This window comes from Rhinoderma darwinii, chromosome 5 (genome assembly GCF_050947455.1).
Source record: "Rhinoderma darwinii isolate aRhiDar2 chromosome 5, aRhiDar2.hap1, whole genome shotgun sequence".
In the NCBI taxonomy this organism is placed as follows: Eukaryota; Metazoa; Chordata; class Amphibia; order Anura; family Rhinodermatidae; genus Rhinoderma; species Rhinoderma darwinii.
Window position 1 is genome coordinate 211,665,394 of NC_134691.1, and position 121,896 is coordinate 211,787,289.

General features: G+C 42.4%; 1 gene segment (V, D, J or C); it reads right to left on the reverse strand.

Annotated features, from left to right (window-relative positions):
* Positions 1-84,426: 84,426 nt before the first annotated feature.
* LOC142652545 (immunoglobulin kappa constant-like) lies at positions 84,427-120,715 on the reverse strand (the record flags this gene model as incomplete). The annotated part of the segment is given in 4 exon segments: positions 84,427-84,675; positions 86,917-86,976; positions 88,599-88,913; positions 120,685-120,715. Coding segments are annotated over 4 exon segments (528 nt in total), but the record flags the coding sequence as incomplete, so codon positions are not given.
* Between the last annotated feature and the right edge of the window lie 1,181 nt (positions 120,716-121,896).

Here is a 121,896-nt window from a genome sequence, read left to right on the forward strand (position 1 = left end):
TACAAACCGTGCCGCAAAAAACAAGCCCATACACAGCTTTTTCGACTGAAAAATAAAAAAGTTATTGCTATCAGAATATGGGGACACAAAAAATAAATAAATTTTATAAAAATGATTTTATTGAGCAAACACTGCAAAACGTAATAAAACTATATAAATATGGTATCGCCGTGATCGTATTGATCCACAGAATAAAGTAAAATTGTCATTTGTAGCGCACGGTGAACGCCGTAAAAAATAAAGAATTTGAACACCAAAATTGCTTTTATTTGGTCATCTTCTCTTTACAAAAATGGAAATGGTACACATAAAAACTACAGCTTGTCCCGCCAAAAATAAGCCCTCACACCGCTCAATCGACCAAAAAATGAAAAAGTTATGGCTCTCAGAATCTGGTAAAACAAAACAATATATTTTTTTAACGTATATTTTTTCGTTGTAAAAGTAGTAAAATATATAAAAAACTATATAAATTTGGTATCACCGTAGTCGTATTGAGCCGCAGAATAAAATTAAGTTGTCATTTCTACCACATGGTGAAAGACGTAAAAACAAAAACCAATGGAGGAATCATAGTTTTTTCCAATTTCAGCCCACAAATTATTTTATATTCAGTTTCCAGTACATTAAATGGTGTCCATATAAACTATAACTCCTCCCACAAAAATGAGCCCTCACACCACTCTATTGACAGAGAAATAAAAAAGTTATGGCTCTTGGAAGGCGAGGAGTGAAAAATTAAAATGGAAAAGCAAAAGAGGATCAGTCGTGAAAGGGTTAATTAATTTCTAATGAAAAAACATTTATGACCAGATATGGGGTATTGCCGTAATCGGGAGAAATTGCTTTACAAACGTTGGGGTGCTATTTCTCCTTTATCCCTTGTGATAATGAAAGCAATAAACATTTTAGTGGAAATAATGTTGATATTTTCATGGCCTAATTCCACGAAATTCTGCAAAAAAACCTGTGGCGTCAAAATGCTCACTATATCCCTAGGAAAATTCCTTGAGGGGTGTAGTTTCCAAAATGGGGTCACTTTTGGGGGTTTCCACTCTTTTGGCACCACAAGACCTCTTCAAACCTGACATGGTGTCTAAAATATATTCTAATAAAAAGGAGGCCCCAAAATCCACTTGGTGCTCCTTTGCTTCTGAGGCCAGTGGTTCAGTCCACTACCACACTAGGGCCACATGTGGGATATTTCCTAAAACTGCAGAATCTGGGTAATAAATATTGAGTTGCGTTTCTCTGGTAAAACCTTCTATGTTAGGGTATGTTCACACGAGGTCATTACGTCCGTAATTAACGGACGTATTTCGGCCGCAAGTACCGGACCAAACACAGTGCAGGGAGCCAGGCTCCTAGCATCATAGTTATGTACGACGCTAGGAGTCCCTGCCTCGCTGCCGGACAACTGTCCCGTACTGAAAACATGACGGGACTCCTAGCATCGTACATAACTGATGCTAAGAGACCGGCTCCCTGCACTGTGTTCGGTCCGGTACTTGCAGCCGAAATACGTCCGTCAATTACGGACGTAATGACCTCGTGTGAACATACCCTTAGGCTTCCTTCATATCTGCATCAGGGCTCTGTTCTGACGTTCCGTCTGAGCTTTCTGTCAGAACGGAGCCCTGACTGAAACAAAGAGAAACCATAGGTTTCTGTTTGCATCCCCATTAATTTCAATGGTGACGGATCTGGTGCAAGTCAACTACGCGATTGATTCCGTAAAAACTACTGAAACCTTGCACAACGGAGACAAACGGAAACCATTTATACCAGATCTGTCACCATTGTAATCAATAGTGATGCAAACGGAAACCTATGGTTTCCGTTTGTTTCAGTTAGGGCTCCGTTCTGACTGAAAGCACCGACAGAACATCAGAACAGAGCCCTGACACAGATGTGAACGAAGCCTTGCAGAAAAAAAAGTATTAAAAAGGAATTTTGGGGAAAAAAATAAAATTTGTAAATCTCACCTTTGCTTTGCTTTAATTAAACGCCTAAAGGGTTAAGAAACTTTGTAAATGCTGTTTTGAATACTTTGAGCGGTGCAGTTTTTTAAATGGGGGATTTCTAATATATAGGGCCCTCACAACCACTTCAGAACTGAACTGGTCAATGAAAAATAGCCTTTTGAAATTTTCTTAAAAATGTGAGAAATTGCTGCTAAAGTTCTAAGCCTTGTAACGTCCTAGAAAAATAAAAGGACGTTCAAAAAAACAATGCAAACATAAAGTAGACATATGGGAAATGTTAGCTAGTAACTTTTTTTGTGGTATTACTATCTATTTTAGAATCAGATACATTAAAATTTAGAAAACTTCTTATTTTTGCACATTTTCTCAAAATGTTGGTGTCGACCAAATTTTTCCACTAACATAAAGTACTATATGTCACGAGAAAGTCTCAGAATCGCTTGTATAGATAAAAGCATCCAAAGTTATTACCACATAAAGGAACACATTTCAGATTTTAAAAATCGCCTGTGTCCACAAGGCCAAAACAGGCTACTTCCTAATTAATAACAACTTGCGATTAGTTTATATATTCCCATCAGAAAATCTAAAGCACCTCACATTTTATACAGTAGTAGTTTAAATCGAACCTGTTTCAAGTCTCTTTCACTTTATATGTAACAAAAATGGCTATAGCGCCGGCGGCCGCGGGTCTTACTCACCCCAGCGGCTGTTAACTTACCTGTCCTTAGTAGCCGGGCATCTCAGCTCAGGGGCGCCACTGCGCTCTGCTCTCTCCTCTTTTCCTGGCCAATTCCATAGGGTGTGCACACTTGTCTCTGTTCTTAAAGGGCCAGTGCGCACCAGAATTATTGCTCCCAGCCTATCCCAACACACCCTGGACTTTTTAAGGAACTCTGCCCACTTCCTCAGTGTCTAAGCAATGTTAGTTCAAACATTGCTGCGAAGGTTTCGTATCCAGTTCCTTGAAATCTGTGTCCGTGATTATCCAGTATCTGTGTCCAGTCCCGTATCCTGAGTCCAGTGTCTGTATCCGAGTAGAGTGTCCATGACCAGTCCAGTTTTCATTATGAGTCTCCAGTATCCATATCCAGTGTCTGTGACAAGTCCAGTGCCCATGACGAGCCCAGTATCCGACTCCAATGTCGTTGATGAGTTCAGTATTGGTGTCCGTGACGATTCCAGTGTCCATGACGTGTCAAGTGTCGGTGTTCAGTTCTGCTTTCGATAACCCAGCACAAATCAGCTTCCAGCTTCCAATAATCCAGCACAAACCCGCTTCCGATAACCCAACTGAAGCCTACCTCCAGTAATCCGGCACCAGCCTGCCATCAAGGTACCATCGACCAGTAACTGTCCTATACTTGTCTGGCCAGCAGCTGCTCCTTTACAGCGGAGTAGCTGAGTGGGTCCACTTTCCCAGTGGACGTGACAACGGCATAATGACATTCTTAGAATCACACTGTTTAAAGTGCTTTCTTTATGAGCACAACTCCTGTCCTAGACTTACAAGTTTAGTAATAATTTTATACATTTTGAAGTACATTTGGTTTTCCTGCACCAAGCCAGGTTTTCAGAGGCTCATAGGTGTCAGAATGGTGGAAACCCCCACAAGTGACCCCATTTTGCAAACTACACCCCTTAAGGTATTTATTAAGGGGTGTTGTAAGTATTTTGACCCCACAGTTTTTTTGTAAGAATTCATGCAAAGCAGGCGTAAAAAAATATAATCTCACTTTTTTCATAAAAGTATCACTTTGAAGACCGATTTCTTTGTAAAGCGACCATGAGAATGAAGAAACACCCCCCAAAATCTATCACCCTGTTTTGCTTGAAAATGTTTTAGGCCCCACTGTATATTTGGAGAGGTTTTGAGCTACCAGAACGATAGAAACTCCCCATAAACGACCCTATTTAGAAAACTAGACCCCTTAAGGTATTTATCTAGGGGTGTAGTGAGTATTTTGACCCCACAGTTTTTTGCTAAATTTAATGCATAGCACGTGAAAAAAAATTAAACTTCACTTTTTTCATAAAAGTATCAGTTTGAAGACCGATTTCTTTGTAAAGCGAACATGAAAATGAAGAAACACACCCCAAAATGAATCACCCGGTTTCTCCTGTTTTCAAAAATACTCTCATTGTTGCCCCAATCTGCTTATTAGACGTGTGGCTGGGCCAAAAAGAGAGGGAGCACCCTTTGGCTTTCAGGGCACAATTGAATAAATTCTCGGCCCCATATCATGCATTTAGAGGCATTGAGCTGCCTGAACAAAAAAAAAAAACCATGCAGAAATGACCCCATTTTAAAAACGAAACCCCTAAAGGTATTCATCTAGTGGTGTAGTGGGCATGCGGACCAAAAATTTTTTAAAGGAGGAAATAATGGGTATCATTTCAGACACTATGGGTATATAATGTTTTCTTCAAACTCTTATTACATTTCCACATGAAATAGAGGAGACGTGGTAGAAGGTTATTTTGTTAGAAATATGCCACATTAATAAATTTGTGCGGCATACAGAAGAGAAGTGAAGCCGTGTATTCATAATGGATACATGTTGCTATAGACGTATTTGCCTGTACTTATGACTATGTCTTGCTGAAGAAGCAGTTGATGCCATTATGATGTCATTGTGGACAGAATTCTGTCCTAATATAAAATCAGTCAGAGAGGAAAAAATAAACTGTACTGGAGTGACGGGCAATATCTTCAAACAAATGGAGGAAAATGTATCCAACTATGTTGCAAACTCGAGTCTGTTCACTAGATAGAAGAACACCTGTAGGGCTGTCAAGACAAGATTTTTTTCAGTGACTGGTTGTACAACGTCTCTTTGGCTCCATCAATCCTTATGAGGGACGAATGTGCCAAGTGACGCGGTACACCATAACAGGCCCCTGCCCGGCAAGGTAGGAACCGCTATGTGCACAAAACAACCAATCACCTACAGAATATATAGAGGGACAATGTCCAAAATCATCTATAGGAACAGTAAAGGATCACTAATCCCCAAAATGATGTCGGTATTTCCATAAGAACCGTAACAAAGCCCATGGTGTATTGATAAGGAACAGCTCAATTATTAGAGATCCTCCAAAAAAAAAATATCATGCCCGTATCACGGTACAGAATTAGGAATGTAACAGCTGTATGTGGCAGGACATAGTCATAAGAAAAAGGAAATACATCCCCAATTTATTCTTGTAACCATTGCTAAAATGCACGACTTCCACTAATTCAGGGGCGGCACGGGCCGCAGGTGTTGGATTTATCTACTAATAAATGCAATGCCCACATTTATTTTTTATTTCAAGAACACTTGTGGGGTCCATGTTCCGAATAGACAGATGTGGGCTCCTGCACAATAAACTGTATTCATTTGTGAGTGATCAAGTCCAGGATTTAATTGTCCAAGAATTGTATAAAAAAAAATCATAAAGGGGAAATTTAGTTTTACAGTCTGAAATAAATAAACCTCCCCATGAGAATCCCTCCCTCCCTTGGAAAGCCCAGAAACTAAACAAAAAAATATGCATAAATGAAATTGACTCCCTAAAAAGAATCCCCCCCCCACCCCACCCTTTTTGGTTTTCCCTAAATTATAGATAAAATTAATAATTAGAAACGGTGTGGTAGGTCTCAAAACAGGGGTAGTTGCACAGGCCTGGATTTGAAGGGCACATGGGGCAGTAAAACCGGGAATCGCTCCTCCTTCCGTGTTTACTGCACACCCGGCATCTCTTTTGGGGGTATCTTTGGTTCACAGAGGCAGGGACGGGGTGAAGGAAGTGGCGCTCAGTGAGCCTTTTGACATCCTCTGACTCGGAGTCTCTAGGTGCGGGGGAGTCAAACAGGAGGTGCTCTATAATTTTCTCCTGATACTGGAGGAAACTGAGCGTTCCCTGGGTCTTGTAGAGCACATAGCTGTTGTAAGTGGCCATTTGGATAAGGTAGATCGCTACCTTTTTATACCAGGCCCTAGTTTTGCGCTTGACCAGGTACGGTTGTAGGACCTGGTCAGATAGATCGACTCCCCCCATGAACTTGTTATAGTCCACCACGCAGACCGGTTTCCTCTTATCAGAGGTAGCGCCCCTCTCTCTTACTGCCACTGTGGTGTCCTCGTGCACGGTGGAGAGCATGTACACGTCCTTTTTGTCACTCCATTTGACAGCGAGCAACTGGTCACTTGCAAATGAGAGTGACGCACCCCTTACTAGTCGCCTGGACACCAGTCGTTGAGGGAAGCCGACTCTATTTTTTCGTACCGTCCCACAGGCCCCTGTATTCGCAGCATGGAGGGACTTATACAGGGGGACACTGGTGTAGTAATTGTCAGTGTACACATGGTACCCTTTTTGTAGGAATGGCACCATGAGTTCCCAGACAATTTTCCCACTAATGCCAATATCCTCTGGGCATCCTGGGGGATTAAGGTGGCGGTCCCTTCCCTCATAAATGAAAAAGCCACAGGTGTAGCCCGTTGTGCTCTCGCACACCTTATAGAGTTTCACTCCGTATCGGGCTCTTTTGGAGGGGATGTATTGGCGAAACGATAGACGGCCCTTGAAGGACATAAGGGACTCATCTACCGCTAGTTTTTGGCCTGGGGTGTATAAATTGAAAAATGAGTCACTTAGGAGGGAGATTAGGGGTCTCAGTTTGTTGAGGCGATCATAGGCTGGGTCACTTCTTGGGGGGATGTGTATTGTCAGAAAAATGCATGAAACGCATTAGAGTCTCATAGCGCGTTCGGGCCATAACGGCTGCAAATACAGGCGTGCTATGGATAGCGCTGGTAGCCCAATAGGAGCGGATAGAGTTTTTTTTTACTATGCCCATGTTTAGGGTAATTCCCCCAAAATTTTTTATTTATTTCAGAAACTGTTGTGGGGATCCATCCTCTGGCATAGCAAGACCTGGGATTTTGGGTGCCAAATTGCCTGGCGTATAAATTCGTCTGCTGGACGATTAGTTCCAGGACCTGATCACCTATAAACAAATGAAAAAAATTATAGGGACTAAAATTTGAGACATCTGCGTTGATGCCTGGAGTCGCTGTAAATGTCAAAACTTGGGGGGAGAAAGCAATTGCAGGATCCCAAGTTGCGGAAGGGACTGCAGTACTAGGCCCGTCTCCTGACGCTTCACCGCTGACCGCTGCGTCCACCACCATAGGGCTAGGGGGTCCAGTGGCAGAAGCAGAACTTGTGTCGCTTTCTGAGCCAAGTTCTGCTTCTGACGCAGTGTCCGTATCACTGCCGAAACCGCTAGAGCACAGCATGGCGTATGCCTGCTCTGCAGAGAACATTCTGCGGCTTCTGCGGTTCATGTTTACCACACTAATAATTTTTTTTTTTTTTTTTTAGAAGACAAACAAAAAAACAGGGGTAATTACGGGTAATCTGGGGTGATTACGGGTAATCTGGGGTGATTACGGGTAATCTGGGGTGATTACGGGTAATCTGGGGTGATTACGGGTAATCTGGGGTAATTACGGACAATATTCGGATAATATCGGAAACACTGGCGAGTAAGTATGTGGTGTATTTTACAGTATAATACAGTACAAGATTTGTATAGTATCTCTCTCTCTCCTCTCACAGATCAACTACAGTGAGAGGAGGGAGGGAAAGAGCACAAATCTTGTGCTGTATTGTGTAAATATGGGACTATGGTCACTGTGATAGGTATATCACAGTGACCATATGATCAGGGACCAATTATAACGGTCCCTGATCAGTTTCTATTTACAGGCAGAATAGCTGCCTTTCAACTGACAGCGCATGCGTGCGCCATATTTTTTTTTCCCGGCGGTTGGGGGAGGGGGAGGGGGGGCACGATCGTGGGCCTAACAAGTAGTTTTTTATCTCCTCTCACCAAACATTCATGGTGAGAGGAGATAAAAAGTTAGATTTCACTGCTGCACTAATTGTAACGGCGATCGCCGGTATTCGTTGAATACCGGCGATCGCCGGTTTGGGGACCGCAAACAATGGTCCCCAGACTGTGCTCCAAGCCCTCAGCTACCTCTGGTAGCTGAGGGCAGGGAGCTATCCCTCTGCACGGCGCCGCAATCTTAATTAGATTGTGTGCGCATGCCCGGGCGCCATTTTTTTTCTCTTCCCGGCAGCTGCGGGAGGAGAAGAGAAGGGGGGCACGATCGCGGGCATCGGAGGCCCTTCAGGTTAGTTTTTTATCTCCTCTCACCAAACATTCATGGTGAGAGGAGATAAAAATGTTAATTTTCCACCGCTGCGTTAATTGTAACGGCGGTCGCCGGTATTCGTTGAATACCGGCGATCGCCGGTTTGGGGACCGCAAACAACGGTCCCCAGACTGTGCTCCAAGCCCTCAGCTACATCCGGTAGCTGAGAGCAGGGAGCTCTTTTCACGGCGCCGCAATTTTATTCTGATGCAGTGCCGTGAAAAGGCCTATGCATCAGAATAAAGCCCGTTAGTGGCCGCCGTGAAAAGGCGTATTGGCGATCACTAACGGGTTAAATATGCCAATGTTAAGTGAATGGGGTTCTCAGACCACAAATTATGCTCTATTTTGCTAAGGCCTCTTTCACACGGCAGTTTTTTTTGTCTGTATTTTGCATCAGTATTTGCAACCCAAAACCAGGAGTGGTTCCAAATCATGGAAGAGGTGCAAATCTTTCCATTATACTTTTTCTCTGTGTAGGTTTCACTCCTGGTTTTAGCTTATAAATACTGATGCAAAATACTGCAATATGAAGGAGACCTAAGAAAACGTATCAGATTTAGTCGTGGATGTCACTGCCATTCTATAGCCAGGTTCCCACGTAGCATAAACGCTGTGGAAAACCCCTGCTTCTTCCTCCAGTTCGGCCTCCTGGGATGACGTTTCATTCCACGTGACCACTGTAGTCAAACAAAGCCTGCAGCGGTCACGTGTGTAGTAGTATCATCCAAGGAGGCCGCACGGATTGCAATGGAGGGACGCGTCACCCTGGCAACGGCCTAGGTAAGTATGGACGTTTATTTTTTAAACTCAACGCTGCTTACCGCAGCGGAAATTCTGTCTGGAAAACCGCAGCGGGTTCCAGATCGGATATGCTGTGTGGTTTTTATGCAGCGTATCTGACTTGTAAGAACCCAGTGTAAAGGATCTGCCAGGCACTACGTCTGGGTATACTCCCAGGATTAATCAGTCGACACCTGAGGCCAGACCTCTGAGACTGACACCTGCTCCCACCAATCAGGGTGGCAGGCTCAGGAGTGGGAGAGCCTATCGCGGCCTGGTCAGTCAGAGTTAGCTCCGCCCCCTGTCCATTTATACCTGCCGTTTTCTCTTCCTCCTTGCTTGTTATTCTTCTTGGATTCCTGGCCCCACTGCTGCCTTGCTCCAGCCTGCTTCTGCCGTGCTTCTGCCTTGCTTCAGTTCTGTTATTGATAAGGAGGTTCCACCTTCTCTTCCCCACTAAACCGGGTCCTCTTAATAAGGGTCCGGTGGCCCCTCATAAAAGGGGGAGTACTGTAAAGGATCTGCCAGGCACTACGTCTGGGTATACTCCCAGGATTAATCAGTCGACACCTGAGGCCAGACCTCTGAGACTGACACCTGCTCCCACCAATCAGGGTGGCAGGCTCAGGAGTGGGAGAGCCTATTGCGGCCTGGTCAGTCAGAGTTAGCTCCGCCCCCTGTCCATTTATACCTGCCGTTTTCTCTTCCTCCTTGCTTGTTATTCTTCTTGGATTCCTGGCCCCACTGCTGCCTTGCTCCAGCCTGCTTCTGCCTTGCTTCAGTTCCGTTTATCCTGCGTTGCTCTGCCCCTGGCTTGCTTCTGCTCCGTGCTCCCGTTTGTATACTCCACTACTTCCTGATCCTGACTGGCTCATTCACCGCTCCGTTTCCTCGCGGCGTTCCGTGGGCTACTGTATTCCCTTGCGTGTTCCCTGTTTGTACTCCCTTGCACTTAGACAGCGTAGGGACCGCCGCCAAGTTGTACCCCGTCGCCTAGGGCGGGTCGTTGCAAGTAGGCAGGGACAGGGCGGTGGGTAGATTAGGGCTCACTTGTTCCCTTCACCTCCTTCCTGCCATTACACCCAGCCTAAAGGATGAAATCTGCATCAAAATCTGAATGTGCACATAGTCTAACATACAGCACATCACCTAACAACGCTATGCTGGGAATTACAGCACAGCCCCATTCAAGTGAACAGGACTGGCTGCAGTTCCCTTCACAGCCGGGTAGCCGGGAGCGCTGCTGTGCAAGGAAAACTTAGAAGGGGACGCCAAACTAAATCAGCGCTGTGGCCTCTTTATTCTCAGGGTTGTGGGGGTCCCAGAGGTCGGACCTCCACCAAACATGAGATAGAAATACCCATTTAAATCAAAGGTGCACAGGACTGCAAAATATACCCTGACAGTGAAGGAGTTAATAATAAGAGAAAACACTGCTGACATGTTAATGCCATTGTTAGAATTGTTTATTATGTTACTTTTGCTATTGTATAATTTCAAAGCACGCTTAAGCAGTTTTATATCATAAACATTTTCTGGTTAGAAAATGAGATACTCAGTCATTTGTTTTGTACTTAAAGCATAGCAGGATTGGACAATACATAAAGCCTTTTACTACTAGCAAAGTGTAGGTAAGTTGTGCTGCTCGATAGATCATAGGACTAAACTCTGCTTCACCTGCAAGATTTAAGATAAAAGAAAACTTTTAATCTTTCAAAACCTGGCTAAAAGTAGATCAATAAAAATAATTTAAATAGAAGAATTAAAAGTTATTTCCAATAATTTGTAAGTAATTTACATTCATATTTACAATTCACACATATTCCAAACAATCATAATAAAACCTTATTGTATATTGAAGTATTTAGTTATTTAATAGAAATGTGCAGCAGATCATAACGTCTTTCCTTTTGGTGATAACGAAGGTTCGTGCTGCAGCCAGATGTTGGCTTGAAGTCAATGTTGAAAAAATAAAACACTCTATAAACATTGTTTTTATGTACGTGTTTTTTTTAGTATTTTAACTTGCATCTTTTGGGTCAGTTGTGTTTTTCCACAACTGCAGCAAGCCTGGCTTTAGTGTTTTTTACATTATTTAATGGCTGTTTTGTCCCATATACCACACACGAGATTCAGGCGCTGAATGGCATTAGGACCCAGTGCAGCAACTCCCTGGGCTGAAGAGGATCCTAGGAGCGGGGAAGGTAAGTATTATCAGCCATTATCTATTGGATAAAACCAATGGTCTAAATCCAAATTCAATGTCAGAGTGGTCTTTGGGGTGGGGGGGGGGGGGGCGGCGACTGCAACGCACCCCCCAAAAAAACCCAACCCCTAAATCCACCACTGGAATTAATAGGGTACAATAGTCCAATATGCTTTTGAACGAGCCTGAAAAATCGGAACCAAAAATTAGCCACAGATTTTCACTCCTTGCAATGCTAGAATAATAGGTCATATGCTTTGGATTCGAAAATCATGCCTACAGTCTGCAGCAGATTTTTCCCTCTGTGAGTTAATGGGGTTTGTTTAAGTCTCACTCATTAACATTGTACTGTACTTTGTTGCGGAATTTCAGTGCGGATTTTACAACTGAAATTCTCCAACAAGTTTGCAGTGTGTGAATGCAACCAAATACTGACTAAAACACGCAAGTGTGAAAGTATCATTAGGCCAGGAACACACACACACACACACACACACACACATACACACTTTTGAATGTTTTTTGATCCAAAGCAAGAAGTGGATCCAAAAGGAAGGATAGGTATAAAGAACAGATTGATGCATCTCCTTTCTTTTGTATCCACTTTTGTGTTTGGTCCAAAAAACGGAGCCAAAAACTGCATCAAAACTGTGTGTGTGATCCTGGCCTTAACAATTTAAACACAATTTGCAATTGCTTGTTATGAGGAATTTGGTGCTTGATAATTTTTCATGTTTGCTACAAAGAACACATTTTAAATTAAGTGCATGCGTCAGAAAAAAATTGTAGCTTTAATTTTTTGTGTCCAAAATCTTTAGGTATATAGGAAGGGCAGAAAATAGTGTAACATTATACCTTCGACTGCAAAATTCAATTTCAGTGTCTATCCATGTAAATGACTGCTTAAACTATACTATCTAAGGCAATATATTTAATGTGATTTATATTTTAAGGACATACATTTACCTGTATCATACAGTTCTTCGATCGATGTGTTTCCAGTTGACTCGTGTTTGTACATGCATTTATATATTTTGCCTAGATCAGATTTTTTTCATTGTAATCCAGCTGTACAATGAGTACAAGTTACTGGATACATTGTGTATAATTTCTCCCTGCTCGGATTCCAGCTCCTCGTTGCTTCCTGCTACATTCCACACCACTTTTATTACATCAGGAAAGAAATTTTGCAGGTTGCACAGTAAAATTACAGATCCAGTTCTATAAGCATGTCTCATGGATGAAGTAAAAATTGACACTTCTGGTTGTTTCACAGGTTGATCTAGAAGAAATATTTATAAAAACAACAAAATTGGATCGTCAATACAATTGTATCAATGTTTTTGCTGCATATCTGTCTATTGCCTCCTTTGCAAGAAAATAAAAATTACAGGTAAAGTCTTTGGGGCAGATTTACCAAGACTGGCGTTTCATGGGGCAGATTTACCAAGACTGGCGTTTCATGGGGCAGATTTACTAAAACTGGCGTTTCATGGGGCAGATTTACTAAAACTGGTGTTTCATACGCCAGCCTTAGCTTAAAGCCTGCAGGAGTAAGATGCCATGTGAAAAGTGGCCTCAATTTTTACGGTACTCAGTTTTGAAAGAACATCTTTAACTTGTTCAGAGAATTTATTTATAGGAGAAATAAATGTAGGAAAGTAGTAATAAAAATTTTAGCAAGTGTGTTAACCATATTATAATGCTATAAGCTGGCATTGCATTCTACTGTTATGACATGTTTTATTGATGCTATGCCTGCTGTTAGCAAGTGGAAGCAATATTGTTGTGCATGTTTGAATGTGTATAAATGATTTTCGGTATATGTAACTAGGTCAGGTGGTACTTATCTCACACAATACACAGCGGTTCATGGATGATGATATAACTGACAAATAATAAAAAGTACCAATTTCAACATTTCTAAAAAACATTTAAAAAAAATAGCCGGTAAAAATATTTATGGTGACAAGTATCTCTTGCCAAACCCTGAGTGTATTATGTACAATGCTGAAGGTTTTTTTCTCATTTTATCAGAAAATTTTACTTACTTGTTACAAGGAGCTTGGTCCCAGTGCCAAACACTTTTAAAAATATATTTCACCTTACAAGAAGATACGAAAGAGAAAATTGTGGCCGCGTTTTAGTGAGAGGATGCAACTGGTCTGATAATGAAGTGAAGATTACAATACTTATTGTACAGTATTCATAATGAAATTCCCAAAGCAGTCATGATTTGATCTAATTTGGGCCAAAGTGTTTTTTGGTGCGGATACTTGTAAGTATCGAATTTTCTATAAAATTTTTCTTTCTATTAAGACTGGCATATGAAATGCCAGTCTTAATAAATTGCCCCCACAGTTTTCCAAACATCGTTGCAAAACCACAATGTATGACTATACACTTATAGAATCATACACACACAAGAATCATATATATCCGCACACACACACACACACACACACACACACACACACACACACACACACACACACACACACACACACATTTACTCATGCAGACAGTCTCCTGAAGCAGCAGGAGCCTTTACAGCCTGCCCCATCCCACAACAGTAGCTATAACCAGCAACAGAGGACATAGCAAATTGTGACTCTTGGGCCCTTTTGCAAATTTTCTACGCCAGGAAACTGAATAAAGGCAAAACTGTGATGTTTAGAATATATGGTGGTATTCTATGTATGTAGTGTATATACAAATGGTAATCTATGTACACTACTGTTCAAAAGTTTAGGGTCACTTAGAAATTTCCTTATTTTTTAAAGAAAAGCACAGTTTTTTTCAATGAAGATAACATTATATTAATCAGAAATACACACTATGCATTGTTAATGTGGTAAATGACTATTCTAGCTGCAAACGTCTGTTTTTTAATGCAATATCTACATAGGTGTATAGAGGCCCATTTCCAGCAACCATCACTCCAGTGTTCTAATGGTACATTGTGTTTGCTAACTGTATTAGAAAGCTAATGGATGATTATAAAACACTTGAAAACTCTTTTGCAATTATGTTAGCACCGCTGTAAACAGTTTTGCTGTTTAGAGGAGCTATAAAACTGACCTTCCTTTGAGCTAGTTGAATATCTGGAGCATATCATTTGTGGGTTCGATTAAACTCCCCAAATGGCTATAAAAAGAGAGCTTTCATGTGAAACGCGACAGTCTATTCTTGTTCTTAGAAATGAAGGCTATTCCATGCGAGAAATTACCAAGAAACTGAAGATTTCCTACAACGGTGTGTACTACTCCCTTCAGAGGACAGCACAAACAGGCACTAACCAGAGTAGAAAGAGAAGTGGGAGGCCCCGCTGCACAACTGAGCAACAAGACAAGTACATTAGAGTCTCCAGTTTGAGAAATAGACGCCTCACAGGTCCTCAACTGGCACGCAAAACGCCAGTGTCACTTTCTACAGTGAAGAGGCGACTCCGGGATGCTGGCCTTCTGGGCAGAGTGGCAAAGAAAAAGCCATATCTGAGACTGGCTAATAAAAGGAAAAGATTAATATGGGCAAAAGCACACAGACATTGTACAGAGGAAGATTGGTAAAAAGTGTTATGGACAGACGAATCGAAGTTTGAGGTGTTTGGATCACACAGAAGAACATTTGTGAGTCGCAGAACAACTGAAAAGATGCTGGAAGAGTTCCTGACACCATCTGTCAAGCATGGTGGAGGTAATGTGATGGTCTGGGGTTGCTTTGGTGCTGGTGAAGTGGGAGATTTGTACAAGGTAAAAGGGATTTTAAATAAGGAAGGCTATCACTCCATTTTGCAACGCCATGCCATACCCTGTGGACAGCGCTTGATTGGAGCCAATTTCATCCTACAACAGGACAATGACCCAAAGCACACCTCCAAATTATGCAAGAACTATTTAGGGAAGAAGCAGGCAGCTGGTATTCTAGCTGTAATGGAGTGGCCAGCGCAGTCGCCAGATCTCAACCCCATAGAGCTGTTGTGGGAGCAGCTTGACCGTACGGTATGCAAGAAGTGCCCATCAAGCCAATCCAACTGGTGGGAGGGGCTTCTGGAAGCATGGGGTGAAATTTCTCCCGATTACCTCAGCAAATTAACAGCTAGAATGCCAAAGGTCTGCAATGCTGGAATTGCTGCAAATGGAGCATTCTTTGACAAAAGCAAAGTTTGAAGGAGAATATTATTATTTCAAATAAAAATCATTATTTCTAACGTTGTCAATGTCTTGACTATATTTTCTATTCATTATGCAACTCATTTGATAAATATAAGTGTGAGTTTTCATGGAAACACAAAATTGTCTGGGCGACCCCAAACTTTTGAACGGTAGTGTATGTAGTGTATATATAGCAGTATTTGTGAGTAAACTTTATAGCAATATTAACTGAGTACAGTATATAGCGGTACTAATCTTGTGTACAGTAGGGGGGCACAGCGTGTGGCACTCTCTACAGGGGGCGCAGCGTGTGTGCGGCACTCTACAGGGGGCAGTGTGTGTGTGTGTGGCACTCTCTACAGGGGGTACAGCGTGTGGCACTTTATTTGCATGAGGCACATTTTACTCACTCAGTAAGTGGCACTATGTTGAGAAAGGGAAGTGCACAGATGTTTTTCACACTATGAATTATCTTCCCCATAGAAAGCCATTTGTTTTGTAGCTAACATTATGTCTTTGCATTGCTTTATGTGCATTTTTCTAGTGTTTAACCCAACTGATTGTTTACCATAGACAAAACAATTATTATTAGTGAGACTGCAGTGCATACGTAGCAATGTAGTAGCTACTAAAAATAGGGGAAAATGGGTATTTTCTTAGAGCTACTGTGTTCTAAAATGTGTTTAAATTGACCAGCATTGGACCCGTGAAGTCCAAGTGTAAGTGAACTTGTCTGAACAGTCCATTTAGACTTGAGCTGCTTATTCAAACTGTGTATTGTATGTTGCAAGGCCTTGGCTGCTGCATAGAATACACATAGCTAAGCCAATCCGCAAAATAGGAATGACCACCCTCAGCCCTAACTATATTTGAGGCTGGGGGGACAGTTATGATGTCACTGTTATGACACGTTTGTCTATCAGAAATATCTGGTATTGCAGCACTTCTTTATTGAATTGAATACCACATACACAGCCAATGGACAGGAGTGGTGCTGTTTCTGGAAAAGTAAAAACTGCAACCCCTCTAACCTCATAATCTATTAAATATGGAGTCCGTTTTGGCTTCAATAGCCATGTTTTGGTTTTTAATTCTTATTAACTGTAAAAGAAAAATATATTAGAGGAAAAATAAAAAACAGCCTTTTCCTAGATCTAAAAGGCAAATATAAATATGGGATAAAACAATGTCTATGTTGTAAAAATATTGCTCACAAAAAGCTGGTGAAATCAAATACTATATAACGCAAGTGGAATTTCAGATTAATACCTTTTTGAATTGTGGGTCATCCTTTGTGGTTTACCTCATTGAATATAGTTGTGGCCTCTAGTATGTAGGTAGGACCATTCAGCCATTTAGATAACGCGTCAACTGTCAGTTCAACAACAAGTCAGGTTTTTTTTTGTTAAACACGGCCTCAAGACATTTAATCCAAATGCATATCAGCCAGTTTGAGGGAACACTAAATTACTACCAAACACCATATTCTACCAGATACACATAATAGGCAACAAGTTTTAAACACACGAGAAGTCTATTGGATCTACAGACTAAAAATGTTCCTATCCAGACGGCTTGAATGAGGCAACTCAAAGTGCATACATTTGTCTCCCTTTCATTTTAAAGTAAACAATTGCCGCAACATCTTATTTAACCCCTTCCCGCTGTATCCAGTTTTGACAGAGCCTTATTTTTCAAATCTGACATGTGAATTTATGTGCTAATAACTTTGGAATGCTTTTACCTATCCAAGCGATTCTGAGACTGTTTTCTCATGACACATTGGACTTTATGTTAGTGCTAAAATTTGGTCGATACATTCAGTATTTCATTGTGAAAAACACCAAAATGTAGCGAAAAATTGCAAAAAAATAATTTTCATCTATTTAAATGCATCTGCTTGTAAGACAGATAGTAATACCACACAAAATAGTTACTAGTTAACATTTCCCATATGTCTACTTTAGATTGGCATCATTTTTTGAACATCCTTTTATTTTTCTAGGTCGTTTCAAGGCTTATAACTTTAGCAGAATTTTATCACATTTTCAAAAGGCTATTTTTTCAGGGACCAGTTCAGTTCTGAAGTGCCTTTAAAGGGGCTCATATTTTACTAACCCCCATAAATCACCCCATTTTAAAAACGGCACCCCTCAAATTATTCAAGACAGCATTTAGAACATTTCTTACCCCTTTAGGCGTTTCACAGGAATTAAAGAAATTTAGAGGTGAAATTTACAAATTTTTTTAGAAATTCAATTTTAAATTCATTTTTTTTTCTGTAACACAGGAGTTTTTCAGCAGTTTTTAGAAATATCCCACATGTGGCCCTAGTTTGCTAATGGACTGAAGCACAGGCCTCAGAAGAAAAGGAGCACCTAGCGGATTTTAGGGCCTTCTTTTTATTAGATAATATTTTAGGCACCATGTCAGGTTTGAAGAGGTCTCGTGGTACTAAACAAAAGGAAATACTCAAAAAAATACCCCATTTTGGAAACTACACCCACAAGGAATTTATCTAGTTATGTAGTGAGCATTTTTTTTCTCAAATATGTTTTTATTGAACAATAGTAGCACAAACAGTACTAAAAAATAAAAGGGCACGCAGGCCTATTACATCATAGCGTTAACAGGGTACTGTGTCAGAAGACACCGTTTTAAAGCAGTGATAGCTTAACGCCATCACTGCTTTAATGCCAGGACAGGAGCTATCCTCCGATCCGGCCGATTAACCCCTTAGAGGCAGTGCTCAAAAGCGAGCGCTGCATCTATGGTGTTTACAAGCAGATCGGAACCCTGCAATTAAATCGCGGGGTTCCGCTGACTGCTCCGGCAGACCGGAGGCCTAACAGTGGCCTCCTATCTGCCAAGTACGGATGCCTGCTAGGTCCCGCCCAGAGGCGGGCCTAAAAGGCGTCCGGCCGCAGTAACAAGAGAGCAGGCTCAGCTTCTGAGATCTAGAGATTTAAAAATGCCTTCAAGATGCGGATGAAGATTGACCCAGTTTGCGTCTGGGAGACTTCCCTTTTGAAAAAGTAGTCCAATCATCTCGTTGTGGCAAAGTTGGCATTGGCATCTGGAGATGGATTGGAAGCCACGAGGATACGTCTCTAGAAGGGATGTCTAGCTTCTGCCAGAATTTTTCCAGGTAGTTTGAGTGTCTCACAATCAGTGGTTTACGTTACACATGACAGAGTGATAGAGCCATCAAAATGGTATCTTCTTTTCTCTGAGAGCGTCTGTCAATGGTTTCAGCAATCATCTTTTAGCTAATGTGCTCGCTGCCACATCTTGCAAGAAGAAAATTTTGTTACCCTCATAAGTAACGCTGGGAGTCTCTCTGGCTTTCTGAATTAGTGCAGCAGTGTCAACATAGCTTAACAAGCCGCATATTACATCTCTTGGTGGTTCATTGCCCGCAGATTTGGGCTGTAGAGCCCTATGGATCCTTTCAATAACAATTTTATTAGCTCTCTCCTCCCCTAGGAGATCGGAAAATAAGGACCTTGCTTCTGATGGTGGAGCTTCAAGAGCAATGCTTTCAGATAGACCTCTCAGTCGTACATTCTTCCTGCGGCTCCGATTTTCTTGATCTTCTAGCATAAGGTGGACATTATTTAGCTGTTTTTGTTGTGCTAAGATTAGTTTGTGTATCGTCCCTGTGCGACAGTATAGTAGATTGAACATGTTCCAAGGATTCCACTCTATTGCCAATATGTTAAATCTCGGCTTTGATGTCTGAAAGTTTCTTCAAAACAGGAGATAGAGCTTGCGCTAGGCATTTTTTTAGGATGGATTTAGAGAGGTGGCAGGTGTTTGTGTCATCAGCCATTTCTGATGTATTGCTGTCACCATCCGAATTGCCCTCTTGGTCCTGTTCTGTTTGTTCCTCCAACACTTTTTTGAGATAACAGCCGGTGAGGCTGCTAGTCGTTGTTTCAAAAATTTGTTTAAGTCCTGTTGACTTTTGTGGCTTTTTGGAGTTCCCAGAACATCTTTGGTTTTTTCTTTAGCAGGTTTAACCATTTTTATTATGGAGTGACATACAAGTACCAAAAAGTGCAGAGTTCCTGAATAAAGAAAGTTATGGTATTAAATCGCTATTTGGACGCTGTAATGTTGTTTCCGTGAAAGTCCAGTAGGTTGTTAGGACCACCACTTATCTTAGAGAGTATTTTCTAGAGTCTAGATAAAAATTAGAGCTGTGCTCTCCAATAAATGCAGATTTTTATGCTGAGTTATTAGTGTAGTTTTGCATGGTCTCGGCTCCAATTTGAAACAAAGGGGGGGGGGGGGTGATGTCTGGCACATACTCAGTAGTTAGAGAACGCCGACATCAATTGGCACGGTTTACCAAGAGTTGTGGGTGTTATACAGGGTCTGGAGCAGAAACGTTGCAGTTGTGACTAAGGCGATGTCTGCTAGGTAAGTCCGTCTGCAAATTTAATCCGGGGATCCACGACTCCACCGGGCTGCAGTGTAAAGGGGTGTTATCCAGATTATATATATTGGTACCTGGATGCCACCAGATGATCCTAGTCAGCTGTGTGGCGGTGACTGTAGAGCTGTCAGCATATGGGAAAGTCCATCAGAAAATTGGGGCTGCGGCTTCTTTCCTCCGAAGCCCACCAGTCCGTGCAGCAAGCGAGATCGGGCAGAAATTGAGGCCGCGGTCTTACATCTTCACTAGGCCGCAAGATGGATAGGCCGGATAGTGGCGCGAAAAAGTCCCAGGACATCTCCAAACAGTCAGCGGGACCTGATGAAGCTGAATCCGGTGGATAGATGAGCTGGATTTGTACAAAATCATGCAGATTCACTTGGATGGGAGTAATTGCAAACAGAGCCACCGGTCAGTACGTCTGCTCAAGTCCGTGCTGAAGCCACGCCCTCCGTAGTGAGCATTTTGACCCCACATAGATTTTATTAGAATTGGGCTGTGAAAATGAAAAATTACATTTTTTCCAATAAAACTGAGAATTTTTTCATTTCTACAAGAGCTAAAAGGAGAAAAAGCACCCAAGATTTGTAAAACAATTTCTCCCGAGTACAGCAATACCCATATGTGGTCATAAATGGCTGTTTGGATTCCAGGCAGGGCTCAGAAGGGAAGGAGCGCCATTTGACTTTTGGAGCTCAAATTTAGCAGGAATTGTTTGCGGAGCTACACTCTTCAAGGAAATTATCTAGGGGTATAGTGAACATTTTGACCCCACAGGTTTTTTGCAGAAATTATTGAGAGTAGGCCGTGAAAATGAAAATCTAATTTTTTTCCAATAAAATGTAGGTTTAACTCATTTTTTAAATTTCCACAAGAACTAAAAGGAGAAAAAGCATCCTAACATTTGTAAAGCAATTTCTCGCAGGTACAGCAATACCACATAAACTGCTGTTTGGACACATGGTAGGGCTCAGAAGGGAAGGAGCGCCATTTGACTTTTGGAATGTTTTCTGGGCACCATGTCACATTTGCTTAGCCCCTGTAGTACTAGTACAGTGGAAATACCCCAAAAGTACTCTATTTGGGAAACTACACCTCTTGAGGAATCTTCTAGTGGTAAAGTGAGAATTTTGACACCAAAAGGTTTTTTGCTGAATTAAAGAGGCTCTGTCACCACATTATATGTGGCCTATATTGTACATTATGGGGACTTTTCCTCCTTTGTAGTTTGGGAAATTTTTCTGGGAAAGTGTTGCCCTGGTAAAATATGGCCGCCCTCGCTTCCAGCAGATGTGATATGTCCCTTCCTAGTTCCTAAATCCTAGAGCCCTGCAACTGAAGGAATGATCCCCTCCGGCCTTCACATCGTGATGTTTTTTCATCACCACATTATTAGTGCCATAACTTTTTTATTTTCCAATTTATGAAGCTGTGTAAGGGCTTGATTTTTACAAGACAAGGTAATAGGTAGAAGATCACCTATCACACAGAAATTGTGACAGATAGACCACAATGATGTGCACCACCTAGCTGAGCATAGAATTGAGTAAAGGAGAGGGAAGTGGGGACAAGTGTGTGGTCTATTAATAACTTTTATTGGTTTATTTAAAATGAAAGAAATAGAATTAAGATGCCTGAAGTGCAAAATTGGTATGTGTGAGTGACCCCCAAACTCACATACCCCAAGGCCAATTGGTAATGTACCAATATATGTTGAACTGCCAAGTGAATTGAGCTGCTGTATAAAATAAAAAAAGGGAAGCTGTCTATCAAAAAACAGCAACAGATTGTAATGATTATAAGTGACTCTGCCGCTGGGCTAATATGGTTAGTATAGAGAAACTTAAATCTAGTAGAGCAAAGCCCAAGTATGTGACTGGGACGTTGCTGTGGTGTAGTCATGCAGTGTGAACTTTGTGGCAGACGGACCCCGACAAGTCAGCAGGGTATGAATGCAGTTAGCTCCACCTGGTTAAAGGTAGAGAATGAGGCAGAGAGATCCCTGGTTGTGAGCTGGGAGGGACAAAGAAAATGTCCCGTTCGGGAGAAGGCCGCAGTTTAATTAGTTGGCACTGAGTATCGCCGAGTATCGCTCAGCTGGCAGAGCGAGGCCCCGCGAGTTGCCTGGTGAGGATGAGGCGTCCCACCAGGGAAACAGGCAGCAGTGCGCTCGCTGAGCGCCAAGTTTCGCTCTGCTGTCAGAGCGAGGCACTGCGAGTTCCCTTGCAGTTATCGCGGGATCTCACTAGTCTTCCGGCAGGGCGACTTACAGCTTCAATCGGAGGGCAGATTCAACTGCAGGTACGTATATACTACAATTGAAAGTTGTAACAGAGAGGCCATTGGATTGCACCCAGATGGTTTTAAAAAGAACTATACACCCGACGCGCGTTTCGCCAGCATTCTGGCTTCTTCTAGGTGTGGGAGGCCGCCATTGAACCGCCCTATAAATAGGGTCCTGGTTGACTGACAGCCTGATCGCCCAATCAGAGACTTTGGTCCAGATTCATATAAAAAATGATGCAGCTCTCACTGGGAATGTAGAGAACTGCATAAAGAAATAAGTAATCAATTGTAGAACACCATATTTAAATATAGAGTAGAATGGATGACAGATTAGACATGTTGAGGACTCTGCAGGTATTAAGAATGCAGATAAGGAGAGGATGGAAATATAAAAAGTCAATGGGAAGTTAGTATGGTTCAGAGTAGTTGTTCCCATTGAACTTAAAGGAAACAGCCAAACCCAAAATTTTCATTAAGCCCTGAGGGATTGACTGTCTTCATGTTGAAAATCCACTCACTCTCTTTTTTAAGAAGTGCCTGGTCTAAATTGCCCCTTCTTCTGCCCAAGCGTATTTGGCATAAGGCCCTGCCTTTCAAAGAAGTCCAATTCGAATTATGTACATTTTTGAAGTGTCTGGCTATAGGGGTCGGGCTGAATGGTTTGTTTTTTATTTGGCAGTCGTTCATATTTTTGTCAAAATTGACAATGGAGTTGATATGTTCTCGGATGCGAACACGTAGTTCCCTCTTTGTTTTGCCGATGTACCTGAGGCCACAGGGACATTCAAGGCAATAGACCACACCTGGAGAGGAGCATCTGATGTGGTCTGTGATCCGATGATGGATACCAAAGGCATCCACAATTTTTTTCTTCTCCACTAGGACTCGACAAACTCTACACATTTTACAGGGATAAAAGCCAGGATTCAGTACTACATTGCTTCTGTTATTTCTTGAGAAGTGACTGTGGACCAAAATGTTCGAAATGGTTCTGCCCTTTCTATATCCTAGGGATCCTTTCTTACCCAAAAGATTATTAAGGACTGGATCACTAAGTAGGACCTTCCAGTGACGGTTCAGAATGTGGTTCATTTCGTCCCAGTTTTCATTTAAGTCCGTGATGAATCGTGGTTGGGATCGTCCTGTGTGGACTTTTGCTTTTGGAGTCAGCAAAGTCTCACGGTCAGTCCTTAATGCCCAATTGTAGGCTTTTTTGATATTTCTTTTGCTGTAGTTCCTGGCTGATAATCTGCTTTTCAGTTCTATTGCCCAAGTTTTAGATAATTGAATGGCAGAGCAATTACGTCTGAGACGCAGAAACTCACCCTTAGGGATTCCTCTGATGGTGTTAACTGAGTGTGCACTGGTTGTATCTAATAGGCTGTTGGTAGCTGTTTTCTTACGAAAAAGATCTGTTTCGATTGTACCATGCTCATTGATGAAGAGCCTCACGTCTAGGAAGGGAATTGAATGCTGGTCATATGTTAAAGTGAGTCTTAGGTTAAAGTTATTAATATTCAGAATCCCTATGAACTCTTCGAGTTCTGTGGAGGGGCCTTTCCAGATGAACAGTATGTCATCTATATAACGACGCCAGATGTTGATCCTAGAGGTGAATTTGTCCATTTTGGGACAGAAAACGTAAAGTTCTTCCCACCAGCACAGATAGAGATTGGCAAAGGTGGGTGCCACTGCCGCTCCCATTGCCATTCCGCGTAATTGTAGGTAAAACCTACCATCAATGAGGAAGTAATTATGTTTGAGGATGAATTTGAGTGCGCGTAGAACAAAGTTTTTACGGGATGTATTGTAATTTTCTTTAATCCTGGCTTTTATCACTGCAAAATGTGTAGAGCTTGTCGAGTCCTAGTGGAGAAGAAAGAAATTGTGGATGCCTTTGGTATCCATCATCGGATCACAGACCACATCAGAGGCTCCACTCCAGGTGTGGTCTATTGCCTTGAATGTCCCTGTGGCCTCAAGTACATCGGCAAAACAAAGAGGGAACTACGTGTTCGCATCCGAGAACATATCAACTCCATTGTCAATTTTGACAAAAATATGAACGACTGCCAAATAAAAAACAAACCATTCAGCCCGACCCCAATAGCCAGACACTTCAAAAATGTACATAATTCGAATTGGACTTCTTTGAAAGGCTGGGCCTTATGCCAAATACGCTTGGGCATAAGAAGGGGCAATTTAGACCAGGCACTTCTTAAAAAAGAGAGTGAGTGGATTTTCAACATGAAGACGGTCAATCCCTCAGGACTTAATGAAAATTTTGGGTTTGGCTGTTTCCTTTAAGTTCAATGGGAACAACTACTCTGAACCATACTAACTTCCCATTGACTTTTTATATTCCCATCCTCTCCTTATCTGCATTCTTAATACCTGCAGAGTCCTCAACATGTCTAATCTGTCATCCATTCTACTATATTTAAATATGGTGTTCTACAATTGATTACTTATTTCCTTATGCAGTTCTCTACATTCCCAGTGAGAGCTGCATCATTTTTTATGTGAATCTGGACCAAAGTCTCTGATTGGGCGATCAGGCTATCAGTCAACCAGGACCCTATTTATAGGGCGGGTTCAATGGCGGCCTCCCACCCCTAGAAGAAGCCAGAATGCTGGCGAAACGCGCGTCGGGTGTATAGTCCTTTTTAAAACCACCTCGGTGAAATCCAATGACCTCTCTGTTACAACTTTCAATTGCAGTATAAACGTACCTGCAGTTGAATCTGCCCTCCGATTGAAGCGGTCAGTCGCCCTGCCGGAAGACTAGCGAGATCCCGCGATAACTGCAAGGGAACTCACAGTGCCTCGCTCTGACAGCAGAGCGAGACTTGGCGCTCAGCGAGCGCACTGCTGCCTGTTTCCCTGGTGGGACGCCTCGGCCTCACCAGGCAACTCGCGGGGCCTCGCTCTGCCAGCTGAGCGATACTTGGCGATACTCAGCGCTAACTAATTAAACTGTTGCCTTCTCCCGAACGGGACATTTTTTTTGTCCCTCCTGGCTCACAACCAGGAATCTCTCTGCCTCATTCTCTACCTTAACCAGGTGGAGCTAACTGCATTCATAGCCTGCTGACTTGTCGGAGTCCATCTGCCACAAAGTTCACACTGCATGACTACACCACAGCAACGTCCCAGTCACATACTTGGGCTTTGCTCTACTAGATTTAAGTTTCTCTATACCAACCATATTAGTCCAGCGGCAGAGTCACTTATAATCGTTACAATCTGTTGCTGTGTTTTTTGACACGGCACACGATAGACAGCTTCCCTGATTTTTTATTTTATACAGCAGCTCAATTCACTTGGCAGTTCAACATATATTGGTACATTACCAATTGGCCTTGGGGTATGTGAGTTTGGGGGTCACTCACACATACCAATTTTGCACTTCAGGCATCTTAATCCTATTTCTTTCATTTTAAATAAACCAATAAAAGTTATTAATAGACCACACACTTGTCCCCACTTCCCTCTCCTTTACTCAATTCTCTTTTTACAAGACAAGCTGTAGATTTTATTGGCACCATATTGGGAGACATACGACTTTTTGATCACTTTTTATTTCATTTCTTGGAAGAGGAAATTACCAAAAACAAGCAATTCTGGAATTGTTTTTTATTGGTTTTTTTTTTCCGGCATTCACTGTGCGCCATAAATTACATGTTACCTTTATTCTGCGGGTCGATACGATTGCGGCGATATCAAATTTATATACTTTTTTTCATGTATTGCAGCCTATGGATTAGCCTACCGCAGGAGCTGGTCACAGTAGCTATAGTAGATGTCTTTAAAAAAGGCTTATATATTTTCCTAGAACGAAAAAATATCAGCTCCTATGTCAATGTGTAGAAATTTTTCCCTTCCCTTTTTCCCATCCCTTGGTTGAACTTGATGGACATGTGTCTTTTTTCAACCATACTAACTATATGCACAATAAAATAAATTTTTAAATAGAATCATTTGTTTTCTGTGCCACCATATTCTAAGACCCATAACTTTTTTATTTTTGCGTGGACAAAACTGTGTCAGGGATTTTATTTTGCGGGACGGGCTGTCGTTTTCATTGGTACTATTTTGGGGTAAATGTGACAATTTGATCACTTATATTCAAATTTGTTATTCTGGAGTTTGTTTTCTTTCTTTTTTCTTTATTTAGTAGCCAACTATTCATCCAGAGCCAGTGGTGTATAGCAGACAGCAGATACAGCCTAATAATAGATCATAAGTACAGTCATTTATTCCAACTTGCATACAGCTGCTTTGGCTTTAACATTCTTCATCAGTGCAAGTCTATAGCACTATGAAAACAAAGTGAGCACCGCAAGATTGTGACTCTGAAGAACCTCACTCCCGCAATGCTATGTAGCAATACTATTACCCCACTATAAGCCAACAGGTTGAGTTGGCATTATGGATGTTTGTGACATGAGCTAAAACACCTCTTAGATGCTGTCCTACGACTAGTTCTTTAAAGTTAGGTTATGGTCTTTATAATCCAACAAGACATGATATTTTGTCAAAAATTATATGTTTTCATTTTATTTCCTTTTTCAATAGAACATGTTAAAAGAAATGTATAAAAATGTAAGGTAAATAGCAAAATTAGAATTGGTGATGGGGTCTCACAGTGAGCTCTGGCTTTTATAAATATATCTAGGTGTATATAGCTGCCGTAATACATGGACATATGGAGGATTTTGCCAGCAGGATGGGGAGGATTGGTTGTTTCATAAAAATACACAAGCGTGCATACACACATGAAAATAAAATTGCCATAACATTGTACAGTGCTCCATAAGATTCAGTGCTCCATAACATTGCCATAGTCACTGTACTCATATCAGACTCCAATATTGGCGTCAGTTGCAGTTTCCGTATAACCGTGCAAGCCGAATCTTATACCACCTTCAGCCACAGTTGCCCCATAATAGTTCAAAATATTTTGCCCTCATAACAGAGTCAGTGTCAGGCATGGAGCTCCCATACATAGCCAGCCACTTAAAGGGAATGTGTCGCAAATTAAACTTTTTTTTTTTTTAAGTAAGTTACTTATTTCTGCTATATTTTTTACGTTTTTTGCTGTATTTTTTTTTCTCTTCCACATGATGGAAAGTATTAAAAATTAAATAATAATTTGACATGTTTTCCTATGTTGGCCACCAGAGTGAGCACTTCCCAGAATTACAGCAAGGTGAATAAGGCAAAGCAACCTGACTCACAGCTGCCGTAAATGTGGGAGGGAATCTCACCCCCATCCTACAAGCCAGGAAAAGGCGTCTTCAAATTGCAGTATCCAAATGCCATTTTGGGAGTGATTGTACAAATGGCAGAAGCTATAGGACACACCAAAAGGCTAAGGGTATGTTCACACGCTTACTAATCAAAGGGAAAACAGCTCCTGATTTTCAGCCATTTTTTAATCAAACTCTGCTTTTTGGCCGCATTTTGTACAGCCGTTTTTGGAGCTGTTTTTCTATAGAGTCAATGAAAAACGGCACTTCTCTTTAGCAGGTGTCTTTTTACGCCGTATTTCCCATTTAAACCAATGGGCAGATGTTTGTAGGCATTCTGCTTCCGATTTTTCAGCTGTTTTTTGGGACGTTTACGGCCTGAAAAATGGCTGAAAACACTGCGTGTGAACATACCCTTAGAATGATGAAAGTGAAGTGAATGACTTTTCAGTTGACAGGTTCACATGGCGTGTATTTGGCACGTTTTTTTTTTAACATTTTATGTGCCAAAAACCGCATCAAAAAATGCTTGATTACACCTTTTAGTTACATAATTGGTAACGTGCGCTGTTAGTACATATATTGCGCTTTTTTATACACATTTTTAAAAAACGCGTTGTGTAAATAAAAAAATGTTGAGTCAATTCCTTTCCCCACACACTCAGCCCTACTACACACAGCCACACTCAGCTCTGCTACACAGACACACACACTACTACACACAGACACACTCAGCTCTGTTACACACAGACAAACACACTCAGCTCTGCTACACAGACACAGCACTGCTACACACAGACACACTCAGCTTTCCTACACAGACACACACGCACAGCACTGCAGCTAAATATAAAACCGTAAATAAGGCAAAATAGTTACCAGCTATAGTGTATGATGACTACTTAAAAACACACACACATTGCATGCCAATATATCCTATAATATAAATATGTGCACACATCAATGTGCCGATAAACCAAACAAACCTATTTAAACAAGGGGGGGGGGGGTCACGAGAGCGGGGGTCTATGAGAGAGAGAGGGACAGACAGAGACACAAACAACTTAGCTGCAGTGCAGCCGGTCTTCATAATGGCGCCTGATATCTTCCTACAAACCAGCTTCTCTGCTGTGTGGCTCTGAACTGCGCCTGCGCAGTACAGAGCCAGATGGCAGACGCAATGAACGGCTCCCGTTCATTGTGTCCTATGCACTGTGCTGCCGTATTCCATCTGTGTATTTGTCATTAAGAGACACATACACAGATGAAATAAAACATGGCAGCCCCCAGTAAAGTAAGAAAGAGTTAATAAAAAACTTTGTGTGTGAAAAATTAAATAACGTTAATATAATATTTTATTAAATAAAAACACATAAATTAATTAAAAAAAAATAATCATGACACTGTCCCTTTAACCAATCAGGCTGCTCACATATACCAGAAAAAGAAGGCAAAATTGAAGGCCTACCACAAGACTTAGATTTTGAGTAAGTCCTCCACAATAATCAAAAAAGTGAAATAGAATCAGAGTTACTCCTTTTTAAAAATGTTACGAAATATTAACAAATGTACAAATGTACATACAAACATACAAAATATAAATAGACGTAATCTTTCTCTTGCAGGATATTGCGTAATATAATGTATCATCCAAACTTGTAAGATGTTCGATTAGAACCCAAAAGGTTCTACAGGTTTTCAATTAAAGTTCCACTTTTCAAATCTATGCATATCCCACTTGTCTCCTTGCAGAGAAAAAAAGATTGTAGAGCCTCGGGGTCGAGGCCCCCCTACCCGTTCTGTTGTCAGGTGTAGTCGACTCCTTAAGAGCAATGGGACCAGGGAACCTCTTTTAAATCAATTTCATTCTCCTGACTCCCAAAATCATCAGGGGAGATTGCCCATGCAGCCATTACCTATGGTCCATAGGGACTGACAAATTTGTTGGAGCTGTGGCTATTGTTTTCGTAACCCTGCAGTGGCAAGGGGAATTCCTGGCCCATGTGTGGCCCAGGTTGAAAGAGGCGCCTATTCCTGGCGTATGATGCCATCACTCTATAGTGAGTCCCTATCCCTATTTTATACTGGTGTTCCTTCCCCTTTCTCAAAACACCTCCCGTGACGTCCAGGGGTGTGTAGTACCAGGGATGCGCCGATTCACCCTCCTCAACTGAGACCTGACACTCCTCCCATGTTGGAGCATCATGTCCAATCACATCCTCCCCCTGGTGCCGTATCATGCCTGCGTCTAAACCAGAATGGAGACATAGATCCACATCACGGAGCGCATCTGTGCAGCCGCAGCTCAGGAGCACGCCTCCAGGCAGCAGGGGACAGGCACGCCAAAACCCCGACCCATCGGCGAAATGCCCCTCCAACATTGGCTGGCGCATTTTCGGCCAGAAGAAAGGGGGCGCATCCAAGTCCCGCCTAGCAGTGACGCATAAAAGCATCACAGCGCACATCAGGCAGCTGCAATGTCATGGTGCATCCATCATGGTGTTCCATAATACGTGGGGCAAAAATCCATCTCCACTTGGAAGAGGAGAATAGTGACACGTCATCAGGTTGATAGGTGAGGGGGGAGGTACATAATACCAATGAGAGCCTGTGCAGTAATCCCAATCACGTACTTGGGACTGCCCGGCTCTCATTAGGAGATTTACAAGTGGGCTACTTATACACCGGCATAAATTACGGGCATAGGGAAAGAAGATGATACTGTGATCCTATTTAAATAGTGGGTATTAAATGTCAATAGCCACGTAATGAATAGATATGAATCGGGCTCTAAGACCTATAAGCTTAGCCTTATACCAAGTAGAAGGAACAGAACTCTGTAAAATATTTCTGATCAAGTTAATGCAAAAGACTAGCTATAAGTTAACTGAAAGTTGACTACAGGAAAGAGGTAAGCCATATAATACAAGTATAGCCAAGATGTTCATTTAGCTCAATGGGCCTAACCGAGTCAGGATTCTTTTTGTAGTACTATTCTATCTACATCTCCCCCCCCCCTAAGTGTTGGATGTATTCATTCTAGGACACTAAATTTTAGACATTTAGGGTCCCCCCTATATGATAGATGGACACGTCTAGCCACTGGTTTATCTGTCATTTACAACGTCACTTAGATGTTCCAGAATTATTTTTCTCCATTCCCTAGTAGTTTTGCCTATATAGTCCATAGGACAGGGGCAAGTAACATTGTATATTACCTTTTTAAAGCTACAATTGATAAAATCCTTAATCAGGTGGCTTTCTCCTGTATATGCGCCTGTAAACTGTTTGTACCACCGTGCACGCTTTACAGTGTCCTCATTTGTAACAACTAATTATCTCTCTGTCCAGCCAACATCCTTCCCTGCGGGGGCTTGTTAGATGACTATGTGTGACTCGATGCCCTATTCGTCTGCTTTTTCTGTAGGTCACCTGTGCCCAGGGGTATAATACATGTTTCAAGTCCATGTCCATCTGGAGAATGCCCCAGTGTTTTTTTGATAATATCGTTATGCTCATATATACCAGTAACTTACCTTGAATGACAGGTATAAGGGAACTGCGGAGGAGCTCTGCCCTGGAGAAGCATCGTGTCCTGTAACAGTGGGATACTTGCCATCCTTGGAAGGAAGTTTTATCCTTGTAACATTACCTCTTCCGTATGCATATGTTGGGATTTAGTGCTGTGTTTATAGAAAAAAACGTGTTTAAAAGGAGTTTCCACATACCAAAAGTCAGCTGTGTGTACAGTAAATGTAATATTTATACCGTATGTATCCATTTGAGCCTCCATGCAACTTTGGCAACACACCACTTGCACATTTTGTATCACCTACTTGATGTATGTTGCTGTTAATAGCCAAGAATGTAAAGATCATTACAGTTGTATAATCATTGTCTGACAAATGTTTGTTTGATGTGGTAAACTGCTAGATATGGATACATGGGATACACCTCCAATCCTGGGCTTCATTGTGTACTATTTGTACAGGCGTCTTGCATGTGTTTAACACTGTGCGTGTCATAGTCCCAGGTTGCACAGTAGTAGGCGCCTTCATCTTCAATTCCTAATTTATTTATGACCAGTGTATATTTGTCTGACGACTTTGTATTTGTAAACTTCTTCCAGTCAATCCAAGTTTTATAAGTGATTTCACTATTCTCAATGTAGAGAATTCCTCCACTCTGCTTCTGTACATACCAATAAACAGGGAAGTTTGAGCTGACATGACAACTTATATGGATTGTCGGCTGTCCATCTCCAGACTTTGTTAAAGTGTCCAGCTCATGTTTTATGGTAAGTGCGCTGGTGTCTGAAATAAAGTAGAAAATAGTAATGATAAAATATCTTAATCTTGTACTATTTTTACTTAATCTTGTCTCCTTTGTTCAGTTATATAAACATGATGCCCTAGTTTGAATTGCTATTCTATTTCTGAAATACATTATAAATCTGTAATGTCAATAACAATGCTATAATAAAAAAGAAAACAGTATACTGATAAACAATGAGCAATGTATTAATAAAGAAATGTGCCCTACAAGATATTTCTACACCTACATGGTAAAAATAAGACAGATCAGCAGGTACAGATACAGGTTTTTTTTTAAATAAAAGGACAACTTCTCCTATGAACAATAAATAGCTGTGTGCATTGTATATAGTATAATAATAACCCCACCTTCTGTCTTTGATGGGATCAACCCATTATTTAAACATAGTAGCGTATTGTGGAATGAGAACAAAACAGTCTGAAGCATGTACCGTATGAGTCATCATTATATTAAATAGGAACTATACAGAACATTTGCATTCAGGAGAACAAAGACTCGTAGTGCACTAAAGTATATAAAGAAAAGTCTTCGACAACCTTGTTTTATTAAATAGCAGTATACATTGACTTATATCTTGACATATATTTGCAAATCATGGCATATTGTAATTAAACTCAAACATTGTTTTCTTCCCTAATAACAACCTAGATTAAAATTCCCAAGAGATCAGGCTGCTTAGGTGGTCAGCATAATATAAAGATCTACTGATTATTATTATAGTATACAGAACTAATTATCAAAAAATGTAGCAGTTTAACAAATGTTATTATATTTTATAAATAAATGACATAAAAAGGCAATTGGGAGTGGATAATGTTTATTCAGCACTACCCCTACCCTCCACCGCCTCAAGCTGTATGGGGTTTAGGTCAGACGAGTTTGATGGCCAATCAAGCACAGTGATACTGTGGTTATTAAACCAGGTATTGGTAATTTTGGCAGTATGGGCAGGTGCCAAGTCCTGCTGGAAAATGAAATCAGCATCTCCATAAAGCTTGTCAGCAGAGGGAAGTATGAAGTGCTCTAAAATTTACTGGTAGACGGCTGCTTTGACTCTGCAGATCCGAGTTGCCAAGCAACAGCCTCGAAATCTTAATGATTTACAGATGATCTGCAAAGAGGAGTGGGCCAAAATTCCATCTAACATGTGTGCAAACCTCATCATCAACTACTAAAAATGTCTGACTGCTGTGCGTGCCAACAAGGGTTTTGCCACCAAGTATTAAGTCTTGTTTGCCAAAGGGATCAAATACTTATTTCTCTGTGCACAATGCAAATAAATATATATAATTTTGACAATGTGATTTTTTTTATTTTTTTTGTATATAATCTATCTCTCACTGGTAAAATTAACCTAGCCTAAAAATTCTAGACTGTTCATGTCTTTGACAGTGGGCAAACTTACAAAATCAGCAAGGGATCAAATACTTATTTCCTCCACTGTATATATATATAAATACTGTATCTATAAGTAATATAATAAATGCTAAACACTGCTAACTGAAAAAAAAAATAATAATTTTATTACGAACCACCAGATGGCAACATTGTCTGGTGACAAAATGGAAATATAAAATGCTATATTACAAGTTGTTGTCCACTACTGTACTTCTGTACTATTTAATTGTTTACTAGCTTCAGCAGTGATTCTTAAACATTTTTAACATTGGGGAACCCTTGAAAACCAAGAATCTTATTTTTGTGAACCCCTACCAATCATACATTTAAAACAAAAAAAAAAAGCTAAACACAAGTTAAAAATCACTGTACTTAAAAAAAAAAGAAGTTTTTATTTATAAGCAGAATGATAAATAGATCAGGCCCCTAAATTAATTCAGACCCTAGACCGGACCCCTAAATTTATTCATACCCCAGACCAGAACCCTCAATTCATTCAGACCCCTGACAAGCCCCAAAAAATTAAATAAATACACTTACCGCTCCCGGGTCCTCTTTATGTCGAAGCGCCACCGCACACAAAATCCTGATGCTGGCCAGCCTTAGGACCTTGTGTGCCGGGCAACAGTAGTTCCGCCACTGACGTCTGTCTGAGACACGTATTACAGCAGGTCTGCGTAGTCCCGATTGCCACTGAACCACAGTTTGGAAAGACTAAGCTACTGTAATGTATTCACCTCGCCATAGCCAAGGGATGTCTCCAGGGGTGGGATTCAAATTTTTAACAACAGGATTCCTGTTTTGCGGACAAAAGACATACGCGCCGTAGGGTGGGGGTAGCGGTATTTGCAATGTATCGCGCCATGGAAAATTATAATAGTAATAAAATAAAACACTTACGATATTCCAAATACACCCTATATTAAAGTGGACTCTAAATAAAGAAATTCCCTGTCTAGAATGTTTTAGTGTGGATTTCCAAACTATGTATATAATTACATAAGAATACATACATACCTACCCACACTCATATTTAACTCACCCATTACATATAGACCTATATGCGCACATTCAATATCCTAAGGGCGGATTTACACGAACGTTTAATACGTCCGTGCAACGCGCGTGTTTTTCACGCTCGTCGCACGGACCTATGCTAGTCTATGGGGCAGTGCAGACTGTCAGTGATTTTTGCGCAGCGTGAGTCCGTCAAGTCAGTGAAAATCACACGCACCACACGGAAGCACTTCCGTGGGACGTGCGTGATTCGCGCAACAGCAGTCAAAAGTATGTTTGCAAACAGAAAAGCACCACGTGCTTTTCTGTTTACAAACATCCAAACAGAGTGTCATAATGATGGCGGCTGCGCGAAAATCACACAGCCGCGCATCCTATGTGATGACTCACGGAGCTGTTAAGTGCCTTTTGCACACGCAAAACGCAGCGTTTTTTGCGTGCGCAAATACGCACACGCTCGTGTAAATCTGCCCTAAGAGTGCTCAGTTCATTTAGTTACACTGTGCATTGTAAGAAGGGTAGAGGACAGTGCGGCGTGCGCAGTAAGCCACGACAAATCTTTCGGCTAATGCACAGTTACAGTGCAAGAACAAGCTCAGTACATATATACAGAACCACAACAAAGCTCATACATATATGCAACACCAGAACAAAGCTCAGTACATACATACATACAGCATAAGAACCAAGCTCAGTACATAAATCAAGATCAGTACATATATACAGCGTCAGAACAAAGCTCAATACATATATACAGCACCAGAACAAAGCTCAGTACATAAATACAACACCAGAACAAAAATTAGTACATAAATACTGTACATCCCCAGAACCAAGCTAAGTACATATATAGAGTACCAGAACCAAGCTCAGTGCATATATACAACACCAGAACAAAGCTCAGTACATATATACAGCACCAAAACAAAGCTTAATACATAAATACAGCACCAGAACAAATCTCAGTACATATATACAGCACCAAAACAAAGCTCTGTACATATATACACTATATCAAGATTCTGGTGTTGTATATATGTACGGAGCTTGGTTCTGGGGATTTATATGTGTACTGAGCTTGGTTCTGGTGCTGTATATATGTACTAAGCTTTGTTGTGTTGCTGTATATATGTACTGAGCTTTGTTCTGGTGCTGTATATATGTACTGAGCTTGGTTCTGGAGTTGTATATATATATTTAATAAACGTCTCTTTAGTGCTATATATATGTACTGAGCTTGGTTGTTATGATGTATATAACTCCAGAACCAAGCTCAGTACATATATATGCAGCATCAGAACCAAGCTCAGTACATATATACAGCACAAGCACAAATACAGCTCAGTACAGAGATCATTTGCAAATTCAGTTTAACCCCTGCCATATAAGTTTGTATGGCATAAAACTACAGCTCCCAGTATAGCCAGAACGATGGTAAGGATATGCTGGGAGTTGCTGTTTCACAAAAACAAAAACAAAGATACACCCATCATCTCACTGCAGATCATACAGTGACTTATCAGTTACAGGGAGAATAAACATTAGTAATCACGGCCCGCGATTGCAGGCACGGCCAGCCGCCGACTGCCACGGGCAGCAGCCGGCATTTTCGGCCCGTGCTCCCGTACAAAGTATCATGTCCTACATGTCCTATCTTTTGCGGTACACTTATGCGGCCTGAACACCTTCCCGTAAATAAACGGGAAGGTGTCCGTGAACAATAGAAATGAATTGATCCGTAATTGCTGTGCTCAATTATGGACGTTTTTTACGGTCGTGTTCATGGGGCCTAAACATTTACATTTAGTGACTCACCGGTGACAACTTCTCAGATTGGAGTCGTTCTTTTTCTCTTTTCTTTTCCATCTGGTCCAGACCTCTATTGTAATGATGGGGGTAGGGAAACAGACAAGTGAGCCCTAATCTACCCGCCACTCAGTCCCTGCCTACTTGCAACGACCCGACCTAGGCGACGGGGTACAACTGGGCGACGGTCCCTACACTCAGTAAGTGCACGACAGACAAACAGACAAGGGTACACAAAGCTAAGGGAAATGTGGCAGTTGCCCACGGCAACACCGTGAGCAACAAGAGTGGTGAACGAGTCGAGTCAAACCAGGAGTGTACGAGGTACCAAACTCTGAGCAGGAGAGTAGTGAACAAGCCGAGTCAAACCAGGAGTGTACGAGGTACCAAACGCAGAGCAGGAGAGTAGTCAGTAAGCCAGGGTCAGTATGAAGCAGGGTCAAATAGTTAAGAAGCTGCAGCAGGGCCAGGAAACCACACGAGAAGAATCACAAGCAAGGAGGAACAGGAAAGGCAGGTATAAATAGACTGAGGGCGGGAGCTAGCTCCGTCTGGCCAGGCTGTGATAGACTCTCCCACTCCTAAGCCTGCCATCCTGAGTGGTGGAAGATGGAGTCAGTCTCACAGACATAGAAGCAGGTGCAGACTGATTACTTATGGGCGTATACACAGAAGCTGTGCCTGGCAGATCCTTTACATCTATGATGATGTATCCTGGCCATGATCTATTTCTGCAGAATTTGCCGCTCAGATGTGTTCAGCTTCTCACTTTTCCAACATTTCTGCACCTATAAACGCAGGGAAAATTCTCATGGTGCCACACTCTATGCTCCTAAATATAATAGCATCATTCACTGTGCCCTCGAATATAATAGTGCAAATATAATAGTACCAAACACAGTAATTATGAATAAAATTGTGTCTAACACTGTAAAGTAATGCACCACATACACACAGTGTCCCCTGTAGATAGTGCCCCTTATAGAGCCCTATGTAGATAATGCACCGCATAGAGCCCTCTGTAGATAGTAGCGTTCCCTGTAGATAGTGCCCCCTGTAGCATCCCCTGTAGATAGGGCCCCCTGTAGCGTTCCCTGTAACAGGGCCCCCCTGTAGCGTTCCCTGTAACAGGGCCCCCTGTAGCGTTCCCTGTAGACAGGGCCTACTGTAGCGTTCCCTGCAGACAGGGCCCTCTGTAGAGTTCCCTGTAGATAGGGCCCTCTGTAGCGTTCCCCGTAGGTAGGGCGCCCTGTGGCGTTTCCTGTAAATTGGGCCCCTTGTGGCGTTCCCCAGTGGCGTAGCTAGAGGGGTCGCAGTGGTCGCATTTGCGACCGGACCCCTAAGCCTGGGGGGCCCACGGGCCCCCGTTGCCATACAGCACGCTTCCTAAATAAATCTTCTGTGCCATGAAGCCGGCACTTCCTGGTTACTACGGTCACATGGTACACTTTGTGTACCATGTGACCGTGTTCTCACGTGACACGTCTTCCAGACAGTGGAGTGGAAGAGTCGGTTCGGAGGACTCCAGGTAAGCTGCAGTCTGTAATGTAATGTATTGTGTGGTGTTGTAATGTAATGTGTTGTAATGTCATGTAATGTGTTGTAATGTAATGTAATGTGTTGTGATGCCTTGTAATGTATTGTGTTGTATTGTGCTCTTTGCCGTGGAGAGGGGGGGGCGTTAAATCACAGACCCCCCTCCTCTCTCCACCGCAAACTGCACAATCCAACACAATACAGTATAGTAACACATGACTATGAGAGCAGGGCTGCAGCTGTGTAATACAGTTACTGCCCCGCTCCTGAGTCCTGACATGTGCGCGCCGTCAGGATGATGTGATGCGGCCGGCGCTGCACTAATGATCTGCGGCACTGAAGACAGAACATGGCGGGTGCACTACAAAACGCCCCCATGTTCTGTCCTCAATGCCTGAACCACCGCTCATTAGTGCAGCGCCGGCCGCATCTCCTCATGCTGACCACGCGCACGCACTTAATGTCAGGAGCGGGGCAATGGCTGTATTACACAGCCGCAGCCCCGCTCTATAACGGCGGAGATCAGAGAAACCTCTCCTCTCTGCCGCTATTCTCCTGAATGCTGCGATCAAAGCTGACTGCAGCATTCAGGGGAAAATGAGAAGGGGAATGCCCATGTATCGCGTCACAGGAAATTCCTGTGACGAGATTGAGGGACATACCATATATGGGCAGACAGCCCAGGGTCCATTGAAGGACCCCAGTGCTGTCTGACCATATTTCCTGTTGTTAGGGCATACTTAGGTATGTCCTAACAACAGCCTATGTACTATCTGTACACAGGCTAATGTACTGGGATATAGATATATGCCAGTACATTAAAGATTTAAAAATAAAGTAAAAACCAAATAATGTTAAATAAAAAAAAATACACATAAGCCTTTTTTACAATAAACATTAAAATAAGTCCCAATACATAAAATATGCACATAATCGGTATTGGCTCGGCCGTAATAACCTACACAAAATTTTTTTGCATCATTTATGATGTGTATGCTGTAAAAATAAAATAAATAAAATAAAAACTGCTTTCTATCACTTATTGTGGGGCATGAGGTGCGATGTTGAATTTAACCTCCATGTGCCTCACATTAAGGGCTCATTTACACGAGCGTGTGCGTTTTGCTTACGCAAAAACCGCGGGGTTTTGCTTACGCAAAAACCGCGGGGTTTTGCGTGTGCAAAAGGCACTTAACAGCTCCGTGTGTCAGCCCCGTATGATGCGTGGCTGCGTGCTTTTCGCGCAGCCGTCATCATGATTACACTCCGTTTGAATGTTTGTCAACAGAAAAGCACGTGGTGCTTTTCTATTTGCAAACATACTTTTGACTGCTGTTGCGCGAATCACGCGCGTCCCACGGAATTGCTTCCGTGTGGTGCGCGTGATTTTCACGCAGCCATTGACTTCAATGGGTGCGTGATGCGCGAACAGCGCACAAAGATAGGACATGTCGTGAGTTTTTTTCAGCGGACTCGCGCTGCGTAAAAATCACTGACTGTCTGCACTGCCCCATAGACTAATATAGGTGCGTACGACACGCGTGAAAAGCACGCGCGTTGCACGTACGTATATCACGCTCGTGTAAAAGAGCCCTAACAGTAATTAACCCCATCATGTACCTTACACATTAACCCATTATGACTGAGAAACATGATGGGGTTAATTACTATTAATGTGAGGCACATTCAAAATTCAGCATCACACCTCGCTCCTCACATCAGAAAACAAAATAACTTTTTTTTTTATTATTACTGTTGGCAAAGTAAACGAAGTATCGGTATCGTAGTGCAAATTTTGGTATCGTGACATCCCTACACTGTGGGTCGCGTCCCCCTTGGGAGTTCGTGTGAAGACCTCCGGGGGGTCGCGAGTCACTCACCAAGGTCCCGGTTCCATTCAATGCTGGAGCAAGGAGCTGACATCTCCTTGATCCAGCATTCACTGTGCCCTGAGCGGATCGACGCAGGCAGGCGGGATGCAGCGACATCATCGCGCCGCCTGCGCTGAGTCACTCATAGTACACACCGGAGGAGGCGAAGGTTCCTCCACCCGACGTGGGAACGGGCATAGGTAAGTAATTATGTTATTTTTCTATTATGCACATATGGGGGCATTATACTGTATGGGGGCTGATATTGCGGGGGGGGGGGGGGCATTATACTGCATGGGGCTAATAAGATGGGGGGCATTATACTGTATGGGGAGCATTATACGGTATGAGGCTGTTATGGGGGGGCATTATACTGTATGGGGGCTGATATTGCGGGGGGGGGCATTATACTGCATGGGGCTGATAAGATGGGGGCATTATACTGCATGGGGGCTGATATGGGGGAATCATACTGTATGGGGGCTGTTATGGGGGGGCATTATACATTATGGGGCATTATACTGTGTGGGGGCATTATACTATGGGGGCTGTTGGGCAAGGCGTCTGGGCATAGGCGCGTGCAGGGGTCTGATGATGATGATGGTGGTGTTGGGAAGGGGTAGGGGGGCCCAAGCTGAATTCTTGCACCCGGGCCCATGAGCCTTTAGCTACGCCCCTGGCGTTCCCTGTATAGTGCTCTCTGTGGCATTCCCTGTAGATAGTGCCCCCTGTGACGTTCCCTGTAGATAGTGCCCCCTGTGGCGTTCCCTATAGATAGTACCCCCTGTAGCGTCCCCTGTAGCGTTCCTTGTAGATAGTGCTCCCTGAGGCATTCCTTGTAGATAGGGCACCTACGTAGTTCCCTGTAGTTAGTGTTCCCTTTATAGTCCCCTATAGATAAGACCCCCAACGTTGCCCACAGTAGAAGGGATAAAAACACATTTTATGCTTACCTGTCTCGTTCCTGCTCTGTCCTCCAGCGACGCCAGTCCTCCAGCGGAAAGACGCAAGTGACGTCCTAAGGACGCGGATACAATTGAGTGCAGGGGATCAGTTCCGGTTTCCCGCTTCACCCCGATTCTGCGAACCGGCTGTAATTTTAACAACTGGTTCGGGAGAACCGGGGCAAACCGGCCGTTTCCACCTGACCAGTCACAGTGTTAGGCACTATTTTTAATTCTCATACACCTTGGCTTCAGTGTCATTTACAGTGATTCGTTTAACTAACCTGGTTTTGCTATCCTGCACTTGGATTTGTACTCAATATTGTGACCTATTTTCTGTCCTCATTACTCTCTCAGATTATCTCTTATACCGCATTCTCTGCTCTGCTGCCTTACTGTTACCGACTCCTGGATTGCCTGACGACCCTCCTGACTACTGCTTTTCTACCACAAACCTGGCTCTGCTACATTTAACCAACCAAAACCCTGGGATGCTTGACTGTGTTACGTAACTATCTTGATGTATGTTTAAGACTTTTACTGTATAATATCTCATTTTCACAGTGCGGTTTTTGTTTGCCACGTAAGTTGACCAGCGGTACGTATTTAAAAATCTGCAGCATGTCCATTTATCTTGCATTTCTGCTTGTGAATTGGATCTGCCTACTGTAGTTCTAAGGAAAAACGCACCAAATCCCACAGCAGGAAAACACACTGATTTACGCATCAAAACGTAAAATCCGCACCGAAAAGTGCATAGAAAAACGCGTGGTTAGGTGCGTTTTTTACCTGCAAAATTCCTGCGGTTTTGATCCGTATTTTCTCCAGCAAAATACGCAACGAGTGCATGTAGCCTTAGAGAGAGTTAGAAAGTAGCAAACACAATATGGACAGACATACAGGGGAAGAAGGGGGCAGTAGAATGAAGAGAGCAGGGGTGGGTATGTGTATACTTGTATGCAGGTTCGATGACTATGTCACGAAAATAAGCTTTCTATAAACAGCAAAGTAACTGATGGCTGTGGCCACTCTCTGTCCTAGCTTAGGCTATATACACAACTTTGTTGGGGATTTTCGTTGCTCTGCTTCCTCAGAGGAGCAAAACAAGGGGAAACCGGAAGCAACAGTTCCATTGCACCATGGACACCACAGGCAGTTGACGGAACCCATTGACTTTTATGGGTTCCATCGGTTTTACGCCGGAGTGACAGTGGTTTTACTGTGCATGTTGCTTTATTGTTTCCAGTAATCTCTGCTGCATCTACGACAGAGGCCTCCAACACAGATGTGAACTGAGCATTAGGCCGGATTTACACGAGCGTGTGCATTTTGCGCGCGCAAAAAACGAGGCGTTTTGCGCTCGCAAAAGGCTCTTAACAGCTTCGTGTGTCACCACCATATGATGCGCGGCTGCCATCATTATGACACTCTGTTTGTATGTTTGTAAACAGAAAAGCACGTGGTGCTTTTCTGTCTTCAATCATACTTTCTAATGCTGTTGCGCAATTCACGCACGTCCCACGGAATTGCTTCCGTGTGGTGCGCGTGATTTTCACGCACCCATTGACTTCAATGTGTGCGTGATGCACGAGAAACGCAGAAATATAGGACATGTCGTGAGTTTTACGCAGCGGACTCCCGCTACGTAAAAATCACAGACTGTCTGCACGGCCCCATTGACTAATATAGGTCCGTGCGAGGCACGTGAAAATCACGCGCATTGCACGGACATATATCACGTTCGTGTAAAGCCACCCTTAGGGTAATGTCCACATGTAACGTAAACACTGCAGATTTTCCACTACGGATTTTATTGCGGAAAATTTGCAGCGTAATACAGTAGCAACATTTGAACAAATCTCATCCACACGCTGCCTAAAACATACGCTGAAAAAACGCTCATAAATTGACCTGCGGTGCGTTTTCTTAATCCGCAGCATGTCAAATTATGCTTTGGAATCACTGCTTCTCTGCGGCGGGTTTTCCCCATTGAATTTAACGGGGAGGTATAACCCGAAACAAATAGCAACAAAAAAGATTATGCTTACCCAGATCTCTATGCTTCTGTGTCCAGTCCAGCGTTCAGGGATGAAGTTTCATCCCATGGGACTGTGGCAGCCAATGACAGGCTGTATTGGTCACATAGGATGGAACGTCATCCCAGGAGGCTGAACTGCAGGATATCAGACATGGGTATAGGCTTTTTTTTTTTTTACCTGCCGTTTTCCGCAGCGGACATTCTGGACGAAAAACTGCACCAAAATTTGATGCAGTTTTTCGGTCTGGATTCCCCGCGGGGACCAGGGCAGATACGCTGTGTATTTTACGCAGTGTATCCGCCCTGTGTGAACATAGCCTTAGAGTTGAAAAAGGAAGCACAAACTGTTTCTCTATTGAGTGAAATACAAATCTATGATTGCTTTACACACATCAGTTTTGCCTCTAAAGGACTAATAAGGCTATTATCAATATCAAAACCCCGCCTGGTGGGACTGCCCCCCGCATCAGGCTGGGAATCGGTGCAGAGGTGGTCGGGGTTATTGAAACAGCCGAGCTCTCTAAACTATGCTGTCTCCATTACTCCGATAGAAGGGAATGGGAGTTACGTAAATAGCGTATCACAGCAGGCTACAGATGTGTCCACCCTTATCTTTTCCTGAATTGCATAAGTTCTACAATTTGTCATGGTACCATTTCAATACAACCTCACGCCATCTGTTAACGTATACTTTTTTTTTTTTTACATGGGAGTCTATTGATGACCTATGGTCAACAGATGGCATCAATCAGAGGCATCTGTCACAGCCATGCAATAAAAAAACTTATATGATAAATGTATACTTTTTTTCTAAGATGGGAGTCTTTGGGCGACAGATGGTTGACATTTGGCATTCGTCAGGGATAAAAAAAAAATTAACATGTTTGGTTCACATCACGCGCCGTACATCTCGGATATATCGTGTTTAGAGATGAGTTAGGGGGGACACATCTTTATGCTGTTTCCGGAACATGAAAGTTACAGAAATAGTGCAGATCGCTGTGCCACGCTAATTCTATTACTCCCATTCACTTCTATAGGAGTAACGGAAACATCATTACTCAATGAGATTTGCTGTTTCTGTAATCCCGGCCACTTTAACACTGACCAGACGAGGACAGAGTCAGGATACCCTCGATCTCGAGACAGGTGCGGGTCCTTAACCCTGTCATAACTTAAAGGGTGTACCCCTTAAAGTCATAACAGGGTTCTAGGATGCTAATACTCAGATCCTGTTGCATGCAGGGTCTTTGCACTGGAGAGCTGGTTCAGATATCTATTTGTCAGTCTTTTAAAATGGTGAGAAAAAAAGTTTCCTTAGACTCTCAGTTTCCATAACACTTAAGACTTTCCATTACAAAATAATGTCTCTTTGTACGTGTCACAGTTTAAGTACTCCACCAATTGTTAGCAATGTCATCTATGTTAGTAAAAAAAAAATACTCCAGACAGGTTCTAGCTACACATTTATCCAAAAATAAATGACAAACCAGTTTCCATATTGAGCATACCAGAAAGCCAGGCAGATGTTTCTCCATAGGCGTTTTCAAAGGTGTAAGACCAGTGTAAAGCTGGCCATAGACATACTGTAGGATAACTGCAGGCCAATTTACTATATTATTCAGCAAGCAGTTATCAGTCTCAATAGTTTTCTGGTGTCTTATCTCCATGGGTTAAAAAAATAATGGACTGACAGGAGAAATCCATCCTGTTGTATCTAGTAAACCCCATAGACCAGGGTTGCCAACCTCCACTTCAGTCTTTTCTGGACAACTAAGCTAAAAATAATGAACAGACCAAAAGTTTTACGGACACATTACAAAATCAAGAGCTAGTGATAAACCTGTTTTACCCCCATCATCCCTGTATATGACCCCCATCATCCCTTTATATGGGGTGCCATCTTCCCTGTATATAACTGCCATCATCCCTGTATATAACCAGCCATCATCCCTGTATACAACCGCCATCCTCTCTGTATATACCAGCCATCATCCCTGTAGACAACCAGAGAAAGAGATCAGCAGCACATCAAAGTCCAAAAGACTTATGGAAATTGTTTAGTTCAAGTAAAGCTTGAAAAAGACCTGTAATGACGGGGTAAGGAGACAGACAGGTGAGCCCTAATCTACCCGCCATTCAGTCCCTGCCTACTTGCAAGACCCGTCCTAGGCGTCGACGTACAACTGGGCGACGGTCCCTACGCTTAATACGTGCACGAGAGACAAACAGACAAGGGTACACAGAAGCTAAGGGAAATGGGGCAGTTGCAACACCGTGAGCAACAAGAGGAGTGAACGAGCCGAGTCAAACCAGGAGTGTACGAGGTACCAAACACAGAGCAGGAGCGTAGTCAGTAAAGCCAGGGTCAAAAAAAAAGCTGAGGTCAATAGTAATAGCTGGAACAGCAGAGCCAGCAAACAAGAGAGAATCACAGGCAAAGACAAGAAGCAAATTAAGGTATACATAGACCGAGGGCGGGAGCTAGAACCGTCTGGCCAGGCTGTGATAGGTTCTCCCACTCCTCAGCCTACCAGCCTGAGTGGTAGCAGATCGAGTCACTCTAACAGACCTAGGAGCAGATACAGACTGATTAACCACCACTGTCGACACAGAAGCTGTGTCTGGCAGATCCTTTACAAGACCCACATTTGTGTCTAAACGTCACTGTCTATTACGGTGGAATAAAGTTTTTGATAATCCTTTTGATATCTTGAAACAATGTGTTCTGTGGTCTCTCTATCTTTCTGTCCCTGTATATAACCGCCATCATCCCTGTATATACCAGCCATCATCCCTGTATATAACCACCATTATCCCTATATATACCAGTCATCATCCCTGTATATATGACTCACCGTCCCAGTGACGGTCTATCAATGGCTGAGGTCACCTAAGTCTGAGTGAGTCACAGACTGTCATACACTCCTCCCCTGCTCCAAGTCCACTCCGGCTGTGGGTTGCCGTGGGCCCGCTTCCCTTATTGTTTGCACTGCATCTGCACATGTAAATTTTGGCGGAAAGGAACATAAGATATCCCGAACAGTGTTTTTTAAATTTACAGACGGTTGGCAAGCCTGCCATAGACATATTGGAGTATCTCACTAAAATCTGTAGGATCAAATGTAAGTAGAAATAACTAACGATGCCGCTGAATAAATGCAGCTAAGATTATCCGGGATGGGTCTAATAACAAGCCTGCTCACTCTTTCCAATAGCAACCTACAGAATTGTGAATGCAATTCTGGACTATAATTCAGGCTAACAGCCTCAGAAAAAGTACAAGATAAGTAATGTAATGTGTTTATGGAGTGACTCAACTCTTTTATGTAGATTGACAATTTATAAAGGGTAAAATTGTGTTCAAAGGTGATCATATATTTTACCCCTTAATCATCAGGCATCTTTGGGTCTTCATGACCAAACAAATTTTTCTTCCTCGCATTCCAAGAGCCATAACTTTTTTATTTTTCAGTCAATGTAGCTGTGTTAGCCCTTATTCACACGACAGGGTTTCCCGGCCGGGTGACGGCCGTTCATAAATCGGCCGTCACCCGGCTGCATTAGGAACAATAGACCCCTAATGGGGCTATTCACACAACAAATTTTTTGACGGCCCGGGAAACCTGGCCGTCAAAAAATGGGACATGCCCTATTTTCAGCCGTTTACCCGGCCGTCCGACTCCCATAGAAGTCTATGGGGCCGGGTAATACACGGCCATCACCGGAATGTGTCCCGAGTGATGGCCATGTATTCCGTTGCTCACGCTCTCTCTCCTCCTCCTCATAGTGCAGAGTGCATGTGAGGAGGAGGAGGGTCTTTTTTTGCTCCCTGTAGAAGTCAGAATCACCAATCCCTGGCCGGGGATTGGGGATTCCTCTCCAGGAGAAGTGAGTGACTACACTGTCCATATATGATAACCAAAATGTACACGAGCAGTAATAGTGTGAACTCCAAATATATATCTTTTGTTATGTGTCTATAACAGTCAAAGTGACACAGAGAGCCATAACTATCGACTAAGGAGAACACACATATAACCCAATATGACCTGGTACTCTGACCATAACATTACTGAGAAACCTATAGAGAGAAATGGTCAAGTACGCTCAAAATGATGTGTGATAGAAAAACTTCTTTATTAACAGATATAAAGAAACAAAACAATTAAAACATGAGTCATACAGTGTAAAATCGGCGTCAGCCCATGTGGTATTCATACATTAATAATAGAACGTAATGAAAAAAATGGATAGCAAGAACCCAGAATCAGTAATAATGTCAAAAAACAGTCTTGAATGTATATGGCTATATATAGCAAACATAAGTAAATGGTATAGAAAGCGATTTTCAGGTTAGGACCACCATTGCCTAGAATTGGAATTTATAAGCAGTGTGTATAATTATGTAGTGCCAATGCACATGGATAAGGTAATTCAATATAGGATACACCATTGCCTGGTGCTAGAAAATGTAAGCCGTAAGTGTAATTGGCAGCACAGAATAGTACAGCTGAGGCAAATGTAGGTGAAAATACAAGACCTAGATCCTGATACCAAAAATAGCCACATACACAAGAAGGAATGTAACAGTACGTACCCGGATCCATATGACCACATGGGGGAGAAGCCAGTCCCGACGCGCGTTTCGGCTGATGCCTTCGTCCGGGGGTGGCGTCTTCCCAGCGGGACCCTCCCTTATATACAGGGGTCTTAGGATCCAAATCTTTCCTTCATTTCCAATCAGTGATGAAAATTTCATCACTGGCTGGGAAACTGTTTGCAATAGTAGCTCCAAAAGGTTTATGGAACTTTTGGTAGGACTCAATCAAGACACACTTGTTTTGTTGGACGCAGAAATTGAAGATGTTCAATCTCAGTTGATTGCACTTCTATCTGTAGAGAGTATGTCCGGATTTAGTTTGAGTCTTGAAGCTCAATTTTCTGAGTGGGAGAAAGAAATACAAGCTACAAAATCTAAAAAGTTCACTAGGGATGTTGGAGACTTCCAACAGAATGGGGTTTACAGATGGAGGAGGAATAAAACAGGTGGACGGAGTCGTACACCCTCTATATCCTCTATATCCTCCCTTAGTGAAACAGAAAATGCATTCTCTCGTTACAACCAATCATCTGGCTCACGCCCTAAAAGAAAACTCACGAAGAGACAAATGGCAAACAAGAAAAGACCAGACACGCAGGATCCCACCCATCGCCTAAAGGTGATTAACCTATCCACGCATATTTTTTCAGATACAGATAGAGAGGTCATTGCTAAGGGTCTTACGTTTTCACCTTGTAATCGCTTTGATGCTTTTTCTGCAGTAAAAGATCTCAACATGTTCGGTCGGTCACTTATACACAAAAAATGGTTCCATAAATCTAATCATGCGGACCTCTTTCCTACCGCAGAAGAGCAACAAGCGTTAGGGATTTTGGAGGAGTTGTTGGAAGAACAGGATACTACTGTATCAGCTAAAGTCCCAGTGTGTGTCCGTATGAAATCTAAGAAATTTCCTCCACTCAGCTTGTGCCCAGCTGTGGACTCATTTGTCAAGGCGGTCACATTAGAATTTCAAAATATTCCCGCTAATATTAGACATGACAATTTAACTACATTACAACGGGAAAGCCTAAACATATATATGTGTCTGATTTATTTGGTTAATGGGTGGGGAGGTTTATTATATATGTGCAGGTTCTTTAATTGGTCATGATAGTCACTCTATTGATGTATATATGTATATATACGTATATATAATTGATTTAATATATTTTGATGTATTGTACATGTATATTTATATTTAGATTTTTATTGTTGATATGTTTATATATATATATATATATATATATATATATATATATATATATTTATGGATATTATTCCGCACTGATCTATATTGTATTATATGCACAAAGATTTTAATATAACAGATGCGTAGATATTTTCGCACTGATTTATGTTATTTAATATATATTTTTGTATTTTTTGTATTTTTTGTACATACATATATTTATTATTGATATATTTATATTCATGGATATTATTCCCTATGCATTTATTTGTACATATAGTGTTCTCTATAATGTTTAATATTTATATTTTTGTATCTTGTTTGTATGCTTTGTGTGTATATATGTATATATATATATGTTTTTATTTATGATGTATCTATACATGATTACTGTTGAACATGCACCTGCAATTATATAAAGTCTGTGTATATATTATTCTTCACTTTATTTATTTACATAACTGTATATTGTATATATTTTTTATGTACACACACATTTTCATATTTCTTTATTTTATTCACATATATTCTTTAACATGTTTTTTCACACTTTTATTAATTAATTAATTTATTCACTTCTCCTCGGTCCCCTTCTTACATAATTATTCATATTTTAGAGCTATTATGGACCGTCCTTATGTCACATCACACAAATCTGTGTTTTTCTTCTCCTTTTCATATCTTTCCTCTGTTCTCCGTTGTCTCCCTCTTTTGTTTTTGTTTTTCCTTCTTCTTGCTCCTTGACAGCTTACCTGTATGTAGGTTATATTTGCATCTCCTAACAACATTCATCGTTTCTAAGTTCTCTGAGTGTACTTACATATGCCTCTGCTAATGTGATCAGCAGTCTTAGTTTACACCTCCCCTCTGAGTAGTACATGGGTGGGAGAGGTGTGCGCTGGCTAGAGGTGGGGGAGTGGCTCACTCACTCTCGGCCGAGTCTTCAATCCTGGTTGGACGTGGGCGGCGCTGTCAGACAGCGTTCGCGCACTTCCGCCTGGATGACGCGGTACCGGAAGTGGGGAGCAGCCATCTTGCTACCCCCGGCCTGTCGCCAAAAAAACTCCCATATCACCCACACTGACACCAATTTCTTTTTAATTATGCCTGTATATAAGGGAGGGTCCCGCTGGGAAGACGCCATCCCCGGACGAAGGCATCAGCCGAAACGCGCGTCGGGACTGGCGTCTCCCCCATGTGGTCATATGAATCCGGGTACGTACTGTTACATTCCTTCTTGTGTATGTGGCTATTTTTGGTATCAGGATCTAGGTCTTGTATTTTCACCTACATTTGCCTCAGCTGTACTATTCTGTGCTGCCAATTACACTTACGGCTTACATTTTCTAGCACCAGGCAATGGTGTATCCTATATTGAATTACCTTATCCATGTGCATTGGCACTACATAATTATACACACTGCTTATAAATTCCAATACTAGGCAATGGTGGTCCTAACCTGAAAATCGCTTTCTATACCATTTACTTATGTTTGTTATATATAGCCATATACATTCAAGACTGTTTTTTGACATTATTACTGATTCTGGGTTCTTGCTATCCATTTTTTTCATTACGTTCTATTATTAATGTATGAATACCACATGGGCTGACGCCGATTTTACACTGTATGACTCATGTTTTAATTGTTTTGTTTCTTTATATCTGTTAATAAAGAAGTTTTTCTATCACACATCATTTTGAGCGTACTTGACCTTTTCTCTCTATAGGTTTCTCACTGTCCATATATGGACATAGCGACATCACTCACTTCTGAAGCGGAATCCCCGACCCCATGGCCGGGGATTCCTCTCCAGGAGAAGTGAGTGACTACACTGTCCATATATGGACACAGCGACGTCACTCACTTCTGAAGCGGAATCCCCGACCCCGTGGCCGGGGATTCCGCTACAGGAGAAGTGAGTGACTACACTGTCCATATATGGACACAGCGACGTCACTCACTTTTGAAGCGGAATCCCCGACCCCGTGGCTGGGGATTCCGCTACAGGAGAAGTGAGTGACTACACAGTCCATATATGGACACAGTGACGTCACTCACTTCAGAAGCGGAATCTCCAACCCTGTGGCCGGGGATTCCTCTCCAGGAGAAGTCAGTGACTAAACTGTCCATATATGGACATTGAAGTCAGTGACTTCTTCTGGAAAGGGGGGGGGGATGGGTGCAACCTACAGGGGGCTGTGTGGCATTACCTACAGGGGACTTGGTGGCATCACCTACAGGGGACTTGGTGGCATTACATACACGGAGCTGGGTGGCATTACCTACAGGGGGCTGGGTGGCATTACCTACAGGGGGCTGGGTGGCATTACCTACAGGGGGCTGGGTGGCATTACCTACAGGGGGCTGGGTGGAATTAGCAACAGGGGTTGGGTGGCATTACCTACAGGGGGCTGTGTGGCATTACATATAGGGTACTTGGTGGCATTACCTACAGGGAACTTGGTGGCATTACATACAGGGAGCTGGGTGGCATTACCTACATGGGGCAGGGTGGCATTACCTACAGGGGACTTAGTGGCATTTCATACAGGGGGCTGGGTGGCATTACCTACAGGGGGCTGGGTGGCATTACCTGCAGGGAGCAGGGTGGCATTAACTGCTGGGGGCTGGGTGGCATTACCTGCAGGGAGCTGTGTGGCATTACTTACAGGGGACTTGGTGGCATTACATACAGGGAGCTGGGTAACCTTACCTACAGGGGGCAGGGTGGCATTACCTACAGGGGGCTGGGTGGCATTACCTACAGGGGGCTGGGTGGCATTACCTACAGGGGGCTGGGTGGCATTACCTGCAGGGGGCAGGGTGGCATTACCTGCAGGGGGCTGGGTGGCATTACCTGCAGGGAGCTGTGTGGCATTACCTACAGGGGACTTGGTGGCATGACATACAGGGAGCTGGGTGACATTACCTACAGGGGGCAGGGTGGCATTGCCTGCAGGGGGCTGGGTGGAATTAGCAACAGGGGTTGGGTGGCATTACCTACAGGGGGCTGTGTGGCATTACATATAGGGGACTTGGTGGCATTACCTACAGGGGACATGGTGGCATTACATACAGGGAGCTGCGTGGCATTACCTACATGGGGCAGGGTGGCATTACCTACAGGGGACTTAGTGGCATTTCATACAGGGGCTGGGTGGCATTACCTACAGGGGGCTGGGTGGCATTACCTGTAGGGGGCAGGGTGGCATTACCTGCTGGGGTCTGGGTGGCATTACCTGCAGGGAGCTGTGTGGCATTACCTACAGGGGACTTGGTGGCATTACATACAGGGAGCTGGGTGACCTTACCTACAGGGGGCAGGGTGGCATTGCCTGCAGGGGGCTGGGTGGAATTAGCAACAGGGGGCTGGGTGGCATTACCTGCAGGGGGCTGTGTGGCATTACCTACAGGGGACTTGGTGGCATTACCTACAGGGGACTTGGTGGCATTATATACAGGGAGCTGGTTGGCATTACATGCAGGGGGCTGGGTGGCATTACCTGCAGGGGGCTGGGTGGCATTACCAACAGGGGGCTGGGTGGCATTACCTACAGGGGGCTGGGTGGCATTACCTACAGGGTGCTGTGTGGCATTATCTACAGAGGGCTGTGTGTGGCAACAAATTTAAATGAAATTCATCCGATTTTAAAACGGACAGGGAAAGAAACGGATGCAAAACGGGTCAAAATCGGCCGTTAAAAACACGTCCCGGAACGGAATCAGAACGGATGCAAAACGGATGCAAACCGGCCGGGAATAACGGCCCAAACCGGCCAATTTTATCGGCCGACACTCGGATCCTGTCGTGTGAATGAGGCGTAAGGCCTTATTCACACGACAGGGTCCGAGTGTCGGCCGATAAAAACAGCCGTTTTGCATCCGTTCCGATTCCGTTCCTGGCCGTGCTGTCATTTTTAATGGCCGATTTTGACCCGTTTTGCATCCGTTTTTTTCCCTGTCCGTTTTAAAATCAGATGAATTTCATTTGTAAATGTTTTGCCACACACTTCCCTCTGAAGATAATGCCACACACTGCCCTCTGTACATAATGCCACACACTGCCCTCAGTAGATACTGCCAAAGCCCCCTGTAGGTAGTGCCACACAGCCCCCTTCTAAGTAATGCCACACTGACCCCCTTGTAGGTAGTGCCACACAGACACCCTTGCAGGTAGTGCCACACAGTCCCCTGTAAATAATGCCACAGAGCCCCCCTTGTAGGTAGTGCCACACAGACCCCCTTGTAGGTAGTGCCGCGCAGACACCCTTGTAGGTAGTGCCACACAAATACCCTTGTAGGTAGTGCCACACAGACACCCTTGTAGGTAGTGCCACACAGCCACCTGTAGGTAATGCCACACAGCCCTCCTGTAAGAAATACCACACAGCCCCCTTGTAGGTAGTGCCACACAGACCCCCTTGTAGGTAGTGGCACACAGACACCCTTGTAGGTAGTGCCACATAGCGCTCCTGTAAGCAATGCCACACAGACCCCCTTGTAGGTAATGCCACACAGACCCCCTTGTAGGTAGTGCCACACAGCCCCCCTGTAATTAGAGCCACACAGCCGCCTTTAGGTAATACCACACAGCCCCCTGTAATGCCACACAGCCCCCTGTAGGCAGTGCCACACAGCCCCCTGTAGGCAGTGCCACACAGCCCCCTGTAGGTAGTGCCACACAGTCCCCTGTAGGTAGTGCCACACAGCCCCCTGTAGGTAATGCCACACAGCCCCCTGTAGGTAGTGCCACACAGCCCCCCTGTAGGTAGTGCCACACAGCCTCCTTGTAGGTAGTGCTACACCACCCCCTGTAGGTAATGCCACACAGCCCCCTGTAGGTAGTGCAATACAGCCCACTCTAGGTAGTGCCACACAGCCCCCTGTAGGTAGCGCCCCACAGCCCCCTGTAGGCAATGCCACACAGCACTTGTAGGTAATGTCACACAGCCCCCTGTAGGTAGTGCCACACAGCCCCCCTGTAGGTAGTGCCACACAGCCCCCTTGTAGGTAGTGCCCCACAGTCCCCTGTAGGTAATGCCACACAGCCCCCTGTAGGTTATGCCACACAGCCCCCTGTAGGTAGTTCTACACAGGAACCTTTTACATAGCACATCCCCCAACCCCCGTTCCAGGAGAAGTCACTGACTTCAATGTCCATATATGGACAGTTAAGTCAGGGACTTCTCCTGGAGCGGAAACACCGGCCACAGGGTCGGGTATTCCGCTTCAGAAGTGTCTGACATCACTGTGTCCATATATGGACAGTGAAGTCAGGGACTTCTCCTGGAGCGGAAACACCGGCCACAGGGTCAGGGATTCCGCTTCTGAAGTGCCTGACATCACTGTGTCCATATATGGACAGTGAAGTCAGGGACTTCTCCTGGAGTGGAAACACCGGCCACAGGATCGGAGATTGGGCTTCAGAAGTGCCTGACGTTACTGTGTCCATATATGGACACAGTGACGTCAGGCACTTTTGAAGCAGAATCTCCGATACTGTGGCTGGTGTTTCTGCTCCAGGAGAAGTCCCTGACTTCACTGTCCATATATGGACACAGTGACATCAGGCACTTCTGAAGCGGAATCCCCAATCCCCGGCCACAGCATTGCCGAAGCTGTGGCCGGGGATTGGGGATTCTGCTCCTACAGGGAGAAAAAAAATACCCTCCTCCTCCTCCACACATGCACTTCGCACTGTGAGGAGAAGGAGAGAGAGCGAGCGACAGAAGACACGGCCGTCACTCGGGACACATTCCAGTGATGGCCGTGTATTACCCGGCCCATTAGACTTGTATGGGAACCGGGCGGCCGGGACAACAGCCGAAAATAGGGCATGTCCCATTTTTTGACGGCCGGGTTTCCCGGGCCGTCAAAAAATTGGTCGTGTGAATAGCCCCATTTGGGTCTATTGTTCCTACTGCGGCTGTGTGACGGCCGTTTTTTAAATGGGCGTCACACGGCCGGGAAACCCTGTCGTGTGACTAGGGCCTAAGGTCTTCTTTTTTACGGAACAAATTGTATTTTTCAATTGCAACATTTTGGGCTAGATATCATTATCTATTAGCATTTATAAATTTGTATTTAGAAGGGAATACAAAAATAAACCCAGCAATTTTGCCATAGTGTTTAGCATTGTTTTTATTCGGACTTACCATGCAATAAAAATAACATGTTAATTTTTGTCTCCAGGTCGGTACGAATGACACAATACCACATATATAAAGGTTTCTTTTACATTTTAAGGCTTCGTTCATGTCTGCTTCGGGACTACATTCATGGGTTCCGTTGGAGCTTACCGTCAGGGGAACCTATGAACGGAATCCAAACTGAAACAAACGGAAACCATAGGTTTTCGTTTTCATCACCATTGATTTCAATGGTGACGTATCCGGTGCAAATTGTTTCCGTTTGTCACCGTTGTGTAAGGGTTCCGTAATTTTGATGGAATCAATATCATAGTTGACTACGCTATTCATTCCGTCGAAACGACGGAACCTTTACACAACGGTGACAAACGGAAACCATTTGCACCAGATCCGTCACCATTGAAATCAATGGTGATGCAAACAGAAACATATGGTTTCCATTTATTTCAGTCTGGATTCCGTTCATGGGTTCCCCTGACGGAAAGCTCAGACGAAACCCGACGCATATGTGAACAAAAACGTGTTTTAAGAAAAAAAAGTTATTTTTAAGTCGCTGCATTCCGAGAGCCCTAACTTTTTGATTTTCCCGCCGATGTAGCCATATGAGGGCTTGTTTTTTTGATGAGTTATAGTTTTTATTGGTACAGTTTTGGAGTGCATATCATTTAATGACTGATCTGTATACTTTTTTTTGGAGAGGGAATAGGGAAAAAAAGGCAAATTCACCAATGTGTTTTTTCTACGCCATGCGTTGTGTTGTAAAATTAAGGGTATGTTCACACGGCCTATTTACGTCCGTTTTTCGGGCCGTAAACGGCTGAAAAATCAGAGGCAGAGCGCCTCCAAACATCTGACAATTGATATCAATGGCAAAAACAGCCTTCTGTTCCGACAGTCCGTTTTTTCGCGCTGCCGTTTTGAAAAACGGCCGCGTAAAAAAAACGGCTGCGAAAAAGAAGTGTAGGTCACTTCTTGGGAAGTTTTTGGAGCCGTTTTTCATTGACTCTATATAAACAGGCCGTAAAAAACGCTGCGAAAATCGCGAGTGGCTTAACCGCTTCCCGACCGCCCACTGTATATTCACGTCGGCGCTTGCTGGGCTCTGTGCAGCGCCGACGTGAATTCACGGTGGTTGTTAAAAGCACTAACCGGGTGTCTCAGAGTAGGGCTGACACCCGGATCGCGCTGTTAACCCCTGCCTCTGGTCCCGGAGACATGACCAGGACTTAATTCGTTCAGGTCCCGGTCATGTGATCGCAGGGAAAGTTTGTTGTAGCAACGAACTGGAACGTTTGTTACTACAACAAACTGGAAAATTTGTTGCTACAACAAACTTTCCCGGGAACCGATTGCGGGTGCTGCAGTCGGTTATAATGGCCCCCGGGTCTGCCATGCACAGCAGCCTATAAGAACCAGCCGGAGGCAGGTCCTCATAAGCTTCCTGTCAGTGTGACTCTCAGCGTCACACTGACAGTTTATAATACGTTACACTACATAGGTAGTGTAATGTATTATAGCAGCCATCAGTGCTGCAGGTATTCAAGTAAGGCCTGATTTACACGAGCGTGTGCGTTTTGCGCATGCAAAAAAACGCAGCGTTTTGCGTGCGCAAAAGGCACTTGACAGCTCCGTGTGTCATCAGTGTATGATGCGCGGCTGCGTGATTTTCGCGCAGCCGCCATCATAGAGATGAGGCTAGTCGACGTCAGTCACTGTCCAGGGTGCTGAAAGAGTTAACTGATCGGCAGTAACTCTTTCAGCACCCTCGACAGTGAATTCCGATCACCATATCGAGTAACCTGTTTAAAAAAAAAGAGGTTCGTACTTACCGAGAACTTCCTTGGTGACGCGTCTCTCTTGACATCTGGCCCCACCTCCCTGGATGACGCGGCAGTGCATGTGACCGCTGCAGCCTGTGCTTGGCTTGTGATTGGCTGCAGCTGTCACTTGGACTGAATTGTCATCCCGGGAGGTCAGACTGGAGGAAGAAGCCGGGAGTTATCGGTAAGTCAGAACTTTTTTTTTTTTTACACGTTCACGTATATTGGGATCGGAAGTCACTGTCCAGGGTGCTGAACCAGTTTAACTCTTTCAGCACCCTGGACAGTGACTGTCTCCTGCCGGGTTCGGTCAAAACGAGTTCGGCCGAACCCGGTGAAGTTCGGTTCGCTCATCTCTAAGACACTCCGTTCGGATGTTTGTAAACAGAAAAGCACGTGGTGCTTTTCTGTTTACATTCAGTTTGACAGCTCTTGCGCGAATCACGCAGTTCGCACGGAAGTGCTTCCGTGCGACCTTCGTGGTTTTCACGCACCCATTGACTTCAATGGGTGCGTGATGCGCGAAAAACGCACGATTATAGAACATGTCGTGAGTTTTACGCAACGCACTCGCGCTGCGCAAAATTCACGCATTGTCTGCACTGCCCCATAGAGTAATATAGGTGCGTATGACACGCGTGAAAAGCACGCGCGTCGCACGCGCGTATATTACGCTTGTGTAAATGAGGCCTAAAACAAGTAAAAAGTAAAAAATAAAGTAATAAAAATGTTTTATAAAAGTGTAAAAACAAGTTATAAAAGTTACAAAAACAAAAAATGCTTTTTTTCCTATAATAAGTCTTTTATTATAGGAAAAAAATGAACATGTTAAAAAAAGTACACATATTTGTTATGACCGCGTTCACAACGACCCAAACTATAAAACTATAATATTATTTTTCCCGCACGGTGAACAGCGCAAAAAAAATAATTAAAAAAACAATGTCAGAATCACTATTTTTTGGTCATCAACCCTCCAAAAATATAGAATAAAATGTGATCAAAAAGTCGCATGTACCCTAAAATAGTACCAATAAAAACTACAACCCGTCCCGCAAAAAACAAGCGCTTACACAGCTTTTTTGACTGAAAAATAAAAAAGTTATGGCTCTCAGAATATGGTGACACAAAAAAGAAATAATTTTATCGAAAAGTGATTTTATTGCGCAAATGCCACAAAACAAAAAAGCTATATACATCTGGTATCGCCGTAATCGTATCGACCCACAGAATAAAGTAAAATGTCATTTATAGCGCACGGTGAAAAGTGTAAAAAAAAAAACTTTGCTTGCCAAAAAAAATCTAATAAAAAGTGATAAAAAAATCACATGTACCATAAAATGGTACCAATGAAAACTACAGATTGTCCCGCAACAAATAAGCCCTCGCACGGCTCCGGTGAAGAAAAAATAAAAAAGTTCTAGCTCTCAGAATATAGCGACAGAAATTGTGCAGTGTCCAAAAGCGGATAAGATCGGGCGCCATTTATCAGTGCGACATTGGCCACATATCTGCGGATTATTATTTATTTACTGAATTATTATACCCTCTTATTATGTCCTGATGTACTCTGCCCAATTTACACATACCCCCCACATAATAAACCGAAATACCAGCAAAACCCCAAACAGAATAGTTACCAAGCAAACTCTGCGCTCCAAAAGCCAAATGGCACTCCCTCCCTTCTGAGACCCACAGCGTGCCCAAACACCAGTTTACGTCCACATATATGATATTTTATATCCGGGAGAACCCGCTCAACATTGTATGAGGTATTTGTCTCCAGTGGCACAAACTGGGCACAACCTATTGTGCACTAAAATGGCATATCAGTGGAAAATTGTAATTTTCACTTTGCACCATCCGCTGCGCATTAACGCCTTCGCGCACCACTTCTTAATAGCATGTCGTGGTGCGGAGGGGGGGGGGGGGGGGTAATATATGGAGCGGGCTCATGCGCTGCGCCCGCTCCATATTCTGCAGGTGTCCGCTATGTGTTACAGCTGACACCCGGGACTAATGGACAGGAACAGCGATCACGCTGTTACAGGAGCCTGTAAAAATTATATTATACTGCAATACATTAGTATTGCAGTGTATTGTACCAGCGACCTAATGATAGCTCGTTCCAGTCCCCTAAAGGGACTTTTGGGAGGTTTCCACTGTTTTGGTACCTCAGGGGCTTTGCAAATGCGACATGACACCCGAAAACCATTCCAGCTAAATTTGAGCTCCAAAAGCCAAATATTGTTCCTTCCCTTTTGAATCTTGCCGTGGGTCCAAACAGCAGTTTATTACTACATATGTTGTAATCAGGACAAATTGCTTTACAAATTTTGGGGTGATTTTTCTCCTTTATTCACTGTAAAAATTAAACATTTCTATGTTTTTTCAGAAAAAAGTAGATTTTCATTTTCACGGCCTAATTCCACTAAATTCAGCAAAAAAACTGTGGGGTCAAAATGCTAACTATACCCCTAGAAAAATTCCTTGAGGGGTGTAGTCTACAAAATGGGGTCACTTTTGGGGGGTTTCCACCGTTTTGCTCCCTCCAGGGCGTTGCAAACGCGACATGGCACTGAAAACCAATCCAGCACAATCTGCGCTTTAAAATCCAAATGGCGCTCCTTCCCTTCTGAGCTCTGCCGTGGGTCCAAACAGCAGTTTAGTACCACATATGGGGTATTGCTGTAATCGGGAGAAGTAGCTTTACAAGTTTTGGGGTGCTTTTTATTCTTTATTCCTTGCAAATATATATTTTTTTAATATTTTTTCAGAAAAAAAGTAGATTTTCACTTTCACAGGCAAACTCCAATAAATATAGCAGAAGACCTGTGGGGTCAAGATGCTAACTATACCCCTAGATAAATTCCTTGAGGGGTGCAGTTTCCAAAACCGTGTAACTTTTGGGGGATTTCCACTGTTTTGGCACTACAAGACCTCTTCAAACCCGACATGGTGCCTAAAATATATTCTAAAAAAAGGAGGCCACAAAATCCACCAGGTGCTCCTTTGCTTCTGAGGCCGGTATTTCAGTCCATTATCACACTAGGGCCACATGTGGGATATTTCTAAAAACTGCAGAATCTGGGCAATAAATATTGTGTTGCGTTTCTCTGGTAAAACCTTCTGTGTTACAGAATTTTTTTTATTACAAATGAATTGCAGCAAAAAAAAAATAATTTGTCAATTTCCCCTCTACATCGCTTTAATTCCTGTGAAACGCCTAAAGGGTTAAGAAACTTTCTGAATGCTGTTTTGAATACTTTGAGGGGTGCAGTTTTTAATATGGGGTGATTTATGGGGTCTATCTAGTACATAAGGCCCTCAAAGCCGCTTTAGAACTAAACTGGTCCCTGTAAAAATCGCCTTTTGACATTTTCTTGAAAATGTGAGAAATTGCTGGTAAAATTCTAAGTCTTGTAACGTCCTAGAAAAATAAAATAATGTTCAAAAAACGATGCAAATATAAAGTAGACATATGGGAAATGGTAATTAGTGACTATTTTGTGTGGTATTACTCTCTGTTTTACAAGCAGATACATTTAAAATTTACATTTTGGTGTTTTTCACAAATAAGCAATGAATTTATTGACCAAATTTTTCCACTAATATAAAGTACAATATGTCACGAGAAAACAATCTCAGAATCGCTTGGATAGGCTAAAGCATTCCAGAGTTATTACCACATAAAGTGACACATGTGAGATTTGAAAAAATGTGGCTGGTCCTGAAGGCCAAAATGAGCTCAGTCTTGAAAGGGTTAAAAAACTTCTGAAAATCAGGAGCTGTTTTCCCTTGAAAACAGCTCCGCATTTTCAGACGTTTTTGAGTTTGTGTGTGAACATACCCTAAGGCCTCATTTACACGAGCGTGTGCGTTTTGCGCACGAAAACCACGCAGCGTATTGCGCGCGTTGGCATTGCGTTTGCACTGCGTATACGCAGCGTTGCTGCGTTTTAAACGCGCGCACGTCCAGCGTTTGCAACGCGCGTAAAAAACGCAGAGGTGATTAATGCGAGGCCAGCCTACAAATAGGCCTGCTGGCCTAACCCCTGCTTGCTGGCAAAACAGGTTTTGCACCTTAATTTCCGCCTCTGCAGAAACCCCAGTGTGTGTTTCTTCATTGAAGTTGTTATTGGCTTTGCACGGCACACTTATGCCTTCTCAGTCGCTGCCACGCTGCTTCTTGCCTGGATGATCTTGCGTCGTTTTGGGGAGCGTCGACCCATGCTGCAGCACCAGACGCGTGGAAGATGTCGCATTTGGGTTCATCCACTTGTGGCCCAACGTACGACGAAAGGCCATTTCCATACCCTGTATGAGGACTTACGACGGCACCCTGAAAAATTTAGAGCGTTCTGACGCATGTCTGTGGGCACATTTGACCTTCTGCTTGAGCAGATTCGCCCTGGTATCACATAAAAGAATACCAACATGAGACGCTGCATTTCGCCTGAGGAACGTCTGCTTGTGACCTTGAGGTATGTGTGCAGTTGCAATTACTTAGTCAGCCCCCCCTAACATGTGTTGTGGCTTTCTTTTTCTTTCTCTTTGCTTTCTAGATTTCTGGCCACAGGCAATAGTTATCATTCGTTACATTTTGAATTTCTTTTGGGAGTGACCACCATTTAGTTCATTGTCACATCCACTTGTGTCGTGTTGTGGCAGAGGTTAAAGACCACGGTCATGCCTCAGCCCACGACACAACAGTGGCTAAGAATTTCAGAGGGATTTCTTAGAGCAAGTGAATTTCCAAATTGCATTGGTGCCCTAGACGGCAAACACATTCGTGTGAAAAAGCCCCCACGCAGTGGCTCGCAATACTATAACTACAAACAGTTTTTTTCTATGGTATTGTTGGCCTTGGCGGACAGAAATTATTGTTTCACTATTGTTGACATCGGCTCGTATGGAAGCTCGGCAGATGCCCGCATATTCCGTTCATCAAGAATGGGGAAGCGACTCGTGAATAATCGACTGGCGGTGCCGGAACCTTCCATCCTCCCTGGCTCCAGCGGACCCCCAATCCCGTATGTCATCGTGGCGGATGAAGGGTTTGCACTCACAAGGCAAGTCATACGTCCCAGGATGCCAGCGATATATCTTCAGCAGCAGGTATTCTACTGCACAACACGGAAGCATGCACGCATATATGCCGCTGACATCTATGCGTGCATGCTTCCGTGTTGTAGAATACCTGCTGCTGAAGATATATCGCTGGCATCCTGGCCAGACTGACAGACCCCTGATGATAAGTATAGAAACGCGTAGGGTCGGGTGAAGTGAGGGAATTTTGCGTAGGGGGCAGTGGCATTGTTGTGCATCTGTACATTGGGAGAATCTGGTGCGGTTAACGCAGGCTCCTGTGTGAACGAGGGTCCAAACCACTGCTTTACCAATGTTATACGCTGATTCCATATTTTGATATCTCTGTTTACATACCCAGTCACAAAGGGTTCGCAAACGAACTAGGACTGGGAGTATTGTGTTTAATACGTTTTTAAATACACGGTTGGGCTTTTCACAGTGGTGATTGTACCCCTGTTTTTAGATAGCTATGAAATAAAAATTATACATTTTACTCATTTATCACTTCAGTGAATTTTCAAATGTTCATATTTGTGGGAGCACAATATATATCGTTAAAATACAGTGAATTACTTCTAGGGCTTGTGTTTTATTCCACGAGCGCAGTAGAGCCACATGTGGGACATTTCTAAAAACTTCAGAATCTGGACAATACATATTTAGTAGTGTTTCTCTGGTAAAACCTTCTTTGTTACAGAAAAAAAATTGAATAAAGTTGAAATTCAGCAAGAAAAATGAAATTTGCAAATTTCACCTCCACTTTGCTTTAATTCCTGCGAAATGCCTGAAGGGTTAAAAAACTTTCTAAATGCTGTTTTGAATACTTTGAGGGGTCTAGTTTTTAAAATGGGGTGTTTTATCAGGGTTTCTAATACATAGGCCCCTCAAAGCTACTTCAGAACTCAAGAGGTACCTTAAAAAAAAGGCTTTTGAAATTTTCTTAAAAATATGAGAAATTGCTGTTTATGTTCTAAGCCTTGTAACGTCCAAGAAAAATAAAAGAATGTTCAAAAAACGATGCCAATCTAAAGTAGACATATGGGAAATGTGAACTAGTAACTATTTTGGGTGGTATAACCGTCTGTTTTACAAGCAGATGCATTTCAATTCTGAAAAATGCTATTTTTTCAACATTTTCTCTAAATTTTGAAATTTTTCACCAATAAACACTGAATATATCGACCAAATTTTACCACGAACATGAAGCCCAATGTGTCACGAGAAAACAATCACAGAATCGCTTGGGTAGGTTTAAGCATTTCGACGTTATTACCACATAAAGTGAAATATGTCAGATTTGAAAAATGTGCTCTGAGCCTTAAGGCCAAAACAAGGCTGCGTCCTTAAGGGGTTAAGGAATTTATCAAGGTATAGTGAGCATTTTAACCCCACAGGTTTTTTGCTGAATCTAGTGGGATTAGGCTATGAAAATGAAAATTTACATTTTTTACAATAAAAATGTTCACTTTTTACAAGGCATAAAGGACAAAAAGCACCCCAACATTTAAAAAGCAAATTTCTCCAGATTACGGGAATGCCTCATGTGGTAAAAAAAAAACCCCTGCTGTTTAGACACGCAGGGCTCAGAAGAGAAGGTGCTCCATTTGGATTTGGACCTCAAATTTTGCTGGAACGATTTTGCGGGGCTATGTAGCATTTGCAAAGCCCCTGCGGGACCAAATCAGTGGAGACCCCTCAAAAGTGACCCCATTTGGGAAACTAAACCCCTCAAGGAATTTATTCAGTGGTAAAGTGACCATTTCGACCCCACAGATTTTTTGCTAAATCTAGTGGAATTAGGCTGTGAAAATGAAAATCTAAGTTTTTTCAAGTAAACTGAAGTTTTAGCTCAAATTATTCTATATTCACAATAGACAAAGGAGAAAAAGCACCCCAACATTTGTAAAGCAAACGCTTCTGAGCACGGCAATACTCCATATGTGGTCATAAACTGCTGTTTGGACACACGCCAAGGCTTAGAACGGAAGGAGCGCCATCTGGCTGTTAGGAAAACGCCTGTTTCCTTAAAGGGAAAGTGTCGCTAGAAAAAAATGTATATTTTTTTTTTAGTTAAACAATTAGTGTATAGGTGATTAAACATTGTTCTAATTTTTTTAATTTTTTTCACGAGTCAGGAAATATTATAAATTAGATTCTAATTTATAATATTTCCCAGCGCTGGTCACTAGATGGAGCAATTCCCAAAATTGCAGCATTGCATGTGGTAAAGCAACCACATTGCTTTATGCTGCAAAATTTGAGAAAACTCACTCGCTCTAGTGAGCTCTCAGAATTCCCCCTCCTTTATCCTGACTAGTGCCGGGAGAAACGAGGGGATTGAATGGTCAAACCTCCTACACTGTGTGTCGCCATTTTTTGAGCTAACACACAGTGTAGTAGGTTAACATACAGTAGTAAACACACACTAAAACACGAACATACATAGAAATAACTTACCTGCTCCTGCCGCCGCCGCTCCCTCCGGTCCGTCCGCTCCGTCTGCTACCTCCACTCCAAGCGCACAAGTCCGGAAGCTGCGACTGGAAGTAGTAATCTTACTGTCCGGCCGCGACTTCCGGTCCACAGGAAAATGGCACCGGACGTCGCACAGTTCAACTTGGACTGTGTGGGAGCGGCGCATGCGCCGTTCCCACACAGACGGCGTACAGCATAGTGGATGGAACGGGCCCCGTTCGCATTCACTATGGGACTGTATGTGCCGTATTCCATGTCTGTATGTGTCGTTAATCGACACATACAGAAATGGGAAAAAAAATGGCAGCCCCCATAGGGAAGAAAAAGTGAAAAAATAAAAAAAAAGTAAAACAGAAACACACAAATAAATAAAAAAATGTTTAATAACACACTAAAGTCAAATTGATCTAAAAAAAATTTTTTCCGTGACACTGGTCCTTTAAGTAAGTTACTTCTTTATATTATATTTTTTTATGTTTTTTGCTGTATTTTTTTCTATTCCACATGGTGGAAAGTATTAAAAATTAAATAATAATTTGACATGTTTTCCTGTTGGCTATGGAATTACAGAATTACAACAAGGTGAATAAGGCAAAGCAACCTGACTCACAGCTGCCGTAAATGTGGGAGGGAATCTCACCCCCTCCCTATTTTTGGCTACAAGCCAGGAAAAGGTGTCTTCAAATTGCTAAGCATTGTCCGGCTGCCATTTTGGGAGTGATTTTATAACTGGCAGCTGGCAGAAACTATAGGACACACCAATAGGCTAAGGGTATGTTCACACGCTTACTAAAAAAGGTCTGAAAATACGGAGCTGTTTTCAAGGGAAAACAGCTCCTGATTTTCAGAAGTTTTTTAATCATACTCGTGTTTTTCGCTGCAGTTTTTTACGGTCGTTTTTGGAGCAGTTTTTTCGTCTACGACTTTTTACGTGCCGTTTTTTAAAATTGAGGTGTAAAAAAACGCCCCGTCGGAACAGAACAATGTCAGAAAACACTACGTGTGCACATACCCTAATGGTATGTTCACACGGCTTATTTTTGGCCATTTTTCGGGCCGTAAAAATCGTAAGCAGAACGCATACAAACATCTGCCCATTGATTTCAATGGGAAATACGGCGTTCTGTTGCGACGTGGAGTTGCTAAAAATAACGTCTGAAAATCAGGAGCAGTTTTCCCTTGAAAACAGCTTCATATTATCAGACGTTTTTGATTTTGTGTGTTCACATACCCTAAGAATGACTTTTCAGTTGACAGGTTCACACGGAGTGTATCTGACACGTTTTTTTTGCGCATTTTACGTGCCAAAAACCACATAAAAAACGCTTGATTGCGCTTTTCATTTACATAATTGGTAAAGTGTGCTGTTAGTACATACAATGCGCTTTTTTACACACACGTTTTTAAAAAAACGCGTTGTGTAAATAAAGAAGTGTCGAGTCAATTCCTTTGCACATAAAACGTGCCAAATGTTCCCATAGTCAATGGGAGATCTAATTATGCATCAAAAAGCGCACACAAAATGCGTAAAAAAACACACGAAAAAAGCGTCAAATGCTTCTTTAAGCTTCCCATTCACATCAATAGGAAAGCGAACACATTGTTTTTTACGTAAGCGTTTTTTAAAAACGTGTTGCGTAAAAAAGAACAGTGGGGTGAGGTTGTGTGTGGCGCAGTTGCATGTTTGGGGGGATTTGTGTGTGTGTGTGGCGGGTGTGCTCGCCGCAGATTCTTCAAAACAGCTGATAAGCGGCTATGAAGGATTAGCGGTGCCCGCGCACACACAGCTCTGCTGCGCGCGCGCACACGGCTCTGCTGCGCACACACAAAGCTCTGCTGCGCGCGCGCACACACACACACACACACACACAGCTCTGCTGCGCGCACACACAGCTCTGCTTCGAGCGCACACACAGCGCTGCTAAACGCGCACACACAGCGCTACTATATGCACACACCCAGCTCTGCTACACACAGACACACACAGTTACAGCAAGTGTGTGGGGGGTCGCGAGGGGAGGGCCGCGGGGGTCACAAGAGGGGGGGCCACGAGGGGGGTCACGAGAGCGGGGTCGCGAGGGGGGGTTGTAGGGGGGGCACGAAAGGGGAGGCTGTGATAGAGAGAGAGGGACAGACAGAGACACACACACCTTACCTGCAGTGCGGCCGGTCTTCATAATGGTGCTGGCTTTACCCCTACAAACCAGCTCCTATGCAGTACAGTAAGTTGTGTGTGAAAAAATATAGTCAATATAATATTCTATTAAATAAAAACACATCAATTAATAAAAAATAAAAAAATCATGACACTGTCCCTTTAAGATCACCATGGCTACTGTTCTAGCTTCTGGGTTTTACTTTGAGCCTATCTCTTTTCTCTGTCTTTATGCCAATTAGGTGTGAACTCTGTCTAAATTATTTATTGATCAAGTGATTTGTCTGCATGGTATTCCGATAGAGGTGTACAATTTGTGGGTAACTTCTCGAGTGCTTTCTGTAAGAAACTTGGTGTACAGTTATCTTTCTCTTCGGCATTTCACCTTGATACCAATGGTCAAACCGAGCATTTTAATCAAACCTTAGAACAATATCTTAGGTGTTATATTGCTGATAACCAGGTTGAATGGGTCTCTTCCTTTAGCGGAGTTTGCCATAAATAATTGGCACCATGTTTCTCTTGATCCCTCGCCGTTTTTCTGTAATTATGGTTTTAATCCTTGTTTTGGTTTATTTTCCGCCTCCTCTAGTAATAACCCCGAGGTAGACGTTGAATCAAATAAACTGTGCACAGTTTGGGCTCAGGTTCACTTGAACCTGAAGAACTCCCAAGTTATTCAAAAGAAAAATGCTAACAAAAAACTTACGGTAGTTCCTGTGTTTCGTGTGGTTCAAAAGGTGTGGCTTTCTACTAAAAATTTGCGATTGAAAAGTACCTTCCGTAAGTTTGAAATTGCTGAAATTATTAACCCTGTATCTTTTCGTCTGGCTCTTCCTCCGTCTTTTAGAATTCATGATGTTTCACAAATCTCTCCTAAAAATATTTTTTTCCACCATCTAATCCACTCAGGAAACTTCCTCCTCTAGTTCAGGTAGAAGGAGATATGGAGTTTGAGGTTAAGAGGATTGTGGATTCTAGAAGGGTCAGGGGTACTCTACAGTACTTGGTGCACTGGAAGGGGTATGGGACAGAAGAACAAACTTGGGTTCCTGCCCATTCAGTACATGCTAATCGTCTAGTTAAAATTTTTCATTTAAAGTTTCCTTTGCAACCTAGGCCGAGGTTTAACGGTCCGTTGGCCCCTCGTAGAAAGGGGGGTACTGTTAGGAAAACGCCTGTTCCCTTAAGATCACCATGACTACTGTTCTAGCTTATCTCTTTTCTCTGTCTTTCTGACAATTAGGTGTGGGGTTGTATTTATATCTGCTTCCTCCACCTGATCTTTGCTTGTGATTTTCCTAGTCTTCTGCTGTTCTGATCAAGCTCTGACACTCCCTGTACTTCTGGCCTTCTTGGAAACTGACCTCGGCTTGTCTCTCGTTAACCCCTTGTTTATCTATTTTGATTATCTGCTCCTGGCTGGTTTTGACCTCTGCTGTACCTGATTTCCACTTGCTCTGTTTTTGACTTTCTGTTTACCCTCTGGCTGTCTTGTTACCTGTTCAGATTTGCCTGCATTGCACCTCTTATCCAACACTGAACTCTGCTAAGACAACCTGGGTTCTATGCAGCAAAGACCGTCCCACCTTGCGGTCAGATCTGGCGAAAACCTTAGAGTAGCCTTAGACTCTGTCAATCAGAGTTGTGACGGATTTGAGGTTGCGGTTTTATTTGCACGCTCTCTCCAGGAAAGTCTCCAGCAGCCTTGGGGGAATCACTCGACTTGCAATTCTATAACACAGGCTTTTAAGGCTCAAATTTTGCTGGAATGGTTTTGCGGCGCCATGTCGCATTTGCAAAGCCCCTGCGGGACTAAGTCAGTGGAAGCCCCCCAAAAGTTATCCCATTTGGGAAACTACACCCGTCAAGAAATTTATCTAGGGGTATAGTAAGCATTTTGACCCTAGAAGTTTTTTAATTAGGCCATGAAAATGAAAATCACATTTTTTTCCAATAAAATGTAGGTTTAGCTAATTTTTTTTCCACTTCTTCAAGGACTAAAGAAGAAAAAGGATCCCAAAATTTGTAACACAATTTCTCCTGAGTACGGTAATACCCCATATTTGGTCATGAACAACTCTTTGGACACAAGGCTCAGAAAGGAAGGACTGCCATTTGGAGCTCAAATTTAGCTGGAATGGTTTGCAGATTCCATGTAGAATTTGCAAAGCTCCTGAGGTACCAAAACCGTGGAAACCCCCTAAAAGTGACCCCATTTGGTAAACTACACCCCTCAGTTATTGGAATTAGGCAGTGAAAATGAAAAGCTAAATTTTTTCCGATAAAATATAGTTTTCTGAACATTTTTTTTCATTTCCACAGGGACTAAAGGAAAAAAACAACCCCAACCTTTGTAAAGCAATTTCTTCCGAGTACCATTAAATCCCATATGCAGTCATTTACTGCTGTTTGGACACACGGCAGGGCTCAAAAGGTAAGACGCGTCATTTGGCTTTTGAAGCTCCAATTTATCTGGAATAGTGTGCACAGGCCATTTCGCATTTGCAAAGCCCCTTAGCCCCCAGTGGAAACCCCCCGAAAACAACCATATTTTGGAAAATGTACCCTCAAGGAATGTGTAACTTTTTTTTATTTCATTCAAGGAATGTGTAGTTACCCTATATGTGTACATTACCCACTTCTTGGCCATTTTTCAGGGTCTCGAGCGGACTGTGTGCATTTTGGCTTTCAGCTTGCGTTTTGACAATATATTACTTTGCTTTTGTGAAATAAAGAAACTTTCTATTATACTTCATTTTTAAAATCTGCACGGATTGCAGGTTTTCATCTCCTGTTGCATAGATCCTGCCGTTCTTAATTGGTCCAAAACCTTCCACCTCCACATTTGTACCTGGGCATTAAAGTCAGGGATGAATGGAGTACAAGAATTTCAAGCCTCCCATCTAGTAAATGCTACATCTAGTGGCAAACACACCTTTAGGTTGGCATGCGCCTCTTCAGTAAAACTAGGCATGTCGCTTGTACTAGGCATCGTGCCCTGATTTGGAGATGTTTCTCCCACAGCCCTCTCTACCTGTACTGGTCCTTGTCATTTTTGAGGATGGACCAGAATGACTGCTAGATTCTGAGCTGTCACTTTCGTTAAGAGCAAAACCCTGAAAATTGTTATCGCCATCTGACAAGACACTTTCTTTGCTGTCAGAACATAAAAGGGCACAAGCCTCCTCTCCAAGATAAAATTGACGGGCCATTTTATTACATTTATATTTTTTATACGTAAACGTATATAAATGTAATTGGTATCAAATTAGTTGATTAATTAAATTAGTTAGAACAAATTAATTGCCACAAATTAATTGACTGGCGTAGCACTTCCTATCAAATTAATTGATTACTAATATAACTTATACTACCCTAACCTTCACCCTAAATTATTATTAGCTATACCCTAATAATTAATAATTATTACTAACTATACCCTAAAACTGAAAACTAATACTATACCCTAATCACCTAGCCTAACCGTAACCTAAGCCTATATCCTACCTAACAAGGCAGATTAATGGTATTTGGGGAATTGGTTATATTGTGAGTTTTTTGTGTTTTATACTCTGATATTCACAGATCTGACACTGTCTCTTCTCTGTTTGTTCTCTGACATAACAGCAGTGTCTGACAGTGTTTATATATGCTAGGTCCCAGAGAAAGTTTGTTTACAGTGAGCGGTCGGGAAGCGGTTAAGGGACTTGAAGCAGCAATCAGTTTTATAATGCTTTGAAATGCATAGTATTCCAAAGCATTATTGCCTCTAAGGGTATGTTCACACGATGAGAGGCATTTACGTGTGAAAAGACAGACTGTTAACAGCTGCCTCGTTTCACACGTAAATGCTCCTCCTCGCATTTTGCGAGCCGTCTGAGACGCTCGTAAATCTTGAGCTGTGCTTCATTGAGTTCAATGAACAGCTCAAATTACGTGGCAAAGAAGTGTCCTGCACTTCTTTGCCGAGGCAGTCCATTTACGTGTCGTCGTTTGACAGCTGTCAAACGACAACGCGTAAATTACAGGTCGTCTGCACAATACGTCGGCAAACCCATTCAAATGAATGGGCAGATGTTTGCCGACGTATTGTAGCACTATTTTCACGCGTAAAACGAGGCATAATACGCCTCGTTTACACCTGAAAAAAGTTTGTGTGAACCGAGCCTAAGTGTTAGGGCGTGTCCACACATAGCGGAATTGCTGATTGCATCAAAATACTCACTATTTTCGGCAGTAAAAAAATCAGGAAATGGTGCGTTTTTTCCACAGGAATTTCTGCTAGTTTCTGCGGAATTGCTGCAGAAATTTTCTGCAGCAATTACGTTACATGTGGACATTAGCAGGCAAACTATTATGCCATGTCAGAGGCCTTTGTTAGGCCATAGGAACCAATTGGTATCCTGGCAATAGCGGCCGCGGCATCTAAGGAGTTAACTGCCGGAATCAGATTTAACTTCTAGCTGTGTATGAGGCTGGATTCACACACAGCGTTTTGCTGCATTTTTCGCTGCGTTTTTTAGTGCTACCGGATGTTCCATTAAAGTCTATATAGTAAAATATAAAATATACTACACACAACTGCGTTTTGGTTTGTGGTGTTTTGAGGCAATTTTGTGTTTAGTGGCGTTTTTTTCACAAACGCAGCATTTTCTGGGTATGGTGTATTTTCAGGCATTTTCCCATAGGCTATTCCATGAGACTTTAAAAACGCCAGAAAAAAACCATTTACAAAATGCATGTTACATTTTAATAATGCTAGCGTTTTAGAAGTATTTTTTGATGCAGTATAAATTGTCAGAAAAAAAATCTGTGTGTTAAGGAGGACTAACAGTGGCGCTCCTGCCGCTTATCTTGTCGGTACAGGGGCAGTACCCTCGAGATCCTAAAGATGGATATATCCGTCACAATGCGAGAACTAGCGCCCGCTCATAACTGATATTTTCGGAAATGTTCGTCGAGGGGTTAAATGCCTCATAAACGGCACGTGCTGTAACTACCTGAAAATATATATTATCAAGTAGAAAGTGGAAAACATCTGAGATCTAATACCCCCCCCCCATATTTTTACTGTTTCAGCACTGTGGTGAATGTACTTTATAGTTGCTTAGTTTCTAAGTACTACATCTCATGGGAAAATGCTGCTTGTGGTGGCTTTGGTTTGTGGTAAATTAGTTAAACATTTGATGAATAGTCAAGGTGCAACTTTTAATCTTGCATTTAAGTAGATGTATACAAGCTAATATGAACATTATTTTGTTTTGTAACTTCCCCCTCAACTCTTATCTATTCAACTGCAGGATGTACTTGTCTTTATATTGCATTTACGTTATACAAATTTTAATCTAATATGTTAGATAAATACATGTTGTATCAAAGGATGTTATAGCTCAATATAGCAGAGATCATATGTATAAGCTGCTTTTTGAATCTAATGTCTTTATTGCTATAACATACTTTAAAATTATTAAGTTAAATACAGTGCTGGATTTTCATTCGGCACACGAGGCCTGTTGCAATGACTGGCCCTGGGGAAATCAGGGGCTGATAACAGTTCATGCAGGAGGGTTTGGTTTAGTAGTCTCCATTTTAAGGTATGTTCACACGCAGTGGTTTCAGACGTAATTCGGGCGTTTTACGCCTCAAATTACGCCTGAAAAAACGTCCCTAATATGCCTACAAACATCTGCCCATTGCTTTCAATGGGAATTACGATGTTCTGTTCCCACGAGCCTTTATTTTACACGACGCTGTAAAATATGGCGCGTAAAATAACGGCTCGTCAAGAGAAGTGCAGGACACTTCTTGGGACGTTTTTGGAGGCATTTTTCATTGACTCCATTGAAAAACGGCCGTAAAAAACGCAGCAAAAAACGCGTATTTTCAGACGTTTCTGGTCACTGCGTGTGAACATTCCCTAATAGTTATATTCATTCAATGTAGATCTATGCCGTAAAACCTGATAGAATACTTTGTTGTACTGCACTCGACATCTCTGGTAATAGTTTGGGTATTCTGTCGCTGATATATTTACACTGACTGATTCGAATCTAAATGAAGAAGATTTTGTCTCTACAGAAAAAAGAAACTGCAATGTATTATTTCTTATGAATATTATGTTTATTAAAGGGGTTGGCCAGGAATACATTTTATTTCTATTTTAACTTAAGGTGACATGTACAATTAACTTTCTAACATAATGTCTGTTTATATTTGAAACAGCTACTTACTTCTAATTAGCGGTTACGTGACCACATCCAGAGCAAATTTTTCATTTCCTGAGACGTTCCGTGTCTTTGCTCGGCCAATACTTCCGGCTTATCAGGGCACGGCACGTCATCAACTACATGTACAGGCAGTGGGCCGGGCGAATGTTTCATGAGCTTTTCAGAGCTTTGCCTCTGGTCCCACTGCCTGTAAATGTAGTTGATGACACGCCGTGCCTCTGCTCAGCCGGAAGTGCTGGCTGAGCAAAGACACGGAGCGCTGTGTCTCATAGTACACGCCCCCTCATCCTTCTTATCTCTCGAAGTTCCCTCATTGCCTTGCCGCTGCGTCTCTCCTCGTACACACCCCCTCCTCTTCTGTCATCGTCCACGCTGGGTTACATAAATAGATGGATGATGCGGGTTAGATTAATACATGGATGATAGGGGTAATATAAATACAGGGATGATGGGGTTATATAAATACATGGATGATGGGGTTATATACAGAAATAATGGGGTCATCATCCCTGTATATAACCCCCATCAACCCTGTATATAACTGCATCATCCCTGTATATAACCCTCCCCATCCCTGTATATAACCCCCCATCATCCCTATATATAACCGCCATCATCCCTGTATATAACCCCATCATCCCTGTATATAACCACCATCATCCCTGTATATAACCCCCATCATCCCTGTATATAATTCAGCTCTGGGGTTGCCCCTGACATCTCTGTCTATATATGGACAGTGATGTCAGGAGCAGAGCTGGAATCCCAGGAAGAGTGCTAGAAGTGGCTCTGCTCCAGAACTCCAGCTCTGGGCAAGCCCCTGACATCACTGTGGCAGCATCTGCAGAGGGCACTGTGGCAGCATCTGCGAAGGGCACTGTGGCAGCATCTGCAGAGGGCACTGTGGCAGCATCTGCAGAGGGCACTATGGCAGCATCTACGGAGTGCACTGTGGCAGCATCTACAGAGAGCACTGTGGCAGCATCTACAGAGAGCACTGTGGCAGCATCTACAGAGGACATTGTGGCAGCATCTACAGAGGGCACTGTGGCAGCATCTACAGAGGGCACTGTGGCAGTATGTACAGAGGGCACTGTGGCATTATCTAGGGGTGTGTTGCATTATCTCCAGAGGGCACTGTGGCATTATCTACAGAGGGCACTGTGGCAGCATCTACAGAGGGCACTGTGACAGCATCTACAGAGGGCACTGTGGCAGCATCCACAGAGGGCACTGCGGCAGCATCCACAGAGGACACAGCGGCAGCATACACAGAGGGCACAGCGGCAGCATCCACAGAGGGCACTGCGGCAGCGGTATTATTATAGTAATGTAGTAGTATTATTATTATAGTAATATAGTGTTATAGTAGTTCAAATAACTAATTGATTAACAATAATTTTGTATTGTATCAAATTTGAAAGTAATGCGGCCCGTCAACTTCCCATTTTTTCTATATGCGGCCCACTTACCCGGCCGAGTTTGAGACCCCTGCCCTAAAGGGATACCATTATGGTTTATAGGCAACTGATGCCTCTATTAGGCATTTGTTTAACGCATAGATTACCCACAGACTATAATCGTATCCGTTCAACCTATACATCATGAAAGGCTATTGAAGAGCCCATGACGTATATATTAAACATATACCTGTGATGTATGCCATACAGTAGGAATGAAGATGAGGAAGAAAAAAATTGATTAATTTCCCAGCGCTGTCTCTGTAAAATCACAGATGTAATGATGGGTTTCTTGGAGATCAATACTTATGCCAATGGAGACGATGTATAAGAAACATATATGTTTTTTGTAAAACAGCTACACGTTACGAGTTCGGAGCGATCTATTCCTCTGGCTAAAACATACATGTTGCGAGGAGGACCTAGCAGAGTTTAAATAGCTTCAAAGGACCGCCAAAAACAAAAGAAGCATCATTGGGGTCAAGGGTTAAACAAGGGTTAACAACATATAAATTTGGATGCATGCATAAAACATAAAAAATTTAGAAAAAGGTTAATTGCTCTTATAGTATTAGTCACTATGTGTGTTTATAAGCACATTGAGAGGCTGAGTAGAAAGAAAAACAGAGAGTTTTTTACCGTACCACTCTGGCTGGGATCATGTACGGTTGTACGTGGAGTCATTAAATATATACCCACTTCCATGTAGTCTTGGGGAGGGAATATGTAGGTGGAATAGTTTGCTGAAGTGGCATATCCGATTCTTATGCTGACCGCCGTAAACTGTGTCAGGGACGTAATGAGTTAACAGGCCAGCGTCTCTGGTTGCTATGGAGATCGCTGAGTACTCTGTGAGGAGCCAAGCTGTTAGACGGGTTGGCGTCCTCAGGTTGCTGTGGAAAGCGCCGAAGAACTACAGAGGCCTAGAGAGGTAAAATCAAGAAGAATGCTGATCCGACCGTTTGACTTTTATAGGGAGTGGGATGGTTTGAAAAGAAGTAGCACTGTTGCTATGATGACATTCAGGCAGCTGTGGAGGACTAGGGGGATAAAGAAATAATAACAACCAACTGGTTGGACTGCGAACCTGCCCAAACTTCCCTCCAAGGGCGAAGGAAGCAGAAAAGCAGGAGGGTATTGTCACTGTTTCATCATGCAGTGGCATACGTCACCCATAGGCTCCAATGTTAAATAAACCTATACTGCGATGTATACTTTTTTTTGTGTGATCCCTCGGAATGGAATAGCATACTCTACTGCGCTATTCCATCCTCATCAAAAAAAAGGTGTACCGAAGTAAACCAGCCTGACAGAAGCCAAAAGAACACACTTTTGGCCTCTGTCGGGCTAATGGACACATTTAGCGTTTACATTGGGAGCTTTCCCGACATACACGTTAAACATAGGGCCAAAACGTGATGTGCACAGAGCTTTTAAGCTTTTAAAGGTGTACATAGTCTTTAAAAGAAAATAAATCAATCAACAACTTTTAAACGTTTCATAACTTAGATGTGATCAATATTAGCTGGATCCTGGGTGTCAGAGACACGCAGGATGAGCTTTCAGCCGAGCCATCAGTTCAGCTGAATTGACGGGATCGGATTTGACAGAAAGATACAGATTCTATGTATTCAGGATCTTAAAAAGTAAACTTTTTTTTAAATAAAAGTCAATTTAAAGGTTGTTTAAAAACACAAACATTAATTTATATGAAAATAAAAATCCTTTCAAAGATGTACATAGCCTTTAACCGCAAGTTATGAGTATGTTGCAATGCATTTAAATTGTGTTATGTATTAGGCTGCCTGTAGATATAGCGATTTATGACGCAGGGCAAGCACTTGTGAATCACATGTTTTTTATGTGCTTCATCTGAACTTACTGCGCGTCCAAAAATCATATTGCAAAATTGGCAAATTGTAGTAAAACTGCGTGCTGTTATTGGCCATGCGGTGCACAATCACTACAGCTATGGGAAGCCTAAGGGCGGGTTCACACGTGGCGGAATTTCACTAAAATTCCGCTGCGGACACTCCGCAGCGTTAATCCGCAGCGGTGCCGTTTGTCCATTTACTTACACTTTAATTTAGCAGTGTTCGTTTAGACGAGGCGTAAAATTCCGCTGCGGAGCATAGGCTGCGGAGCGGAATTTGGTGTCCGCAGCATGCTCTGTCTGTTGCGGAGCAGTGGCGGACTCATGGCGGAATTTCTCCATTGACTTCAATGGAGAGTCAAAATTCCGCAATGAAGTCCGCAGATCTTATGTGTGCTGCGGAGCGTATTGTTTTTACTACCATGACATTTCTTCATTCTGGCTGGACCTATGTATTTCTAGGTCTACAGCCAGACTGAGGAAGTCAATGGGGCTCCCGTAATGACGGGAGCGTTGCTAGGAGACGTCTGTAAATAGTCACTGTCCAGGGTGCTGAAAGAGTTAAGCGATCGGCAGTAACTGTTTCTGCACCCGGGACAGTGACTACCGATCTCAATATACATGTATCTGTAAAAAACATATAAGTTCATACTTACCGAGAACTCCCTGCTTCTGTCTCCAGTCCAGCCTCCCAGGATGACGTTTCAGTCTAAGTGACGGCTGCAGCCAATCACAGGCCAAGCACAGGCTGCAGCGGTCACATGGACTGGTGCGTCATCCAGGGAGGTCGGGCTGGATGCCGAAAGAGGGACGCGTCACCAAGACAACGGCCGGTAAGTATGAAATTCTTTTACTTTCCCTAGGGAAAGTGCTGTCCCTTCTCTCTATCCTGCACTGATAGGGAGAAGGGAAGCACTTTTCCCGCAGTCCGCAGCAGCTAGTCCGCATCAATTTTCTGCACATTTTGTGCAGATCCGCAGCAGAATCTGCAACGCAGATTCTGTGCGGCATTGATGCGGACAGTTGCGGAGGAAATCCGCCACGTGTGGTCATGCCCTAAGGGTGTATTCACGTGGTGCGGTTTTGACAGCATAGAAAAAAACGGCATGCGCTTTTACCGCAATTTGCCTAGATTTTGCATGCAATTTTTCATTGCGGCTTTTGGTTGCGCGGCCAAAAACGCGTCAAATCCGCAGTGTGTGAGTACACCATTATGAAGAACTAATTAAGGAACATAAAACATCATTAGAATCACACAGAGGCCAGTCTCAACATGGATTTAATTCTATGTACACCTTTGAAAGTGATTTTTTTTTATAAAAAAGTAAATCAGTGTGTTTTATGTAACTTTATGATTAGTTTTATTAAAAATTATTTTTACTTTTTGAGATACAGCTGCTTTGTATACTGTATATCACTGGAGTCAGGGCCGATTCTAGCTTTTCTACTGCCTGAGGCGAAAATTGAAATGGCGCCCCTCAGATTTTGATTGACAACCCCATCACTGGTAGTGATGTTTAACAGCCAGGGGAATGTCAATCACAAATGGAAAGGTGGGTTTGGAGGCAGGATTATGTGACTATTCAGGATAGCGGCACCGCCCCATGACCTAATGAGTAATTAGCGTATAGTGTGCGCCGGTTTAAAAGTTGATTTTCTAGATTTTGCTGCATCTGATAAAAAGCATACAAGGGAATGTTTGGAAATATTGTCAGCTCATGTATTACCGCATGGTGGAGGTTCAAGGGGTTAAAACTACCTGACAAATTCTCATTAAATATACAATGAACTGAAAACAATTCCATCTGCCCTGCAATTTTGTTATTATAAATATGTCCCATATAATTACAGCTTCAGAACCAAGCTCCTACATACAGTGAAGGAAATAAGTATTTGATCCCTTGTTGATTTTGTAAGTTTGCCCACTGTCAAAGACACGAACAGTCTAGAATTTTTAGGCTAGGTTAATTTTACCAGTGAGAGATAGATAGATTTTATATATATATATATATATATATATATATATATATATATATATATATATATATATATATATATATATATATATACATATATATATATATATATAAAAAAAAATCACATAGTCAAAATTATATATATTTATTTGCATTGTGCACAGAGAAATAAGTATTTGAACGCCTACCAACCATTAAGAGTTCAGCCTCCTCCAGACCAGTTACACGCTCCAAATCAACTTGGTGCCTGCATTAAAGACAGCTGTCTTAAATGGTCACCTGTATAAAAGACTCATGGCCAGAGACTCAATTAATCAGTCTGACTCTAACCTCTACAACATGGGCAAGACCAAAGAGCTTTCTAAGGATGTCAGGGACAAGATCATAGACCTGCACAAGGCTGGAATGGGCTACAAAACCATAAGTAAGACGCTGGGTGAGAAGGAGACAACTGTTGGTGCAATAGTAAGAAAATGGAAGAAATACAAATTGAGTGTCAATCGACATCGATCTGGGGCTCCATGCAAAATCTCACCTCGTGGGGTATCCTTGATCCTGAGGAAGGGGAGAGCTCAGCCAAAAACTACACGGGGGGAACTTATTAATGATCTCAAGGCAGCTGGGACCACAGTCACCAAGAAAACCATTGGTAACACATTACGCCGTAATGGATTCAAATCCTGCATTGCCCGCAAGGTCCCCCTGCTCAAGAAGGCACATGTACAGGCCCGTCTGAAGTTTGCAAATGAACATCTGGATGATTCTGAGAGTGATTGGGAGAAGGTGCTGTGGTCAGATGAGACTAAAATTGAGCTCTTTGGAATTAACTCAACTCACCGTGTTTGGAGGAAGAGAAATGCTGCCTATGACCCAAAGAACACCGTCCCCACTGTCAAGCATGGAGGTGGAAACATTATGTTTTGGGGGTGTTTCTCTGCTAAGGGCACAGGACTACTTCACCGCATCAATGCGAGAATGGATAGAGCCATGTACCGTCAAATCCTGAGTGACAACCTCCTTCCCTCCACCAGGACATTAAAAATGGCTCGTGGCTGGGTCTTCGACAATGAGCCGAAACATACAGCCAAGGCAACAAAGGAGTGGCTCAAAAAGAAGCACATTAAGGTCATGGAGTGGCCTAGCCAGTCTCCAGACCTTAATCCCATCGAAAACTTATGGAGGGAGCTGAAGATCCGAGTTGCCAAGCGACAGCCTCGAAATCTTAATGATTTACAGATGATCTGCAAAGAGGAGTGGGCGAAAATTCCATCTAACATGTGTGCAAACCTCATCATCAACTACAAAAAACGTCTGACTGCTGTGCTTGCCAACAAGGGTTTTGCCACCAAATATTAAGTCTTGTTTGCCAAAGGATGCAAATAAATATATATAATTTTGACAATGTGATTTTCTGTTTGTTTTTTTTAAATATAATCTATCTCTCACTGGTAAAATTAACCTAGCCTACAAATTCTAGACTGTTCATGTCTTTGACAGTGGGCAAACTTACAAAATCAGCGAGGGATCAAATACTTATTTCCTTCACTGTATATACAGTACCACAACCAAGCTCAGTACATAAATACAGCAACAGAACCAAGCTCACTACATAGATATACAGCACCAGAAGCAAGCTCATACATATATACAACACCAGAACAAAGCTCATACATATAGACAGGCCAGAACCAAGCTCATACATATATACTGCATGAGAACCAAGCTCAGTACATATATAGATCCCCAGAACCAAGCTTAGTACATAAATACAGCTCCAGAGCCAATCTGATAACATATATACAGCACCAGAACCAAGCTCAGCACATATATACAACACCAGAACAAAGCCCATACATATACACAGCACCAGAACAAATATCAGTGCATAAATACAGCACCAGAACCAAGATCATAACATATATACAGCACCAGCACAAATACAACTTAATTTAGTGCAACCCCTGCTGTATAGGTTTGTATGGTGTAAAACTACAGCTACCAGCATGGTAAGGATATGCTGGGAGTTGCTGTTTCACAAAAAAAAATCATACCACCCATCATCTCGCTGCAGATGATATTGTGACTACAGTGCTGATTAGAGGCAGAATAACCATCTACATTAAGTGACTCACCGGTGACGTCTCAGATTCTAGTTCTTTTTGTCGTCTCCATCCGGTCCAGACCTTTATGATGACCTCTCTCGGCCACAGCCCATTTCTGCAGTTTGCTGCTCAGAAGATAGTGCTCCCTGAAGATAGTACCCCCATAGAGCCCCCTGCAGGTATTGCCCCACATAGATCCCCCTGTAGATAGTGCCCACATATAGCTCCCCCTGTATATAGTGCTCCACATATGGCTTTCCCCTGTATATATAGTGTCCCACATATAGCCCACCCCTGTATATATTACCCCACATATAGCCCACTCCTGTATATAATGCCCCACATATAGGCCACCCCTGTAAATAGTATTTCTCATATAGCCCACCCCTGTATATAGTGTCCCTCATATAGCCCACCCCTGTATATAGTGCCCCTCATATAGCCCACCCCTGTATATAGTGCCCCTCATCTGGCCCACCCCTGCATATAGTATCCCTCATATAGCCCACCCCTGCATATAGTGCCCCAAATATAGCTCCCTCTGTAGATATTGCCACACACATTTTTATTCGAAAGAAACAACAACTTTACAGACTCACCTTGATCCCGTTCCCACGCCATCCGGTGGCAATGCAGACCTGCTCTCTTCTAAGCCGTTTTGCTGGGGCTGAACGATGAAAGGCGATGATTGGCAGGGCAAGTCAGTCTACCCTGCCAATCAGCGCCTTTCAAAGACGCAAGCAGTGCAATGAAATCATCGTGCTGCTTGCGCTGTTGAAAGGTGCTAATTGACAGGGCAAGTCATTCTGCCCTGCCAATCAGTGCCTTTCCACGACGTTGAACGACGTTGAAAAGCGCTGAATGACCAGGAACGGCGCTCGACCATTCATCGCTTATGCAATTATAGTGCAAGAAGGGGTGGCGGCGGTTGGTTTCAGTGGTGCCACCGCCCCCTCAGAGAGACAGCAGGTCACCTCTGGCCTCATGGACGGTGCGGCCCTGCGTAGGGTGCTGTGACAACCGTCCAGGGGTGCCACGACACTCCACTCAGTCACTGCAAAAAAAAAACTACAATGACTATAGTGCTGATTAGAGGCAGAATAAACATTTACATTAAGTGACTCACTGGTGACATCTCAGATTCTAGTTCTTTTTGTCTTCTCCATCCGGTCCAGACCTCTATGATGAGTTCTCCCGACCACAGCCCATTTCTGCAGATTGCCACTCAGATGTCTTCAGCTTCTCACTTTTCAAACACTTCTGCACCTATAAACGAAGATAAAATTCTCAACACCCCTAAATATAATAGCGCCATACACTGCACCTCTAATTATAATAGCGCCATATACTGTGTCCCACACGCACACACACACACACACACACACACACACACACACACACACACACACACACACACACACCGTGCCCCCTTTAGATAGTGCCCCCATAGCTCCCCTGTAGATAGTGAACCCATAGAGCCTCTGTAGATAGTGCCCTACATAGAAGCCCCTGTAGATAGTGACCAATATACAGCCCCCTGTAGATAGTGCCCACCTATGAACTCCAGAGCTGCAAGGCAATAGTGCTAACCACTGATCCACCGTGCTGCCCTACATATAGCTCCCCCTATAGATAGTGCTCAACATATAGCCCACCTCTGTAGATAGTGCCTCACATATAGCTCCCCCTGTATATAGTGTCACACATATAGCCCACCCCTGTAGACAGTGCCCTACATATAGCCCCCCTGTAGATAGCACCCCACAGGTAACCTACCCCTGTATATAGTGTCCCACATATAGCCCACCCCTGTAGATAGTGCCATACAAAAAGTTCCCCCTATAGATAGTGCTCCACATATAGCCCACCCCTGTATATAGTGTCCCATATATAGCCCACCCCTGTAGATAGTGCCCTACATATAGTTCCCCATGTATATGCTTCACATCCCTACATATAGATTCCCCCTGTAGATAGAGCCCACCTGTAGATAATGCCATTCACAGTTTCATTAGAAAAAAAACAACTTTACATACTCACATGATCCCGTTCCCGCGCCGTCTGGTGGCAATGCAGACCTGCTCTCTTCTGAGCAGGTCTGCTGGTGCTGAACGACGCAAGCGGTGCGATGGCTAGCGTAGTTGAAAGGCACTGATTGGCAGGGCAGAATGACTTGCCCCGTCCATCAGCACCTTTCAACAACGGAAGTGGCGCGATGATGTCATTGCGCCGCTAGCATCATTGAAAAGTGCTGATTGGCTGGGCAAGTAATTTTGCCCTACCAATCAGCATCTTTGTAAGGTGCTGAATGGTCGGGCAGGGAACGTACCCAGTCATTCAGCGCTAATGCATGTATTTGTACCTGCATGCTATAGACACAGGTACAATTAGTGCAAGAGGGTGTGGCGGCGGCTTCTTTCAGTGCGCCGCCGCCCCCTCAGAGAGGTAGCAGCAGCGTATAATATTTATTTGTATCTACGTCCAGAGGACGCAGATACAAGTGAAAGTGGCAGTTGCTAGCACCATGGCCCCCATAGTGGCGTCACTACTGCTGTAGCAGCCATAACGACTGCTAGCGGTGCCACTGGGCATGGAGGGGGTGCGTGTCGGCGGGCGGCACGGGCCCCCTCAAGATGCGGGCCCCGTAGCAGCCGCTATGGCTGCTACAGCGGTAGTTACATCACTGGAGCCAACGCTGCAGACATGGGCAGGGTAGGTATTTCTTATATAGTTTTTAAGCAATTGTGTGAGAACTGGTGCCAGGGGAATGCTGAGAGTTGTAGTTCTCTCCTCTTATACTCCTCCCTGTAATGTCCTCTGATATTACATAATAACAGTCTGGATGTGCTGGGAGTTGTAGTTTCTCCTCTCATACCTCTTCCCTGTAATGTCTTCTGATATCACATAACAACAATCTGGACATGCTGGGAGTTGTAGTTCTCTCCTCTTATACCTCCTCCCTGTAATGTCCTCTGATGTCCCATAATAACAGCCTGGACATGCTGGGAGTTGTAGTCCTCTCCTCTTATAAGCCGCCCTGTAAATCTTCTCTGATATCACATAACAGTCTGGACATGCTGGGAGTTGTAGTTCTCTCGTCTTATATCTCCTCCCTGTAATGTTTTCTGATATCCCATAATAACAGCCTGGACATGCTGGGAGTTGTAGTTCTCTCCTTTTATACCTCCTCCTTGTAATGTCATCTGTTATCCGATAATAACAGTCTGGAGATGCAGGGAGTTGTAGTTCTCTCATCTTATACCTCCTCCCTGTAATGTTCTCTGATATCCCATAATAACAGCCTGGACATGCTGAGAGTTGTAGTCTCTCCTATTATACCTCCTTATTTATTCCTTCCCCAGGAGTAAACACAATTTCTTTCTGTGCGGGTCACTTTACTAGAGGGGGGCTGATGGTCATCTTACTGTGAGGGGGGCTGATGGTCATTTTACTGTGAGTGGTGACTGATGGTCATTTTGCTGTGAGTAGTAGGTTGATGGTCATTTTACTGTGAGTGGGGGACTGATGGTCATTTTAATGTGAGTGGGGGGCTGATGGTCATTTTACTGTGAGGGGGCTGATGGTCAGTTTACTGTGAGTGGGGGGCTGATGGTCCTTTTACTGTGAGTGGGGGGCTGATGGTCATTTTACTGTGAGTGGGGGGCTGATGGTCATTTTACTGTGAGTGGGGGCTGATGGTAATTTTAGTGAGAGTGACGGGCTGATGGTCATTTTACGGTGAGGGGGGGGGCTGATGGTCATTTTACTGTCAGTGGGGGGCTGATGGTTATTTTACTGTGAGTGGGGGCTGATGGTTATTTTACTGTGAGTGGGGGGCTGATGGTTATTTTACTGTGAGTGGGGGGCTGATGGTCTTTGAGTGGTTTCCGCCTCTGACCTTCCAATGAAATTAATCGGAGGCAGAAAAAACCTGCGGCTCTCGTTTGGAGTGTTTTTTTGCCTGCGTTTTTTGCATTAGCTTCAACGGCTTAAAAAAAATTGAGCAAAAAACACCACACAAAAAGCGAAGAAAAAGTGTCAAACAACGCTGTCAATTCAGAATCTGCCTCAAAATTCACAAAGGAATCTTGAGGCAGATTTGTTTTCTGTGTTACAAATAATGCTGTGTGTTGTTTTTGTAAACAATTTTTGGTAGGGGTGCCCTGAGGGTTTCCTCGAGCCTGAAAAGGTTAGGAAACTCTGCTGTATACAGACCACCTGTATCTTATGCTGAATCCTGTACCTGTCAGGTCCGCAGGACTGATGTGTTTTTTGACAGCGGGTCCTGCATGTCTCTGACACAAAAGATTTAGCTGTTACCGATCATATCTAAGTTCATAACTTAGATGTGATCGATTACAAGTGGATCCTGCATGTCAGAGACATGCAGGAACCGCTGTCACTGGACCTGTCAGGTCTGCGGGACTGACAGATTCAGTAAATAGCGCTAGATACAGCTACTCTGTATAATTTTTTATAAAATGTATATATAAAGTTTATTAACACACACAAATACACATTTTTATTTTTAAAAAAACAAAAAAAAAAAACACTTTTGAACATTTACATAGCCTTTAATAAAATATTACCTTAACTTGTATACACACCATTATGCACAAAAAAAAGCTACATCTTGGGAAACAAAAACAAGGGCTCATTGTTGACCTACTGTAGGTTGATATTAAAACAAATTTTGCATAATAGAGAGGAAAATATAAAAAAAAAATCATTAAAAATTGGATTAGCAATATTGCAGCGTGGACCTGACGGATTCAGGTCTTAGCGCACATTACAGCTGCTTTGTATACAGAATACAGAGCAGCTGTATCTCAAAAAGTTAAAATAATTTTTTGCACAAAACGGATTGATTGACCTTTCTATTAAAAAACAAATAAAAAATATATCTTTAGAAGGTGTACATAGCATTTAATGTAGCCGCAAATGTTTTGTTTCACAAATACACTGATTACAAATATGATTTTATTGCATAATATTTTTATTAAAGATTATTTTTTCAATTGTTTGTATATTTAGTAATCTTTTGATTAGCGCCTAGCTATATGGAAGTATAATACTACTGTATAATTGGGAAGCATGCGTTTTTAACCAGCAAGCTCTTTTTAATGCATATTATGTATTTGATTTCGGTAGAAAACATTTATTCGGGGGCTTTGTACTTAAAGAAGAGCAGAAGTGGACAATACATGAAGCCTTTTAAGAGTAATAGAGCGTAGATCAGCTGTGCTGTTCGAAGGATTATAGGTGCTCCTCCGGTGTCATCTGCAAGTTTAAAGATAGCAAACACATCTTTTAGTATAAAATGTTTTATATGGCAATGTTAAAATGAAGAGACGGATTATAAAAAGGAAAAAGGGCAATTGCCCAGTGGCTTCCTTCTAGACAGTCCCAGTAGCAAGACTTTCCTAACTAGAGTAAACCTGGTGGTTGAGCAATCATGTGTGTTTCCATAGGGCAGAGGTTTCCAAGCTTTTGGAGCTTGTGAGCCACATTTAGTGATGGTGATAGTCGGAAGCCACATTCCATTTAGAAATGAGGGACATATTAAACTTGCGGAAAAAGGAAAAACAAAAAATTGCATACATATAGAGATAAATATTATTATTGTGAAGTTTGTGACTCATCGTGTCTGCAAGTCCAGGGAGCTTCAAGCCTCAGTGTTGTTAATGTGGACATCTTATTACAGCCAATGCATATGGTCATAACTTAGAGCACCTATCACAAGCCACACAGCTGGGGGCCGAGAGGCACTGATTGAGGACCACTACCCTAGGGAGAGGGGATAAGCAACAACTGCCAAATATCTCTGATTTCTTATCTCATGGTTAAACAAAGAAGAAGGCAAATCTTAGGGTCCATTTACATTGGCCAATTTTGGCCATAACAACGAGCGTCGATCAACAAGACAGCTTGTTGATCAGCATTCACTTGACTCCTTTCACAAGGATCTATGATCAGTAATGTATGGGGATGATCGCTCATCCTCATGCATTACCATCATGTTGGCAGCACATCTCCCTGTTTACACAAGTAGATGTGCTGCCGACAATGATATTTTCTGCTGCCTAAAGTATACAATCATTCCCTTGTTTACACGCGGTAAAACGCTCGTTTACCCGAACATAGGCCCCTGTAAAAGGGTCTTAATGAACACCACGTCTTATGAATACAGTCGAGGTATACATCTTTTTTTCTTTTATCCTGCCAGAAATATATCCAACTGTATTAAAATATGTATGCATGCTATAAAGTTGGATAACTCTTCCCATTGTCTTTTGTCGTAAAAATAAATCATAGCAGGCTACCCTTTTTTGGAACACCAAAAAAACAACAAAAAAAATCCAATACCCAGATATAAAGGTGTCAGTGTCCTCATAGCTTACCGTATATGTTTACATTATACAAACAGCCTTATTCTTCAGTCTCTGACAGAACTTTGCAAGTGCACAAAAAAAAATTTGAATTAAGGTGTACTGGAGCAGTAGACATAAATTTGTTGCAAAGGTGGACACAGCCTTTTAGCTTCTACTATAATGAAATGACCAGTGTGTAATAAATGTAACTAATGACAGTTATGGCTGCTGCGGTAAAATGTTAGAAAATGGGAAATTTTAAGTGGTTTTAAGACCATGCTGTATTTTTACAAAACCTTACATGTTTCTGATTGGATTTGTGGTGGTTTTATTTTAATTTCAATGGTGAAACACTGCGATAGGATAAAAGCTCAAGAGTGTTTTTTCCATATTGTACCATACATTAAAAATGTTATCCAGGATTTGAAATACATATCTGCCTTCTTCTAAAAAAAACAGTGAGTGCCAAACCTGTCTACGTGTTGCGTGCGGTATTGTAGCTCAGCCTCATTCACTTCACAATGAAAAGCACATGCAACCTATGTGGTGGTGGTGCTGTTTTTGGAAGAAAACAGACATGTTTTTCTAATCCTGGACTACCCCTTTAATTTCAATAGGGAACAGCTCTAGGAACCTATTCTCAATTTTTTTCTATGAAGAAGAACACATTATAATTGCACTAAAAAAAGAATAATCTACATACAGCTTTTGCTGCAATTCTGGATTAAGAAATGCCAGACTATTGCCCTGGATGAAGTCTTTAAAGGATTGTCTCACCGTGAAAACTGTTATTAGTAATGAAGCAGCCCAGCAATCAGCTATTCATTGCAAGCTCAGCTCCTGAAATCCATGATAATCAGATGTTCTTGCTGGGGAAAATTGCAGCAAACTATACTACAAATGTAGCGGGCCGAGTCTGCAAGAGTGGGAGCCGACTTGGCTCTCTGTTCAGGCTCATAGAGCAGGTTCCAAATAGGGGTCCCATCTCTAGGACATATATATGCCCAAATAAACCAATACCTTTAACCGAGTTTGATTTTTCTGTCTGATGTATTGAAATATGTTTCTAAAAACAGAAGAAACCATTCAATCATAATATTGCTAAATATTTTAGATGCATGTAGCTTGTAGTTATGAAAAAAATAGTTACCTGAAGTATAAGTGCAATTATTGATAGCTGTGCGTTTAAGATCTGTGTCATTTAAATGTCCTGTAAAATACAATTGCATAAAATAATAGAGAAATAAAAAAGATAATTGACCTAATACAAGATATTCAAGGTTAAATAGAACTTTGCAGAATCCCTGATATGAATTCAGGATTCCCTGGTGTTCCCAAAAATGTACTTAGCAAACTACAGACGGCCAATTTGTAGTCTGAAAGTGGGACGCAGACTTTAAACTATAGTCTAAAATTCCCAAGCTGTTATGCTCTGTATTGGGATCTTTCCCTCACCTATGTGCTCATGACAACAAATATCTGTTTATGCAATTCAGATTTAAGGTACTCTTAGAAAAATAAACAGAATTAAAGCTATAGAAAATTAAAACAGGAATGCCAAAGTGGACAGTTATTTTGTGTTTTTGTTTTGTGGGTGCTTTTTAACCCCTGTTAGGGCACGGCCAGACGTGGCGGAATTGCTGTGGAATTCCGCTGCGGACAGTCCGCAGTGGAATTCTCCAGCGACCGTTTTTTACAGTTGTTTCAATAAATTTTTAGGCAAGTTAGTTCAGACGTTGCGGAAAACTCCGCTGCGGACCATAGGGAATTTTCCCTCCGCAGCATGCACTGTCTGTTGCGGAGAAGAAGTGGTATTTCACTGCGGATTTCAGCCTTTGCAATGCAAAAACTGAAATCTGTGGCAAGCCCGCTGTGTTTTCTGCAACATCTGAATTACATGTCAAATATGCAAATGTTGGTGCAGATTCGTTGCGTAATTGCCCCAAATCTGCACCAACATTTGCAGCGGAAAACCTCCGCCACATCTGGCCTTGCTCTTAAAAAAATTGCATAAACTGCCACATTGTTTTTTTAATTTTCCAAATAAGCCCCTTGATTCTGATGATTAGTGGGGGTCGCAGTGCATGAAGCTCCACCAATGATTTCTTCTTATATGTCTCTATGTCAAAAGATAATCATATACCATTTTAAGGATCATAACATTTCCATTTAGAATGGATATAAATCTCTAGTAAAGTAAATTATGAATAAAGGTTATGTCACATCTATTCAACATTTTATGATATGAAATTTTGAATCACCCGCTGAACACTGACAGTGTAAATCTATGCAGTATGCAGTATGCTTCTAAGTACCCATAAGTGGTGACTCCAGGCAACTAGGATTTTATTGTTTAACTTTTTGTCTATGAAAGGGACATGGAGCTCTGTAATAGAAAAACGTTGCTCTGACTACTAAGGTAGGAGTCCCTACCTCCCACAGGGAGGTAGGGACTCCTAGCATCATAGATAACTATGATACTAGGAGCCCAGCTCCCTGAACTGTGGTCCGTTTGGGAAATACATATGGTCCGTATATCAAGAACCGAACACAGCCATGTGAATAAGGCCTTAGTATGTATTCACACGCATCAGATTTGTTGCAGAAATTTCTGGGTTGTTTCTTCAGCTTGTACATGGTTTTATGCAAGCCACATTCCGATTTTCAGTCGCAGTCATTTCTGCAACAAATCTGTCACATGTGAATATACCGTTAGAACACATTATGGACTGGCTATGGACTGTTAAGATGTCAAATCTTACTATCTTGCAGTATGTTACTGCTAAGTTACAGTATGGTTAGAAATAATAGTTTGTAAAAAGTACAATTTACCTGTATCATACTCCGTTTCTTCCCATGGTTTCTCATTTCCCTCGTGTTTGTACATGCATTTATATATTTTGCCTAGATCAGATTTTTTTCTTGTAATCCAGCTGTACAATGAGTACAAGTTACTGGATACATTGTGTATAATTTCTCCTTGCTCTGATTCCAGCTCCTCGTTGCTTCCTGCTACAGTCCACACCACTTTAATCGCATCAGGGAAGAAATTCTGTAGACTGCACAGTAAAATTGCTAATTTATTTGCCTTCAGATCTTTATTAGATGAACCTAAGATACTCACGTCTGGTTTTCTTGCATCCTGATCTGAAAAAAAAGTAGAGCGTATATGTTCTTATGTAAAAAAAAAAAAAATTTATTCATTGTATATATATATATATGTCATTTGTGAGTGGAATAAAAATTAAAATAAGAGCTTAATAATGAAATTATATTGCAAAATCAATAAAAATGGAAATTGAGAGAAATGTTAATTTACACCACTTAAAAAGTACATTGATATTTAAATCTTTTTCATATAGGAAAATCTTCAATCAAATGCTTGTTTATAACAATATTATAAATTGAAATCAATATATAGCAATTTTAGGGAAATGTCTGTGTTACTTTAAGTTACAAGATAAACTTTTTTTTTATACATTGTACATTTTTGAAAGATGTCCCTCAAAAAAGTTTTCTTTTGTTTATCCGGGGCTTCAAAAATTTAAAAATGTTTGAAACTTATACAATACATGTACATACCTGCTTAGAAGTTATAGATCACTAAACTATTTCAAATATCTTAGAATTTATATAAGTAAGGCTCAGTTCACACTGCATTTGCAGATTACGTGCTGCAAAAAGTTTACGTTTTAAGTGTGCCTCAAAATGCTTATACAGTTGCATTCATTTGCTATTGATTCTCATTGAAAAAAGTATACTGAGCAGTATACGGTACATATTCATTTACATACAGTTGTATTGAAAGTGTAGTGGACTAGTGATGTATACTGGCCAAACATATGTCAAAAAGACACTCTTTTGGCATACATCTAACTAACAGAAGCCTATGGGCACACTTAGGGCATGACCACACATGGCGGAATTCCTCCGCAACTGTCCGCATCAATGCCGCACCTAATCCGGGTTGCGGATTACGGCTGCGGATCTGCACAAAATGTGCAGAAAATTGATGCGGACTGGCCGCTGCGGACTGCAGGAAAAGTGCTTCTCTTCTCCCTATTCAGTGCAGGATAGAGAGAAGGGACAGCACTTTCCCTAGTGAAAGTAAAAGAAATTCATACTTACCGCCCGTTGTCTTTATGACGCGTCCCTCCTTCGGCATCCAGCCCGACCTCCCTGGATGACGCGCCAGTCCATGTGACCGCTGCAGCCTGTGCTTGGCCTGTGATTGGCTGCAGCCGTCACTTACACTGAAACGTCATCCTGGGAGGCCGGACTGGAGACAGAAACAGGGAGTTCTCGGTAAGTACGAACTTCATTTTTTTTTACAGATACATGTATATTGGGATCGGTAGTCACTGTCCCGGGTGCAGAAACAGTTACTGCCGATCGCTTAACTCTTTCAGCACCCTGGACAGTGACTATTTACTGACGTCTCCTAGCAACGCTCCCGTCATTACGGGAGCCCCATTGACTTCCTCAGTCTGGCTGTAGACCTAGAAATACATAGGTCCAGCCAGAATGAAGAAATGTCAAGTAAAAAAAGCAAGACGCATCCGCAGCACACATGACATGTGCATGACAGCTGCGGACTTCATTGCGGAACTTTGAATCTCCATTGAAGTCAATGGAGAAATTCCGCCATGAGTCCGCCACTGCTCCGCAACAGACAGAGCATGCTGCGGACACCAAATTCCGCTCCGCAGCCTATGCTCCGCAGCGGAATTGTACGCATCGTGTAAACGAACACTGCTAAATTAAAGTGAAAGTCAATGTAGAAACGGCTCCGCTGCGGATTAACGCTGCGGAGTGTCCGCAGCGGAATTTAAGTGCAATTCCGCCATGTGTGAACCCGCCCTAAACGGGGAGCATAATGCACAATTGTACTGTGAACAGAGCCTAAGAAGTATCCAAAACCACTTAGACTAAGTTTGCACCAGTAGTTCCCTTTATGTTTTTTGTAGAAAAAGGAAGGAATCCAATTGACACATTCTAGTTACTTATCTTGTTTTGCATATCACACATAGCCTTGGCTCAAATGGGAGTTTGGAACAGTAATCAGCAGTAGCAGAGCAAATTAAAAATAATTTGTGCTGGTGACAAATTCACTTTGCATTCCATAGAGAGGAGTGGGATCAATCGATGAATTTGTTTTTCTTTAAAAGGTTACTAAACTTTCAGAAAACTTCTGACATGTCATAAGGACATATCAGAAGTTTTGATCGGTTGGGGTCCAATCACTGAGAACCCCACCGATCATTAAAACGAAGCCGCAGAAGCACTCGGGTGAGCGCTGAGCCGCTTGGTTTCTGATCGTTTTTTTTCAGAAAGCCGATGTAACAGTGTACGGACTCAATAGGAAGTCTATGGGCCCATACACCGTTACATCGGCTTTGCGGATCAGAAACAGAGCGGCTCAGAGCTCACCCGAGCGCTTCTACTGCTTCATTTTAGCGATCGGTGGGGGTCTCAGTGCTCGGACCCCCACCAATCAAAACTTCTAACATGTCACTATGACATGTCAGACGTTTTCTGAAAGTTTGGTTACCCTTTATGTAAACAACTAATGTAAAAAAATAAAACAAGGATTACAGTGTGGACAGAATTATTTTGTGTTTTTTTAATTTTTTGTATTTTTTAAATCTAAAAAAAATAGATCCTAACTAATCTGAGCCCTCTATCCCACCATTTATTATTTTTATTTTAAATAATGTATGTTGTGTCCATTTAACCTGCAGGAGTAGAATAATAAAGAATACAACTGATACTGTATTGCCAAGTATAATAATAACAACATCAAATTACCATATTGGAAAATGTCAAATTCTCAAATCAGTAACCATCATTTTTTTAAATTCATATCCTATTGAAATCAATAATAAAAATATATATATCATGATGGAACTGATGAAAACTGATACAAAATGATGTACTTTGGCATTAATGTGAGGATACACAGTTTTGTTTTGCAGCATGTTTGCAACTGATCTGTATGCTCTACAACTGATCTAAACTGATTGAAAAACTAATGATAAACAATGTATCACTCATTAATCTCAAGTATGAGTAAGGCCTCGTTCACATCTGCGCCAGGGTCCCGTTCCGTCGGAGCTTTCTGTCGGTACCGGGCCATGACTGACACAAACGGAAACCATGGGTTTTGACTACGCTATTGATTCCGTCAAAACAATGGAATCCTTGCACAACGGAGACAAACGGAAACCATTGGCACTGGATCCGTCACCATTGAAATCAATGGTGATGGAAACGGAAACCCATGGTTTCCGTTTGTGTCTGTCAGGGCTCCGTTCCGACGGAAAGTTCAGAAAGAACGGTGTAACGGAGCCCTACCGAAGATGTGAATTAAGCCTTAGATGATCATGACAGATCTGATAAACACAGATTCACTCTGGCATTAGTTTTTGCCTCATTAAAAGAAATCGGATCCTTTGTCAGATTTTTTAACAATAAATATCAGGCAAAAATGCATCCTAAATTTTTTTTACAGACATTGCATTGTTCGTGGAAAAAAAACCGACATACAGTATTACCTGCTATGTATATGGACGCTTAAAATCCATTATTATGTATATTAGAATATACAGTATAGTAAAAATAAGGTGACACGTGTCATATATGTAATTATTTCTTGTAAATTAGATGTAAGCAAGCAAAAAATGTTCTATGTGTAATATTGAGTTTGGATTTGAAATGAGCACTTACTTGTTATCACGAGCTTGGTTCCAGTGCCAAATACTTTAAAATAGTCACTGTGCAGTTTACCCTTACACAAATATATATAGGGGATTTAAATGAGTCTTCAAACATTTAAGTTAAGTGTGGCTTATTGCAAAATTGGCAGCTTTCCCTTGAGGTGATGCAGCTGCTCTGATACTGAAATAAGGTTAATAATGAAAAGAGATAAGCGCAATTGGCAAGGTTCAAAGGGTAAGCCAAATTACCACCGAATTGCGAACAGAATCAGCAAATCAGGAGCCTTTTTTCCATGCATCTTCGATTATGTCAAGCATAATGCTGAGGTTAAGTTTAATTTAAACGTATTAAAAGTTCTTAGCCAACAATATAGGATCTGCAGCTGTTAGCATATAAATAGATGTTTAATTGGTATTGCTATCATAGAAAGTGATGGCATATCACTGAGATATTCTATCACTTTCCGATGGGAAGGGGTCCGCCCTGTGGGCCCCCGACTTATCCTGAGAATAAAGGGGCCCCTTCACAGTTTTTCCAGGGTACCAGCTCTGCAGGAAACTTGCATTACAAGTCTAATTGCTTCATGGAACATTTTGCCTGGACCCAAAAATGTCTCCCTTTTGCTTTATGCCGAAGTGTGGAATTGTTCGTAAAACTGGTGACTGAGAAAGAAAATCCCTATCAAATTAAGACATGAGAACCTAACAAAACATCAGGAGCTCAAATCAATGAGGAAAGTAAAGTTTAATCCTGTCGACAAAGGTGGTAATGTGTTGGTGGTTTTTATCTCCATCCCTTGGTAGAATCCTTGCCTTCCTATACTAGGGACAATTCCGTTGATTTATGTAAGTTGGAAGGCATACAATTAGAACCTGATATAGTATTAGCTTTTTTTTTTTTCATTATTCTTTCATTTATTATATATATGAAGTGTTCACCTCTCAGTCGGCGTGAAGGAGGTATGCAAGACATACCTATGGGGCAGTTGGGGGTTTTACTTAAGCCGAACTAACCCTTCAATACACATGCATACAGTGCCAAAGTAAATAGTACATGCAGCACCCATATAAACAGTGTCATATGGTGGCCATGTAAAATGTGTCATATATTGGCCAGATAGTGTTACACTACCGTTCAAAAGTTTGGGGTCACCCAGACAATTTTGTGTTTTCCATGAAGACTCACACTTATATTTATCAAATGAGTTGCAAAATGACTAGAAAATATGGTCAAGACATTGACAAGGTTAGAAATAATGATTTTTATTTCAAATAATAATTTTCTCCTTCAAACTTTGCTTTTGTCAAAGAATGCTCCATTTGCAGCATTTTGCAGCATTGCAGACCTTTGGCATTCTAGCTGTTAATTTGCTGAAATTTCACCCCATGCTTCCAGAAGCCCCTCCCACAAGTTGGATTGGCTTGATGGGCACTTCTTGCGTACCATACAGTCAAGCTGCTCCCACAACAGCTCTATGGGGTTGAGATCTGGTGACTGCGCTGGCCACTCCATTACAGATAGAATACCAGCTGCCTGCTTCTTCCCTAAATAGTTCTTGCATAATTTGGAGGTGTGCTTTGGGTCATTGTCCTGTTGTAGGATGAAATTGGCTCCAATCAAGCGCAGTCCACAGGGTATGGCATGGCGTTGCAAAATGGACTGATAGCCTTCCTTATTCAAAATCCCTTTTTACCTTGTACAAATCTCTCACTTTACCAGCACCAAAGCAACCCCAGACCATCACATTACCTCCACCATGCTTGACAGATGGTGTCAGGCACTCTTCCAGCATCTTTTCAGTTGTTCTGCGTCTCACAAATGTTCTTCTGTGTGATCCAAACACCTCAAACTTCGATTCGTCTGTTCATAACACTTTTTTCCAATCTTCCTCTGTCCAATGTCTGTGTGCTTTTGCCCATATTAATCTTTTTCTTTTATTAGCCAGTCTCAGATATGGCTTTTTCTTTGCCACTCTGCCCTGAAGGCCAGCATCCCGGAGTCGCCTCTTCACTGTAGACGTTGACACTGGCGTTTTGCGGCTACTATTTAATGAAGCTGCCAGTTGAGGACCTGTGAGGCGTCTATTTCTCAAACTAGAGACTCTAATGTACTTGTCTTGTTGCTCAGTTGTGCAGCGGGGCCTCCCAGTTCTCTTTCTACTCTGGTTAGAGCCTGTTTGTGCTGTCCTCTGAAGGGAGTAGTACACACCGTTGTAGGAAATCTTCAGTTTCTTGGCAATTTCTCGCATGGAATAGCCTTCATTTCTAAGAACAAGAATAGACTGTCGAGTTTCACATGAAAGCTCTCTTTTTCTAGCCATTTTGGGAGTTTAATCGAACCCACAAATGTAATGCTGCAGATTCTCAACTAGCTCAAAGGAAGGTCAGTTTTATAGCGCCTCTAAACAGCAAAACTGTTTACAGCGGTGCTAACATAATTGCACAAGGGTTTTCAAGTGTTTTCTAATCATCCTATAGCCTTCTAACACAGTTAGCAAACACAATGTACCATTAGAACACTGGAGTGATGGTTGCTGGAAATGGGCCTCTCTACACCTATGTAGATATTGCATTAAAAACCAGACGTTTGCAGCTAGAATAGTCATTTAGCACATTAACAATGTATGGAATGTATTTCTGACTAATTTAATGTTATCTTCATTGAAAAAAAACTGTGCTTTTCTTGCAAAAATAAGGAAAAAAAGGAAAAAAAGGAAAAAGGCTGTTGCTAAATTTCCCATCTATCCCTCCCCTCTCCCACTCAAACCCTCCCCTCATCTCCTCCCCGGTCTCCCTGGACCCAAACAACAAAAAAACACAATTTCTGATATTATTAGCCCTACCAGCCCTGTCACGGGCCTCTCAAGAGGCTACGATAATTGTCCAGTTTCTGAAATTCTGTCTGGGGATACCATGTTCTGTAAAATCTGTCATATGTATCGTTCGAACAAGAGATTAAGGTCACATCTGCATAATATCATTAACATTGGAACCCAAAGGAAAAGTGAAGGAGCTTCTGTTTTCTTCCGCATTGATGGAATACACATTCTCGCAGCCATAATTAAGAAGCATAACAATGATCGCTTGAAAGAAATAAGGGGAGTCTCACCATGACAGAGGAGGAACCATTCGGGGTTTAAAAAGAATTCCAGTCCGAGGATCTTACTAATAATTATTCTTATTCCTTCCCAGAAGGGAAGCAACAAGTGACATGACCAAAAAATATGAAGGAGTGTACCAATTTCGCTTTTGCATCTCCAACATTTCAGGTCCGCAGATGGAAAAAAAGGTTTTAAAGGTGATGGGACTCTATACCATCTGGAGAGTAATTTATAACTAGCTTGCTGGAAGCGAGAGCTAACAGAGGATTTATGGATCAAAGTAAAAACTTCTGTCTCTGATCGGCAGTAAGAGAAATTTTAAGGTCCACTTCCCATTGAGGCATGAAAGGTATTTACCAGAGGACGCCTTGTTACAATAGATCAGGGAATCTTTTACCTTAGGGAAACGAGGGTTACTCTGTGAAGGATTTGCCTGACACAGCTTCTGTGTCGACGCCCGTGGTTAATCAGCCTGCATCTGTTCCTAGGTCTGCTAGAGTGACTCGATCTGCTACAGGCTCAGGCTGGTAGGCTGAGGAGTGGGAGAGCCTATCGCAGCCTGGCCAGATGGTTCTAGCTCCCGCCCTTGGTCCACTTATACCTCCATTTGCTGCTTGTCCTTTGCCTGTGACTCTCCTGTTTCCTGGCTCTGCTGTTCCTGCTGTTACTATTGACCTCTGCTTCATATTGACCCTGGCTTGACTGACTATTCTCCTGCTCTGCATTTGTTACCACGTACACTCCTGGTTTGACTCGGCTCGTCCACTACTCTGTTGCTCACGGTGTTGCCGTGGGCAACTGCCCCACATTTCTTTGCTTTTGTGTTCCCTTGTCTTGTTTGTCTGTCGTGCACATATTGAGCGTAGGGACCGTCCCCCAGTTGTACGCCGTCTCCCTATCCTGACATTACATACTCAAAATAGGATATTGTGCCGAGTTACATGGTAAGAAAAAATTGCATACCATTACATTCGAACAACATTGCAGTGTCGCACCTATAGTAGGATGGAGCCGTAAGTGGAGTAAATATGAAGGCTCCAGCCATGGACATGCCGCCAGAGAAATACGGGAAAAATATTGTTCGACCTGGACCCAAGGTTTAAGGGATCCATGTTGGCACCAATCAATAACTCGTGTCAGATGTGTTGCCAGATAATAGGTTTTAATATCCGGCAAAGCAAGGCCCCCACACTTTTTAAGTTGACACAGCAATGTCCATTTAATTCTTGCGTTCTTCCCAGCCCAGCCCAAATAAATGTTATTTGGATGGAATCAATAACTTTAAAAAAAGAAGAAGGGACTCTAATCGGCAATGTCGATTGCTTGGTTCTGGTGTTGTATATATGTATGAGCTTGGTTCTAGTTTTGTATTTATGTACTGAACTTGGCTCTAGTATTGTATATATGTACTGAGCTTGGTTCTGGGGCTGTATACAGTGAAGGAAATAAGTATTTGATCTCTTGCTGATTTTGTAAGTTTGCCCACTGTCAAAGACATGAACAGTCTAGAATTTTTAGGCTAGGTTACTTTTACCAGTGAGAGATAGATTATATTTAAAAAAAAAACAGAAAATCACATTGTCAAAATTATATATATTTATTTGCATTGTGCACAGAGAAATAAGTATTTGATCCCCTACCAACCATTAAGAGTTCAGCCTCCTCCAGACCAGTTACACGCTCCAAATCAACTTGGTGCCTGCATTAAAGACAGCTGTCTTAAATGGTCACCTGTATAAAAGACTCCTGTCCACAGACTCAATTAATCAGTCTGACTCTAACCTCTACAACATGGGCAAGACCAAAGAGCTTTCTAAGGATGTCAGGGACAAGATCATAGACCTGCACAAGGCTAGAATGGGCTACAAAACCATAAGCAAGATGCTGGGTGAGAAGGAGACAACTGTTGGTGCAATAGTAAGAAAATGGAAGACATACAAAATGACTGTCAATCGACATCGATCTGGGGCTCCATGCAAAATCTCACCTCGTGGGGTATCCTTGATCCTGAGGAAGGTGAGAGCTCAGCCGAAAACTACACGGGGGGAACTTGTTAATGATCTCAAGGCAGCTGGGACCACGGTCACCAAGAAAACCATTGGTAACACATTACGCCGTAATGGATTCAAATCCTGCAGTACCCGCAATGTCCCCCTGTTCAAGAAGGCACATGTACAGGCCCGTCTGAAGTTTTCAAATGAACATCTGGATGATTCTGAGAGTGATTGGGAGAAGGTGCTGTGGTCAGATGAGACTAAAATTGAGCTCTTTGGCATTTACTCAACTCGCCGTTTTTGGAGGAAGAGAAATGCTGCCTATGACCCAAAGAACACCGTCCCCACTGTCAAGCATGGAGGTGGAAACATTATGTTTTGGGGGTGTTTCTCTGCTAAGGGCACAGGACTACTTCACCGCATCAATGGGAGAATGGATGGAACCATGTACCGTCAAATCCTGTGTGACAACCTCCTTCCCTCCACCAGGACATTAAAAATGGCTGGTGGCTGGGTCTTCCAGCACGACAATGACCCGAAACATACAGCCAAGGCAACAAAGGAGTGGCTCAAAAAGAAGCACATTAAGGTCATGGAGTGGCCTAGCCAATCTCCAGACCTTAATCCCATCGAAAACTTATGGAGGGAGCTGAAGATCCGAGTTGCCAAGCGACAGCTTCGAAATCTTAATGATTTACAGATGATCTGCAAAGAGGAGTGGGCCAAAATTCCATCTAACATGTGTGCAAACCTCATCATGAACTACAAAAAACGTCTGACTGCTGTGCTTGCCAACAAGGGTTTTGGCACCAAGTATTAAGTCTTGTTTGCCAAAGGGATCAAATACTTATTTCTCTGTGCACAATGCAAATAAATATATATCATTTTGACAATGGGATTTTCTGTTTTTTTTTTAAATATAATCTATCTCTCACTGGTAAAATTAACCTAGCCTAAAAATTCTAGACTGTTCATGTCTTTGACAGTGGGCAAACTTACAAAATCAGCAAGGGATCAAATACTTATTTCCTTCACTGTATATGTATTGAGTTTAGTTCTGGTGTAGTATATATGTACTGAGATTGGTTCTGGAGTTGTATATATGTACTGAGCTTGGTTCTGGTGAGTATATATGTACTGAGCTTTGTTCTTATTGCTGTATATATGTACTGAGCTTGGTTCTGGTGAGTATATATTTACTGAGCTTTGTTCTTATTGCTGTATATATGTACTGAACTTGGTTCTAGTGTTGTATGTATGTATTGAGTTTTGTTCTGGTGCTGTATTTATGTACTGAGCTTCGTTCTGGTGCTGTATTTATGTCCTGAGCTTGGTTCTGGTGCAGTATATATGTACTGAGCTTGGTTCTGGAGTTGTATATATGTACTGAGATTGGTTCTGGTGAGTATATATGTACTGAGCTTGGTTCTGGTAAGTTTATATGTACTGAGCTTGGCTCTGGTGAGTATATATGTACTGAGCTTTGTTCTTATTGCTGTATATATGTACTGAGCTTTGTTCTTATTGCTGTATATATGTACTGAGCTTGGTTCTGGTGAGTATATATTTACTGAGCTTTGTTCTTATTGCTGTATATATGTACTGAACTTGGTTCTAGTGTTGTATGTATGTATTGAGTTTTGTTCTGGTGCTGTATTTATGTACTGAGCTTCGTTCTGGTGCTGTATTTATGTCCTGAGCTTGGTTCTGGTGCAGTATATATGTACTGAGCTTGGTTCTGGAGTTGTATATATGTACTGAGATTGGTTCTGGTGAGTATATATGTACTGAGCTTGGTTCTGGTAAGTTTATATGTACTGAGCTTGGCTCTGGTGAGTATATATGTACTGAGCTTTGTTCTTATTGCTGTATATATGTACTGAGCTTTGTTCTTATTGCTGTATATATGTACTGAGCTTGGTTCTGGTGAGTATATATTTACTGAGCTTTGTTCTTATTGCTGTATATATGTACTGAACTTGGTTCTGGTGTTGTATGTATGTATTGAGTTTTGTTCTGGTGCTGTATTTATGTACTGAGCTTCGTTCTGGTGCTGTATTTATGTCCTGAGCTTGGTTCTGGTGCAGTATATATGTACTGAGCTTGGTTCTGGAGTTGTATATATGTACTGAGATTGGTTCTGGTGAGTATATATGTTCTGAGCTTGGTTCTGGTAAGTTTATATGTACTGAGCTTTGTTCTGGTGCTGTATATATGTACTGAACTTGGTGCTGGTTTTGTATTTATGTACTGAGTTTTGCTCTGGTGCTGTATTTATGTACTGAGCTTTGTTATTGTGCTGTATATATGCACAGAGCTTGGTTCTGGTGCAGTATATATGCATTTAGCTTGGTTCTGGTGATGTTTATATGTACTTGGGTTGGTTCTTGTGCTGTATTTATGTACTCAGCTTGGTTCTGGTGCTGTATATATGTACTGAGCTTGCTCCTTGGACTGTAACTGTGCATCAGCCTGGAGAGTTGTCACGGCTTATTGTGCACACCTCACTTTCCTCCACCCTTCTCACAGTCCACAGCCTAACTAAATTGGCTGAGCAGGCTTAGGATATTGAATCTCCGCATATAGGTCTATACGTAATGAGTTTAATATAATGAGCGTAGGTAGGTAGGTAGACAAAGGAGAAAAAAGCAACAAAGCGCACATAGTACATGAAACGTTAAAAAGGCTTGGTATGTACTGGGTTCAAGTTATGCTAACCTTGTATGGTTATGCATGGTCATTTGTTTTTGCAGTTCGATCGATGTTTATTTACACGGCAATGCGTGGGAAGAACAATACAACCCCTACATTGCCATGTAAATAAACATTGATCGAACTGCAAAAACAAATGACCATGCATAACCATACAAGGTTAGCATAACTTGAACTCAGTACATACCAAGCCTTTTTAACGAATATAAACCAACAGAAGCAAGGATAATCTGGAGACAGATGAAGAGTCAGAAGTGACTTTAATAGAAGAGGATAATATTGTACGTTTGGGGATTGCTAGGTCTACTTCCACTCCTGTGCCTGTAGAAAACGCAGAAGTGGACAACCCTGTGTATGCTACGGAACCGGAAGTCCAAACTCTCCCCCGAGCCAAACGCCGCTGGACAGCCTAGCAAGGTGCGACAGGTAGAGAGCCAAGGCAGGAGGTCGATTTACGTGTTCTTGAACACCTTGAAAAAAGAGCGACAGAAACTGAAGAGGGCACCTTTTGTCGCTCTATGGCAAATATTCTCAATAGAGTGCCAAAGGAGAGGCAGATGACGTGCCAATCGGCACTAATAGTAGTAGTAGAGGTTTTTGCCACACACCCAGACCCACGTGACCTGTACCAAGCCATAGAATATCATCGTCGGGGCTGTGATGGTAGCAACTTCCGCTGTGTCCCTTCAGCACCTGCAACAACTTCTCAACCCAGGCAGCATCCGCCATACGATACCTCAATGCCGTTATTGAGCCAAGATTGTCCAGGCTATGGCATGCCAGGACCTTCGTCACAGCATTACCGGCAGATGCAGCAGGGCGAGGCTGTTCCACGACCCCATCACGACCCAGCATCTTCTCAATTTTATGATTTATAATTTTGTACAATTATATTGTTTTCATTTTGTTTCATGACACTGTTGAGTTTAAGATTTAAAGAAGATTAGATAGTTAATTGTGTGTTTGTATTTTTTCTTTGGAGTAATGTGATTGCTTCAGTGCTCTGTGTGCTGTGAATACGCATGAGGCCCCATTCACATCACGTGAAAAGCACTTTGTTTATCTTTTACATCGGGAAATCTGCCGATGTACAAGATAAACGCATCCATAGGCTCCATTATCCTGACGGAGACCGAAACAGTGTCCTTTTGGCCTCCGTCGGACTGGAATACGTCGGTATACCTTATATTTGAATGATGGAGTAGCGTAGTAAACCACGGTATTCCATCCTGTGGGTTCCTACATAAAAAACGTACACATCTAGGGATAGTGAAGTCAGGAGCTTCCACGGTGTTGTAGTCCCTGGCCAGAGGGCTATTACATAGCTCTCTCTGGGACTACGGTCCCCTGAAAATACCTGAAGTCACTGTCTCACTCATATATGGACAGTGACGGCAAGAGAAGGTGCTGTAGTTCCCGAGTAGAGCATCAGCTGATGCTATGTTCTCCGAATCCAGCGATAGGGATCTCCTGAAGTCACTGTCCATAAATGCACAATGAGTTCAGTCGTTTTCACAGGGACGGTCCCCCGGCAACGTATCCCACTGTATGCCATACAGTGGGATACGTTTGGGCCTTTTGTCGTAGGTATACATCGGTGTTTACGACATATACCTCCAATGGAAGCCCCTAATGGTGTGAGTGTGCACATGCAAGATCTTGAATTCCAAAAACTTTTATGCCAAATGGATTTCCTAACATTTAAGGACTCTCCTCCATATAGGCCACTAGCATCTACTGTTTTGGCGTATGACATACGGGACACCCACCAACCGGCTGTTTGGAAGTAGGTACTACGCTCATATGATCACTGTTCCCCCTTAATCCCTTCAAGACACAGCCTGTTTTGGCCTTCAGGACACAGCCAATTTTTTCAAATCTGACATGTTTCACTTTATGTGGTAATAACTTCGGAATGCTTTTACCTATCCAAGCGATTCTGAGATTGTTTTCTCGTGACACATTGGACTTTATGTTACTGGCAAAAGTTGCTCAATACATTAAGTATTTAATTGTGAAAAACACCAAAATTTAGCGAAAAATTGCAAAAATTAGCATTTTTCTAAATTTATATGTATCTGCTTGTAAGATAGATAGTAATACCACACAAAATTGTTGCTAATTAACATCACCCATATGTCTTCTTTAGATTGGCATCGTTTTTTGAACATCCTTTTATTTTTCTATGACATCACAAGGCTTAGAACTTTAGCAGCAATTTCTCAAATTTTCAAGAAAATGGCAAAAGGCTATTTTTACAGGGGCCAGTTCAGTTGTGAAGTGGATTTTAGGGCCTTATATATTAGAAACCCTCGATAAGTCATCCCATTTTAAAAACTTCACCCCTCAAAGTATTCAAAACAGCATTTAGAACGTTTCTTAACCCTTTAGATGTTTCACAGGAATTAAGGCAAAGTAGATTTGAAATTTTCAAATTTCTTTTTTTTTTTGCAGAAATTCATTTTTCATCTATTTTTTTTGTAACACAGAAAGTTTTACCAGAGAAATGCAACTCAATATCTATTGCCCAGATTCTGCACTTTTTAGAAATACCTGTGGCCCTAGTGCACTTATTGACTGAAGCACCGGCCTCAGAAGCAAAGGAGCACCTAGAGGATTTTGGGGCCTCCTTTTTATTAGAAAATATTTTATGCTCCATGTCGGGTCTGAAAGGCTCTTGCGGCACCAAAACAGTGGAAATCCCCCAAAAGTGACCCCATTTTGGAAACTATACCCCTTGAGGAAATTATCTAGGAGTATAGTGAGTATTTTGACCAAGCAGGTTTTTTACAGAAATTATTGGAAGTAGGCAGTGAAAATGAAAATCTACATTCTTTCAAAGAAAATGTAGGTTTAGCTAATTTTTTCTAATTTCCACAAGGACTAAAAGGAGAAAATGCACCACTACTTTTGTAAAGCAATTTCTCCCGAGTAAAACAATACCCCGCATGTGGTCATAAACGGCTGTTTGGATGCACGGCGGAGCTTAGAAGGGAAAGAGCGCCATTTGGCTTTTGGAGCTCAAATTTAGCAGGAATGGTTTGCGGAGACCACGTCACATTTGCAAAGCCCCTAAGGGACCAATACAGCAAACACCAAAAAAGTGACTCTATTTAGGAAACTACACCCCTTGAGGAATCCATCTAGAACCCACAGGGGTTTCATAGATGTTATTAGAATTGGGCAGTGAAGATAAAAAAAATCCTTTTTTTCCAATAAGACGTAGCTTTAGTTCAAAATTTTTCATTTTCTCAACAAATAAAGGAATAAAAGAACTCCAACATTTGTAAAGCAACTTCTCTGGAGTACGGCAATACCGCATTTGTGGTCATAAACTGCTGTTTGGGCATACGGTAAGGATCAGAAGAGAAGGAGCGCCATTTGGCTTTTGGAGCACAGATTTTGCTGGATTGGTTTCTTGACACCATGTCACATTTGCAAAGCTCCTAAGGTACCAGTACAGTGGAAACTCCCCAAAAGTGACTCGATTCACAAAACTACACCCCTTGAGGAATTCATCTAGGGGTGTAGTGAGCATTTTGACCCCACTGGTGTTTCATAGATTTTATTAGAATTGGGCAGTGAAAATAAAAAAAAAACTTTTTCTTCAATAAGATGTAGTTTTAGCTGAAAATGTTTCATATTCTCAACAAATAAATGAAAAAAAGCGCCCCAACACTTGTAAAGCAACTTCTCCTGTGTACGGCAATACCACATATGTGGTCATAAACTGCTGTTTGCGCACAGAGTAGGGCTCAGAAGGGAAGGAGCACCATTTGGCTTTTGAAGTACAGATTTTGCTGGATTGGTTTCTGGTCGCTATGTCGCATTTGCAAAGTCCCTGTGGGACCAAAACAGTGGAAACCCCCCAGAAGTGACCCCATTTTGGAAACTACACCCCTCAAGGTGTAGTGAGCATATTAACCCCACAGGTGATTGGCAGAAATTGGTGTGCACTCGATGTTGCAGAGTGAAAATCGCTTTTCAATAGATATGCCAATATGTGGCGCCCAGTTGTGCCACTGGAGACACACACCCCAAAAATTGTTAAAAGGGTTCTCCGGGGTATGGCGATGCCATATATGTGGAAGTAAACTGCTGTTTGGGCACACTGTAGGGTTCAGAAGGGAGGTAGCGCCATTTGGCTTTTGGAGCATGGATTTTGCTGTTTTTTTTGTGGGACGAGCTGTAGTTTTTATTGGTACCATTTTGGGATACATGCGACTTTTTGATCACTTGTTATCCTTTTTTTTTTGGGAGGCAAGGCGACCAAAAAACAGCAATTCTGGCATATTTTTTTAGTTCTTTTTATACAGCGTTCACCACGCATTATAAATTACATGTTAGCTTTATTCTGCGGGTCAGTCCGATTCCGGTAATACCTAATTTATAGCACTTTTTTATGTTTTACAACTTTTTTCACAATAAAATAACTTTTGTAAAGAGAATGGATTTTTTCTGTTGCCAAGTTGTGAGAGCCATAACGGTTTTACATTTTTCGTCGAAGGAGCTGTATGAGGGCTTGTTTTTAGCGAGACGAGTTATAGTTTTGATAGGTACCATTTTTAGGTACATGCGACTTTTTGATCACTTTTTATTTCAATTTTTGGAAGACAAAGTGACCAAAAAATAGCGATTATGTCAGTATTTTTTAGTTATTATTTTTACGGTGTTCACTGTGCCGAATAAATAACATAATATTTTTATAGTTAAGGTCGTTACGGTCGCAGTGATACCAAATATGTATGGCTTTATTATTTTTTTCAATAATAAATGACTTGATAAGGGAAAAAGGGTGATTGTGTTTTGTGTTATTATTTGAAACTTTTATTGTATTTTTTACAACTTTTATTTTTACTTTTTTTACACTTTTTTTTTTTTTTACACTTTTCTTTAGTCCCACTAGGGGACTTGAAGGTCACACTGTTTGTTTGATGTTCTAATACATTGCACTACCTATGTAGTACAATGTATTAGAACTGTCAGTTGTTCACTGACAGCAAGCCGATCAGGCTCCGCCTCCGGGCGGGGCCTAATCGGCTTACTTAATGGCAGATAGGAAGCCATTGTTAGGGCTCCTGTTGCCATAGTAGCAGTCGTCCAGCCTTGCCATCGCATTGCAAGGCTGCCAATTTGCTACAAACCTCTAGGATGCAGCGATCACAATGGATCGCTGCATCAAAGGGGTTAATGCCAGGAATCGGAGCTAGCTCCGGTTCTTGGCGATAGATCGGGGTGTCCGCTGTAACATACAGCGGACACCCACTGCTGATGACGCCGGCTCAGCTTCTGAGCCGGCGCCATCTTGCCGATGGTACCGGAAGCCTCCTGGGCCCCGCCGCCGATGGGGCATAGGAGGATTCCGTTACTGGTGGACCGCGAGGTAAGTATTAGCCCTCCGATCGCCTTTGCAGCCACCGGCAACCCAGCGATCACGATGCTGGGGTGCTGGTGGCTATAAACTCCTCACATGCTGCGATCTCTATTGAACGCAGCATGTGAGGGGTTAATCGGTCGGATCGGAGGCTAGCTCCGGTCCAGGCCGATACCTCAGGGTGCCAGCTGTAACATACAGCAGTCACCCGGCGGTGATGTCGCTGACTCAGCTCCTGAGCCAGCTCCATCTGTTTCACGTACAGTTACGTGGAGATGCGGGAAAAGACCATCTCCCATCACGTAACTGTACGTGAAATGGTGGGAAGGGATTAAAAACAAACAGCTGTTTGGTAGGTGTCTTGTGTGTTAAAAAAAACCACATGAAATACTTGTGGCCTATAATGATGATAGACCATCTTTTGATATTCTCAGGATAAATTAGTTACTATGGCTGACTAAAAGGAACAATAACTGTAAATTTATGTTTTAACTTTTTGAAAAACATAATGAGGTATTGGTTTGCATTTCTGCCAAATGTATAGAATCACATTTTTTTTAAAAATTAATAAATAATTAAAAAAAAAAAAGACAGAAATACATTAGCTCGCAACCCGCGTCAAGGGTCCTCATTCTCTTCCGAGTCCCTACTCCACTACTGCAACTTTAAACTAAACTAACATTTGTAACATAGACAGGAAATACAACAGTCCCAATGAAATTTAATTTGGCCCACGAAGCAAATCCATTTGCCAAGGAACTGCTCCCTCAGGTGATACAAAATAGTCTGTATACAAATCACGGACGGCCAGTCTAGACACTCCAGGTCTTCCATGCTGTCTGTAGTCCAAAGAGATGGTATCTGTTGACAAATGGTTCAGCTCAGCGTCCACTGCCGACACATGAATCCTCAGGAAATCGTGGAGGACAACACAGGCTTGGATAACCTTTGTCACATTCGCAGGATCCATCTGAATGGAGCTCTGGAACACACACCACTTGCTGCTTAGAATTCCAAAGGCGCACTCCACATTATGTCTCGCACGGGTAAGGCGGTAGTTAAAAATGCGCCTCCGTTCATCTAAGCCACGCCTAGGGAATGGACACATCAGGTGAGGGGACAGTCCGAAGCCTTCATCACCCACAATGACAAAGGGTGCTGGAGGTCCTGTAGATCCTGGAAGCTTGTCTAGGTTCTGGAAGGTCGAGCTGGTTAGACGCTAGCCGTTCACCCATTCTGGAAGCCCTGAAGATGCCAGCATCCGCAGAGCTTCCATAGGCCCCAATATCGTCAATTACAAACCGATAGTCACTGTCAGCCAAGGCCAACAGCACCACCGAGAAAAACTGTTTGTAATTAAAATATGAGTCCAGGACGAAGGTCCGCCAGCAGACGATCAAAACTTTGAACGGACATACGGCAGTAGCTGAGGAACATGTCCGGGTGCTGCCCCAGGTCTGAGTAGAGGATGTTGAATTTCCCCTTCCTAAGCCGTTGGGACACAATGGGGTGAACCCAATACCTCCTCCTCCTCTTCGGTTCTTCGTCCAGCATTGCTGGCTGCTGTCCAAATTGCCTGGAGAGGAGCCAGTTCAGGAGTATATCATCCACATCAACAGAAGAAATCTTCACAGTGAGGAATTGCCAAAAACCACAGCTATATCAGCAGCGCAATCTGACAGAACTCGTACAAAGCAAAGATAAGCAAAAATGCATAAGGAAATGTCTCCTGAGCGATCATGTGACCTTTTAAAGGGGTTGGGACAGGCTTGTGACATCATGCTGTACCTAGACTTTTTTTTTTTAACCCCTTCAGGACTGAGCCTGTTTTGGCCTTCAGGACAAAGCCGATTTTTCAAATCTGACATGTGTCACTTTATGTGGTAATAACTCTGGAATGCTTTTACCTACCCAAGCGATTCTGAGATTGTTTTCTCGTGACATATTGTACTTTATGTTAGTGAAAAAATTTGGTCGATAAATTCAATATTTAATTGTGAAAAACATCAAAATTTAGAGAAAATTTGCAAAAATTAAAATGTTTCGAAATTTAACTCTATCTGCTTGCAAGACAGATAGTAATACCACACAAAATACTTACTAGTTTATATTTCCCATATGTCTACTTTATATTTGCATCGTTTTTGGAACTTTCTTTTATTTTTCTAGGATGTTACAAGGCTTAGAACTTTAGCAGCAATTTCTCATATTTTCAAGAAAATTTCAAAAGGATATTTTTTCAGGGACCAGTTCAGTTCTGAAGTTAGTTTAGGGACCTTATATATTAGAAAGTCCCCATAAATTAACCCATTTTGAAAACTGCACCCCTCAGAGTATTCAAAACAGCATTCAGAAAGTGTATTAACCCTTTAGGCATTTCAGAGGAATTAAAGCAAACTACAGGTGAAATTTACAAATTTCATTTTTTTTGCCAAAATTCTTATGTAATCCATTTTTTTCAGTAACACAGAAGGTTTTTACCATGAAATGCAACTGAATAGTTATTGCCCAGATACTGCACTTTTTAGAAATATCCCACATGTGGCCCTAGTGTGCTAACGGACTGAAGCACAGGCCTCAGAAGCAAAGGAGCACCTAGGGGATTTTGGGGACACACCCCAAAAGTGACCCCATTTTGGAAACTGAACCCCTCAATTAATCTTTCTAGGGATATAGTTAGCATTTTGACCCCACAGTTGTTTTGCAAAATTTATTTGAATTCGTGTGTGAAGATGAAAATCTACTTTTTTTCTGAAAAAACATAGAAATTTTTAATTTTTACAATGAATAAAGGAGGAAAAGCACCACGACATTTGTAAAGCAATTTCTCCCGATTACGGCAATACCACATATGTGGTAATACACTGCTGTTTGGACCCACTGGAGGACTCAGAAGAGAAGGAGCGTCATTTGGATTTTGTAGCACGGATTTTGCTGGAATAGTTTTCAGTGCCATGTCGCGTTTGCAATGCCCTGGAGGGACCAAAACAGTGGAAACACACCAAAAGTGACCCCATTTTGGAAACTGCACCCCTCAATGAATCTTTCTAGGGGTATAGTTAGCATTTTGACCCCACAGTTGTTTTGCGAAATTTACTTGAATTCATGTGTGAATATGAAAATCTACTTTTTTTCTGAAAAAACATAGAAATTTTTGATTTTTACAAGGAATAAAGGAGAAAAAGCACCACAATATTTGTAAAGCAATTTCTCCCGATTACGGCAATACCACATATGTGGTAATACACTGCTGTTTGGACCCACAGGAGGACTCAGAAGAGAAGGAGTGTCATTTGGATTTTGTAGCACAGATTTTGCTGGAATAGTTTTCAGTGCCATGTCGCGTTTGCAATGCCCTGGAGGGATCAAAACAGTGGAAACACCCCAAAAGTGACCCCATTTTGGAAACTGCACCCCTCAAGGAATCTTTCTAGGGGTATAGTTAGCATTTTGACACCACAGTTGTTTTGCGAAATTTATTTGAATTCGTGTGTGAAGATGAAAATCTACTTTTTTTCTGAAAAAACATAAAAATTTTAGATTTTTACAAGGAATAAAGGAGAAAAAGCACCACAACATTTGTAAAGCAATTTCTCCCGATTGCGGCAATACCACATATGTGATAATACACTGCTGTTTAGACCCACAGCAGGGCTCAGAAGAAAAGGAGCGTCATTTGGATTTTGGAGCACGGATTTTGCTGGAATAGTTTTCAGTGCCCTGGAGGGACCTAAACAGTGGAAACCCCCAAAAGTGACCCCATTTTGGAAACTGCACCCCTCAAGGAATCTTTCTAGGGGTATAGTTAGCATTTTGACACCACAGTTGTTTTGCAAAATGTATTTGAATTCGTGTGTGAAGATGAAAATCTACTTTTTTTCTGAATAAACATAGAAATTTTAGATTTTTACAAGGAATAAAGGAGAAAAAGCACAACAACATTTGTAAAGCAATTTCTCCCGATTGCGGCAATACCACATATGTGATAATACACTGCTGTTTGGACCCATAGCAGGGCTCAGAAGAGAAGGAGCGTCATTTGGATTTTGGAGCTTGGATTTTGCTGGAATGGTTTTCAGTGCCCTGGAGGGACCTAAACAGTGGAAACCCCCCAAAAGTGACCCCATTTTGGAAACTGCACCCCTCAAGGAATCTTTCTAGGGGTATAATTAGCATTTTGACCCCACAGTTGTTTTGCGAAATTTATTTGAATTAGTGTGTGAAGATGAAAATCTACTTTTTTTTCTGGAAAAAATAGACATTTTTAATTTTTACAAGGAATAAAGGAGAAAAAGCACCCCTACATTTGTAAAGAAATTTCTCCCGATTACGGCAATACCACATATGTGGTAATATACTGCTGTTTGGACCCACAGCAGGGCTCAGAATAGAAGGAGCGTCATTTGGATTTTGGAGCGCGGATTTTGCTAGAATAGTTTTTAGTGCCATGTCGCGTTTGCAATGCACTGGGGGGACTAAAACAGTGGAAACCCCCCAAAAGTGACCCCATTTTGAAAACTACGCCCCTCAAGGAATTTTTTCTAGGGGTGTGATCACTTTTTTAACGCCATCGTTTTTTTGCAGAATCTTGTGGATATCTATCGTGAAAAAGAACATATGACAAATGATTCATTTATAGGACAGATTTTTCAGACACAGAGCATGCAAGTGAAGAAAAGCACCTCAACATTTATCAGGATATTTCTTCTGAGTTTAGAAATACCCCCAAATTGGCCCTAATTCTCTGTTGCTGGACATATGGCAGGGCCAGAAAATATTGGAACATCACAAGGATTTTGAGGCCTTATTTTACTTGGATGATTTTTGGGCACCTGTCATGTTTGCATAGGCCTAAAAAATTACAAATCCTAGATATTCATCTAGGGGTATAATGGGAATTTTTGGTTTTGTTATGGGGCTGTTCAATTTTTAAATGGTGAAATGGTTATGGTAAATGGGAGGGACGGTAATTGTAAATGAAAGGGCCGAAAATTATCAATGAAAGGGACAGATGGAAATAAAATTTAGAAATCCAGAAAGGTGTGATATATCCGGAAGCACTCCTTTATACACAGTCCAGGGTGGGTGGGGCAGGTGTTACACTGGTATGTCGTGTCTTTTCTTATGCCTCTTTTGGCACAGACACGACACCTCTTCTGGGGGTGGCTTTTTTTTTGCGGTGGGCGGCACTTCACCAGGAAAGTGCTGACCTGGAACTATCCTGGAGACATCCGTACTTGCAGAGGCAGAACTTTCTCCTACCTCTGCCACATTCCCAAAGAGAAGGGATTTGATTACCTTCTCCTGGTACTCCAGGTATGTCCCCCTCCTGACCAGTGCTCCTGTATATTATAAAGGAGCTGTACAATGCCATTTGGATAAAGTACACCGCAAGTTTTTTATACCAAATTGTACGGCTTGAGCATCTGGTCAGAAAGGTCCACTCCCCCCATAAATTTGTTATATGCCTGGATGCAGACAGGCCGTGACGTGGTGGTGGGTGTTGCACCACGCACAGGGACAAGAGAGCAGGTGGCATCATGATTTGATGTTAGCATCAACACATCCTTCTTGTCCCTGAATTTCAAAAATAAGACCCCTTCGCTTTGGACCGCCCTGCTCTCCCCACGCTGCAGGGGTTGGCCGAGAAGGGTTTTTGGGAGCTGTCTCTGGTTTTTGCGGACCGTCCCACACGCCACCGTTTTTTGTTCCGCCAGGCATTTGAACAGGGGTACACTTGTGTACCAGTTGTCAATATACAAGTGGTACCCCTGATTAACAGTGGGTGCAGGAGGTCCCAGACAATCCTCCCAGTTGTGGTCAGGACGGGTGGACAGTTTGGGGGTTCAATCTGACTGTTTCTTCCCTCGTATATTCTAAAAGTATGTGTGTAGCCCGACTCCGACTCACACAACTTGTAGATCTTGATGCCATACCTGGCACGTTTGTTGGGCAAATACTGCCTGAACTTCACCCTTCCCTTGAAATGCACCAGGGACTCGTCAATGGCAATTTCTCTTGCAGGGGTATATGACATGGAAAACTTTTGGGCCAAATTGGAAATAAGGTGTCTAATTTTATAGAGACGATCGAAATTGGGGTCATCCTGGGGGGGGGGCACTGGGAATTATCATTGAAGTGCAAAAACTTCTGTATTGCCTCAAAACGAGCCCTGGGCATTGTGGTGCGGTATAAGAGGCAGTGGTAAAGAATATCAGTGGACCAATAGGCCCTCACCGATGGCTTCTTTGTTAGGCCCATGTTTAGGACCAATCCCCAGTACTGCAGCATTTCTGCTTTGTCGGTGGGATGCCACCTGTATGGCCTGGCATAAAAACTACCGGGGTTGGCAGCAATAAATTGTTGAGCACAAAGATTCGTTTGCTCAACAATTTTGTCCACAATGCTGTCCGAAAAAAAGAGCTGAAAAAACTCCATTTCAGACAGCCCTGCTGTCTGGACTTGGACCCCTGCAGCAGCAGTAAAGTCCGGTACTTGGGGGGTGTAGGAGGTTGGGGGCAACCAATTAGGTTCAGGTGCAGGTGTAACCTGAACACTAACCCTCCTGCGACTGCACAAAAGCAGACCCTGCATCACTCGCCGTATCTGTGTCCGATACCAGCATCTCATACGCCTCCTCTGCAGAAAATGTTTTGCGGGCCATTTTTTTATTTTTGTGTACAGTAAAGGTTTATGTACACTTGTATACTGTAGAAAGTGTATACAAAAAAATGTAGAATAGAACTTTTTTTTTTTTACATAAAGCGCTAAATACTAACACTAACGTACACTAATATATTTTTTAAATTTTTTTTATTTTATGACACTATAACTGACTAACACTAAACTACACTTGCAAAAAGACGATGACTAACTGACAATCACACACTGACTGACGCTAACTGACGGACGCTAACTGGCTGAGACTGACGCTGACGAACAGGCGGTCTGACGATGACTAACGGACGATCTGACCCAAACAGGCGATCTGACGCTAACGGGCGATCTGACGCTGATAGGCGGTCTGACGCTTACTAAATTGACGCTGACTAACACTGACTAAATTGACGCTGACTAACACTGACTAAATTGACACTAACACTGACGCTGACTAACACTGACTAAATTGACGCTAACTAGATCTGACTAAACTAATACTGACGATGACTAACGGACGATCTGACGCTAACAGGCAATCCGACGCTGACAGGCGGTCTGACGCTGACTAAATTGACGCTGACTAACACTAAATTGACACTAACACTGACGCTGACTAACACTGACTAAATTGACGCTAACTAGATCTGACTAAACTAACACTGACGATGACTAACGGACGATCTGACGCTAACGGGCAATCTGACGCTGACAGGCGGTCTGACGCTGACTAAATTGACGCTGACTAACACTAAATTGACACTAACACTGACTAGTGACGCTGACTAACACTGACTAAATTGACACTGACTAGATCTGACTAAACTAACACTGGCTAAATTGACGCTAAGGGTATGTGCACACACACTAATTACGTCCGTAATTGACGGACGTATTTCGGCCGCAAGTCCCGGACCGAACACAGTGCAGGGAGCCGGGCTCCTAGCATCATAGTTATGTACGATGCTAGGAGTCCCTGCCTCTCTGCAGGACAACTGTCCCGTACTGTAATCATGTTTTCAGTACGGGACAGCAGTTCCACGGAGTAGCAGGGACTCCTAGCATCGTACATAAGTATGATGCTAGGAGCCCGGCTCCCTGCACTGTGGTCGGTCCGGTACTTGAGGCCGAAATACGTCCGTCAATTACGGACGTAATTAGTGTGTGTGCACATACCCTAACACTGACTAAACTAACGCTGACTAGATCTGACGAAAGAAAAGCTCCCTTATAGACTGGGAGAGGAGGGGAGGGGGTGATCACAGTTTGGGACTGCGATCAAGGGGTTAATGTAGGTTTTAAGTGTTTTTTGTTAAACACTCGTTGCACACGACGGCTGCAGGCTCTGATCTCCTCCACTTCCTGACTCCAACAGAGGAGATCAGAGCCTGTGACGTTGATCTCTAACGTGCTAAGCTCCAATTGATTAGTCTGTACAGACTAACCAATCGGAGCCTCTCTAACAAGGGACCGCTTCGATTGGTCCCTTGTACTCTGCCTGGACACCAGGGCAGATGGACTACACAGTTAAACGCCGCTGCGGTGTAGCGCCGCGCGGCGGTTAACTTTTAAAGTGCAGACGTAACTGCACGTCAAGGTGCATGAACTTACTTCACAGCTTGACGTGCAGTTACGTCAAGGTGCGGGAAGGGGTTAATCCGCATTTTGCGGATTACACACGGATGAACTGCGGAGGAGATTTGAGCCACAAACACAGAACACGGTCCTGGAATTTGCGGACCAGAAAAACACTATGGTTGTGTGCATGAGGCCTAAAACTGAAAGCAAGAAAGATGAAAGATTAAAACGGATCAGTTTAAAAAGGAGTATGACTGATGACAAACTGACACAAACGGAAAGAGAAGAGTCAGTTTTTTTGCAGTCAAAAACAAACATATTTTACCTTCCGTTGCATTCAGTCTGGCATCAGTCAGTCTGTCCGTTTTTTTAATTTCAACGGATCCTCTAGAACGAATGCCACAACGCAGATGTAAACGAAGCCTAAATTCACACTTGAGTTATATAATCCGTTACTCTGGTCCGTTTTTAGATTAGTTGATGTTATTAAAATAATGGATGCAAACGGATGGTAAATAGTCAGTTTTTTTAAGGCCCTGTTCACATCACCATTGCCATTTAGTTGAGGGGTTTCCGAGGGAGGTAACGTTGGGTTAACCCCTCAAAGGTAAGGCAAACGGAAACCTCAGCTTCCGTTTTCCTCACCATTGAACTCAATGGTGACGGAAACCTAGCTAACGGTTTCCGTTTTTCCCCTTTGTGAACGGGTTCCGTTGTTTTGACGGAATCAATAGCGCAGTCGACTGCGCAATTGATTCTGTCAAAACAGTTCTTACTGGCTTTCGTTTATGTATACTCATTGAGTAATGGGGATATGTATGAAAGTATGTATGGGTATACCAAGGCAATTTTAACTTGACCCTGATAGCCGCGCTTGCCCGACGGCTGCAGCCATGGATCTGTGAGCAGTGGCCCGCATCTCCTCCCCAGGAGACGCCAGCGCTCACTTCCGCTCCGTTCTGCTGCGTCCCCTAGGGTGCGCACGCACGCTCGTGCCCGGCCTTAAAGGGCAAGCGCGCCCACATGAGAATAATCATCAATTAACTCATGATCACCCTGGACTATAAAAAGGGCTCTGCCCTTTTCTCATTGCAATAGTGAAGCATGCTGGAGGTTCCTTTCAAGTTTGGGGTTGCATTCCAGCAAAATAAGTTGGGGATTTGGTCAGAATAATGGTGTCCTCAATGCTGAGAAAGATACTTATCCATCATGGAAAATCATCAGGGAATTTGATTGGTTCCAAATTTATTCTGCAGCAGGACGACGCCACATATACAGCAAATGTCAATAAGAACTATCTTCAGCGTAAAGAAGAACAAGGAGCATTGGAAGTGATGATATGACCTCCACATAGCCCTGATCTCATCACCATCCTGTCTGTCTGGGATTACATGGAGAGATAGAAGGATTTGAGGAAGCCTACATCCACAGAAGATCTGTGATTAGTTCTCCAAGATGTTTGGAAAAACCTCCCAGCCGAGTTCCTTCCAAAAACTGGGTACAAGTGCACCTAGAAGAATTGATGCTATTTTAAAGGCAAAGGGTGGTCACACAAATTTGATTTAGATTTCTCTTCTGTTCATTCACTTTGCATTTTGTTGATTGATAAAAAAAAAATCTATTAACTCTTCTATTTTTGAAATCATTCTTACTTTTCTCCAAAGCTGCCTAAAACTTTTGCACAGCACAGTATGTTGTGTATTTTTTATTTTACATTGATATCCCTGCATAGTATTCCTATAGCTTTGGTAGTTTTACATTCTGAGCTTGACATAATTCATACATCTTTTCATCATATACGTCCCTTCAGGGTTCAGGCTGTGACGGCAGTATTGTTGTATGTATTTTCTAACATGACACACCTGATATTTTAAAGTATATGAATCGCTAGTACACTATAGGTCTTTTAGGCACCAATTATATGTACTGTTCCCTTAGTTATATCCACGATTCTCTATATGATGCATGAGTATTAACGTGTCCATCTATGATGTATGGGTTTAAAAAGAGGTATTATTATAACATTGTTTTATTTATGAGGACCTTATGAACTTAATTGTTGAATATTCAAAATAAGTTTTTTCCCCAATGTTTCAGAGCAATGACTTATTTTATGTGTATCTTGTTTTAAACCTTGACCCTGTAACTCCGCTCATGTGTTTAATCATCTCATTGTCTGAAGACGGTGAACATGCACCCTAAAACCCATTACTAAAGCATTTTCATTAGATGTAATCCATTTCAACTTGGAGATTTGTTCATCTGGAGTCCGGTGCCATTGAGGTCTGGTATTTTATTCATCAAGGATTGCTAGAAGATTTCAGATCTAAAGTTAGAATTGTGATTGAAGCTATGGATAAGGATTAATAACAGATCTACTGTATATAAATTCTTGTGCAATGTCTTTATATAGTAACAACTCTTTTTGTAGATTAATTCTATATGTTAAAGGGAACATGTCCTCTTTGTTATGCTGCCCTCACTGTGCATAAAGTAGTGACAGATACGCTGATTTCAGTGGTCTCTCATTTATGGTCTAATATTAAGTAGTTTTGGAGACCTTACACTTCAGTCCTTGGTAGCTTGCAACCAGCACAGCCAGAGAGGAGTCACACTTATCAATGTACTGCTGTTCTCCCTGCCCACCTGCTGATTGGCAGATTTCTCCCTTTGCACAGAAATAGGGAGAAATCTGTCTGTAGCGTCCATGGCCACGGGCAGTCGGGTTTACTCACCTCCCGACGCCCGCAGCCATGGATCCGTGAGCACAGGTCCCCATCTCCTTCTTAGGAGATGCCAGCGCTCACTTCCGCTCCGGCCTGCTGTGTCCCGAAGGGTGCGCGCGCAGGCTCGTGCCCGGCCTTAAAGGGCCAGCGCGCGCACAAAGGAAATCGTCGTCATCATCATCAACTGCGACGATTTCCTGGTCTATAAGAAGGCTCCAAGCCTTCTGATCCTTGCCTGAGCGTTGTTAGTTTTCCCAGTCTGTCTTGCAAATGATCCCTTAGTGTTTCCCGTTCCAGTGGTTACCCATGCCTTGTTACCTGTTTCTGTATCCTGTGCTGTTCTTGTTCCTGTGCCTATTAGTGTCGGAGTCGTGTCACGTCTTGTGTCATCTGTCACGTACGGAGGAATTCGCCACGTCCTGTGTCATCTGCCACGTCCGGAGGAATCCGCCACGTCATTTGTCATCTGCCACGTCCAGAGAAATTCGCCATGTCTGGCGCAACCTGCGGCACCAGTGTCATCCGCCACATTTGGTGTTACCTGCTGCACCCATCTCCATCTGTAACAGAGCTGCGGCCACTGTCTGGACTATCCAGGTACCCTTGGGACATTGTATTGCTGGGGTTTTCCGTTGTTTGGCCAGCTCTCTCCCTGCTACGGAGGTACGGCCTAGTGGGTCCAGTAGACCCGGTACGTGACAGTGTCAGTCAGCGGTGGATGGCCGGGGTTGGCTGAAGTTCATGATTAATAGTGTCTGTTCTGTAATGTTTGAATCTGAATCCCTAAGTATAATGGAGATAGTGTTATGCCCTGCGTATTCCCTAGGTATTACCGAGGCCAATAATTTTCATACTGTGATTTAATTTAGTGCTATGCCTTAATGTACCCGGATTTAGCTGTCTTGCATTGTTGTGTTGCGGCTGTATTACGTATTTTATTCCCTCTACTATAGCTGGGACCTGTACCTTGGATGAAAGGAAGAAAACATGCTGCATTGGAGAAGAAGGGTGTCGATCTGACAACTAAGATGCTGTGTACTATCATAATTGATGTTGTATTAGGTAGGGCAGGCGCTTGGCATGTTCACACAGTTACATTTGTGGCGCCATGATTTACGGCCTTGACGCCATTTTGGGCTGCATTGGATTTGCTCTGCAACAAGCTAATAAAGGATGCACGGTCTAGCGTGTGTGCGTCATCACGCCTGGGGTAGCGCTGTTTTATTAACCCCTTACCACAGGCTGAGTCTGCTCCATACTGTACAACGTGGGTGTCGTCTCTTTGGTACAGCCTATACTAGAGCGCAATCCCGCTTATTTAACCCTTTAAATGCCATGGTCAATAGTGTCCGCGGCATTTAAAGCATTAAAAAGAGGGGGGCGACCCCCTCTGATAGCCCATCACCCCCCCCCCCGCGTGAGGCGATTGCGGTGTGCCGATGTTGTTATGGCAGCCTAGGGGCCTAATGAAGGCACCCAGGTCTGCCATCTTTGTGCTCCTATTAAGACATGCGTCGGCTTGATGGAAGCCTGTCAGAAAGACGATTTACTGCAATACATTAGTATATAGTATAGTGTTGTATATAGTGAAAGCGATCCAGCAATTGCTGGTTCAATTCCCCTAGGGGGACTAATAAAAAAAAAGTAAAAATCAGATAAATAAAGTTTTTGTACAAAAAAAATATTAAAAGTTTAAAAAAAAAAACCTTTTCCCATTTTCCCCCTAAAGCATTGTAAAAAAAAGAAATAAACATAATTGGTATTACTGCATCCGTGAAAGTCTGTTACAATGTAACGCACAGTAAACGCCGTGAAAAAAAAAAAGGAAAACGCCAGAATTGCTGCTTTTTGGTCACCTCATCTCCCACAAACAATGGAATAAAAAGTGATCAAAAGCTTGCATGCACCTCAAAATGGTAACATTAAAAACTAAAGCTCGTCCTGCAAAAAATATGCCCTTATAGCTCTCAATCGATGGAAAAATTAAAACGTTATGGCTTTCAGAATTTGGCGACACAAAATTAATTTTATTTTCAGAGTTTGTTTTTTCCTTGCAAAAGTAGTAAAACATAAAAAACAAGATAAATTTGGTATCGCTGTAATTGTATCGACCCGCAGAATAAAGTTAATTAACATGTCGTTTTAATTGTTCGGTGAATGCTGTAAATATGAAGCACAAAAAACAATAGAGGAATGACTGTTTTTCTGGTTTTTTTTTACCCCACAAAGATTGTTTTCCCTGTTTCCTAATACATTATATGGTACAAAAATGATGCCATGAAAAACTACAACTCGTCCTGCATAAATGAAGCCCTGATAGGGCTATATCAACAGAAAAATAAAAAAGTTATGGCTTTTGAAAGGTGGGGAGGAAAAAATGTAAATGAAAATCTGAAAAATGGCTGCGGCTGGAATGGGTTAAATAGTGTTTAGCCCGCCAAAACAGCGTTCGGTGTTGGAATAGAGTGCTGGAGTGACCTTGAACGGCTTGCTGTACTGAAGGAGAGGAGAGTTATAGAGGTGTTGTTGCTAGGGGAAGGCAAAAAAAGCTGCTGTGTAGTTTGAAAGAGCTGGAGAAACTGGTTGCTGGGAACTGGAACTGAGGAGCCTGAGAGAGACTGCTGAGGATCGACCTAGTCAGTATGCATCGTTGCGCCTGAGGTGGCAACAGGTCCTGAAAAATAAGCAGGGGTGGTGTGTGAAGCCCCACCGTACTGATGACTGGGCGGTGAAGGGGACGTAATAGTGCTCATGGCCTCAAGACAGAGGAAGGTGGACCAGGAGTGTCCAACAGTAGTGCAAGACTAAGGGGAGAGTCAGTTCACATGGAGGCCTATAGAGGCTAGCAACCTCGTATCAATGGGGCACAAGACCCAAAGTTTACAGATGCAGCTACCATCTTAAAACCTGATGGGCCCAAGCAGTTAACCCTTATATTAAGGATGGGTGTCCTTAACTTTAAGGCCCCATGCACACGACCGTAAAAAACCTCTGTTTTTGCGGACCGCAATTGCGGTCCGCAAAAACGGAGCCATTCACTTTCATTGAACACTGACACCTTTCCGTAGCACTACGGAAGGGTGTCAGTGCCGTGGAAATGTTCCGGGAATTATGGAGCATGTCCGTTCTTTCGCATTTTGCGGGCCGTGCTCCCATACTTTGTATGGGAGCACGGCCCGAAAATGCGGCTGTCAGTCAGCGGCCGGCCGTGCCCGCAATCGCGGGCCGTGATTGCGGGCACGGTCGTGTGCATGGGGCCTCAGTCTGCCGGTTACCATTAGAGCAAGCCAGCCATATTGCCTGCCTGCTCCATTACAAAGCTAATGCCTAGTGAAAACATTGTATACATTGTAAATACTGGAACTACTTGCTGTGTCTCCCAGAAGGGAAGAATGCATATCATTTTCATGGCCGCGAGCAAAAGAACTGTACATATTTTTAAATGCAGAGTAAAACTTCATGCTTTGTCTCATCTCTTTCCATGACATTCCTGCAGATTCACCATCATACCCCACCCTCTACTTCGTTATACTTTTCTGGCTACTCTGGCCACACGCTACCAAGAATTAAAGTGTACGTTTTCCAAAACTACTTAACATTAGCACATAAGTGAGTCTGTTGATGCCCTTAGTGAGAGCAGCATAACGGAGATGACAGGTTCCCTTTGAATGTCAAGTGGTGTTTAAATGGGAATATTTGCTTTAAATTAAAAAAAGAAAACATTTTGGGGGGTAGAACAAGTTGAATTTTACAACAGTTAAATGTGGTGACTTTTTAATGTGGTGACTTTCTTGGTAAGTTTCTAGAATTCATGCAATGTTCCCGAATAATTGTACAGACGTTCTCTGGCTTTGTATCAGTGTGGGAATAAGACTCATACTCCCAGCTTGCACAGTAATAGATGCCACTATCTTTAGATGTTAAATAATTGATTAACAGGGTTTTTTTGTTTGATGTCTGTATAACAAATTTTTTCTGGTCAAATCCATCTTCATGAAAAGTTATGTTTTGTCCCAAATATAAAATTCTTTTTATTCCTTCATTTTGTTTTTCGACATACCAGTGAATATGGGATGACTGACTTTGGCAGGTTATACGAGCTGTTGACTTTTCACCACTACTCTTTACTAGAGAAAGCTGCGCGTTGTCTATGTTGACAGTCTGTGCATCTGGTAAAATAAGGGACAATGATAGAGATGAAACATTTTTTTTTGTCAAGCATGAGGAGGTCTAGCATAACATTGAACATTAACCTATCATTAGAACTTACATGGTAGAAAGAAAACAACCAAAATGCATAGATACAACATTATCTTAAGAAATCTTTGCTCTTTGAACATTTCCTTAATTTAGCTCTGCATTTGATATTGTATAATGATGACACACATCCTCTTCTCCGAAAGTATCAGCCCATCATGCAAATGAATCAGTTAAACTTGCCTCCTTTGTTCTTGTCTGCAAGAGACAGTCAGCTAATGACGATGTATATTATGCAGTATCCTAATAAATTTTGCAGCACCTTAAAGAGGCTGTCACTAATTTAATACTTCTCTATCTTTTACCTAATCTAATAAACGCTTTGATGTAGATGACTACTGTTTTGGTTTTTTTTAATTTAAAAAAAAAAAAAGTTTATTATTGATGAAGTTCTGATCATTTTTAGATTTATGCATGATTTCTAAATGCCCAAATGGGCGTTTTTTTTTTTCATTTCACCAAGTGGGCGTTGTAAAGAGAAGTGTATGATGCTGACCAATCAGCGTCATAAACTTCTCTTTATTCATGCCCAGCTTTATTCACAGCACAGCGTGATCTCGTGAGATCACGCTGTGACGTGACTTCCTCCCACAGGTCCTTCACCGGAGCGACGAGAAAATGACCAGACATTGCTTCCAGCTGTGCCAGGACGATAATCCTCCTCAGCAGCAGTCCTGGCATGGCTGGAGGCGATGTCTTGTCATTCTCCCATCGTTCCGGTGAAGGAACTGCGGGAGGAAGTCACATCACAGCATGATTTTACGAGATCACGCTGTGCAGTGAGTAAAGCTGGGCATGAATGAAGAGAAGTGTATGACGCTGATTGGTAAGCGTCATATACTTTTCTTTACAACACCCACTTGGTGAAACAAAAACAAAAAACGCCCAGTTTGACATTTAGAAAAAAGTTGCATAAATCTAAAAATTATCAGAACTTTGTCAATAATAAAAGTTTTAAAAAAAACAAAACAGTAGTTATCTACATCAAAGCGTTTATTAGATTAGGCAGGAGATA